The 129246-nt window shown below is 32.7% G+C and overlaps 5 protein-coding genes and 2 long non-coding RNA genes across 12 annotated transcripts in view; 1 reads left to right on the top strand and 6 right to left on the bottom strand.

Annotated features, from left to right (window-relative positions):
- Positions 1 to 14409: 14409 nt before the first annotated feature.
- LOC126884936 (zinc finger protein 239-like) lies at positions 14410 to 83323 on the bottom strand. 3 transcript variants are annotated; one of them, XM_050651291.1, is made up of 2 exons: positions 83159 to 83323; positions 14410 to 18104 (listed from the first exon to the last, which is right to left on the bottom strand). In XM_050651291.1, the coding sequence occupies exons 1-2, from the start codon at positions 83193 to 83195 to the stop codon at positions 17047 to 17049; spliced, it is 1095 nt and encodes a 364-aa protein (XP_050507248.1). In that variant the 5' UTR covers positions 83196 to 83323; the 3' UTR covers positions 14410 to 17046. The 3 variants fall into 3 exon arrangements, with proteins under 3 accessions (XP_050507248.1, XP_050507250.1, XP_050507249.1); XM_050651293.1 differs by lacking the exon at positions 83159 to 83323 and adding an exon at positions 38039 to 38265; XM_050651292.1 differs by lacking the exon at positions 83159 to 83323 and adding an exon at positions 28512 to 28636.
- Positions 16972 to 29746, top strand: LOC126884939 (uncharacterized). Its single transcript, XR_007698200.1, has 4 exons — positions 16972 to 17042; positions 17295 to 17462; positions 17715 to 17882; positions 29633 to 29746. It is a non-coding gene; the product is annotated as an uncharacterized LOC126884939 (long non-coding RNA).
- LOC126884935 (zinc finger protein 239-like) lies at positions 28767 to 66498 on the bottom strand. 3 transcript variants are annotated; one of them, XR_007698198.1, is made up of 3 exons: positions 66100 to 66238; positions 33872 to 34043; positions 32231 to 33027 (listed from the first exon to the last, which is right to left on the bottom strand). XR_007698198.1 is itself a non-coding variant. In XM_050651289.1 (2 exons), the coding sequence occupies exons 1-2, from the start codon at positions 66305 to 66307 to the stop codon at positions 28800 to 28802; spliced, it is 1263 nt and encodes a 420-aa protein (XP_050507246.1). In that variant the 5' UTR covers positions 66308 to 66491; the 3' UTR covers positions 28767 to 28799. The 3 variants fall into 3 exon arrangements, 2 of the variants coding, with proteins under 2 accessions (XP_050507246.1, XP_050507247.1); XM_050651289.1 differs by lacking the exons at positions 32231 to 33027; positions 33872 to 34043 and adding an exon at positions 28767 to 29854 and having other exon boundaries at positions 66100 to 66491; XM_050651290.1 differs by lacking the exons at positions 32231 to 33027; positions 33872 to 34043 and adding an exon at positions 38363 to 39214 and having other exon boundaries at positions 66100 to 66498.
- A 16782-nt stretch (positions 83324 to 100105) lies between the features above and the next one.
- LOC126884938 (uncharacterized) lies at positions 100106 to 104855 on the bottom strand. Of its 2 annotated transcripts, none has more exons than XM_050651295.1 (2): positions 104453 to 104855; positions 100106 to 100331 (listed from the first exon to the last, which is right to left on the bottom strand). In XM_050651295.1, exons 1-2 carry the CDS (start codon positions 104667 to 104669, stop codon positions 100297 to 100299), a joined length of 252 nt encoding a protein of 83 aa, XP_050507252.1. In that variant the 5' UTR covers positions 104670 to 104855; the 3' UTR covers positions 100106 to 100296. The 2 variants fall into 2 exon arrangements, with proteins under 2 accessions (XP_050507252.1, XP_050507251.1); XM_050651294.1 differs by lacking the exon at positions 100106 to 100331 and adding an exon at positions 100745 to 101056.
- A 4020-nt stretch (positions 104856 to 108875) lies between these two features.
- On the bottom strand, positions 108876 to 109866 carry LOC114326925 (uncharacterized). Its single transcript, XM_028275389.2, has 2 exons — positions 109622 to 109866; positions 108876 to 109369 (listed from the first exon to the last, which is right to left on the bottom strand). The coding sequence occupies exon 2, from the start codon at positions 109347 to 109349 to the stop codon at positions 109002 to 109004; it is 348 nt and encodes a 115-aa protein (XP_028131190.1). The 5' UTR covers positions 109350 to 109369; positions 109622 to 109866; the 3' UTR covers positions 108876 to 109001.
- A 6468-nt stretch (positions 109867 to 116334) lies between these two features.
- Positions 116335 to 117658, bottom strand: LOC126884934 (uncharacterized). The gene is made up of 2 exons (XR_007698196.1): positions 116939 to 117658; positions 116335 to 116749 (listed from the first exon to the last, which is right to left on the bottom strand). It is a non-coding gene; the product is annotated as an uncharacterized LOC126884934 (long non-coding RNA).
- An 8346-nt stretch (positions 117659 to 126004) lies between these two features.
- The window catches only part of LOC114332170 (zinc finger Ran-binding domain-containing protein 2), a 10320-nt gene continuing 7078 nt past the window's right edge, over positions 126005 to 129246 (bottom strand). The window contains exon 2 of the mRNA XM_028281945.2: positions 126005 to 129246. This exon is cut by the window's right edge and continues 6763 nt beyond it. The gene's annotated coding sequence lies outside the window, so the exon portion shown is untranslated.

Genomic DNA, 129246 nt, shown 5'->3' with positions numbered 1-129246 from the left:
CTCCGGATGTAATATTGGAAAACTTGAAGAAAACATTTAATAAATGCCTGAATGGAGAAAAGATACCATCCGAATGGAAAACTGCAAGCATAAGCTCCATACACAAGAAAGTGAGTAAACATGACTGCACAAACTACAGAGGACTCGGTGTTATAGCTTCCGCAGGTAGACTGTACGGCAGAATACTACGAGATAGAATAGAAAGTCAATATGAGGACTGGGAGGAGCAGAGTGGTTTTAGAGCAGGAAGATCGTGTATTGATAACCTGTTTTGTATAAAACAATTGAAAAATCACTAGCATATGGAAGTCAGCTACATCTAGTATTTATAGATTTGAGGAAAGCCTATGACAGTGTCCCGGTAAATAGACTTTGGGAATCTCTAATAGAGAACAATGTACATTAATGCGGTGAAAGGTTTTTACCAAGAAAACGGTAGTTATATAAAAACGAGAGATGGACACTCTGAATACTTTCAGGTTAACAAGGGTCTAAGACGGATGCTGCCTGTCCCCTACCCTCTTCAAAATTTATATAAACACGGCCCTGAAGAACTGGTTCAGAAAATGGGAGTACAAATAGAAGAGGGTAATCTGACTACTTTGTTATTTGCTGACGATCAGGTGGTTCTAGCGGAGGATACAGAGGACGCTGCTTATATGGTTCGAAAACTGATAGAGGAGTATGAAGATTGGGGTCTGGAAATAAATACAAACAAAACGGAATATATGACAATAGGCTGCACAGGCGAAGACCTAGACTTAGAAGGAAAAATAATAAAAAACACTAAAGAAGATGGAAACAGACATTCAACAAAAATTAGGTAGAGGAAGAGCCATCACAAGTCAGATAAACTCATTAATATGAAGATATATTATGAGAAAGTACAAAAAAACAACTATATAAAACATTTATTGAAAGTACAGTTACATATGGCTCAGAAATCTGTACAATAAATAAGAAAATGCAGAACCGAATAAACGCAGTAGAGAAAATTTTTGGCGAAGATGCTGTAGATTAACATTACACGATCATGTAAGAACCGATAGAATAAAAGAAATGATGAAGGTGGAAACAACATTAACGGATACGATAGAGAGAAAACAACTATCCTGGTACGGACACATGAGAAGAATGAATGATGAGAGATTACCGATTCAAACCTGGAAGTGGATCCCAAAAAGAAGAAGGAAAAAAGGAAGACCAAAAATGTCTTGGGGAAAAGGGGATCAATATAGCCATGAACAGAAGAAATATAGAAATAGATTCATGGCAAAACAGAAAACAATGGCGTTCGAATTGCGATAAACGGCCTATGATGCTGTAAAACAGTCGCTATATATATACACAAAAATGTTGGTTTTTAATATAGAAAAAGAAGAGTTATCCACTTATTACATTAACAAACTACTAAAATATTGTAAGAGTATAAAATAGGTAACTACATTTAATTTGTAATGAAAACTAGAAAATAATAGGAAAAATAAGGATATTTTACAAATAAAAAGAAAATAGCCTTAAATATAATAATGAAATAGTTTAATCTTCATTCTCGTCTGGTTCTTTTCTTCCGTGAGGTAAATTTGAATAAGAAGTATTCACTACTTAGGGCAGCAGGTTTCATAGAAAACAAAGCCATTAGGTCTTTATATTTAGCATCGAGCGCACCTATATTATTAATATAAGTCAGAACATTCGACTCCAGCAATAAAATTGCTGGTAAATAACTTTCTTTGTTTTTTTCTAAATTGCCCAGCGTATATTTATAAACTCGTTAAACATTTAGGATTAATACAAAACTTTGTGATATTAAATGAACAACAGTTTGTATATATCAGTTCCATATATATACACTGTGTTTCATTAAGAATTGTCCATATATGTAGTAACTGGAGAAACATTAGCACAACATACGAAGATTTAACCTAAAACGTTTAAATAAAATAGTTCTTAACGAAATCCAGAGTGTTTTATCACAAATATCCTAAAATGATTTTGCCCATTGTTTAACACGTTCGCACCTGACTACCACTTTACTGGCTCACAGCTCTACTAATTTCAATGCTTTATATATTCACACAGACCAGGAGTAAAGAAACAAGTTGTAGACGCCGTATATGTATGTAGCCTCTAATATTGTTTGCCAGTATACTGGTAGTTCGTTCCTAAACAATTATAGACACATTTAGAGTTCATCTCATATTTCGACAATACATAGCCAGTAAACGTCACAAGTATGGGATTAAACTATACGAACTCACTACACACGATGGATATATATTAAATATTATTGTATGTACTGGAAAATGTACCTTGAAAACGGCTGATATTGTCAAAGAGTTGACGATGGATTATTTCGGAAAAGGTCATGTTTTATACATGGATAATTTTTACAACAGCGTAGAATTGGCGGAAACCCTATTCAAGGAAAAAATACATGTTGGAACTTTTCGAGAAGAAAGAACTGGAAACCCTAATCATATTATGTTGGTTACTATTATGTATTGGTTACTATGGAAAGATAAGCGTGATATCAGAATGATCAGCACAAAGCATGTTATGACTGAAGTTGTTTGTAAACGAGGTGCTAAGAAAATTAAACCCGATTGTGTGCTTATCTACAATAAGCAGATCTTTTCATATTACTCAGTACCAAGAAAAACACTTCGGTGGTATAGAAGATTGTTTTTCCATCTATTAGACATAGACATATGCATTTGGAACAACTTTTACATCTACAAGAGATCATCGAATAGGAAAACTTATTTTTTGCTATTTCGTGAGCGCGTAGTAATGGACCTTATCGACAATAACAAGGCCATTCAGATACAAACAACTGCAAAAAATATGCATTACCCAGAACAAGTTCCGGTCACGGAAGAAAATAAAAGTGGTATGTTATGGTGCCAATATTGCACTAAGCAAAATGCCCGAAATAGGTCACGTTATTAATTGTCCCAGCTGCTTCGACTCACCAGGACTACTCGAATGCCTAGTTCCTTGCTACAAATTGTTCCATACACAAGTCAATAATACATTTATTTCTAATAGTTTTAAATTTAGAATGATAATTGTGTTTCTTTTGTAATAAAAAAAATGATAACATTTAGAAGACTCAATTTTTTTCCCAATTATACAGCGATTATTGTTGTTCATTTTGCCTAGATTAGCCTGCCAGTATACTGGTATTCAGTATATAGTCAAAAACGTACATCTATATCCTGACTACCACTATACTGACAGGCTAAGTAAACCAAAAAAATAATTAAATATCAATATACTAATCCATGTGTCCGAGTTTTAATCCAATATTCCTGTTTTTTACCTAAAAACCCATATCCGTTTCTGAGGAAAGTCTGGTATCAATAGGTTAGGTGCGAACGTGTTAACACCCAATATTTTTTGTTCAAACTTGACAAACACTTTACACATGTTATGATACTTTAACTAGCGTTAAAAGATAGTTTTCCGCCGTTACCAGAGACGTGCTGTAGGGATATATACTTTCTTTTTCCACCTCACAATCTACTCCACTACCGTAATAATCATTTCAGCATGTTTTTTCGATTCTTCGTTACTTTTTACGTAAATAACCTTTAGGCCCAGCCCAATGCGATATACGACAAAGACGACAAATTTGTACGATCCCTTGAACCGTCACGAAATCGAATGGGCAGAATCGTCCGTGAACGGTTTTCTTTCGATCCCGAACCGATTACCGGTACGTAACCCTCTTGGCACGTATTTGTGTACCATTTCAAGTTCCAGTTGCGTCGGAACCATTTTCAGTACGAGTGCCACTATAGTTTATTTTTTAACCAGGAGGAGTAAACTAAAAAGACAGATTCGCACCCAAGAAAGTCACTAGAATAATAACCAAATACATCTTCTTTTTTGGTTGATCTAGTCGGCCTTCAACGTTAATCCATAAATATTATATTAAATCAATATGTCGCTAAAAAGTTCCAAAAACAACTGCTTTTTTATATAAAAGCAGACAACAAACTAAAAATTAAAGGAATAACACAAAAATCGCCGATATAACTTCATTAACCTATGAAATGTCACTAGTGTCAAAATTTGATAAATGTCATTAATGTCAAAATTTTTTAACAGTGGAGTAAACTTGCCTGTGGTTAGTGCGGTTGGACCAATTACAAACAAGCAATACAGCGCGGTAAATTTGAATCACTCATCTTGGTTAAAAAACAAACCATAGTAGTTTGCTAGATGGTTAGAAATTATCATTTCTTTATGAAATTTATCATTTCAACTTAAAAATCTTCCTCAGAATCGATATTTGACATAACATCGCTGTCTTCTATGAAAAAAATAGAAAGTATTCATATTTTTAAGATTAATTTGACGAAAATCAAGATTCACAAGTATTATGGTTTGTTTTTTAACCAAAAGGAGTGATTCAAATTTACCGCGCTGTATTGCTTGTTTGTAATTTGTCCAACCGCAGGTTTACCCCACTGGACCAACCGGTTTACTCCACTGTTACAAAATTTTGACACTAATGACATTTATCAAATTTTGACACTAGTGACATTTCCTAGGTTAATTAATCGGCGATTTTTGTGTTTTCTGTGTTATTCCTTTAATTTTTAGATTGTTAGTTTACTTTTATACATGATACTATAAATAAAGTTTTATATAAATGCTTTTATACAAAACGCAGTTGTTTTTGAAACTCTTTAGAGACGTATTAATATAATATTTATGGATTACCGTTTAGGGCCGACTAGATCAACCAAAAAAGAAGATGTATTTGGTTATTATTCTAGTGACTTTCTTGGGTGTGAATCTGTCTTTTTAGTTTACTCCTCCTGGTTAAGAAATAAACTATAATAGCGTGGATTGTGGATTATTTTATTATTGAACCATAAGCTGATATAGCAGTGCCGAGTAAAAATGAAAACAATCCAAACTGCGCAAGTCAGTACACATAGTTTCTGCTTGAAGGCATGTATCAAAAGGACCGTTCCCAGATAGCACATGACATCCCGAGGACGTCCGTTTCAGGTCCCAATTAAGTCCGAATGTACGGGGACCTCAATCGGACGATCCCAGGAATTACAAATCCAGACGTCCCCAGGAAGTACGATTACGGACGTCCCCAGGACGTCTGTTTCAGGTCCCGCTAAGTCAGAATGTAATGGGACCTTAATCGGACGTCCCCAGGAAGTACGATTACGGATGTCCCTAGGAATTACGAATCCAGACCAGTTCAGGAATGGATCTAATAACCTTCAGTTATTTGGCATTTGCAGTGTTGCCATACTTTAATTGTTTGATTCTTGTATAATTCCAATCAATGGTATAATATACAAGAATAGTAAGATTAATATATAGAGATAGATTCAATGGTATAATATACAAGAATAGTAAGATTAATATATAGAGATAGATTTATAATCTAAAAAAATTTATACAGTTTATCTTCATTTATCAGTTGATCTTCCTTTTTATAACAGTGTTGGTTAAATTTGAATATAATCTACTGAATAATTTAAATTTCAATAAATGTCTTAATAGTAATCATTAATAAAAAGAATTTAAATTATCTTTTGATTTAAAAACATTTATACAGTTGATCTTTATTTATCTTTTTTTGTAACAATTTTAATGAACTTTGATTTAAAATGCCTCTTTTGAGTTTTTTCTATCCAGTATTTACACTGATATTGTACTATTTACTTTTCCAAACTTTATTTTTTTTTATGCTTCAAACCTATTGAAGCAGCTATTTTTAAATGTAACTTTATGTGACGTGGTTATGTTTGTGAAAAAATTGAGGATACGGCAACGGTGTCATATTATGTCAAGCTAGAACCCTGCCTGGCCAATCATAGGATTGGGATTAGATTAACCGTTATAATAGAAGGAAATGTTAGGTCCTATTCATTCTACAAAAGATTAACTTTCTAATGCAAACAGAGGAACAATTTGTAGTACAGCTAGATACTTCAGCAAAAACCCGATTTTAATCATGGCCTAATTAAGTGTTTTTATATAAGGTAGGAACTTAGGTATATACTCTTATCTACGATTGTAGGTAAAAGAATTATTATCAAAATTTGGAGGAGAAGGAACATAAAAAGCGTCTTATTGTTTGTTAAATTTTAATTAAAAATTGTTTGATATATAGGTAATAGGTATGTGTTTTTTCATTTTAAATGCAGATTTCATCTTTAAAAATTATGAGTAAATTTATATAAAATAATTTTAGACTTTTTCAACATTGTTTAATAGTAATTAAACGCCATGTTTAAAATTTCTGAAAATATTTTACATAATGCCCTAAAAAGGTTTGGTCGGAGGTTCCAAGGAGGTTTTGGACGACCGTCCCAAGGAGGTTTTAGTCGGACATCCCCAGGAGAGTTCGGTCGGACGTCCTGGACACGGATGATTTTGTAACATCGGACGTTCTCGGTACGTACCGAGGATTTCCCAGGACCTGAAACGTACGTCCTCAGGAGGTACGAATGTCCTAGTGGTACATCCCGGGTACGTCCCAGGGATGTACTTGTGCTGTTTGGGTTCAGTTACCGATTTCGAAACGGTACATGGATCGCTTGGAACACATTTTTTATAATGCGCATGACGAGGGCAGTACGAAGGACGGTTTTCATATCACTTTGGGAACGCGCCTATTGAATCCATTACCTTTAAACGCAAATAATTTGAAAACTAGGTACTTACTGTATCGGATTGAGACAAAAGGATATTTACGCAAAAAGTAACGAAGAATAAAAAAACATGTTGAAATGATTATTACGACAATGGCGTAAATTGTGAGGGGGGAAATGAAGTATTTATCCCTACAGCATGCATCTGGTAACAGCGGAAAACTATCTTTTAACACTAGTAAAAGTATCCTAACAAGTTTGAAGAAAAAATATTGGAAGGTGTTAAAACAATGACCTAAAATCATTTTAGAATATTTTTGTAATAAAACACTCTGTATCTCGGTAAGGAAGAATATTGTATTCAAGTGTTTTAGGTTTAATGTTCGTATTTTGTGCTAATGTTTCTCCAGTTACGATATGGACAATTCTTAATGAAACACCCTGTATAATTTCACCATTAGAAAAGAGAGATGATTAGCTATAGTGCCATTTTGTAGATGTATATAAATATATCAAGTTTCATAAGTTGCAGAGAAATTGATGGTTTAAGTTTGCACATATTTCAAAATTTTTTATAATTGGTCAGTAAGAGTATTGACAGTGTTTTAACAAATAAAATATTTACATAATTTCGTAGTTGGTTTTATTTATAGTAAGGGATCCGAATAGGAGGTCGAAATGTACCCATCTACTTGCCGGATGAAACTTTTTTTTTATTAAATTGCATACGTAGACACTACTTAGAAGAACGATACTTCAGAGTCAGATATGAAAATGAAGTAACTAAACTATGCATCATCAAATCAGGAGTCCCACAAGGGATCTTATACCCAGTCTTATACCTACTCTTCACGGCTGATCTGCCATGTACTGATGACACAGTCACCTCTACGTTTGCTGATGACACAGCTGTATTAGCAGTAAACAAAAATCCTGAAGTAGCAGCGACAGCACTACAAACCAGTCTCAACAATATAGCAACGTGGGCAAGGAAATGGCGAATTACAATAAATGAAAGTAAATCTGCACACAACATTCACAAAATGCCATGGTGAAACGCCAAGCATCACATTCAATAATGAACGAATACCTAAAACAGACAGCGTAAAATATTTGGGGATGCACCTAGACAAACATCTAACCTGGCGTACCCACATATGGAAAAAAAGAAAGCAGCTGGGCCTAGATTCCGTGCACTGTAGATATCTACAGTCGCTTTCTGTCGATGGCAATTGTCATGAAAATATTTGAATTTTTAGTTTTAATTCAAATATTTTCTTGTTTTACTAAGTGTCACTTCAGCATCAATTAGAGTATAACCTAGCAAAACTAGAAACTAATTCAATTAAAGCTAAAAATTCAAATATTTTCATGACACGTGACATCGATAGAAGGCGACTGTAGATATCTACAGTGCACGGAATCCAGGCCCTGGATACTAAATGGAAAAAGCTGTACTGGCTTCTTGGCAGAAAATTACAATTATCATTGCGGAACAAATTACTAGCTTACAATACCGTTCTCAAACCAGTATGGACCTATGGAATCCAGTTATGGGGAACAGCATCTAAATCAAACATTGCTATCATCAAGAGATTCCAGGCAAAAGCTCTGCGTAGTATAGTAGATGCTCCTTGGTTCGTAACAAACCGAGACATTTATAATGATCTACAGATGCCAACGGTTACTGCAGTGACCAAACAGCCTGGCACAAACTACCTAAGACGCTTAGAGCAACATCCAAACACACTGGCAATTAATCTGCTTGACAACAGTGAAGAAACCCGAAGGCTGAAAATAAGAACTCCCTTGGATCTACCATTTTAACAGCAATAATTGTACATATGAAATTAATTTTAAATTGTGATAGTTTTATTTTATTTTTTAATATCAATGTAATAAGGTAAAAATACAAATTTTTATTGTTTTAATATAAATGTAAGAATGTAAAAGTGCATACAGAGAGTGGATCATTGGAAAAACACTCTCTCACATAGGCGTAACCAGGGGGGGGGTTTTGGGGGTTATAACCCCCCCATTGGGATGTACTTTGAGCTCTATACGCTTAACACCATAGCCCTCGGAGACCTTCCAGTAGTTGTAACCCCCCCCCCCTTAGGATCATCCTGGTTACGCCTATGCTCTCTCACGACATTGTACCAATCAACATGTATGCTTATTGTTATTATATGATGTAACAGATTGCAAAAATAAACATTAAACAAAAAAAAATACATAGATAAACACGACCAGCATAGGTTGCCTATCAAAATCGTGTCATAGCTATCCTTAAGGGGGGCGTAGGGGTTGAAATCAATATTTCAAGCACACGTTTTTGAAAGTATGGTAGAACTATTTTATTTTTAAATTAAATAGGCATATTCAGTACAATTCATAAATTACTCAAGGAAAAATACTGAAAAATATGCCAACGGTAGCAAATTTTTAAAAGACCTCAAAATATAATGAATTTTGCGGTGAACTTCAGAACGCATCATTGGATCATGGTAAACAAAAAAATCAAAAAATTTTTATTAGCTTATGAGTTTCTCGAGGTAATGCTGTATTTTTTTAGTTTTTTCTAATTTTGACTTTTTGATATCACTCAGAAATCAAAACAACGAATTTTTTTGGGTGAAAAATGGGTGGAAATTAACATTTACTATTGTTAAAGAAAAAATAAGCATACAACAAAAAATATCTTGACAGCGTTACCTCAAGTAATGTCTAAAAAATATATATAAAAAATTCTAGGTGGGTCGGTCAAGTAGTTTTTGAGTTACAATGTCTACAGCCTTTGAAAAAAGCAGTTTTGAGGAAAACGCGTTGTAAAGTATTGTCAACTTTTATTTTTAATTTTTTTTTTGTCTTTCAAATCGTTAAATGATGCACACCAGAATATCTTTTTAAATCGCGGAGTAATTTACTAAAGAAAATGAGAAAAGCTGCTGACCGTTTTGTTCACTACGTTCAAGCGTGCTGGCGCGAACCTGCTGCAAATCGAGTCGAAGGTAGGGCTATTCAACACTATCTCCCTACCTTCGACTCGCTTTGCACAAAGTTCGTGCCAGCGCGCTTGAGCGTAGTGAGAAACAGTCAACAGCTGTTCTTATTTTCTTTTGTAAATTACTCCGCGATTTAAAAACATATTCCGGTGTGTATCATTTTACCATTTGACAGACAAAATGAAATTAAAAATAAAAGTTGACAATACTTTAAACGCATTTTTCTTAAAACTGTTTTTTTCAGGTTTACCCCAGGCTGTGGGTGAAAAAACGTGATATAATTCAGGAATTGTTGAAACCTATCAGGTGTTGTAAAGGACGATGCCAGGAGGAATAACTTCTACTAAAATGTGACCAAAAATATTGTGAGCTTTTTTTGTTATTGCGATTTTCATTTGTTAAATTTGCAATTTTTAAAGATTTTTAAGTTTGCAGCTTAGGATATTGATTCTAGAGAGAAACTTTTTAATAGAAAGTTGTAGCAAATTAAAAAACCTACAATTTGAGCTATGGTAAGTTTAATTTCGTTTATTGGTTATTGCAAAACGGCCTGCGAAAGGTCCAAAGTGGCCGTTTTTTACAATTGCGTTATTTATTGTACAAATATATTTTTTTATTTTTTAAAGCTTTAAAATGAAGATCTTTCAATTCCAAACATAAAAAAATTGTAAGGCTGGATTAACGAATTTGTTGCTTAGATATTATAAATTGTTTATCCCAAGAGGTCAAATGTCGAAGGACATTTTTAAACCTCTAATTTTTGGGTTTGAAAATAAGGGGGCAAATTTCGTTATAAACATTTAGAGCTGAAGCGGCCCTGTACATCCTATGAGTTTTTAACTTACAGATTATTGTTGCTGAAGATATAACGAAGATTTATAAAAAAATTAAAAATTTTTACGACCAACTGAAGCCGAGCTAAATGTTGTGTTTGAAAATAAGGGGCAAATTTCGTTATAAACATTTAGAGCTGAAGCGGCCCTGTACATCCTATGAGTTTCTAACTTAGATTATTGTTGCTGATGACGAAACGAAGATTTATAAAAAAAAATTCTACAACCAACTGAAGCCGAGATAATTGTTTCTTTTTTCTTAAATCGTAGTGCCTTTATTTATAATAATTAAGAAGTTATTTTACAGTCATTGACTAAAGAAAGACTTATGTTATCTTAAAATAAAAATTATTATAAAATATAGGTAGGTACATATAATTATTAAAAATTATTTTTAAAATCGGTGCTTTTGCGAGAGGCCGAATTTTGCAAATCGCCCGGCTCGCTTCAAATCCGCGCCCTCAGACATTTTTACGTAACTTTTATTAAATTATGACCGAAAATAATTTAATAATATTACCATTATAATATACAGTCTATTTACCACTGTACTTGTTTTTCTTGATAAACTTTTATTTGTGAAATCTCATTTCTGAAGAAATAATATTACAAAAATGATACATATATATGAAATATATAACTATATTTTTAATTTTTTCATTGTTATATAAATATAATAATAATAATGTTTCTTCTTATTAGACAATATAAAACTTTTTCTTCATGTAGCGACTATTCGTTTTGGAGGTTCTCGACCATCATGGCAATTTGGCAAACCCCATTTGGAAACTGAGAACTAGGAAGGCGAAGGATTACCTTGCTAGAAAATTTACGTACGTCGTTCAACACAACAACTACAAATATTTTTAGAGCAGCAGTACCGATTTAGTGAGCAAGTACAGATTGCCATGATGGTTGCCAACATCCAAAACGGATAGTCACTACAAGAAGAAAAAGTTTTATATTGTATAATAAGAACACACAGTGTATCGCATGGACCCTTATATTTCGGCTATCAAATAAATACAGATTTGAAATTTTGCAGTCATTCGTTTTGATGGTTTATATTTTTTAAGATAGTCAACTGAAATTTAAATTTTAAACGCGGCCTACTGCGAATTCACAAACAGGACGAATTTTCAATATTCTGTTTCGCGTTAGTATCATTTGCGTATGTATCGCAAAAAGTTATTTGGAAAAGTTGTTAGAAATATTATTCTAACCCCACATACCAAATTTCATGACAAAATTCGAACTTTTCGTTTTTTCACAATTGATAGCCAAGATCCTAAAACATGCAATTGGCAGTCCCGAGATACAGCTCGACACATCAATAATGTCAAAGGCGCAAAAAAATCTAGCCTACCTATAGCCCGAAAATACTGGAAATGCTGCCACCAGACCACGGCCAGGCAAGCGACAATATTCTTTTTTTTTTCTTTATTAACCGCATCAACTACTAAGAGTTATTAGCGGGAGAACATAATATACAGTTAATTACATTTGAACATACAATCAGGATTTGTACAATTAATATTACAATTAAGTGGGTAGGTTTGGAGTACAATATTTTTTTAACTAATAACTAAAGTATATAACTTGTCCGTGTCTTAGTACTAGACATATATAATATTAAAAAAAATTAAACTTCTTTACAGTTTGTTTAAAAGGCCAATATCCTTTAGATAATTGAAAAGGTTTTTCGGATTACAATTATCTCCTAAAACATCTTTTATATTTACAGATATTGAATGTTTCTTTCTTTCATTAATAAATTTAGGACAATCTACCAAAATATGTGGTATGTATATATTACAGTTACAATGATCACATATAGAGTGATGTGATTTAGATATATGACCATGAGTTAGTCTGCTGTGTCCTATACGCAAACGAGTTATTTTAGCAAACAATCGGCGGTTGATGTTTATCTCACACCATGAATGTGTTGTACGTTTAATAGTCTGTAGAAATGATTTTGATTGTTGCCATTTATTTCCCCATTCACTTAGCACTTTCTGTTTCACGAACGTTTTAAAATCGGTCACTGACACTGAATTCACTGTTATTGAAGATGCACTGTGTATTGCTTCACCGGCATAATGAACCACTTTTTCGTTGCCTTCCAAACCAGTATGTGATGGAACCCAAAAGAAGTGAATTTGCTGTTTTGCTTGGTTTATAAGGTGTAATTGATGTTGTATTAGCTGAACAATAGGATTACTGGTATAGAGCTGTTTTATTGCATGTAATGCACTGAGAGAATCAGTAATTATCAGAGTTTTTGAGATGTTAAGGTTGTTTACATGAATTAATGCTTGTAGAATCGAAAACAATTCTCCCGACAGGATACTGCTAGTAGATGATAGTTTAAATTGCTACAATATTCTTGTGAGAACAATAGTGACGAAACTTCAAAATGAACATTTTAGAGATAATCGCATTTGAAGTTTTGATGAAACTGCTAAACAGTATAACTGACTAATAGGTAATCATTTTGCAGAATTTTTCTAATCATATGCTTCTAGTCATTTAAACAAATTAGTAGAAGTAATTTTATTTGAAGAATAGTATTTATTTTTGATTTTTTTTCTGCGTTACGCCATTATTGCATTATCGAGGATGTTTAATTTGATGTTTCGCCACTATACTTTACTACTACTACACTACAACAGTTTAGTTTCTGTTTTAAATAATTAAAAAAATTACTTTTAAAAATAAATTAAACGCATCAAATAAAATATTTTATTGTGCACACCAGTTATTCGCAAAATGAAACTAAAGTACAATAGAAAAATAACAAAATAAGATCTTAAGTAATAATTATTAACATTATGTTTGTTAACAAGGAAAGATAAACATGATAAAAGATAAAAAGTAAACAAAAGAACTATGAATAGCAAAATTAAATTCATCATTTCACTCACGTATGTTTCGTATTTCAAACTACTAAAGAAATTATTGTGGGTAGAAGGAATTGATTTATTTTGTAATACTTCTTTTTAGAAATGAATATTGGTTCTCGATAGTGTGGAATTAAACAATACTGATCCAAAGTGGATAGACGCTTTCTTTATTTGCTATTTCTAAGTACCTAAGAACCATTGAAACTGAGTTGCTCTGTAATAAGTTTTATAAAAAAAAACACAAAAGCAACAACGACCACACAGACAAAAGTGCTCATTCGCCACTATTGCACATTGCACTACTATCTTTAATAAGATATCTTATATTTCAAATACATGCAAACACGGCGTAATTACAGATTCGCCAGTGTTGATATAAAATTTGATGTGCTTTCGTCGTTAATGCATCAAAATATTTGACAAATTCACAATACCATAAAGACTTGTAGGCCCCCTCTAGTAATAAGGAAATTAAATAATTGTTAGCCGATATTTCACATAAAAGAGGGCATATTTAGATGTCGTTTGATGAACTTAACTCAAAAACGTCGATTTTCGTGTTTCGCCACTATTGTTCTCACTAGGCGATATTACAGCGCTGTGGTGCCAGAGGCTGTGCTTAGCGTAAAGAGTGAGACAAAATGCGAATTCTGTTCAGCTATTTTTAAAAGAGCCTGTCCTAGTGTAGAGCCGTCGCGGTAGTAAGTAGTGCTACGCTACGGGGAGCGTACGATAATTATTACAACCTCAGAGATGAATTAAAAAGTAGCTTTGTTTTATTTTAGATACTTAGGTATTGTATCAAAATTTATAAATTACAGTTTTGAAATAAGTAATTTATATTAATAAATAATTTATTATTGTACATTTGAAGAGGTTAGGCGGCGCCTACCTTGCCTACCCTGACGGGCCGCCCCTGTGATGCGCTGTCATAAATACGTGTGATATTAATGCCTTCTAGGTCCAAATTAATTAAAACTCTTTTTCTTGGTTCAGATACATTATATTTACAATCAACTCCACCAATGACTAACCATAACAACGTGTTTACATATAACAGTAACAACCTAAATTGCATTAACTAAATACTGAGTACAATAATAATATAAATATATACAGGGTGTCCCGAAAAGATTGGTCATAAATTATACCACAGATTCTGGGGTCAAAAATAGGTTGATTGAACCTCACTTACCTATATACAATAGTGCACACAAAAAAAGTTACAGACCTTTGAAGTTACAAAATGAAAATCGAATTTTTTTCATATATCGAAAACTCTCAGAGATTTTTTATTGAAAATTGACATGTGGCATTTTTATGACAGCAATATCTTAAAAAAAATTAAGTAAAATTTGTGCACCCCATACAAATTTTATGGGGTTTTGTTTCCTTAAACCCCCCCAAACTTTTGCGTACGTTCCAATTAAATTATTATTGTGGCACTATTAGTTAAACACATTATTTTTAAAACTTTTTTGCCTCTTAGTACTTTTTCGATAAGCCAGTGTTTATCGAGATATTTTGAATATTTGTCGAATCCACCACATATTTGTATATGGTTAAGTACGGTTATAGAGACCTGTTAATAATCTGAAAATGTATTTATAATTTACATTTTTAGGTATATTTTGAAAAAGAAGCTACATCTCGATAAAAGGTGACTTATGAACAAAAAACTGAGACAAAAGTTTTAAAAACACTGTGTTTAACTAATGGTACCACAATAATAGTTTAATTGGAACGTACACAAACATTAGGGGGGTTTAAAGGAACAAAACCCCCATAAAATTTTTACGTAAATATATTGAAAAAGAAGCCGCATCTCAATAAAAACTGGCTTATCGAAAAAATACTAAGAGGCAAAAAAGTTTTAAAAACGTTGTGTTTAACTAATGGTACCACAATAATGAATTAATTGGAACGTACACAAAAGTTTGGGGGGGGAACATAATCCCAATAAAATTTTTTATGGGGTGGAAAAATTTCACTATAATTTTGTTTTAAGATGTTCCTGACATAAGAATTATACATGTCCATTTTCAATAAAAAATCTCTAATAGTTTTCGATATATTGAAAAAAATCGATTTTCATTTTGTAACTTCAAAGAGCTGTAACTTTTTTTGTGAGCACATTTGTACTAAGGTAAGTTAGGTTCAATCGAACTATTTTTGACCCCAGAATGTGTGGTATAATTTATGACCATTCTTTTCGGGACACCCTGTATATCATGGGACATTCACTTTTATATAGAATAAACTATTTCAACATCACGCGCGGCCTCGGCCATGGGCAATCGATTATATTATTTACTTTGATTATTAACTTTCAATAAAAACATCTTTTTGTACAGGGTGATATTATAATACTACAGCGCTACTGTAGCCTCTTAAAACAAATCTCACAGTTGTGAGGTTTTTCCCCAGTGTGCACTCTCAAATGAGGCCATGAAAGCCAGAGTGGCCTAACTGATTTTAACATTACATAATCAAAGAAAATGATCAGAACCTATTAATGTCCGATTGTTTTAGTAATTGTATGTTGATCAATAATAATTCTTGGTCAACATAAAACTACTAAAACAATTGGACATTGTTAGCTTCTGATCATTTTCTTTGATTATGTAAAGCAATGTTAAAGTAGTTAGGGCACTCTGGCCCTCATGGCCTCATTTGTACTCTCTTGTATAATTGATTTACCTACTTAAATTCAACTGAATACATAATTGAAACATTCTCAAAATTTTACTTGTATCTTAATTACAAAAAATTCATATTTATTTATTCAGGAAATTATGATTGCTTAGTCTTAAATAAAAAAACAACGAATTTAAAAAAAAAATCATTGAATTCGAAGTTTTATGTTTGATTTATCTAAATTAATTTAAATTTTTATATTTTTGTTTTGCATATTTATAATGATTAAAAATTCCCGATAATGGAAGGTAAAATGAGGATTGAGAGGCCGCTTTTCTATAAAATCACTGGGCCGCTTGAAAAGTTCCAGCACGCCACTGCTCTTTAATTTTAAATAATGCGTTAATTAACGGCATTAGACATTACTGTGGCCCCAGCATAAAGTTTTTACCCAGTATGCGCTCTCATAATGTATTTTCAAAAAACATTTGTTAGAAAACTACTTATAACAAATTTCACATTTTTTCTCTAGTGTGTACTCTCAAAAAATGTCTTTTCAAAGTACCTGTATGATTAAATTGCTTAAAACAAACCTCACACTTGTAAGGTTTTTCTCCAGTGTGCAATCTAAAATGGTTTTTCAAATTACCTGTTGTAGTAAACTGCTTAAAACAAATCTCACACTTGTAAGGTTTTTTTCCAGAGTGCACTCTCAAATGTGTTTTCAAATTACCTGCTTGACTAAATTGCTTAAAACAAATCTCACACTTGTGAGGTTTTTGCCCATTGTGATCTTGCGAATGTATTTTCAAGGAACTTTTATGACTAAATTGCATAAAACAAATCTCACACTTATAAGGTTTTTCTCCAGTGTGTACTCTCAAATGTTTTTTCAAAGTACCTACTTCACTAAATTGCTTAACACAAATCTCACACGTGTAAGGTTTTCCCCAGTGTGCACTCTCAAATGGTTTTTCAAATTAATTGCTTGACTAAATTGTTTAAAACAAATCTCACACTTGTAAGGTGTTTATCCAGTGTGCACTCTCAAATGGTTTTTCAAATGATCTGATTTACTAAATTGCTTAAAACAAATTTCACACTTGTGAGGCTTTTCTCCAGTGTGAACTCTCAAATGGTTTTTCAAATTAATTACTTGACTAAACTGTTTAAAACAAATATCACACTTGTAAGGCGTTTCTCCAGTGTGCACTCTCAAATGGTTTTTCAAATTAATTGCTTGACTAAATTGCTTAAAACAAATCTCACACTTGTAAGGTTTTTGCTCAGAGTGCACTCTCAAATGGTTTTTCAAATTAATTGCTTGACTAAATTGTTTAAAACAAATCTCACACTTGTAAGGTTTTTCCCCAGTGTGCACTCTCAAATGCATTTTCAAAGTACTTGCTTGACTAAATTGCTTAAAACAAATCTCACACTTGTAAGGTTTTTGCTCAGTGTGTACTCTCAAATGTGTTTTCAAATTACATGCTTGACTAAATTGTTTAAAACAAATCTCACACTTGTAAGGTTTTTCCCCAGTGTGCACTCTCAAATGTGTTTCCAAATTACATGCTCTACTAAATTGCTTAAAACAAATCTCACACTTGTAAGGTTTTTGCTCAGTGTGTACTCTCAAATGTGTTTTCAAGGGACTTGGTTGACTAAATTGCTTAAAACAAATCTCACACTTGTAAGGTTTTTCCCCAGTGTGCACTCTCAAATGCATTTTCAAAGTACTTGCTTGACTAAATTGCTTAAAACAAATCTCACACTTGTAAGGTTTTTCCCCAGTGTGCACTCTCAAATGTGTTTTTAAATAGGTCGTTGTAGTAAATTGCTTAAAACAAATCTCACACTTGTAAGGTGTTTCCCCAGTGTGCACTTTCAAATGTTTTGTCAAGTCACTAGCAGAACTACAATGTTTTAAACAAATTTCACATTTAAAAAGTCTTTTTCCGGTCACAACTTCCATATTTTTATTTAATGTTGTTCCTTCAGTGTGTCGACTCATATCATTTCCTTCGTAAGATGAATCTTCAATTGGTTTCTCCGTGATTTCCATTTTGATTTCATCTTGAAGATAACCTAAAATACAAACCAACTATACTGTAATTATTGTCGTAGACTTAAACACAACATACATATGATACTGTTTGGAGACTGGGATTAATATATAAACTGACCCGTATTATACCCTGCAGAAAGATAATTAACCTCATTGACAACATGCTAACAAACAGAACCTTCCAAGTTATAATGGGAAAGGAGATGAGTAGACAGATGAAAGTTAACAATGGCCTTCCACAGGGTTCTGTCCTTTCGCCTTCACTTTTCAGCATCTATATTGCTGACATGCCTCAAACCGAATCTCGGAAGTTTGGATATGCTGACGACTGGACCATTGCAACAAGCCACCAATATTTAGAAACTACAGAAATCACTCTCACGAATGACTTATCCATCCTCAGCGAATACCTTAAGAAATGGAGACTACAACCAAGCACTACAAAAACTGAAGTATCAGCTTTTCATCTTAACAAGAAGCTGACAAACAGAGAATTGCGAGTGTATTTTAATAACAAGCTGTTGAAACACAATAAATGCCCGAAATACCTTGTGGTTACTCTACAGGGTGATTGATTAGTAGGGTAAAGCTCAATAGCTCCGCCAAAGTAATAGATAGCAATAAAAGTTAATAAAAAAAATTTTAGCCACCTTTGAGCTTCACATTACAAAATTAGTTAGAATGTTACAGGGTGTTCGATAACACAGTGGCAGACCAAACTTATGTTTTTTTTAATGGAACACCCTATATTTTATTTTATATTCGAAATCCTGTTAACTTCTCCATCACAAAAATATAAAGGTTTGTAATGTTATACAGGGTATTTACAAAGTTATAACCAATTTTGGTCGGTCTTGACGGTCCAGTTAGCTGGGGCTCAGTCGATCGACAAGTTTAGTGGATTTGCGATTTGCGGTCGCTGGTTCGAGCCTCAGCTAGGTCATGAAATTTATAAAAGGCCAACGCCGTAGTATAAAACTCGATAGAGTCTACGGCTTGGTCTGGAATAAACTGGCGTCTGATCGGCCTATGGAGGAGCGGTACGGGAAGGGATAAGGGCTTCCGGCTTGGTGATACTCCTTCATAGATCCCTACCGAAGGGCGTTGACGCCTAAGAACGGTGTATACATACATAACCAATTTTGTATGAAAATCGTAACAAGTTCAACTCCCTGTATAAATAAAAATAAGCACAACAGCAATGGTTTATTAATGCCATTTTTTTTTGTTTATTGTCAAAATTTTTAAGAATTATTGATATTGCTAATTTTCTTTATATCAAATACAGGGTGAGTCAAAACGCAAGTACATTATTTTCTCAGTACTGTTAAATGGAACACCCTGTATTTTATATCATTATTGAAAAGTAACATTAACGTACTTTAATTTTTATATAACATTCCCTATGCCCAAATGTATTAGTTTTCGAGATATTTTCATTTTTCAGAGCAAATTATCTTAGGTGTTTAAATTTATCTAAATTTTAAGTAAGCCATGACTGAATTGACAATTGAAGATTACCGATTATCAATCCGGTAATCAATGTAACACTGTAGCAAATAAAGAAATAAAAATAATTTATTAGTAATACATTTTACAAGCAAAAACACAACCACTACATGCAACATTTTTGAAACAATTAAAAACTATCTTTTTATGTAAATGCAACAAATAAACAAAGAAAATTAGTAATAAATTTTACAAAAAAACACAAACACAAAATACAATATTTTGTGAAGATAATTCAACACTACTTTTGTATTTAAATGTAACAATGTAACAAATAAAGAACGAAACATAATTTATCAGTAATACATTTTGCAAAAAAACATGTTTGAAAAAATTAGAAGATACTTTTAATAAAATATTTTTAATATTTAATTACATAAGGTGTTCAAAATTATCTCCTAGCAAATTTATGTACGCCTAAAAACGATCATTGAATGAGCTACTTACTCTACGGAGCATTTGTAAATTAACACATCGAAATACACTTTGTATTCTATTTTTCATCTCATCCCTTGTTGTTGGAGGTATTTTATAAACTTCATTATTAACGTAACCCCAAAAAAATCAGTCCAGTTTATTAAATTCTGGTGATTTGGGTGGCCACGCTACTGGTCCATTGAAAAATGAGAATATCTCGAAAACTAATAAATTTAGACATAGGGAATGGGGTGGCGATTAGGCGATGCTGGTTTATTACAAAATCAAATTTAAAGCGGACTGTATGGAAATAATAACAAAAAAATTCTTACCTTATTTTAACTGGTAGGTCGAGAAGTCTTCAGTTATTAGTAAGGTGAAGGAAGGAGGGAGAAAGGGTTAATTTATTTTTTACTATAACTGAAACCGGCGTTGTTTGTCGACACTTGATAACTATGCGAAACGACTTAACAATTTGAGTTGTTCTTACTTACTGAGGGCCACGACTAGTTAGTACTAACGAAAGGTAATTAAAGAGAAAACAAAAAATTTAGTACAATATCTGGGCAAGAAAATAGGCCAGGTACTTCGAATGAAATTTAATTTAATGAGGCCAAAACAGGGAATGTTATCTAAAAATTAAAGTACGGTAATGGTACTTTTCAATAGTGATATAAAATACAGGGTTGTTCCATTTAAAATTACTGAGAAAATAATGTACTTGCGTTTTGACTCACCCTGTATTTGATATAAAGAAAATTAGCAATATCGACCATTCTTGAAAATTTTGACAATACGTTAAAAAATATGGCATTAATAAACCATTGTTGTTTTGCTTATTTTTATTTATACAGGGAGTTGAACTTGTTACGATTTTCATATAAAATTGGTTATAACTTTGTAAATACCCTGTATAACATAACAAACCTTTATATTTTTGTGATGGAGAAGTTAACAGGATTTCGAATTTAAAATAAAATATAGGGTGTTCCATTTAAAAAAACATAAGTTTGGTCTGCCACTGTGTTATCGAACACCCTGTAACATTGTAACTCATTTTGTGATGTGAAGCTCAAAGGTGGCTAAAATTTTTGTTATTAACTTTTATTGCTATCTATTACTATAGCGGAGCTATTGAGCTTTACCCTACTAATCAATCACCCTGTAGACAGAACTAGAGCTACTTTCTTTAAAAATTTCAATTCCGTCATTTGTTGATGATGTTTGTTTAGATGTTTAGATTTATGATGTTATATTGTTTATTTCAATACATTTTTTGTAAAAAAAGAAAAGCTTTTTATTTCAGATGTTCTGACAGCAACCTTAAAGCGTAAAAGAACAAACACATTTTCTTCATTGCAACTGAAATCATAATTTTAACATTATGCGTTAATTTTGGCACGCAGTGTATCTTACTATTTACTAACTTGTAAGGTTTTTACCCAGTATGCGTCCCCATAATGTATTTTCAAAAAACATTTGCGAAAAAACTGCTTATAGCAAATTTCACACCTTCTCTCTAGTGTGCACTCTCAAATGTCTTTTCAAAATACTCGAGTCGCTAAATTGCTTAAGGTACTATAAATACTCCGGTCAACTTACACATCCGAGGGTACAAAACTTACCAGCATGCTGAAAATTGGCAGGATTGTTCAAAATACCATCATAAATGAAATCTAAAAAGTCCTCACAAATCCGACCCGAGCTAAAAAATTTACGCGGGGTCAAAGATCACCAAATATAGTTTTTGGCGATTTTCAGCGAAACGTTAAGTTTTATCATAAAATTAGTTCTAACAAAAAATGTAGATTAGATAATTATCTATAAAAAATGTCTTATTACTTTTTTTCCTAAGAGCCACCGTTTTTGAGATACAACGATTCAAAAAGTTGTAATCGTCATAATATGCGCACACGTTTCCGCACCATATTTGAGGTAGTGCACTTAGCGCGTTTTTTTAACGTGGTTTCCCCAGTAGGCCTATTCCACGGATCTGTTATGATTCTGTTTAATTTGAAGCTATTGAATAATTTAAATTGGCAAGAGTTAAAAATGATATAAGTTATAAAAAGCGGTATAAATTAAAAAAAGGGGAAATTCACCCAACTGGTTCATAATTTTCTAATACTTCTGCTTCCTCTTCTCCTTGTTCTTCTTCTTCTTCTTCTTCACCTTCTAGTTTATCTTGTTCTTATTCTTCTTGCAATTAAATGCAAGTAAATTGCTCCTCGATAGAATCAAAGGAATCCTCAATTGTTGGTGATTCAACATTGGAGCACGACCCGTTTTGACAATTAGTGCATGCTACCGAACAAAACAGTCCAACTTTTTTGAAACCAAATTTAACGCTACATCCCTTTTTACAGTTGCAAAAAATTGTGTTCAGGGGTTTTTCCGGCGCAGGTGGGAGTAAAGTTTAAATTGGTTTTAATGAACTGTCGACTAATTTACATCCCCAGTCTTTTGGATCTAGCTGATAACCAAGTCACACTTGAACTTGGTAATATACTCGAAAAAGAAGTTGATGAGCAGCCGCTGAGGTTGAAGGAAGACAAGATAATTGTACTTGTTTTTTATTTAGAGTATTTTTAAAGAAACATGCATATCGAAACTTATCTAAGCACGTAGTTTTTTTAGGCGCTCCTTCAGCACATTTAAGTAAAATTAGGTTTAACACGTATATTCACTCCGGAGTAGTACTTAAGACTAATTAATACCTCGAGGGTGTCATCTACCTGAAGGATTTCGCCGCCCAGGAAGATAACGGTGTAATTTGCATAATAATAAACCAACTAAATTTACATAAAGTTTATTGTATATTGAAATGTTTATTAGTACTTAGCAATAAACATTTTGCCTAGAAAGTTGGCTTTCATTAATATGTTTAAACCCTTCTGAGAAAAGAATAGGTAGGTTGATTAGATTAGCCGACGTACCTATAGAACGTGTTTATTCCGACAAAACCCATCTTTACAAATTGAATAAGACGCATAAGTAAGAAGAATTATTATAAGTTAATACTTTGTCATATCAATTAACTATTTTTGTTAGGAATAAGCCGTAAAATTGAAATATTTCTTATTACTTTCGCGTTATATTCACTTTGTAACGATTTTTTTGTTGGCACTGTAATATAATACAGCTTATACATTGCACCCCTCGGTAGACCGCAAGCTGTATAGTAGAAACATTATCTTATAATATCTTATATTATTATGTGTAATATAAGTTAGGTTGACCGATAGAATATTATGTTTACTTGCATTACAGTTTCAGTGATGTATACCGGGTGGTGAATTGGAACACGGGCCATAGGAAACTCAATGTAAAATTTTAAACTGTTGAATTCCTGCTTCCCTAATTATTTTATATCAAAAGTCATAAGAAACTATTTGTAGAGAATTGAAATCTGTATTGAAAACAACTGTTAATATTGTTCTACGAACAATTATTATTCAAAATTTTGTAAAAATATAATACAATTTTCAGAGAAATACGCCAAAGTTACGCCACACACAGTGCAATAATGTGTATAAGATTGCATTCGGTGACAATGAATTTATTATATTAACAATTTGAACTGTCAATGTCTTTATTTATTTTATCATTTATTGTTTAAAACACAATAAAGTTGATCAGATACTCTCAGTTAAGAAGAAAGTATTAATAATAAAGATATTTTCTTCAGTCAATGGTGTACTTTGTACACTGTCAGTTAAATAGTAACGTGTCTACACATGCCCACACATACCTACTGTGGTCAATATAATATTATATTTTTCAAAATTTTGGAATGTGTTTAAATCGTAGAACCATTGTAACTTTTGTTTTTAATACAGATTTCAATCCTCTACAAATAACTTCTCATGACTGTATGATGTAACATAATTGGGGAAGCAGGAATTCAACAGTTTAAAATTTTACATTCAGTTTCCTATGGCCCGTTTTCCGATTCACCACCCGGTACTGTATACGTAGTGTACTAATATGTACTTTCAACTCTTTGAATCGTTGTATCTCAAAAAACGGTGGCTCTTACGAAAAAAAGTATTAAGATATTTTTCATAGATAATTATCTAATCTACATTTTTTGTTAGAACTAATTTTATGATAAAATTTACCGTTTCGCTGAAAATCGCTAAAAACCATATTTGGTGACCTTTGACCCCGCGTAAATTTTTTAGCTCCGGTCGGATTTATGAGGACTTTTTAGATTTCATTTATGATGGTATTTTGAACAATCCTGCCCATTTTCAGCTTGATGGTAATTATTGTAACCTCACTCCTATTTTTGAGTCTAACTAAACCGGTCTACTAAAATACTACACTTTAGAAGACCAAAAATAATCATTTTTTCCTCAGAACCTTTATAAAAAAGAACATAAAACTTTTTACATATTAATATCTATCTTTTAGAGAATACAAAAAATATATCTTTTTTATTTAGGCACGTACTCTAATACTGTTGAGGGCGCAAAAGTCGAGGCCTCCAAAAAATATGGCGGACAGTTAATCTCAGGACTGGAATATCTGAAACAAAAAATCGTACTGCATTTGAAAAAGGAAGGTTTCTTACGTGGCAATTTACCACAATTTGACAAAAAAATAAATACTTTTTAACCATGAAAAACTGACGAAAAACGGGCGATTTTTTCACAATTTTTTTTCAAATTTCAGTAAAATTTTTATTTTGCGGAGTTTTTCACTAACGGTGGTAAATTGTCACGTAAGAAACCTTCCTTTTTCAAACAACGCTGCACGATTTTTTTTTATTCAGAGACCCAATCCTGAGATTAACTGTCCGCCACCGAAACTACGTTTTTTCGAGGCCTCGACTTTGTCGCCGTCTACAATATTAGTGTACATTCATAATGATTCAATAAAATTGTGTAGTTTCCAATTGGAGTAATTGGGGTAGTTCCAATTTCTTTCATTATATATGAATTTTGGGCTGCTGAATCCGAATATGAAGTTTGCGGACAAAATTTCTTGCCGGAACATTGAAAAAATAGCGAAAAAAGCGAAAAATTTCAGCTTTTTTGCTCAAATCTCGAAACCTATTAACTTTTAGTAAATGGTCTGTTAACAGAAATTAAAGTACTTAAAATTATCTACAAATATCACTATCTACTTTTTTTTCAGACGAAACGTTCGGTCTAATGTGCAAGTTGAAAATTGCCAATTTTTAACGGTCTCGGCAAAACCCATTTTTTACCTTCCAAAACTTTAGTTTTTATTGGAATGCTGTCATTTGATAAATTTCTCCTAGTTTTCTGTACAAATAATAAATGTTAGTTCATAATATGAATATGGTATGTCTCTTCTCACAGCTTCCATGAATCCATTCTATCCTAAAATACCGAGAATGTCTCTGTTTTTACCTTAGAGCCACAGATGGAGTCACAGTTTCAGTTGGTGTGAACATTTAAGTCGACTTTACATTACATGATTTATTATGTGATTTGTCATATGATTTGGTCATGGAGTGAAATTTACATGTTTACACTGTGTGATTTGTCATATGATTTTGCATTGTTTATACGGCTCGTTTTGTCATAAGCATTGTCATGCGGCTCGTCATGGGAAAAATCATATGACAAATCACGTAGTGTAAAGTCGACTTTACTTCGAATCTGTTCTCTTGATTTCTGATTAACCTTGAGGTTTTGTCCTTTTAAATTGAATTAGTTGAACAGCTACCTGACTTCCATAAACCTCAGGCGCGGGTTTCTTTTTTATCCGAGGGATGGATTGCTTAGGAGCTACTGCATGTTTTGGTGCAATACAAGAAATGCCGCATATGACGTGAAAAGTGTGGTATTCGTCGATTGTATGTACGTTAAAATCAGCGTTATCGTACACCTGCTGTGTAAAGCACGGCAGGTCAATTTTCTGCGGATCGCCTGCGAATGCTGACACTTCCAGGCGAACAGCTTCTGTATAGGATGAATAAAACTCCAAAGAGGAAACTACATCAACCTATTTTCTTGAGCCGTACTTTTTGTAGGGAAAACGGCCAACCCTGCAAGGAATGGTGTGACTGAGACCAACTATCTGGGCCTTACTGTCGCTACAAGACTTTGAGCAAGCGCGTTGCTTATTTGCAAGTGTCAGCAATCGCAGGCGATCCGCAGAAAATTGACCAGCCGTGCTTTACACAACAGGTGTACGAAAAAGATTATTTTAACCCTTTGTATGCCAGGCCTTAATTTGCATGTTGGTCCCTCAATCCCAAAGGTTTTTTCATGCTTAGAGTCCCATTGCCTTATATATACGTCGCATATAAATAAACAAATAAATGACCAAAACATGTTTTTTAATGGGTTTTTTAAACCAACTTAAACGTTTTCTTTTCAATACTCATCAGAGCAAAACCAACTTGGGAAAATGTAACTAACTTAAAAAAAAATAATGTAATGTAAATTGACATTAAAAGTTTTCTTTTGTGTGGTACTCCTCAAAACATGACACTACGCAAAGGCCGACTCCGTATCTTGCACACAGGTATCACGATTCGCTTCTTTTTTTTTCTGGTCTTTTCTGTGGCTACAAACGCTTCACCTTCTACCACCTTGCTACTGCCACCAGTGCTACAATATAGCATATATCTAAAATATGTGAACAAATATATACGGCAATGGGTCCGAATGACCTGTCTTAGGTGCCAACATTTTGAGGCTTTGGGAACAATAATCTAAAATTTTCGGACATATTTCTACGGCATTGGGACACCAATGAGTCTAAAATTTTATAAGCAACGCATATTTTCGGCTTTGGTAAATTGAGACCATAACACCTTGAACGTATATATATGGCGGCTGGGAATACAGACCCACTTTTTCAAAAACATATATATGCAGCGTTGGGACCGAAAGAGTTAACGTACATACAATCGACGGATACCACACTTTTACGTCATGGGTGGCATTTCTTGTATTGCACCAAAACATGCAATAGCTCCTAACCAATCCATTCCTCGGCTAAAAACTAAACCCGCACCTGAGGTTTATGGAAGTCAGAGAGCTGTTCAACTAATACATTTTGAAAGGACAAAACCTCAAGGTTTATCAGAAATCAAGATCCGAAGGAAATGTTCACACCAACTGAAACTGTGACTCCATCTGTGCCTGATCTTCTGTGGCTCTAAGGGAAAAACAGAGACATTCTCGGTATTTTAGGATAGAATGGAAATGGAAGCTGTGAGAAGAGACATACCATATTCATATTATGAACTAACATTTATTATTTGTACAGAAAACTAGAAGAAATTTATCAAATGACAGCATTCTAATAAAAACTAAAGTTCTGGAATGTAAAAAGTGGGTTTTGCCGAGACCGTTAAAAATTGGCAATTTTCAACTTGCACTTTAGACCGAACGGTTCGTCTGAAAAAAAAAGTAAATAGTGATGTTTGTAGATAATTTTAAGTACTTTAATTTCTGTTAACAGACTATTTACTAAAAGTTAATAGTTTTCGAGATTTGAGCAAAAAAGCGGAAAAAAGCTGAAATTTTTCGATTTTCTCGCAATTTTTTCAATGTTCCGGCAAGAAATTTTGTCCGCAAACCTCATATTCGGATTCTGCAGCTCAAAATCCATATATAATAAAAGAAATCAGAACTACCCCAAAACTTTCCCACTAGCGAGCTCGTAGAGTACAAATCGACTGAATCATAAATGAAAAAGGATATATTTTTTGTATTCTATAAGAGTTCAATATTAATATGTAAAAAGTTTTATGTTCATTTTTAATAAAGGTTCTGAGAAAAAAAAGAATGTGTGTGTACTTTGTACGCACGTAAGAAGTTATACTTCTATTATAATATAATTTCAACGAAATAAATATACCTACTTAACAGTTACAATACAAAAAATTAACAATAATTACCAAAAATGAACCAAAACTTAACAATGCCAAATATTAAAAAAAAAAAAAGAAAAAAGTATGAATAGTCCGGGATTTGAACCCGCAATCTCGCGATTTTTTGATTTCTGGTCCAATGCTCTACCAACAAGGCCATCAAGCCGCATGCTACTTATCTTTCAGATATACATAATTATACAGCACGGTGACAAGTGAAATATAAAAATATATGTTTTATTATTTTACGCCCAAGGAAGACAAATCCAAAGACACAAAATTGTAATAAAAAACCTTTTAAACCACCTTTTTCAAATTGCGCAAGTTAGATTATTAATATTAATGTTAATAAATGAAATATAAATATTTTGACGTTTCACAATTTGACAATTCACTTTTAACTGCAGTGCCTTGAAAATTTTAAAGCACTAGTGCCTTAAAGTAGCATTTTTAACGCTCCTATGGAGTCCTAAAAATTGCATTTTTAACACGTTTGTAGAAAAATATATTTAAAAACACTAATATATTCTTTCCACACCTTTTCTGGACTGATACATACATAAATTAAAACATTTTGAAGTATAACTTCAAAAATATAATATGAAAACTATTTAAAAAGGCAGTATAACTATTAACTAACCTTTGTTGTTTCTCTTCCCACAAATTTTAAAACGTAACAACCATACATAACCAAACCATCAACCGTCCAAACCACAGCTGCGCTACAGCTGCCATATTGGATAATTTTTGACATGTCATTTGAACATCCAATCAGAACAAAGTTATAATGCGCATGTGCCCGGATCGTAGGTTTTAACAAATAAAAATTCACCCTCATATCGCGCGTAAAGAAGTATAACTTCAAAAATCTTGAAAAAATGCTTATTATTGGTTTTCTAAAGTGTACTAGTACCTTAAAAGACATTTTTCACTTGTGTAATCTCAAATGTGATTTTAAGTTACTTTTTACAGAAAACTGCTTAAAACAAATCTCACACTTGTGAGGTTTTCCCCCAGTGTGCACTTTCAAATGTGTTTTCAAAGAACCTGCTTGACTAAACTGCCTAAAACAAATTTCACACTTGTGAGGTTTTTCTCCAGTGTGCACTCTCAAATGTGTTTTTAAATGACCTGATTCACTAAATTGCTTAAAACAAATCTCACACTTGTAAGGTTTTTCCCCAGTGTGCACTCTCAAATGGTTTTTCAAATTATCTGATTTACTAAATTGCTTAAAACAAATTTCACACTTGTGAGGCTTTTCTCCAGTGTGCACTCTCAAATGTGTTTTCAAATGATATGATTTACTAAATTGCTTAAAACAAATTTCACACTTGTGAGGCTTTTCTCCAGTGTGAACTCTCAAATGGGTTTTCAAACTATTTGCTTGACTAAACTGTTTAAAACAAATCTCACACTTGTAAGGTGTTTCTCCAGTGTGCACTCTCAAATGGTTTTTCAAATTATCTGATATACTAAATTGCTTAAAACAAATTTCACACTTGTGAGGCTTTTCTCCAGTGTGCACTCTCAAATGGGTTTTCAAATTAATTGCTTGACTAAATTGCTTAAAACAAATCTCACACTTGTGAGGCTTTTCTCCAGTGTGCACTCTCAAATGGTTTTTCAAATTAATTGCTTGACTAAATTGTTTAAAACAAATCTCACACTTGTAAGGTTTTTCCCCAGTGTGCACTCTCAAATGTGTTTCCAAATTACATGCTTGACTAAATTGCTTAAAACAAATCTCACACTTGTAAGGTGTTTCCCCAGTGTGCACTCTCAAATGTTTTGTCAAGTCACTAGCAGAACTACAATGTTTTAAAGAAATTTCACATTTAAAAAGTCTTTTTCCGGTCACAACTTCCATATTTTTATTTAATTTTGTTCCTTCAGTGTGTCGACTCATATCATTTCCTTCGTAAGATGAATCTTCAATTGGTTTCTCCGTGATTTCCATTTTGATTTCATCTTGAAGATAACCTAAAATACAAACCAACTATACTGTAATTATTGTCGTAGACTTAAACACAACATACATATGATACTGTTTGGAGACTGGGATTAATATATAAACTGACCCGTATTATACCCTGCAGAAAGATAATTAACCTCATTGACAACATGCTAACAAACAGAACCTTCCAAGTTATAATGGGAAAGGAGATGAGTAGACAGATGAAAGTTAACAATGGCCTTCCACAAGGTTCTGTCCTTTCCCCTTTACTTTTCAGCCTCTATATTGCTGACATGCCTCAAACCGAATCTCGGAAGTTTGGATATGCTGACGACTGGACCATTGCAACAAGCCACCAATATTTAGAAACTACAGAAATCACTCTCACGAATGACTTATCCATCCTCAGCGAATACCTTAAGAAATGGAGACTACAACCAAGCACTACAAAAACTGAAGTATCAGCTTTTCATCTTAACAAGAAGCTGACAAACAGAGAATTGCGAGTGTATTTTAATAACAAGCTGTTGAAACACAATAAATGCCCGAAATACCTTGTGGTTACTCTACAGGGTGATTGATTAGTAGGGTAAAGCTCAATAGCTCCGCCAAAGTAATAGATAGCAATAAAAGTTAATAAAAAAAATTTTAGCCACCTTTGAGCTTCACATTACAAAATTAGTTAGAATGTTACAGGGTGTTCGATAACACAGTGGCAGACCTAACTTATGATTTTTTTTAAATGGAACACCCTATATTTTATTTTATATTCGAAATCCTGTTAACTTCTCCATCACAAAAATATAAAGGTTTGTAATGTTATACAGGGTATTTACAAAGTTATAACCAATTTTGTATGAAAATCGTAACAAGTTCAACTCCCTGTATAAATAAAAATAAGCACATAAGGTTTATTAATGCCATATTTTTTTTGTTTATTGTCAAAATTTTTAAGAATTAATATTGATAATTTTCTTTATATCAAATACAGGGTGAGTCAAAACGCAAGTACATTATTTTCTCAGTACTGTTAAATGGAACACCCTGTATTTTATATCATTATTGAAAAGTAACATTAACGTACTTTAATTTTTATATAACATTCCCTATGCCCAAATTTATTAGTTTTCGAGATATTTTCATTTTTCAGAGCAAATTATCTTAGGTGTTTAAATTTATCTAAATTTTAAGTAAGCCATGACTGAATTGACAATTGAAGATTACCGATTATCAATCCGGTAATCAATGTAACACTGTAGCAAATAAAGAAATAAAAATAATTTATTAGTAATACATTTTACAAGCAAAAACACAACCACTACATGCAACATTTTTGAAACAATTAAAAACTATCTTTTTATGTAAATGCAACAAATAAACAAAGAAAATTAGTAATAAATTTTACAAAAAAACACACAAACACAAAATACAATATTTTGTAAAGTTAATTAAACACTACTTTTGTATGTAAATGTAACAATGTAACAAATAAAGAACGGAACATAATTTATCAGTAATACATTTTGCAAAAAAACATGTTTGAAAAAATTAGAAGATACTTTTAATAAAATATTTTTAATATTTAATTACATAAGGTGTTCAAAATTATCTCCTTGCAAATTTATGTACGCCTAAAAACGATCATTGAATGAGCTACTTACTCTACGGAGCATTTGTAAATTAACACATCGAAATACACTTTGTATTCTATTTTTCATCTCATCCCTTGTTGTTGGAGGTATTTTATAAACTTCATTATTAACGTAACCCCAAAAAAATCAGTCCAGTTTATTAAATTCTGGTGATTTGGGTGGCCACGCTACTGGTCCATTGAAAAATGAAAATATCTCGAAAACTAATAAATTTAGACATAGGGAATGTTATCTAAAAATTAAAGTACGGTAATGATACTTTTCAATAGTGATATAAAATACAGGGTTGTTCCATTTAAAATTACTGAGAAAATAATGTACTTGCGTTTTGACTCACCCTGTATTTGATATAAAGAAAATTAGCAATATCGACCATTCTTGAAAATTTTGACAATACGTTAAAAAATATGGCATTAATAAACCATTGTTGTTTTGCTTATTTTTATTTATACAGGGAGTTGAACTTGTTACGATTTTCATATAAAATTGGTTATAACTTTGTAAATACCCTGTATAACATAACAAACCTTTATATTTTTGTGATGGAGAAGTTAACAGGATTTCCAATTTAAAATAAAATATAGGGTGTTCGATTTAAAAAAACATAAGTTTGGTCTGCCACTGTGTTATCGAACACCCTGTAACATTCTAACTCATTTTGTAATGTGAAGCTCAAAGGTGGCTAAAATTTTTGTTATTAACTTTTATTGCTATCTATTACTACAGCGGAGCTATTGAGCTTTACCCTACTAATCAATCACCCTGTAGACAGAACTAGAGCTACTTTCTTTAAAAATTTCAATTCCGTCATTTGTTGATGATGTTTGTTTAGATGTTTAGATTTATGATGTTATATTGTTTATTTCAATACATTTTTTGTAAAAAAAGAAAAGCTTTTTATTTCAGATGTTCTGACAGCAACCTTAAAGCGTAAAAGAACAAACACATTTTCTTCATTGCAACTGAAATCATAATTTTAACATTATGCGTTAATTTTGGCACGCAGTGTATCTTACTATTTACTAACTTGTAAGGTTTTTACCCAGTATGCGTCCCCATAATGTAGTTTCAAAAAACATTTGCGAAAAAACTGCTTATAGCAAATTTCACACCTTCTCTCTAGTGTGCACTCTCAATGTCTTTTCAAAATACTTGAGTCGCTAAATTGCTTAAGGTACTAGTACACTTTAGAAGACCAAAAATAATCAATTTTTTCTCAGAACCTTTATTAAAAAAGAACAAAACTTTTTTTCTACAACCTTGTTAAAAATGCAATTTTTAGCACTCCATACGAGCGTTAAAAATGCTACTTTAAGGCACTAGTGCTTTAAAATTTTTAAGGCACTGCAGTTCGTATAAAAATGGAAATAAAAATGGAAATGTCAGTCAAGTTCAAGTAAAAGTTTTTGTAGATATTGTCCTGTAATTAAGTTTGTAGAAAAAATATTGTATGATATGCGTGTTAAAAAGTACATTTTTAAGGCGCTCATGTGAATTGCAGAACTCGCTTCGCTCATTCTGCAAACTTTCACATGCGTGCCTTAACCCTTAAACGCCCAAGGGTGGGTAAAAAATGTCCACCTAATGCGTATTCCCTTGTAACATATTTATTACGTGTTTAATTTTTTTTTTTAATTATTTATTGTTAAAAAGACAGCCCATTATCGAATGTTAATTTTGTTCTACCAATATTTTTGAAAATAAAAGCAGCATCTTGGGTTAAATATGGATGGGCATAAAAAGTACACCCTTGGCAAAACTTGTTATAGTCTGTTCGCTAAACTCAGACGCAACTTTCTAGATATTTTAGTCGGTAATCTTGCCAATTTTAGTAAAATTGTCAAAAAATAATATTTAAATAGTTAATAATCACTAAATAGTTAGTAATTTTGCCAATTTTTGCAAAATTGGAAAAAAACAAAAAAATTATCGACTAAAATATCTAGCCAGTTGCGTCTGAGTTTAGCGAACCCACTATACTAAAGGTTTCTATATAATTTCTCGTTGGTAGGAAGATAATCCATATAATTATCGATGTATAATTACATAATCTACATAATTATCCGCCAATGAGGAGGCTGAAAGAAAGAATATGGAGAAAATCGACAAATCTGAATTACTGGCTTTTACTGGTATGTTAATTTTGATGTACATTGTAATTTTGTTGTAAGGTTTGTAAATTACAGGAAATTCTTCCTAGTGGATGTTTGTAAATTGTTTATATTAATATTTTAGAAGATGATGTGTTTATTAAGCATAAGATTCTTAAGTTTAATCCATTTTCAACAACTCTCAATAAAGATATTATTAGCTATTTTCGAGGTGTACATTTTTTACCCACCCTTGGGCGTACATGGAACCTAAAAATGGTTGGGCGTTTAAGGGTTAAACGTGTACTTTTAACACTTATATCATAAATAACTATTACATATTAATATCTATCTTTTAGAGAATACAAAAAATATATCTTTTTTATTTAGGCACGTACTCTAATACTGTTGAGGGCGCAAAAGTCGAGGCCTCCAAAAAATATGGCGGACAGTTAATCTCAGGACTGGAATATCTGAAACAAAAAATCGTACTGCATTTGAAAAAGGAAGGTTTCTTACGTGACAATTTATCACAATTTGACAAAAAAATAAAAAATAAATACTTTTTAACCATGAAAAACTGACGAAAAACGGGCGATTTTTTCACAATTTTTTTTCAAATTTCAGTAAAATTTTTATTTTGCGGAGTTTTTCACTAACGGTGGTAAATTGTCACGTAAGAAACCTTCCTTTTTCAAACAACGCTGTACGATTTTTTTTGATTCAGAGACCCAATCCTGAGATTAACTGTCCGCCATCGAAACTACGTTTTTTCGAGGCCTCGACTTTGTCGCCGTCTACAATATTAGTGTACATTCATAATGATTCAATAAAATTGTGTAGTTTCCAATTGGAGTAATTGGGATAGTTCCAATTTCTTTCATTATATATGAATTTTGGGCTGCTGAATCCGAATATGAAGTTTGCGGACAAAATTTCTTGCCGGAACATTGAAAAAATAGCGAAAAAAGCGAAAAATTTCAGCTTTTTTGCTCAAATGTCGAAAACTATTAACTTTTAGTAAATGGTCTGTGAACAGAAATTAAAGTACATACTTAAAATTATCTACAAATATCACTATCTACTTTTTTTTCAGACGAAACGTTCGGTCTAAGGTGCAAGTTGAAAATTGCCAATTTTTAACGGTCTCGGCAAAACCCACTTTTTACCTTCCAAAACTTTAGTTTTTATTGGAATGCTGTCATTTGATAAATTTCTCCTAGTTTTCTGTACAAATAATAAATGTTAGTTCATAATATGAATATGGTATGTCTCTTCTCACAGCTTCCATGAATCCATTCTATCCTAAAATACCGATAATGTCTCTGTTTTTACCTTAGAGCCACAGATGGAGTCACAGTTTCAGTTGGTGTGAACATTTCAGTCGACTTTACATTACATGATTTATTATGTGATTTGTCATATGATTTGGTCATGGAGTGAAATTTACATGTTTACACTGTGTGATTTGTCATATGATTTTGCATTGTTTATACGGCTCGTTTTGTCATAAGCATTGTCATGCGGCTCGTCATGGGAAAAATCATATGACAAATCACATGATAAATCACGTAGTGTAAAGTCGACTTTACTTCGAATCTGTTCTCTTAATTTCTGATTAACCTTGAGGTTTTGTCCTTTTAAATTGAATTAGTTGAACAGCTACCTGACTTCCATAAACCTCAGGCGCGGGTTTCTTTTTTATCCGAGGGATGGATTGCTTAGGAGCTACTGCATGTTTTGGTGCAATACAAGAAATGCCGCATATGACGTGAAAAGTGTGGTATTCGTCGATTGTATGTACGTTAAAATCAGCGTTATCGTACACCTGCTGTGTAAAGCACGGCAGGTCAATTTTCTGCGGATCGCCTGCGAATGCTGACACTTCCAGGCGAACAGCTTCTGTATAGGATGAATAAAACTCCAAAGAGGAAACTACATCAACCTATTTTCTTGAGCCGTACTTTTTGTAGGGAAAACGGCCAACCCTGCAAGGAATGGTGTGACTGAGACCAACTATCTGGGCCTTACTGTCGCTACAAGACTTTGAGCAAGCGCGTTGCTTATTTGCAAGTGTCAGCAATCGCAGGCGATCCGCAGAAAATTGACCAGCCGTGCTTTACACAACAGGTGTACGAAAAAGATTATTTTAACCCTTTGTATGCCAGGCCTTAATTTGCATGTTGGTCCCTCAATCCCAAAGGTTTTTTCATGCTTAGAGTCCCATTGCCTTATATATACGTCGCATATAAATAAACAAATAAATGACCAAAACATGTTTTTTAATGGGTTTTTTAAACCAACTTAAACGTTTTCTTTTCAATACTCATCAGAGCAAAACCAACTTGGGAAAATGTAACTAACTTAAAAAAAATAATGTAATGTAAATTGACATTAAAAGTTTTCTTTTGTGTGGTACTCCTCAAAACATGACACTACGCAAAGGCCGACTCCGTATCTTGCACACAGGTATCACGATTCCCTTCTTTTTTTTTTCTGGTCTTTTCTGTGGCTACAAACGCTTCACCTTCTACCACCTTGCTACTGCCACCAGTGCTACAATATAGCATATATCTAAAATATGTGAACAAATATATACGGCAATGGGTCCGAATGACCTGTCTTAGGTGCCAACATTTTGAGGCTTTGGGAACAATAATCTAACATTTTCGGACATATTTCTACGGCATTGGGACACCAATGAGTCTAAAATTTTATAAGCAACGCATATTTTCGGCTTTGGTAAATTGAGACCATAACACCTTGAACGTATATATATGGCGGCTGGGAATACAGACCCACTTTTTCAAAAACATATATATGCAGCGTTGGGACAGAAAGAGTTAACGTACATACAATCGACGGATACCACACTTTTACGTCATGGGTGGCATTTCTTGTATTGCACCAAAACATGCAATAGCTCCTAACCAATCCATTCCTCGGCTAAAAACTAAACCCGCACCTGAGGTTTATGGAAGTCAGAGAGCTGTTCAACTAATACATTTTGAAAGGACAAAACCTCAAGGTTTATCAGAAATCAAGATCCGAAGGAAATGTTCACACCAACTGAAACTGTGACTCCATCTGTGCCTGATCTTCTGTGGCTCTAAGGGAAAAACAGAGACATTCTCGGTATTTTAGGATAGAATGGAAATGGAAGCTGTGAGAAGAGACATACCATATTCATATTATGAACTAACATTTATTATTTGTACAGAAAACTAGAAGAAATTTATCAAATGACAGCATTCTAATAAAAACTAAAGTTCTGGAATGTAAAAAGTGGGTTTTGCCGAGACCGTTAAAAATTGGCAATTTTCAACTTGCACTTTAGACCGAACGGTTCGTCTGAAAAAAAAAGTAAATAGTGATGTTTGTAGATAATTTTAAGTACTTTAATTTCTGTTAACAGACTATTTACTAAAAGTTAATAGTTTTCGAGATTTGAGCAAAAAAGCGGAAAAAAGCTGAAATTTTTCGATTTTCTCGCAATTTTTTCAATGTTCCGGCAAGAAATTTTGTCCGCAAACCTCATATTCGGATTCTGCAGCTCAAAATCCATATATAATAAAAGAAATCAGAACTACCCCAAAACTTTCCCACTAGCGAGCTCGTAGAGTACAAATCGACTGAATCATAAATGAAAAAGGATATATTTTTTGTATTCTATAAGAGTTCAATATTAATATGTAAAAAGTTTTATGTTCGTTTTTAATAAAGGTTCTGAGAAAAAAAAGAATGTGTGTGTACTTTGTACGCACGTAAGAAGTTATACTTCTATTATAATATAATTTCAACGAAATAAATATACCTACTTAACAGTTACAATACAAAAAATTAACAATAATTACCAAAAATGAACCAAAACTTAACAATGCCAAATATTAAAAAAAAAAAAAAGAAAAAAGTATAAATAGTCCGGGATTTGAACCCGCAATCTCGCGATTTTTTGATTTCTGGTCCAATGCTCTACCAACAAGGCCATCAAGCCGCATGCTACTTACCTTTCAGATATACATAATTATACAGCACGGTGACAAGTGAAATATAAAAATATATGTTTTATTATTTTACGCCCAAGGAAGACAAATCCAAAGACACAAAATTGTAATAAAAAACCTTTTAAACCACCTTTTTCAAATTGCGCAAGTTAGATTATTAATATTAATGTTAATAAATGAAATATAAATATTTTGACGTTTCACAATTTGACAATTCACTTTTAACTGCAGTGCCTTGAAAATTTTAAAGCACTAGTGCCTTAAAGTAGCATTTTTAACGCTCCTATGGAGTCCTAAAAATTGCATTTTTAACACGTTTGTAGAAAAATATATTTAAAAACACTAATATATTCTTTCCACACCTTTTCTGGACTGATACATACATAAATTAAAACATTTTGAAGTATAACTTCAAAAATATAATATGAAAACTATTTAAAAAGGCAGTATAACTATTAACTAACCTTTGTTGTTTCTCTTCCCACAAATTTTAAAACGTAACAACCATACATAACCAAACCATCAACCGTCCAAACCACAGCTGCGCTACAGCTGCCATATTGGATAATTTTTGACATGTCATTTGAACATCCAATCAGAACAAAGTTATAATGCGCATGCGCCCGGATCGTAGGTTTTAACATATAAAAATTCACCCTCATATCGCGCGTAAAGAAGTATAACTTCAAAAAATCTTGAAAAAATGCTTATTATTGGTTTTCTAAAGTGTACTAGTACCTTAAAAGACATTTTTCACTTGTGTAATCTCAAATGTGATTTTAAGTTACTTTTTACAGAAAACTGCTTAAAACAAATCTCACACTTGTGAGGTTTTTCCCCAGTGTGCACTCTCAAATGTCTTTTCAAATTAATTGCTAGACTAAATTTCTTAAAACAAATCTCACACTTTTAAGGTTTTTGCTCAATGTGCACTCTCAAATGTTTTCTCAAAGTACTTGCTTCCCTAAATTGCTTAAAACAAATCTCACACATGTAAGGTTTTCCCCCAGTGTGCACTTTCAAATGTGTTTTCAAAGAACCTGCTTGACTAAACTGCCTACAACAAATTTCACACTTGTGAGGTTTTTCTCCAGTGTGCACTCTCAAATGTGTTTTTAAATGACCTGATTCACTAAATTGCTTAAAACAAATCTCACACTTGTAAGGTTTTTCCCCAGTGTGCACTCTCAAATGCTTTTTCAAATTAATTGCATCACTAAATTGCTTAAAACAAATTTCACACTTGTGAGGTTTTTCTCCAGTGTGTAATCTCAAATGTCTTTTCAAACCACATATCTGAGAAAACTGCTTAAAACAAATTTCACACTTGTATGGTTTTTCTCCAGTGTGCACTCTCAAATGTCTTTTCAAAGGACCTGCTTGACTAAACTGCTTAAAACAGATTTCACACTTGTGAGGTTTTTCTCCAGTGTGCACTCTCAAATGTCTTTTCAAAACATATTTCTCAGAAAATTGCTTAAGACAAATTTCACATTTAAAATGTCTTTTTCCAGTCACAACTTCCATATTTTTATTTAACGTTTTTCCTTCAGTGTGTCGGCTCATATCATTTCCTTCGTAAGATGAATCTTCAATGGGTTTCTCCATAATCTCCATTTTGATTTCATCTTTGAGATAACCTAAAATACAAACTATAATGTAATTATCGTAGACTCAGAGGCGTAGCTACCGTTGTATCAATTATACGGGGCTCCCAACATTTAGGGGCCCCCAACATTCAGAGGCGCCAGCGCGGCACGTCAAAACAAAATTCCATTAAAAAAATTTAACAACATATTCTACAATTATTTCACTATTAAAACGCTTCGACCACTGTATATTGTTTAGATATCGACATTTTCGTGAAATGGATTCTTTATCTATATTATATAAACCATATTTATGTACATGAGTGAATGTACCTATCTATTTTCTGCCTCTCGCCTTTCTATAACTACAGAGATTTTTTGTTTTCAAGCTACTTTTTATTGTCTATTCCCCGTTGGCTGTGTCTGAGAGATTGTATAATGTATAATGGCAAATTGCAATATTTGTACTCGCTTTACCTTTGAATATTTGAAACATTGAAACACTATGTATTGCTTGCGTATATTTTCGTGTAATCTGTTCTTTATCTATAAATTGTATTTAGGTATATCTATGTATTTGCCGGTAGCTGGCCGTTAAAGAACAGAGCTTCTTTGTTAACGCTTATTTTCAATGTTGATTTACCCTTGGCTTGAAAAAACTGAATCTGTTATGTTCAAAACAATGAGTCTCAACAATTCAGATTTATTTTTCGACTTTGGTTTATTAAAGTTTATTACGTATATTATTATTACCTGTATTTGGGTGTTATACGCAAAACTTATTAGTTCCTAAGGTTGTATTATGTAATTTGCAATTTATTTAAATTACGCAATATACAGGGTGTTTCATTAATAATTGGAAATAATAACTGAAGATTCCTGGGCTCAAAATATTAAGATGTAAACCAAATCACCTAGTCCGAAAATGCTTCCTAAAGGAGTGAGAGCTCTTTGAAAAAGGCGTCTTGTAATTAGTTTTTTTAAATACTTCCAGAACGCTTCTAGAGAAACGAAAACTGGTGCGCATATTTATCTCCCAGAGATAAATCGACTCCATAAATTGCGAATTTCTAGTACCGGCCATAGGCGTTCGTTTTGGATAGGGCAACGGTTATTTTATCGCATAACTTTTTTGTCTTTAACTTTTAAGCCTTTTTGACATTGGATTGTTAAATTGTGAGGCATTCTAGTAATAAAAGGTACTCTTGATTTAAGTCGGTAGGATACACCGTTTTCTAGAAATGTCGATTTGAAAATTTTGTGTTTTTTTAATTTGAGAAAAATTTTGAAAAAAAAACCATGAAAACGAAAAACGCAAACTGGTACATTTATTTCAGAGATGAATCGATTTCATCAATTGCGAATTTCTAATTCCTACTGGTCATATGCGTCCGTTTTGGGTAGGTAAACAGATATTTTATCACATTATTTTTTGTGTCTTTAATTTTGAAGCATTTTTGACACTATAGGTTATTAAATTATGAGGTATTCTAGTACTAAAAGTTACTCTTGCTTTAGGTAGGTAAAGTGCACCGTTTTTTAAATTTTGTTCAAATTCAAAAAAACGAAACATTTTCCAATCGATTTTTCTAGAAAACGGTGTATCCTACCGACTTCAAGTAAGAGTAACTTTTAATACTAGAATACTTCACGATTTAATAATATAGTGTCAGAAATGCTTAACAGTTAAAGACAAAAAGTTATGCGATAAAATAACCGTTGTCCTTCCCAAAGAGGACGCATATGGCCGGTACTAGAAATTCGCAATTTATGAAATCGATTTATCTCTGGAAGATAAATAGACGTACCAGTTTTCGTTTTTCTAAATAGAAGTGTTCTAGAGGTATTTAAAAAAACTTATTAAAAGACACCATCTTCAAAGAACTCCAGCTCCCTTAGGAAGCATTTTCTAAGTAGGTGATTTGGGTTAATCCTTAATATTTTGAGCCCAGGAATCTACCGTTAAAATATTTCCAATTACAATTTCCATTATAATTAATGAAACACCCTGTATTGTTTTGTTTTATTTCATTGGGTCTATTGAATAAAAAAAGTATTTGCTTTTACTTCCTCGTATTTAAATATTTACTTAATAGGAATTGAATAAAAGAACGGTAACTACTTTATATAAAAGAGTTTACTTATAGCAAAAAGTAATCTCTGTTATTTTCAAGTAGTTACTGAAAGTAGAATGTTTGTTATACAAAAATTTTTCCAGTTCTTACTTATTTTTAGTTGAATAAAAAGAAGCACATTCTAGAGTTAGTAAGTAATACCTTAATATTTGTTAAGGGATCTCAAATGAATACTTACACCAGTAGAGTCGTAGTTCTAAACATTTTTGGTTTAATTTTAATTACGGTTGACCTTTTATACAGGGTGTCCCGAAAAGATTGGTCATACATTATACCACAGATTCTGGGATCAAAAATAGGTTGATTGAACATTACTTACCTATATACAATAGTGCACACAAAAAAAGTTACAGCCCTTTGAATTTACAAAATGAAAATCGATTTTTTTTCATATATCGAAAACTCTGAAATTTTTTATTAAAAATTAACATGTGGCATTCTTATGGCAGCATCATCTTAAAAAAAAAAATTAAAGTGAAATTTGTGCACCCCATAAAAATTTTATGGGGGTTTTGTTCTTTTAAACCCCCCCAAACTTTTGTGTGCGTTCCAATTAAATTATTATTGTGGCACCATTAGTTAAACACAGTATTTTTCCAAACTTTTTTGCCTCTTAGTACTTTGTCGATAAGCCAGTGTTTATCGAGATATTTTGAATATTTGTCGAATTAATCACATATTTGTATATGGTTAAGTACGATTATACAGACCTGTTATAATCTGAAAATTTATTTATAATGTACATTTTTGGGCATGTCTTGAAAAAAAAGCCACATCTCGATAAAAGGTGACTTATGAAAAAAATACTAACAGGCAAAAAAGTTTTAAAAACACTGTGTTTAACTAATGGCACCACAATAATAGTTTAATTGGAACGTACACAAACATTTGGGGGGTTTAAAGGAACAAAAACCCCATAAAATCTCACTATAATTTTATTTTAAGATGCTCCTCCCATGAGAATGATACATGTAAATTTTCAATTAAAAATCTCTGATAGTTTTCGATATATTGAAAAAAATCGATTTTCATTTTGTAACTTCAAAGGGCTGTAACTTTTTTTATGAGCACATTTGTACTAAGGTAAGTTAGGCTCAATCGTACTATTTTTGACTCCAGAATGTCTGGTATAATTTATGACCAATCTTTTCGGGACACCCTGTATTATATGCTCGTAAAAATAAACACTATAAGAACAGAAAAAGCATAAATCCCAGTAAATCAAAGGTTCTATTGCGTTTTGAAAGCGAAAGTATAAAAATAAAAATGTATACCATTTTTATTCATTCAGTTGCGGTGCGAAACCAAAACTGTCTTAATTTTTACTCAGATCAGAGAGTGCAGCCAGCACCCTTATCGACGATTTCACCTCTTGTTAGAGGTTCATCAGAGACTGCATAGGCTGCTTTTCTCTGGCCCAGGTAAAAATCTTCGACATATCCATCTCCCACCGCAACTGACGAGATGGTAGTAGGTGCCTAGCGGCATCTGCTAAATAAAAGACTAAGTTTTTCAACCTAATAAAAATATTTGTAAATTAAATATTTTTAAAAGATTTTTAATTGAAAAACTTTATTGGCCCATTTCCTGGTGACAACCTCCAAGGCTTCTACAATATGCAAGCCAAATGGATGCTGCAGTGAAGACTAGAAAAGCAGTGAAGACTAGAAAAGCAGCCTATGCAGTCTCTGATGAACCTCTAACAAGAGGTGAAATCGTCGATAAGGGTGCTGGCTGCACTCTCTGATCTGAGTAAAAATTAAGACAGTTTTGGTTTCGCACCGCAACGGAATGAATAAAAATGGTATACATTTTTATTTTTATATTAGTATTACTCCTATAGAGTAACTAGGTCCATTTTCCGTTGGAACTTTACCACGCTGCAGACGGGGGTTGTGAATTGCATAGTGTAGAATTCCTTCCCTTTAGTCTTCACTGCAGCATCCATTTGGCTTGCATATTGTAGAAGCCTTGGAGGTTGTCACCAGGAAATGGGCCAATAAAGTTTTTCAATTAAAAATCTTTTAAAAATATTTAATTTACAAATATTTTTATTAGGTTGAAAAACTTAGTCTTTTATTTAGCAGATGCCGCTAGGCACCTACTACCATCTCGTCAGTTGCGGTGGGAGATGGATATGTCGAAGATTTTTACCTGGGCCAGAGAAAAGCAGCCTATGCAGTCTCTGATGAACCTCTAACAAGAGGTGAAATCGTCGATAAGGGTGCTGGCTGCACTCTCTGATCTGAGTAAAAATTAAGACAGTTTTGGTTTCGCACCGCAACGGAATGAATAAAAATGGTATACATTTTTATTTTTATATTAGTATTACTCCTATAGAGTAACTAGGTCCATTTTCCGTTGGAACTTTACCACGCTGCAGACGGGGGTTGTGAATTGCATAGTGTAGAATTCCTTCCCTTTAGTCTTCACTGCAGCATCCATTTGGCTTGCATATTGTAGAAGCCTTGGAGGTTGTCACCAGGAAATGGGCCAATAAAGTTTTTCAATTAAAAATCTTTTAAAAATATTTAATTTACAAATATTTTTATTAGGTTGAAAAACTTAGTCTTTTATTTAGCAGATGCCGCTAGGCACCTACTACCATCTCGTCAGTTGCGGTGGGAGATGGATATGTCGAAGATTTTTACCTGGGCCAGAGAAAAGCAGCCTATGCAGTCTCTGATGAACCTCTAACAAGAGGTGAAATCGTCGATAAGGGTGCTGGCTGCACTCTCTGATCTGAGTAAAAATTAAGACAGTTTTGGTTTCGCACCGCAACGGAATGAATAAAAATGGTATACATTTTTATTTTTATATTAGTATTACTCCTATAGAGTAACTAGGTCCATTTTCCGTTGGAACTTTACCACGCTGCAGACGGGGGTTGTGAATTGCATAGTGTAGAATTCCTTCCCTTTAGTCTTCACTGCAGCATCCATTTGGCTTGCATATTGTAGAAGCCTTGGAGGTTGTCACCAGGAAATGGGCCAATAAAGTTTTTCAATTAAAAATCTTTTAAAAATATTTAATTTACAAATATTTTTATTAGGTTGAAAAACTTAGTCTTTTTTTTTTCGAAGGTATAAACTTTGTCACAGCTTTGAAACCTGAGGAGCAATTTGCTATCGACAAAGGGCGGAGATTTTATTGCGATACGTTAGTGATACTAGATTTCAACTAGGTATTGCTGAAGATTTCGACGTTCACCATACGACGCACGGTATATAAAACCATAAATAATGCTGCTGACAGAATTTTTAAGAAATCACATTAGTGGATGAAGTTTCTGTCTGACCTGTAAGGTATGGAAGAAGCAAGGATAAAGTAAGCAAATTCATTTCAAATACCTACAGCCATTGGTGTACTGAATTGTACTTATACTCTGGGCTAATTAGCAAAATACAAGGAAAAGTTATTTACCAGCAATTTTATTGCTGGCATCGAATCTTATTATTGTATGTATTAATAATATAGATATGCAAAGTCCGCAGATAGTGTGCTACTTTTTTTATAAACAAAATGGCGCCCGAAAATCGTGTTTTTTCCAATTTTTGCTCTATAACTTCAAAGATTTTAACTTTAGACCAAAAACACCCAAATAAAAATTCACCGCAATTAAATTCTGCATAGAGACGTGTTTTTTTCCGATTTACTTCCGAAAACTTTCCCCGGAAAAAGCGGGGTTTTCCAACAAAACCTTTAATTTTCAACTAAACTTTTAGATAAGTAGTTGTTAATCAATAATTAAATAACTTAGTAACATAAAAGCCCTTTCTGTATATATTATAATTCTAGAAGTCTATGAAAATTGAATAACAGTTTAGCAACAATTAAAATGTTAATTAAAAATTTACGGTCGCTATAATAACGACAATAATTATAATGCATCAGAATAACTATGATTTTTTCATAAAAAGACACTATACCTATCTAATGTACTTTACAGAATTGAAATTGGACTATTTAAGCGGCCTCAGTAATATTTTAAAATTATAAACAATTTTTTGGTTTATAAACAAATAGAAGATCTCGGGAAATATTAAACTAAATTAAATTGTGAAAACGGTATTCGGAAGACAGCGGCAGGACGCTTCTTTTAAAAGAAAAAACGTTTAATTATGACGAGTGGTTCCTGAGATACAGCCGGTCAAAGTTGACCAGAATTTACGGCAAAGATATAAACAATAGGATCATAATTTATAAACCATCACCTTTTTATTTTGGTCCTCTTTCTGCACACCAATTTTCATATCTTTAAAATCCTCATAACATATATTATTATAATAAAAACTATCGATAATACGTGTGAAAATTGCCAAAAATAGCAAAATTCCAATCAAAAATTAGGTTGGAGAAAATGTAACCCTCAAAGTTCAAAATCGGTATACGTTAACAAAATGCATTTTCTCGGCTTCCCATGGAGCAATTTCCTTCATTCTTTTTTTGTTCCCTAATAGCTCGAGTAGAGCCATCGAACTAACGTATTATTAAATGTCAAACTTGCTTTTGTTTTGTTATAATAGATTATTTTATTTATAAGAACAGAAAATTACATATTTTTTCCAGTTGTAGGTTTTCTTTTAGATAAATTTACTACAAGTGTACCTTTTAAAGTTAAAAACATAAATATTCTCATTTGAAAGCTATATAATTATTTAAACAATTATTATTTACACAAATTAAAATATTGTGTTATAATAAATAAATTAATTTATTATAACAAAACAAAAGCAAGTTTGACATTTAATAATGCGTTAGTTCGATGGCTCTACTCGAGTTACTTGGGAACAAAAAAAGAATGAAGGAAATTGCTCTATGGGAAGCCGAGAAAATGCATTTTTTAACGTATACCGATTTTGAACTTTGAGGGTTACATTTTCTCCAACCTAATTTTTGATTGGAATTTTGCTATTTTTGGCAATTTTCACACGTATTGTCGATAGTTTTTATTATAATAATATATGTTATGAGGCTTTTAAAGATATGAAAATTGGTGTGGAGAAAGAGAACAAAAATAAAAAGGTGATGGTTTAAAAATTATGATCCTATTGTTTATATCTTTGCCATAAATTTCGGTCAACTTTGACCGGTCGTATCTCAAGAACCACTCGTCATAATTAAACGTTTTTTCTTTTAAAAGAAGCGTCCTGCCGCTGTCTTTCGAATACCGTTTTCACAATTTAATTTAGTTTAATATTTCCCGAGATATTCTATTTGTTTATAAGCCAAAAAATTGTTTATAATTTTAAAATATTCCTGAGGCCGCTTAAATAGTCCAATTTCAATTCTGTAAGGTACATTAGATAGGTATAGTGTCTTTTTATGAAAAAATCATAGTTATTCTTATGCATCATAATAATTATCGTTATTATAGCGACCGTAAATTTTTAATTAACATTTCAATTGTTGCTAAACTGTTCATTCAATTTCCATCGACTTCTGGAATTATAATATATACGGAAAGGGCTTTTACGTTACCAAGTTATTTAATTATTGATTAACAACTACTTATCTAAAAGTTTAGTTGAAAATTAAAGATTTTGTTGGAAAACCCCGCTTTTTCCGGGGAAAGTTTTCGTCGAAGTAAATCGGAAAAAACACGTCTCTATGCAGAATTTAATTGCGGTGAATTTTTATTTGGGTGTTTTTGGTCTAAAGTTAAAATCTTTGGAGTTATAGAGCAAAAATTGAAAAAAAAAACACGATTTTCGGGCGCCATTTTGTTTATAAAAAAAGTAGCACACTATCTGCGGACTTTGCATATCTATATTATTAATATATACAATCATAAGATTCGATTCCAGCAATAAAATTGCTGGTAAATAACTTTTCCCAAAAATGGCCTATTCTCCGATAATCAGCCCAGACTATTATGTTCAAATCAAAAAACCTTCTGAATTTGGTGGCGAATTTATTAATGGAAAAGGATTTCCTAGCATGTACAAGTAATGTGTGATGCAAATGAGGTGATTACAAGTGTGGACACTTCACGATTCGAGAATTTGGAAACACAGTTCGATTTACCAAATTATACATAGGTTAAAAGAAGTCAAATTTTGCTTTCTTGGGGAAAGGGGATATGGAATTGCTCCATGGTAATTATGCCCATTCAAAAATCCCCACACAGAAGCGAGGAATTATTTAATAACAATCATTCCCGGAAAGGGTGATAATTGAAAAAGTATTTGTACAGCTAAAGCAGAGATTTCCTATATTAGGGTCTAAAGTAAGAGGATATTTGGAAAAAGTTCCAAAAATCATTGTTTGTTGTGCTGTTTTGCATAATATTTGCAAACATCTACGGGATGATTTTGAGTTTCCCGAAAATGAACTGGAAACCCCACAGGACCTCTATGATGTACACCACAATGAAGCGGAAGTAGATAATATCCGTCAAATGGGAGCTGCAAAACGTCAAACAATAGTGGAAACAATATTTAACAATAATAATAATATTTAAAGTAGATGTTTAAGAGGAATCAGTAGCGATCAACAGGTAGCAAGAAACGCGTTCCAAGATTGCGGCTCTAATGTTGAATATTTTATCGAGATATTTGGCACACATATTCGTAATATATGGCGGTACAGAGCCCAATTTCAGAAATATGTTAGTATGTGGAAATTACTCTACAACTAAATAAAATATTGAAAAAAGGAGACTGTACCGCCATTAAGAAAGACAAAAAAATACACTTTCTTCAAATAAACTTTTTTATCCCATGCCTAGATTTTGTGTAATCTTGGAACTACTAAAAATAGATTTTTTATAACAAGAAATCGAACGTCACTGACTTGGCAACATTTCGCGCCTATGTGTATAAAAATTATTGTTTTTGAGAGTATAAACGTCACTGTCAGTGTCGAATTACCGATGCACTGTTGCCTCATTTTTGAAATTTCGGAGAACTTTCGGAATATTGGACCGCATTTGTTGCCACCTGTTGATCGCTACTGTATCACCTTAAAGCAAATATAAATAAAATCAAAAGATAATTTTTAAAGTAAAAACTTACAAGCATAAGTTAAGACTTACAAGTATATACTTAAATTTCAGGATGTTTTTCCAGTATTAGCTTATCAGAAAAGGTTTACTTTTATTCAAATATAAATAAGTAATATCTTATCCTTATAAGTATTAGCTTTTGTTTAAAAGTTACTACTTCTAAGGTAACACTTACTTTTATTCAATAGATCCATTATCTTTTATTTTGTAATAATATTGACGATTTATGTAATTTCAGTAAACTGTATTTGTTATTGTTTTTTTCCTAATCTTTGTAAGCTGTGTCCATAAAATTGTAAAACTTTCATTGACAATAAAGCATATTTCTATTATATTCTATATAATCGTTTTTGCTTCTTTTGTTGAACATTTTTTTAGCACTATGCCATATCAGTGGTGGAAAAGGGCCCCGCGACAAACTTTGATATGGGGCCCCTGTGGCTCTAGCTACGCCACTGCGTAGACTTAAGGTGCAGTCTCTCTTATGCGATTGTCGCATGCGTTCGACGCAAGCAGCAGTCGCAAGTGCACTCATTAAATGGCAACTTTATACAAGCGGTCTGCCTTGTACTCCTGTCGCCAGGGCGGGTACAACGGCCTCCTTTATCCAGATGGACTTACCCAAGTTCTTTTATGTATTTTGACCCGTAGAACACGAATTTTTTGGGTAAGAGTTGATCCGGATGTCGATAAGATTGTTATAAACAAAGAACTTGAGGAATTACATAACAGCGATTTCCCGCAAAACAAAACATTTTTTTGTATTTTTTGGGTCATTTAGCAAAAAATGTTCTTACAAGTTTTTTGTATTATGGCTAGTTTTCGAGATAAACGCGGAAGAACTTTCAAAAAATCGAAAAATTGCAATTTTTGAATCCAAATAACTTTTGACTGAAAAATAAAATAGCAATTCTGCTTCCCGCAGTTTGAAAGTTCAAGTCAAATTCTATCGGTTTTGATTATTTTCATTGCTAAAAATTAATTTTTTTATTGTTAAACAAAGCTACAAACACATAGTGCTTGAATGATGTTTTCAATGCATTTCTCATTTGAAATCGAACGAGTAGGCGCGCATACAAACAATTTCTACGTACAATAAAACGCATGCATTGGGCACGGGAAACACTATGTGTTTATAGCTTTGTTTAACAATAAAAAAATTAATTTTTAGCAATGCCAATAATCAAAACCGACAGAATTTGACTTGAACTTTCAAATGCAGTAAGCAGAATTGCTATTTTATTTTTTAATCAAAAGTTATTCGGGTTCAAAAATTGCACTTTTTCGATTTTTTGAAAGTACAACCGCGTTTATCTCGAAAACTATGCATCCTACGAAAAAACTTGTAAGAACATTTGTTTTCCGATAAATCGCTGTTATGTAATTCCTCAAGTTCTTTGTTTATAACAAACTTATCGACATCCGGATCAACTGTTACCCAAAAAATTCGTGTTCTACGGTTCAAAATACATAAAAAACTTGGGTAAGTCCATCTGAATTAAGGAGGCCGTTGTAAACCTCACTGGCGACAGGACTATATGTAGAATGCATTAAAACGCATGTATTGGGCACGGGAAACACTACGTGTTTATAGCGTTGTTTAACAATAAAAAACTAAATTTTTAGCAATGCAAATAATCAAAACCGATAAAATTTGACTTGAACTTTCAAATGCGGTAATAGTCCAAGTAATGAAGCTTAAAATAGGACAAAACCTCGCAATTTTTACAGAATAGATCGATTTGCTTGAAAATTTGAGAATAAAGTAGTAGATAGTCCCAGCATCAAAATCTATATGAGGCCGAAATGCGCTTTTACCATGGGGTGGTTGCCACCCCGTCTCGTGGCTGGAAATTTTTTATTTTATTTTAACCACAAAAGTTGGTACAAACATTCATTATAAGCAAAAAACGTTCTTTACATTTTTTTGATAAATTAATACATTAATTAATGTAATTAATTATTACATTACATTTTTTTAATTAATAGTTTTTGATTTATTCGCTATTGAAAGTGTTAGTTTTATATCGAAAAAATCAAATGTTTTTAATCAGTTTTCTGCTAATAACTCAAAAAGTTTTCGTTTTATCAAAACAACTTTGCTTAACAAAAATGTACCTTTTGAAAAAATAAATAAAACAGTTTTTTTTTTAATTTTCTTAAGACCAACAGTAATCGAGCTATACTTTATTATATGTTAGCTTTTCTTTGTCAAATGCTAATTATTGTAGTTTCAAACTCAAAAGAAGGGAAAACTGTACATTTGTCGAGCATAACTTGTTTAAACTAATCTAAAGTATTTAAAAATATCTATCTACAGAAATAAAAAAGATATTAAAAAATATTAAAGAAGAAAACCCCGTGGTTTAGAGAGGAAGTTAAGATAAAATGCGAAGAAAAGAAAAAAGCATTTTTACAATACAGAACACAACAAACACAACTAACAGGCATACAACGACTACAAACGAATCAGAAACGAAACGAATACTTTAGTGAGACAAATAAAAAGGGAGCACTGGCAGAGTTTCTCAAGACAGATAAAACACGACTTTTACGGAACACAAAAAGAAGTATGGAGAATGATCAAAGGACAAAGAAAGGAAAACGAATTAATATAAGCGAAACACATTCAGAAGGAAACATGGGCATACTACTTCCGATCTCTATTTGCTAAAGGCGACGATAATGAACCACCAACACCTGAAGTTACGACAAACGAAGAAATAAACATCGAGGAAGGAGAGGTAGAGAAAGCATTAAGAAAATTAAAAAATAGAAAATCTCCAGGAGAGGACAGAATATCAAACGAACTTCTAAAGTACGGAGGACAAGATCTAACTAAACAACTATTAAAACTAATACAAAAAATAATAGAACAAAACAGAGAGGAGATCGAATATGCAGTAGAACACCTAAATTTAGTTATACAACAAGCTGCCTGGGACTCGACAACACCCAGCAACAATGAAATGAAGAATGAATACACTTCATTATCAATAAGAGAGAAAATAGACCAGAAAAGAAAACTCAGAAAACAGTGGCAAGCAACTAGAGCGCCACAAACAAAAACGCAGTGGAACAATGCTGTTAAGGAGCTAAAAGAAATGATAGCAACAGAAAAGAATCTTCAATTCAGTGAACACATAAAACAACTAGATACAACTGAACAAACAAACTACTCCCTATGGAAGGCTACTAGAAAATTAAAAAGACCCCAATACAATATACCACCATTAAAAAAAGAGCAGGGCGGATGGATAAAAACACCAAAGGAAAAAGCAGAGACATTTGCAAACCACCTAAGAACTGTGTTCATTCCCAATGAAACAACTGACCCCAACCAAGAGGAAACAATAAACCAAGCACTTGAAGAATCATACCAGCTAGAATTACCAGAAAAAAGATTCAAAAAAAGTGAAATAAAGGCCACAATAAGATTCAATACCAGCCCTAAAAAAGCTCCAGGGTACGACCTAATCACAGGACAAATATTACAAGAACTGCCGGAAATAGGATATATGTACACATTTAACACAATTATTCAATTCAATCATGAACATCAGCTATTTCCCGCCACAATGGAAAGTTGCCGAAATAACACCCATTTTAAAACGAGGCAAACCACCTGAAAGGGTAGAATCATACCGGCCCATCAGTCTACTACCCGTGCTATCCAAAGTGTTCGAAAAACTTTTATTAACAAGACTAACACCTCTCCTAGAAGACGAGGGAATAATTCCAACTCACCAATTTGGATTCAGGCAGAAACATTCTACCATTCAACAAGTACATCGACTAGTAAACAGAATCCATAAAGACCTCGAAGCATCCAGATATTGCTCCGCCCTGTTCATAGACATAGGACAAGCGTTTGACAAGGTATGGCACCAGGGGTTGCTCTATAAGCTGAGGAGTGGTTTGTCTCTAAATTATTACACACTACTAAAGTCATACCTTACAAATAGACGCTTTAGATTCAAATACGACAATGAAATATCAAAACTTCAACCCATAACAGCGGGTGTCCCCCAGGGAAGTGTTCTGAGTCCTGTCCTGTGCCTACTCTATACTGCCGACCTTCCAGCATCACCTGCCACAACAACAGCTACATTTGCAGATGATACTGCGATCTTATGCTCCAACAAGAATCCAAACATCGCATCAGAACTATTACAAAATAACATAACTGAAGTCGAAAAATGGTTACAAAAATGGAGAATTAAACCAAATGAGCAAAAGTCAATACATGTAACATTTACAACCCGTAGAGGAACCTGTCCACCTGTATGTATAAACAAATACCACAGAAAGACAAAGTACCTTGGGATTCACCTGGATAGAAAACTGACCTGGAAAAAACACATATTTTCCAAACGAAAACAATTGGGCCATAAAGTGAGAGACATATACTGGCTAATAGGAAAACAATCAAATCCTTCAAAAAGTAAATTAATTCTATGTGGCGATCTAAATATTGACTACTCCAGTGTGTGTGCTGCTCAAGAATCTCTTCATTCTATCTTTGATTCCTTTGGTATAGGTATGCATGTAAATTCTTCAACCAGAATAACTAAAACTAGCTCTAGTATCATTTACTATGTCGTATCGTCTTTAGCTCCAAATTCTACTGACTGTACTGTTTTCAACTCAGGTCACTCTGATCATGAAGCAGTATTGACTACATTTTGGTTAAAATCAAAAAATAATAGTGAAAACACGCAACGAAAATTGTTCCGTGTCTTTGGAGAACAAAATTTTCTAACATTTAAACACCTATGTCAAACAACTGACTGGGACTTCCGCTCTGTTGATGTCGACATCGAGTTTTCTAGATTCATAAAGTTATTGTCTGGTCTGGCATACGAATCCTTTCCTCTTAGGCCCATCAAAACTAAACATCGTAAACCCTGGTCAACTAGAGGTCTACGTATATCTGCAAAGAACATGCGCTCATTATCGAACCTAAAAAAATTCTCGGACAACATATCCTTCCATGATTACGTTAGGCTTTACAAGAAAATTTACCATAAAGCCATAAAAGCCGCCAAGGAAATTTATTACAATGCGAGGCTGGCTAAATCAGGTAATGTTGCTAAGGAAACGTGGTCTATCGTAAATGAACTGAGAGATAAGGCTTCTTCTCCCACCACAATCCCGACTTCTACTGAGACCCTGAACAATTACTTTGTAAATGTGGCAAAAAATTTAACAAATACTATACCTCCTTCTCAGGATCCGATTTCATATCTTTCTCATAGGAATGTAAACAGTTTCTTTTTTACACCCATAGTATTAGGTGAACTCAGAGATATGTAAAGAAAATAGATCAGGCTAGTCATATGCCACTCAATGCATCGGGGTGTAACGCCGATATCAAGTACGGTGGTCTAGCTATCTTTGTCTGTCGTGCGAGTGTGAGCGTATCTACCAAGAGGTGGGAATAACGGAACGACAGTGACACACAGGCGGCGGCCATCATATGCTAGAGAGAGAAAGCTAAGCGCCGGTAGAGAGATAGATAGACCACCGACCCGAACTGTTCCGCGTTACGCTATTTTTCGAACTGGCCTAATCTATTCTGTTATATCTATGGGTGAACTACGCTGTACAATAAATGCCATTAAAAATAAATCGTCATCTGGGACTGATGGCCTCACTCTTAAAATGTTTTCTGCTCTACCTGATTGCACTTTAAACCATCTTACTACCTTAATAAACAGGTCATTCGAAACTGGAGTTTTTCCAAGCTGCCTTAAGACAGCGATAATTATTCCTATACATAAAGGAGGCGATAAAGATCTTGCTTCGAATTATCGCCCTATTGCACTCCTGCCCACGTTGTCGAAGATAATTGAAAGTCTGGTAAAAAAAAAGAATTTACAGCAACAATTTTCTGTGATTTCTCTAAAGCATTCGATTGTGTAAACCATAACATCTTGACTGACAAATTACAGCACTATGGATTTAGGGGAAATGCTCTAAATGGCTTAAATCATATCTTAATAAAAGAAGTCAGTTTGTAAGGGTTGACACGAAGACGTCTTCTTGCATGCCAGTAGAATGTGGGGTACCTCAGGGTTCAGTTCTAGGCCCTATATTGTTTCTGATATACATAAATGACATCTCTAGTCTGAACATTAAAAGTAAAATATGTCTCTTTGCAGATGATACTAGTATTACTTGGAGTAACACGGATATTATGGATCTTCGCAATACCATAGCTACAGACCTAGTCACCATTAAATCGTGGTGCGATTCGAATCTCCTGTTATTTAACGTTTCTAAAACCAAAGTCCTACCTTACAACAGTATGATGCAACCTTTAGTACTTAATAACAACAGTCTAGAGGTAGCTGAATCGGTGAAGTTCTTAGGGCTTATTGTGGATAAGTCTCTAAAATGGAACTTGCACATTGATGCCTTACACAAAAAATTAAGTTCTGCTTGTTTTGCGCTAAGATCAGTTGCTACGGAAATGAATTTGTCAACATCTAGGACCGTTTATTATGCCCTTTTTGAATCTCATCTTCGGTACGCCCTTCCATTCTGGGGTACGTGTTGTGCGACTCAATTTGAGCGTATTTTTAAACTACAAAAGAGAGCTCTTCGTTACTCCCTGAGACTCAATAGCAGAGTTCATTGCCAAGAATTCTTTAAAAAATTTAAAATATTAACTCTTCCTTCTTTGTTTGTTTTTGAATCCGTTTGTTTAATCCGCAAACATGCATCAGAAGGTCCAGAGAGACCCACTCATAACTATCCCCTTAGAAACGTGGATCATAATCTTTATCTGCCAACCCCACGGTCTGAGCTGGTTAAGTGCTCTATACTATACAATTCGAGAAAAATGTACAATCACCTGCCATCTAACATCAAATCTATTGCAGCATTTCCCGCTTTTCGCAAGGCCTTGAAAGCTTATTTGCTGGAGAGAGCTTTTTATACAGTGAATGACTTTTTATAAACGATTTGAATTCAGCAAATTGACTTGCAGGATTATTACTTTCGAGTACTTGTGTACATATTTGCAGCGGCATAGAACTTTTGATTTACTTTCCCTTTCCCCTTTCCTCGTTTGCCTTCTTTTTGCTCTGACGTTGTATACATATTGTTTGCAAAATTTTTAATTTTTTAATGTGTACTTAATAACTGTAAAATTATATTAAGTAGTATAACTCACGCCATTTACTTGGTGTCTGTTTCTGTTTTGTTTGTAGTTTTTTACTATTTTTTGTTTTTTATTGTATTTTTTATTTTGTATAAGCTTTGTCCACAAATTGTTAAAAATTTTTGACAATAAAGCATACCTTACTTACTTACTTACTTACTTACAATCCCAGTTATCAACACAAAATAAATTACTCCTATACAAAGCGGTGTTGAAGCCAATTTGAACAGCCGCAAATTCTAATATTGAAATAATACAAAGGTTCCAATCCAAAATACTAAGGATGATTTTAAATATACCTTGGTACATCACCAACAACGCCGTACATCGAGATGCAGAGGTAACTTATGTAAAGGAAGAAATTACATATCGAATAAAAAAATACAAGGACCGATTGCGGGAACACCCAAACCACCTAGCAAGGAACTTGATGCAGATGTGTGCAGTGCGCAGGTTAAAACGTAAAGTGACCAGTGATTTAGTGTGAGCTAAAAAAAAGTGTAGTACTTATTTATGTTTTCCCCAGAACCAATAATAGTTTAGTAGACTAACATTAAGAGCGGCATATTAATGGGTATGTTCGCCACATGTCAATAGTTTAGCCGACATAAATATTATTTAATGCTTATTACTTTGTAAAAAACGGCAGATTGTAATAAATTGGGATGTCTATAAAAAAAAAGAACAAAACAGAATACCACAAGAATGGAGATCAAGCATCCTAATACCTCTCTATTAAAATTAACAACAAAAGTGATAACAAATTGTTTGTTTTAACAGACCAATAATGACATACGCGGCAGAAACACGACCCGACACAGAGAGGACAAAAAGATTGCTCGAAACAGCGGAGATGAAAACCCTTCTAAAAATCGATGGTAAGATTCTATGGGACAGAGCTAGAAGTACAGATATACGACGGAGATGCAAGGTGGATAACATTAATAATTGGGTAAGAAACAGAAGAATAGAATGGAATGACCACATAAGCCGAATGACAACAAATAGGGTAGTCAGGACAGCGAGAGACGGCTCCCCAATAGGAAGACGATCAGTGGGAAGACCACGAAAAAGATGGAACGACAACTTACTAGAGGCACATTGAAAAAACAGACAGAGTCACGTCTATACAAAAAGAAGAAGAAGAAGAAGAAATAAAAAAAAGTCTCTAGCTCAAAAATTAAGTTATTATGAAAACAATGTCAGTCCTTATTTTTTTAGCGAAAAAGTGATCGGAAATTTCCCCCTGCTTACCACAATAATTAAAATTAGTCATTGACCTTATTTGGTCTTCTTTATTTATGTATTATTAATAGGTTCTAGAGGTTTGAGCAGCTTAGAATGATTAGTTTAAAAAAAAAATGGAGTTAAAAGCGAATAATGAATTTTTGTAGTTTGGTAAAAATGCCCTTCTCTTCAGGGCCTGGATTCCGTGCACTGTAGATATCTACATGTCGCTTTCTATCGATGTCAATTTTCGTAAAAATATTTGAATTTTTAGCTTTAATTGAATTATTTTCTAGTTTTGCTAGGTTATACTCTAATTTATGCTGAAGTGGCACTTAGTAAAACAAGAAAATATTTGAATTAAAACTAAAAATTCAAATATATTGACATTGATAGAAAGCGATCGGCGCGATGACAATATATTTTAATTTTTAGTTTTAATTCAAATATTTTCTTGTTTTACTAAGTGTCACTTCAGCATCAATTAGAGCATAACCTAGCAAAACTAGAAAATAATTAAATTAAAGCTAAAAATTCAAATATTTTTACGAAAATTGACATCGATAAAAAGCGACATGTAGATATCTACAGTGCACGGAATACAGGCCCAGATTAGAAAGATTAGCATCAGAGATACGAAAAAATATGTAAATCAAAAATTATAGCTTATTTAATTCCCAAGAACGGGGTTAGCAAAAATTTTTTTTTGGCAAAAACTGAGTGAGCTATTGACAATTAAAACTTGTAGTAACATGCAAAAGCCACCTTTGCCAACCCTTTTACAGCCACCTCTTTTTGCGACTTAGGATTTTAAAAGGATTTAATATTAATAGCCTTGTAGATCTTGTAGAGACCTACAAAATTCTTTTTTACCAAACTTTCTAGGATAAAAAATAAAAAAATTTCAGTTAAAAAGTCAATATATTTTTTTGAAAAAAAAAAAGGAGAAATCCAATTGGAAACTTAATAATATAAGTTAGCGGTGCTTTTAGTCATTGGTCTTATTCATACTTCTTTATTTATGTATTAGTAATAGATTCCAGAAGTTTGACTGGCTTAGAATGATGAGTTTTAAAATAACTGGAGTTAAAAACGAATAACGAACTTTTGTAGTTGGGTAAAAAATGCCATTTTCTTCAGAATAGAAAGATTGGCATCAGAGATACGAAAAAATGTTTAAATATGAAATTGTAGGTTATTTAAATCCCAAGAACTTAGTTTGAAAAAAATTTTTCTACAGCAAAAATTGAGTGAATCATAAATGAGTATAATATCAAAAAACATTGATTTTTTCAATATAAAACCAGAGAACAATAACCACAGAGAAATGACACGACCGTACTCAAAACGTGTACCGTTATTGAAGACGCATGCGCGAACCTGGTTGCTTTAAGTGTTCCCAACACATTCTAATTCCAGCTAATTCTGCCACTCTGGTTGTTTTACGATAGTCCGTAGGCGTGTATGGTAAATATTTGACTTAACAAGTTTGAGCATTTATATAATAATTATAATAGTTAAAATGTCTGGTTACTCGTGTGTGGTTCACGGATGTTCCTCTGCGACAGGAAGAGAAATAAGTTTATTTAGATTTCCTAAGAATAATAATAGGTAATTGTTATTGCTTTGTAATTTTTACATATTAGTTATTAGGTATCTAATAGTCTTAATTTGACTTGATTAAATATTATTGATAATAAATCATGAAGAAAGTGATTCATTTCCTTGTATACATTACCCCTACGTAATGCATAAAAAAACTAAACTTCGCTCTGCCAACCAAAGGATACCTATTTCAAAATAAAAATAATAAATTTGGTGTCAGTGCATGTATTTTTCATAACAGACGCAAGTCTCCGAAGGGCCAACCAGGTCAAAACAGATGTTGTCCGGGTGTCATCGCATTCCAAGATATCCTATTTTTACGAAATAAAAATATATAAAGAGTTCTATACACGACAATTTCTGATTTACACGACGCAAACAAAATCAAAATACTATTCAAACTAAAAATTGTTGGAGACATAATTGGGGCGATAATTGGGAAAATCTTGCCAATGATTCTTAAAACCTCGATCAATATAAAATATTTACTACGATCAAATGCCTTTTAGAAGTCAATAAAAATAAAAAAAACAGTAGAGGGGGGATAACAGTATGCCAACGAAAATATGTAATCCACTATTCTGTTGGCAGCTATTTTGGATTTTCTATAATGAACTCTTTTCTACTAATCAAGCCCCTTCATTTGATATCCATATTGAGGTAGTTGTGAAATTAAATATCTAACCCACCATTTTTTGGCGGCCATTTTGGATTTTCTATAATGAACTCTTTATTAGTAGTCAAGCCCTTTCATTTGATACCCATATTGAAGTAGTTGTGAAATTAAATAATATGTAACCCACCATTTTTTGGCGGCCATTTTGGATTTTCTATAATGAACTCTTTATTAATAGTCAAACCCTTTCATTTGATACCCATGTTGAAGTAGTTGTGAAAAAATATGTAATCCGCCATTTTATACCGGTGGACATCCTGGATTTACAATGATACTGAATGTATAGTGTATGTAATGTTACAAATCGGTGTAATTGTAACGATTCATATAATACTTTTTTGATTATTTTTTAGATTGTTACATATTTATATTTATAGAAATATACTCTTACAGTACTTCTTGGGTATTTATTCGTTTGCTCCGATATTCGACTTTAAAGGAAAACTCTACTTTTGATAGGTTTCCAAGACAAGAACAATATTGACATTCGATTTCAACATAAAGTTTCTTGTTATCGATAACGAACATTTGTCACCCAAAGAGAATTGGAACTTTCAGAGTTTGTGACATTTCTGTAGCCGTTACAATGGCTGTGTTATCTTTCGATAACCTATATTAAAAAATATAATTTATTAGGAAATACCTCGACGAACAAATTATATCTTGTATCAGCCCAAGCCAAAAACAATCAGTGAAAGCCACACCTACCGTAATAAATAGGTATATTTTATTATTGGTCTTTCAATGCCAAAATCAGGATAAACAAAAAGGTATTTTTATTTATGGTTCCAATCAATATGATTTTCATCATTACTTTGCATTGTGCGATATATTTGCAACCTTTTTTAAATCAAAAATAATTCCATTATTATAAAGAATGCCAACAAAAGCCGGCCCTGTACGCAACTTTTTTCTCGGTGCAATATTCTATATTAATTTATTGAAAGTCAACATAAGTGCTTAATTTTATTTACGAATTTATATTGTGTGATATGCCCACTGACTATTACTTCGATGGTCGGTCTGGTTGCTTTAAGTGTCGTTGGCGGCTTAGCCACCAAAGATCAAAGGCGTGTCGTTTCTCTGTGGTTATTGTTCTCTGATAAAACTAACACTTTCGATAGCGAATAAATAGAAAAATATTAATTTTATCAAAAAAATGTATAGAATATTTTTTACTTAAAATGAATGTTTTTATCAACTTTTGCGGTCAAAATATAATAAAAAATTTCCACCCCCAAGGTGGGGTGGCAACCACCCCCATGGTAAAAGCGCCTTTCGGCATCATATAGATTTTGATCCTTGGACTATCCACTACTTATTCTCAAATTTTCAAGCAAATTTATCCATTCTGTAAAACTTGCGAGCTGAAAAGCTTCGGTTCTTGGACTATAAGCAGAATTGCTATTTTATTTTTTAATCAAAAGTTATTCGCGTTCAAAAATGTCAATTTTTCGATTTTTTGAAAGTTCAACCTTGTTTATTTCGAAAACTATGCATCCTATGAAAAAACTTGTGAGAACATTTTTTGCTTAGAATGATCCAAAAAATACAAAAAAAATGTTTTGATTTGCGAAAAATGGCTGTTATGTAAGTCCTCAAGTTCTTTGTTTATAACAATCTAATCTACATCCAGAGAAACTGTTACCCAAAAAATTTGTGTTCTACAGGTCAAAATACATAAAAAAAACTTGGGTAAGTCCATCTGAATAAAGGAGGCCGTTGTACCCCCCTGGCGACAGGACTATTACACCACAGAACTATTACACATTTACAGCAATGATGCCAATTATAACGGTGTCCCATCTCTAGTCGTGCGAGTAGGATGTGTTTGTATATGGTTCCGTAGTATTACCCAATTGGTGGGCTATTACGAACAATTTAAAAATTTGTGAGTAAGCAAAGTGTATAGTATAATAGTAAGAATCTAAAGTGTGGATAAATGCCGTGTTAGTACGATCTGTAAGTACGCATTTAAACTTATACACTCTATAAGACTTGTTTACACGGGTAGAGTAATGATGCAAGTACTTGATAGAGTAGAGTAACTCTACCCGTAAAAACAGTAAGACTTGTTTACACGGGTAGAGTTTTGAGGAGAGCAGAGTAACGAGGAGAGTAGACTCTACTCTCTACTCTACCAGAAATGGCTTGATACCATTCACACGAGGAGAGTACAAGTATAGTACTGATGCTAGTATAGTGAACCCGATTTTTTTTATTTTTGTATTTTTAAACACTCTTGATTATAAGTACACCTTAAATTCTTTATTTTTTTCTTGAGCTAGTTTACTCCAAAGACCCCCCTTTGCCATTCTTTCGACGATTTCATCCTCTGCAGCTTGCCTCATACTTTTATTTCTGTAGTGTACACTACCTAAATTCCATAAACACTGTATTCGCCATACAGATCTACAAGTTTTAAAGTTTCATCACAAAACACTTCCAGGTGTCAGTTTGAAGCCAAGATGAACCATAATAACTCACACCGAAAGGTAGACGAGTTCTGGATTAAGTTAAGTAAGTATGCAATTATTATACAGGGTGTTTCATTGGGAAACGGAAATACTTTAATGGTGAATAGAGGTCACTGATTTTGCTCATTTCTTTCCAAAGCCATAACTTTAGAACCACCGTGTATATTTTTTTAATATTTGGTACACATGTCTCATTCAAAACCCAAAGGACGGACATACTAATCATAAGAAAAATCCAGGTCCGGATTAACAAAAAATTATAAAGTAATTGTGACCTTAAAACAACACCTTGTATATTGAAATTTTGAAAATCTGTTCGCATATTTGAAAAGAGCACAAAAAACTAAGTCTAATGGTTCTAATGGAAAAATCTAAAGTAAGACAAAAAATTAGCAGAATCCCATTAATCTGTTTATTAAAAAAAAATTAACTATGAAAATGGGGAGTTCGAGTTTGGCAAGCGAGGCGAGAGGTCGTGTGGCAGGTGTATTGGCGATAAGGTAATTTCGAATTCGAAACACATTGGCTATCACAATAAAAACACCGGTTTTTTAAAAGACCTATCGTTATCGATAATCGTTAAACTTAAAAAGCGTTCTTGTGCGAAATAAAAATAAACTTCTAAGTGTATAATAATAATATTTATATTAGTGCTGAGGTTAACATTTAATTTAAAATGGCCAGTGGCGGAACAGGAACAATCCGAAAGGAAACCTATAGAAAGAATGAAGAACTATCTGATAGTGGCGACGAAGAATCTAAGAAGAAAAAATATAAAGAAGATAAATTATATTTTGAAAAGAGTAACCTGACGAGACGAACACCGAATAAAAGCAACGACACAAATGAAGAGATGATAAAAATGATGCGGGAAGTTATGTGGAAAAATGATGAAATGATGGCAGAAATAAGAACCATACGGAAAGACCAAAAAGAAACGATGGAATATATTAAGGAGCTGAAAGAAAAAAACGAAAAATTGGAAGAAGGTTTAAAAATGGCAAACAATAGAATAGAACAATTGGAAAAAGATAGACGGAGAAATAATATAGTATTAAAAGGCCTAACACTAGATGCTACCGACGGAAAGCCTGTAAAGGAGTCAGTAGAACACTTCATAGGAAGAAATCTGAAATTAGAGGTCAGACTGAGAGGAGCGGTGAAGATCGGCGACCAAATCTTTGTAGCAGAAATGGAAAACCTAACGGATAAGATGAGTGTACTAAAAAACAAAGGAAAACTGAAAAATCTACAGGGACAAAAGGTGTATATAGAATCAGATTTAACAAGAAAGGAAAGGGAAATACAAGCAAAAATTAGGAAAATGGCAAAAGAAGAAAAAGACAAAGGTAATACTACGAAGATAGGATATATGAAACTGGAGATTAACGGAAAGGAGTGGAAATGGGACCATAATAAAGAGAAACTTATACTAACTCACAGAAATATCGGGGAAGGGACTTCAAAAAACTAAAAGAAAATAATGAGACCGGACCCACAACAATGACAACCAAGGCAATGAATGGGAAAAGCGATAGGGAAAAAGATGATGCAAAGGTAAACAAGGATGAAAATAGGAAAAAGGGGAAAGCTAGATTGCAGAAAAAAGGAGAGATAAAAATGGGAACATGGAATGTGAGAAGCATCAATGGAAAAGAGGAAGAACTGGTAGAAGATATGATAAGACAAAAAATAGAAATACTAGGAATAACAGAAACGAAGATGAAAGGAAAAGGTCTTAAGAAAATACACAAAGGATATTGGTTACTTTGGGTAGGAGCGGATACAAAAGAGAGAGCAAAAGAAGGAGTCGGGATAATAATTGCACCGAATAGACTACAACACGTTATAGAAGAAACATCTGTTAACCAGAGAATATTATCGGTGAAAATTAAACTGATGGACGAAGAAATATGGACAATAATAACAGCCTACGGAGTAAATGAAGATGCAAGAAAGGAAGAGAAAGATAAATTTTTCGAGGAGCTCCAAATGCAAATTGATAATGGGGAAGAAAACATAATTGTAATGGGAGATCTAAACGGTAGAGTCGGAAACAACAACAGCGGAATAGAGGAGTGCATGGGAAAAGAAGGAGAAGAAATGCTAAACAGAAATGGTGAAAGAATAATAGAAATATGTATGGAGAATAAACTAGTTATAACAAATACAAAATTTAAACATAAAGAAGTACACAAATACACGAGAGTACAAGACAGCAGAAACGAAAAATCAATCATAGATTACTTTTTGGTAAGCAGCAACAAATGGAAAAGAGTACAGGATACGAAAGTGAAAAGAGGCTCGGAGATTGGCAGTGACCACCATCTAGTAATAATGAGAATGAGAACAACAGAGGAAAAAGAAGAAAAGAGAAGAAAGGTAGTAAATGAAAAAATAAAAAGTTACAAATTAAAAGAGGAAATATATAAGAAGAAATTCCAAGAAAACTTAGATAATACTTTGAAAGGTAGGGCAAAAAATACAAATATAGAAAAAAAATGGGAATATCTAAAAACCAGCATAATCAAAGCAGCTGAGGAAACTTGCGGGAAAGCAAAAATAGCAAACACTAACATGAGGAGAACAGAATGGTGGACGGAAGAAATACGAGAGAAAATAAAGAACAAAAAAGACAAATGGAAAAGATACCTAAGCACAAAACACCCGGAAGATTACGAAGCATATAAAGAAAAAAGGAAAGAGGTTAAAATAGCGGTGAAAGCAGGAAAGGAAAGGTCATGGGAGATATTTGGACAAAAAATGACAAAAAATTATAGGGAAAACCAAAAACTCTTCTACGGCGCATTAAAACAACTCAGACAAAAGAAAGAGCACACGATGCCGAATATAAAAGACAAGAATGGAAACGTACTAACAGAAGAAAAACAAATAATGGAAAGATGGAGAGAACATTTCAAAGAGCTAACTCATGTAGACAAGGACAACATAGGGGAGATACAAGAAAGGAATGAAGAACAACAAGTGGAATCCATAACAAGAGAGGAATTAGAGAAAGCAATAGAAAGAGTAAAACTGGGCAAAGCACCAGGCAAGGATCATATCACCCCGGAAATGATAAAATTCATGGGGACAGAGGGAATGGATAGCATGAAAGAACTAATGAATGATATCATAAATAGAGCAGAATTACCAAAGGACTGGAAGAAAGACATTATATTACCAATACACAAAAAGGGAGACAAGAGAAACTGTAATAATTACCGAGGTATCACCATATCAAGTATCCCTGGGAAGGTATTAGCAAGAATACTAGAGACAAGAATAAAAACACAAATAGAAACAACTATGGAAGACACACAGTGTGGATTCAGGAAGGACAGAAGCACGCAAGACCTAATATTCACATTAAGACAAGTAAGTGAGAAGGTAATCAAGAAAAATAGAGAGATACATATGTGCTTCATTGACCTGGAAAATGCGTTTGACAGAATCCGAAGAAAGGACGTTTGGAAGACACTAACAGAAAGGGGAGTCGACAGACACATAATAGAAGTAATAAAGGATATGTACAAAAATAATACAAATACAGTAAGAACCAATAACGAGGAATCCAGAGAATTTTCTACAAGTCAAGGCGTCAAACAGGGATGCGTGCTGAGTCCACTGCTATTCTCAGTGGTACTGGATGAAGCGATAAAGAAAGCCAAGAGAAGAATGAGAAAACTAACATTAGGATACTGGCAAATGAAACAGACTCAACTATCGGAGCTACTATTTGCAGACGACATGGTATTGATAGCAGAAAACAGAGAAGACTTACAGAACAATCTTGAAATCCTAGAAGAAGAACTATCAAACATAAATATGAAAATTAATACAGAGAAAACAAAAACAATGATAATTTCAAATACGAGGAAGACACACGCAATAGAATTAGACGGGAAACAACTAGAGCAAGTGGAATATTTTAAATACCTAGGAGTAATAATCGAATCAAATGGTAAACAAGACATGGAAATAAACGAGAGAATGGGACGAACAGGAAGCTTATTTAACACTATGAAAACAACATTTTTTGGGAAAAAAGGGATACCGGAAAAAGTAAAAACGGCAGTCGTTAAATCAGTAGTTAGACCAACAATCATGTATAGCAGCGAGACATGGACATTGACGGGGAGACAAAAATCCAGAGTCAATGCTATGGAAATGAGGTTCCTGAGGAAAATAGCAAACAGAAAAAGGACAGACAAAATACGAAACGAAACAATTAGACAAAACCTAAAACTAGAACCAATCAATGAAAAAATAGTAGAAGGACAACTTAGATGGTTCGGGCACGTGTGTAGAATGTCGAACGAGAGGCTAACAAAACGAGTGTTCGAAACGAGAGTGCAGGGGAAAAACAAAAGAGGGAGACCAAGAGTTATGTGGGTAGATGAAATCAGGAAAGAAGTCGAGAAGAAGGGATTGACATTGGAAAGTGCAAGAAACCTAGCGCAAGATCGGAAAGCATGGAGACTACAATGCCAAACTCAACTCCACCAGCCTTACACCTAAAGGTAGAAAGGCTTAGGACTAAGTAAGTAAGTAACTATGAAAATGAGAATAATATAATTTTAGATGATGAACAACTTTTGAATTTATTTGTACTTCTACTAAATAATATTTTGTTACTAACCTTTTTCAGTTTTTTGGTTTTCTTCAAATGTTTTTGTTTCAATGTAGTTTTCTTCAAATTGTAAAGAATCATATGTGCCATAAGTACTTTCCCTATTGGATCCTTCCTGAATTTCACTTTTAAATTCATCCAAAACAGCATCATCCAAGTGCTTATACTCTATTTCTATTTTACACGTTTCCTCGCTAATTTCTTCTTTGACCTCCATTTGATTTGTTATTCCAATAATAATTTTACCCCAAAAAGTGAAGTCACTATAGAGATTCTATCAGAGAAACAGGAAATACCCTCACCAGTTCTACTTTCCAATACAATACACCAAATCTTTTATTTTTCCATCCAGGATCATTTATTTTTCCATTTATGTACGGCGAACGGCGCAATCAAAATTTATGTACGCGCAGGGCGCAGGCGCAGACGATAGATGAATGACAGATGACGTTGACAGCAGATGTTATCCTGCTCAACATTATTTTTGATCTTTTTTTGATACACTGCTCCACAAATTCGAAATAAGGAATACTTTTCTAAAATCTGCATTTACGAAGTTCTTGACAAGGTATCGACAGTTTCTTAAATAATTACTGCTGTTATTCTGATGACCAAATTATACTAATAAAATAACACCTACCTATTTTCAAATAAATTAATTCTATGCTATGCTCCATGTTAAGACCCGTTTGCCTAATTTCAGTTTCAGTACTAACAAGCTGAAAATGCGAGCATTGTCATAACGAAAACTTTATATTTTTACGTATTTTAATTCATAATATGGAAAATTTCTATTATGAAAAGTAGTTTAGAATTAATAATTATGTTTTAATGTACAATTATATCATTCTAATTTAAATGTTATGAACTATATTTACTCTTGATATCGAAATTCATATTTTTTATATACCTCGTATAAAATTAATAAAATTTTATACAAGGTGTCCAAAAAATAGTGGAATGGTCGAATATTTCGCGAACTGAACATCGGATCGAAAAACTGAAAAATACGTTTTCAATCATTTTCAAAAATCTATCCAATGACACCAAACACCAACCTCCACTACACCCCCTGGAGGTGGGGGGTAACTTTAAAATCTCAAATGGAAACCCCTAGATTTTCTTGCAGATTTGCGTAGTACAAGCATAGCATGTACCTTAAAAAACATTCTAAATTTCATGTTCTTTGCATATACTTTAAAGTATATTCTCGTACCGAATATACTGAGTACATTCATGTACGTAGTAACTCGGAATATTCGTAGTTTATTCTTAGAATATACCTTTATCGAATATTCTTAGCACATACTTATAAGTACATTCTTAACACATACTTATAAGTAGATACTTTTAAAATATCTTAAAAATAATATGTATGTATAGTATAGGAAGTTTATCAACTTCGTTATATTTTAGAATAATTAATAAAATTTATGTATGTAGGTAGTATTGGACGAATTTCATTTCAAAATTGTTGTATGGTAAAAAAGTTTAAACATTAATTGTATTAACGTTTACATAGATAGGTACTATTAAAAATTCGTTTTCATAATTGAAATGACTTTACCATTTCGAGTTTATCATGAATCATGAGTATTTTTATATCCTTGGAATTTGAATTTAGGTACATTTCGCAGAACCAAAACGTGCCAAACTGCACAACCAAAGGCTTTGGCGTTGCCAATCGTCGAGTAAGCTTTTTCCGTCAACTTACCTTAAAAATTCCCACTTTTATAAAAAAAACTTCCCTCCTGTTTACAAAATCTGAGAAGATATGTTTAATTATTTTCAAATATTTTGATTTTTTCTTAATATTTTACAATTTGGAATGGATAAGTTACCTTTTGAGTTAACTTTTTCCTTTTATCACCTTTTATGTTGAAAATTCCAGCAAAAAGGGAAATTTCTCTCCGTTTGGCAACACTGACCACCGATGTTATTCCACAATATATACATTCATATCCCCCATCTGACCATTTCTTACCTGAATGGATCAGGGATAGGAAAAAACCGTAAAATATGAAAAAGAAAACAGGCATTATTTCATTATTTGTATCATCTATGGATCTATGCAGTGTTGAGGATGAAGACGAATGATGTAGTACTAGGACTAAAGAACATACATACAATATCTTTATTGTAATATCTTTATTTTGTTTGCGGTGCTTCAAAATACATAAAATATAATCTATTTTGGTAACTCATTAAATAGGTAAGTACATATAAGTATTATATAAATTTTAGTTACTTATGCATAGTTTAGTTTAGCTAAATATATAATGATTTATATAAATGACTAAAATTTATAAATATGTACTTACTTTTTAAGTAATATTGTTGTACGTTATTAGCAGGTATTGAACGAAAACAATTTAATAAAATCAACACAAGCAATAAACAATACAAATTACCTGCCAATTACTATTTTTCTTCGATAGCTACTATTGGTAGAGATTAAATGGAAATTCTCATAGGTGCCATACACTTTTAATACTCACATTTAAATCAATTGTTGGTGGTCAAATAGCTCAAAAAACGATAACAAAGGAACAATGGATATATGGTAAAAATACTAGGTTACTTACGATTGTTAATCAGGACACGTCGACCAAGTCACTATTTTTTGCGTGTTGACATTTCAGCCGGCTAAATACATCTCGTCTCTTCGGGGTAAGAATTCTTTGGACCTCAAGTCCCTTTCTTCGTCACAAGTGGATTCCGAAAAATATGCGAGCGAGGAACCACGGACGTCGAGAAGGGTAAAAAAAGGGACATGATTTTGAACTATTTACACAACAAACCAATTGTATGGAATTTCCAACATTCTCCCCCCTTTAAAGGCCATAAGGCATTTAACAATAACTAATACTATATATCACTACTTGGGCAACAAGCAATGACAAAAAACAAATCCAATAAACAAAAAAAATACTAAAACACTTAAACAAAAGATATTAAAAACTTAAGCTCAAATCAAAACTAAAATTAAAATGGTGGTTTTGTCGCAGTCGTACTAACAAATCCGAACAAAAAAACTAAATCTAAAGTAACGAAACGTAAATCTAAAGTAAATCTAAAGTAACGAAAAGTTGACATCTAGTCCTCTATCGGCAAGGGACAGAGTCGGACAAGAGGCCGTTTCAAAGTTCCGTTAGTCGTACGCACGGTGGCTACCCGAGCTACCCCGTCTTTGCCCGCATGCAATTCAACAAGACGCGCGAGAGGCCATTTACACGGAGCCAAATTATCCTCCTTCAAAACAACTAAACTACCGATTTTAGGTACAAAGCCAGAATCTAACCATTTGGACCTTTGTTGTAAGGTATGTAAATACTCCTTACGCCATCGAGCCCAAAAATCCCTATGGATGCGTTGTAACAACTGCCATCGGGACAAACGATTGAGGGATACCTCCGAAAAATCAGGCACAGGCAATGATGTTAAAGGTTCGAGAGTCAGGAAATGCCCTGGGGTCAAAGCGTTGAGATCTTCAACATCATTGGTCAATGGGGTGAGAGGACGCGAATTCAAAACGGACTCAATCAACGTCAAAACAGTGTAAAACTCTTCATATGTCAAAATTTGAGCCCCGACTATCCGAGCAATGTGTTCTTTTACAGAACGAATGCCGCGCTCATAAATACCACCAAAATGCGGAGCCGCAGGAGGAGCAAAAGAAAATTTAATATTTTCTTTATCAAGAGCACCCTCCATAAAGCTACGCAACTGTCGATACGCGCCATGAAAGTTGGTACCGTTATCACAAAATACTTGCGATACTCGACCTCTCCGAGCAATAAAACGCTGTAAAGCGGCTAAAAAGGCTTCTGCGGACAAATCACTAGCCAATTCAAGATGTAAAGCCTTTGTGGCACAACAAACAAAGAGGCACAAATATGCTTTTTGACTTCTAACTCCTCGATAACGAGACATAGTTATCGAAAAGGGTCCACCATAATCTACCCCACAAATCGAAAAGGGTTTAATGGCTCCGAGACGAAATTTAGGCAAATCACCCATAGGGGGCTGTAAGGCCCTAGGAGATTGCTTCCAACATCTAATACACTTAGACAAAACTGAATTAACGGACTGCTTAGAAGACAATATCCAAAACCTTTGACTCACCAAAAATTGAGTACTCTTAAATCCAGCATGTAAGTACTTTTCATGATAATGACGAACTAGGAGAGTCGTAAGACGAGATTTCTTTGGTAACAAAAAGGGGTGTTTTGCCTCATACGACAAGGAAGACTGCGATAGACGACCACCTACTCTTAAGCACTGAGTATTATCATTATCATCTAAAAATACCCCTAATTTGCGAAATGGTTTTGGAAACGAGTTCGACTGAAGCTGGTCTTCAAAATACTGTTCCTGTGTGAACCTAACAAGAATAACTAACGAGCTTTCCAATTCTACTGAACTCAAGGGTCCTACACGTCTTGACCTTTTCAAACGAGAGTTGTGCGCGAATCGCAACATAAAGGCCAAAATTCTTTGGATAGAGGTAAAAGACGATTGGTTTTCTAACAAACAAGACAAAAAATGTTCCTCACGAGTGGAAACAAACACTAAACTTTTCTTTACCTCTTCCGAAGGGGATTTTTCCCGCAATTATGAAGGAACCACTGGAAAGATTAATGGAACATTATATAAAAACGAAGGACCTGTCAACCAGTCTAGTTTCGATACAAAGCGGCCGGTAACATGCCTCGCGAAGGCGCATCGGCTGCATTACTTTGAGATTCAATGTAATGCCAAGAATAAGTTTGACTATGGGCCTGGATATACGAAATGCGATTTGCGACGAAAGTTTTAAACCTAGAAGGTGAACTTTTAATCCAGTGCAATACTATTTGCGAGTCTATCCAAGCATACACCTTTTGAAAGATTATATTCTTCCACGACTGTGACACAAACGACATAAGTTTGACCAAATGAACAGCAGCTAACAATTCTAATCGAGGGATCGTAATCTGTTTCATAGGAGCTACTTTCGATTTGGCACAAAGTAAATTAACTTGAACCATGTTCTGACTATCAATACTACGAATGTAAACGACACAAGCGTATCCCTTTTCACTGGCATCAGCAAATCCATGAAATTCTAAGATGGGACAATAATAAGTGGGAGCAATTTATATTGCTCCCACACGAATAATTTCTGAGGGAGGACGATCATCCCATTCAAGACCAGTTGCCCAAAGTCGTTGGATTAAATGCTTGATGAAAAAGGTAATAGGTGTTAGATAACCACACGGGTCATAAATTCGAGCTAATTCGGACAAAAACGATCTTTTAGTACAAGGGACATCCTGCAATTTTACGGAAAATTGAAAGACATCTGACTGTGCAATCCACTTCAAACCAAGGATTTTTAAAGAAGGACCATTTGATTCTGGATCAAAATTAATAGAATGAGGATTAATATGCGATTCAGGAAATTGCGACAACAATTTATGTTCGTTCGAACACCATTTCCGTAACTCAAAGCCTCCTAACTTCAACAAAGCGACTAACTCTTCAACTAAACTTTGTGCTTGTTCGAGCGTCGAAGCACCGAAAACAAAATCATCAATATACGAAACATTACAAACGAGCGAGGCGGCTTTAGGAAAACGAGAGCCTTCGTCCAACACTAGTTGTTGAAGGGTTCTTAGAGCGAGATACGGCGAGGATACAACTCCAAAAGTGACAGTTAACAAACGATATTCCTGAATCTCCTCAAAGCTAGAAAATCTCCATAACACACGTTGATAATCCGTATGCTCAGGAACTACTAAAATATTACGATACATCTGACGAATATCTGCACACAACGCAAAACGATTAAGTCTAAAATTTAACAAAAGTGAGACGATGTCCTGTTGTAGCTTAGGACCGACTAATAAATAATCATTCAACGATTTACCAAGCCTGGGACTTTTCTGAGACGCATTATATACCACTCGAATTTTAGTAGAGACACTTTCTGACTTAACAACGCAATGATGTGGGATATAATACTTTCCCTTTGTCTTTTCGCCCTAAGGAACCAATTGCATATGACCTAAATCAATATACTCCTGCATATGGGACGAATATTCCTTTTGCAAACCCGGCTGACGAAACAAGCGACGTTCCAACGAAATAAATCTGTTCAAAGCAACATCATAGCTATCTTTTAAACAAGGCGGCGATTCACGAAAAGGCAAAGACACAACATATTTCCCCGAGACGTCCCGACTATGTGTCTCCCGATAAATGGTTTCGCACAGAACGTCTTCCGGTTCTGAAACTGGCTCTTCCGGTATGTTCTCCAGTTCCCAAAATTTCCTTAACGAAGAATCTAACGAGTCTTCCACATTTGAAAGACAAACAAGCGACGAAGAAGAAGAACAAAAGGTTAGGTGTGCTAGTTGGGCCCAACAAAATATATCCAAAAACGGTATTTAGGGCATCAGGTTGTCCCGGTTTACCTTCAATTTTACCCTCTAACACCTTCGAAAATATACTACAACCAATTAACAAATCGACCGATTGACTACAATTAAATTTGGGATCAGCTAACTTCAAATTTTTAATATAATTCCAAGCAGAAATATCTATTTGGGTGCTGGGCAAATCCGAGCAAACCCGATCTGTAATAATAGCCTCCAAATGAAACACCGGTGACTCCTGGTGACGAGGTTGGATAGAGAAACTTATTTGCCCCTGATTCAGTTTCGTTTCCATCGAATTGAGTCCGTTAACTTCGAACGAGCAAGGAGTTTTAGGCCATCCCAATCGATTGGCAGCCTTTCGACTAATGAACGAACTCATCGAACCCGAATCAATAAGACATCTCAAGGGTTGTTTACACCCTTTACTGTCAATCGCATGAACCAAAACAGTACCGAGCAAGATTTCCTTTTTGGTTTCATTTTTCTTTCCTACAAAACTAGCGGCACAATGGGATACTTCAGTAGACGATTCGATTCCCGATGACCCTGGACTATTATTTTCTGAGGACGACTGACTATTGGAACGGTTTCTATCGAAGTGTAACAAACTATTATGGAGATGACTACTACATTTACTACATTTGAAGGTATTAGGACCCGACTTGACTGAATGGTTAGCCTGATTAAGACACTTAAAACAGGAAGAAGACTCTTTACAAAACTGGTATCTCTCTTTTGGCGATTTTTTCAAGAACAAAGAACACTGGTTGAGATAATGGCTTTGTTTGCACAAAGCGCAACATACTGAAGACGAATTTGTTACGAACGACGAGCTACTACGATTGTGCCTTGAATCACCAGCCCTGGTGCTTGGAGTTGGCCTTTGGCTCCGTGTTATTTGGGGCCCGCGACGACTTCTTTCCCTCACCTATACTACTGTCTAAATTATCATACGCGATGTATTGTGTTTCGATGAACGCTACTAATTTTTTAAATGAAGGAATTTCATTAGACTTATTTTCCAACTCGAATAACTTAATGGAGTCAACATCTAATTTCGACAAAAGCAAATTGAACATAATGAAATCCCAATGCTCAGTGGGAAGGCCTAAAGTTTTCAATGCGGCTAAATTTTCTAAAAAGGTGTCTACTAATTTAGCTAGATTTTTCGAGTTAACCGCAGAGATTTTTTGAACGCCCATTATTGCATCCCAATGGGCGGTCGCACAACGACTAACATTTGTGTACCGTTTAACAATTAAATCGTAAGCCACTTGGTAATTATCGTTAGTTATGAGCAAATTGCGAATTAAGCTAAGCGGAGTCCCGTCTAAACAACCTTTCAAATATTTAAATTTTTCTACGTTTCCTAGGGCTGCATTGTTATGCACTATCGAATTATAAAGGTCTATAAAGGATGCAAAATTAATAAAATTTCCTTGAAAATGCGGAATATCAATACGAGGTAAGCGAATGTGGGATTGATGAGCTTCACCGGAAGCACAAGACGCTGGACCTGGACTATCAGATGGTGACCCAAAGAATTCCGCGTCAAGAACTTTGATTTTGTAGAATAAGTCCAAGAATAATTCTCGAACTTTTTCTTCGTCCCCCGTATCTGAATCCGGTACCGACAAAACATTATTAATAATGCTTGTATGCTGCTTTAAAAATTCGTCCTTGATCAAATCTATTTCACTAACTCTAATTTTAAACAACGATCTTAAACTCAAGTCCGACCCTGCTCTATTACCCAAATCAAAAATGGACTGAATGTCATTGAGCGCTGTATGCCGCTGGTATTTCAATTTTCTCAATTTATCCATTCTAATCTTTTATATAAAAAAATTTCAAACAGAAATGAAATGATCAAAATAAAATATTATTAACTGTACTATAAGTGCGACGATAAAAAAAATGCAATAATAAAGTAATAATAAAATACTAACACGAAACGCGATTATAGTAAACTGCCTAAAATCAAAAAATTAAAAGTATAACACATAAAAATATTTCTCTACGCCCATGGGGCGACACTCGGAAAAATACAAAATAATATTTTGTTTCTTAAAAACGGAGAAACGATAATTAAATCTTTAGACCCATTCACGGAACCGAAACTCAAAACTATTTAGTACCTACTTTGGATAATAAATCACCCGGCGGCGAGAACCCTTAAATTCGTCACGGTAAACAGATAAGCCTCGCTTCGAAACAACGCAAAATCAAACGATAAAATTTTCCTAATAGTTACATATCCCGATATCAAACAAACAAGTATAATTAGTAATTAATATATCAATTCTATATTACAAACCTATTGTAATATATAATAATAAACGAATATATGTATTATAATTGCGACGAATCAATCAAACCACCATTTCAAATTTTAAACAGTGTATCAAATAATATTAAAAAATAATTCATATCCGGTAGAAGGATCAAAAATGTAGGTTATTAGCAGGTATTGAACGAAAACAATTTAATAAAATCAACACAAGCAATAAACAATACAAATTACCTGCCAATTACTATTTTTCTTCGATAGCTACTATTGGTAGAGATTAAATGGAAATTCTCATAGGTGCCATACACTTTTAATACACACATTTAAATCAATTGTTGGTGGTCAAATAGCTCAAAAAACGATAACAAAGGAACAATGGATATATGGTAAAAATACTAGGTTACTTACAATTGTTAATCAGGACACGTCGACCAAGTCACTATTTTTTGCGTGTTGACATTTCAGCCGGCTAAATGCATCTCGTCTCTTCGGGGTAAGAATTCTTTGGACCTCAAGTCCCTTTCTTCGTCACAAGTGGATTCCGAAAAATATGCGAGCGAGGAACCACGGACGTCGAGAAGGGTAAAAAAAGGGACATGATTTTGAACTATTTACACAACAAACCAATTGTATGGAATTTCCAACAATTGTAGAATGCAGGTACTAACTACATTCTCATTTGCAATTAAAATATGTAAATATAATAAGTATTTGGTAGAACCAGTAGAACCTAAGATGAGATTAGGTGATGCTGAAAACATACTTCTAAGCAATATAGCACTTGATAGCACTTTCTTAGAATATTCTTAAAAATATATATTCTTCCCATACAAAGATGTGCGGTAGTAGGTACGTTCTAAGTATATAAATAGAAGGTTTATAGCACTTCCTTGGAATATTCTAAAAAGTACCTTCTTGGTATAAACTAAAAAGATGTGCGGTAGTATGTTCTAAGTATACACATAGAAGGTTTATAGCACGTCCTTGGAATGTTCTAAAAAGAACATTCTTGGTATATACTGAAAAGAAGTGCGGTAGTACATTCTAAGTATATACATAGAACGTTTAAGTACTGCAATGTAGTATATACTCAGTATGTGCTCTGCACATTCGCAATGGTAATTACGCATATTCTCAGTATATACTTTTTCTGAAAAGTATGTTCTATGAATCTACTAAGAACATGAAATTGCTATGTGGGTTATAACATATCCACAGGGTGCCGGGCGGTGACGTGGTCGAAAAATTGTTTAAACAATTTTTTTAAACAAATTCACAAAAATAATTTTTTCACTTCGAACAAATTTTTTTTTAGATAATTTGGGACATTCTGAGCAAAAAATGTCTTGTGATTTTTTTCTAAAATTGATTGTTGTCGAATTATACTCGATTTATAATTTAAAAAAAGCGAAAATGGCCATATAACTCGACAACAATGAATTTTAGAGAAAAATCACACGAGACCTTTTGAGCTCAGATAACCCAAATTATCTAAAAAAAAAATCGTTCGCAATAAAAAAAATATTTTTGTGAATTTGTTTAAAAAAAGGGTTAAAAACAATTTTTCGACCACGGCACCGCCCGGCACCCTGTGGATATGCTATAAGGACCTCGTTTTGAGTAAGTTTCTTCAAAAAAATGGAATCGGAATAATTTCACTAACGGGGGCGACGGATACATCCTGGACTATAGCGCTAATTGTTAATAATTAAAAATAACAGCTTTGTAATAAAATAATGACAAAGATCTCTTCAGGACCTTGAAGAAGGGGTTTGAAATTTGATTTGGACACTTTTTGAATTTCATAATAATAATGTTTAATCGAGTTATTAAGCCTTGAAAATGGCAATTTTCGCATTTTTCAAATTTTTAATCGCATATAACTCGACAACAATCAATTTTAGAAAAAAATGACAAGAGACTTTTTTTACTAAAAATAAGCCAATTTATCTAAAAAAATTTTGTTCGAAATGAAAAAATTATTTTTGTGAATTTGTTTAAAAAAAATTGTTTAAACAATTTTTCGACCACGGCACCCTATGGATATGTTATAAGGACCTCTTTTTGAGTAAGTTTGTGCAAAAAAAATCGAATTGGAATAATTTCGCTAGCGGGGGCGACGATACTGCCCGGTCTACTAGATTATTGTTACGATTTCGAACTCAGTGCAATAAAATACGCTACAAAATCAAGCAGGTTTTGAAACTTGAATTTTATTTCGTTTTATGAGGTTTTAGAATAATGACATTTTTAGCTAAAATTGAAAATAAAAAAGTTTTTCCTCTTGGGGACCCCATCCGTGGACACACTGTATATAATATACAGGGTGATTGATTAGTGGGGTAAAGCTCAATAGATCCGCTATAGTAATATATGTTAATAAAAGTCAAAAACAAAAATTGTAGCCAACTTTGAGGTTCACATTACAAAATTAGTTAGAATGTTATAGGGTGTTCGATAACACAGTGGCAGACCAAACTTATGTTTTTTTAACGGAACACCCTATATTTTATTTTATATTCGAAATCCTGTTAACTTCTCCATCATAAAAATATAATGGTTTGTTATGTTATACAGGGTATCTACAAAGTTATAATCAATTTTATATGAAAATCGTAACAAGTTCAACTCCCTGTATAAATAAAAATAAGCACAACAGCAATGGTTTATTAATGCCATATTTATTCTCAAAATTTTCAAACATTGATATTGCTAATTTTCTTTATATCAAATACACTGTGAGTCAAAACGCAAGTATGTACATTATTTTCTCAGTAATTTTAAATGGAACACCCTGTATTTTATATCACTATTGAAAAGTACCATTACCGTACTTTAATTTTTATATAACATTCTCTATGTCAAAATTTATCAGTTTTCGAGATATTTTCATTTTTCAATGAACCAGTAGCGTGGCTACCCAGATCACCAGAATTTGATAAATTGGACTGATTTTTTTGGGTCACGTTAATAATGAAGTTTTTAAAATACCTCTTCCTCTAACAAGGAATGAGATGAAAAATAGAATACAAAGTGTATTTCGATGTGTTAATTTACAAATGCTTCGTAGTGTAAGTAGCTCATTCAATGATCGTTTTTAGGCGTGCATAAATGTGTTAGGAGGTAATTTTGAACACATTATGTAATTAAATATTAAAAATATTTTATTAAAAGTAGCTTTTAATTTTTTCAAACATGTTTTTTTTGCAAAATGTATTACTGATAAATTATTTTTCGTTCTTTATTTGTTACATTGTTACATTTACATACAAAAGTAGTGTTTAGTTGTCTTCACAAAATGTTGCATTTTGTGTTTGTGGGTTTTTGTTACATTTACATACAAAAGTAGTTTTTAATTGTTTCAAAAATGTTTCATGTTGTGGTTGTGTTTTTTTTTTGTAAAATGTATTACTAATAAATTATTTTTCTTTCTTTATTTGCTACATTGTTACATTTATTACCGGATTGATAATCAGTAATCGTCAATTGTCAATTCAGTCATGGCTTACTTAAAATTTGGAAAAATTTAGACACCTAAAATAATTTCCTCTGAAAAATGAAAATATCTCGAAAACTAATAAATTTGGACATAGGGAATGTTATATAAAAATTAAAGTACGGTAATGGCACTTTTCAATAGTGATATAAAATACAGGGTGTTCCATTTAAAATTACTGAGAAAATAATGTCCTTGCGTTTTGACTCACTCTGTATTTGATATAAAGAAAATTAGCAATGTCAATAATTTTTGAAAATTTTGACAATAAATAAAAAAATATGGCATTAATAAACCTTTGTTGTTGTGCTTATTTTTATTTATACAGGGAGTTGAACTTGTCCTCCTCCCTGTCTTAGCCCATCTTTTGTTATAAAATTTTCTGACTTGAGGTTTCTAGTTATAACACAATTCGTCGCATTTTTATATAGATATTCAATATTCTTCCTTAGTTTGGTTGTTATTCCTCTTTGTTCCAGGAGCAACCATACTTTTTGCCGAGGAACAAGATCAAACGCTTTTTGTAAGTCGATAAACGCAAAATATGCTTTTGGCTATATATGATACCAGTGACGTCACCCATCTGGGCGTAATGACGTCATCGATGATTTTTTTAAATGAGAATACGGGTCGTGTTGTAGCTTATTTTAAAGGTAATTCAATTCTCTATTCAGTAATATAAACAATAACATCATTATTTATAATATAAACATAAACATAATTATTAATACAATTTATTGACATAAAAAGAAGAATGTGTGTAATTTATTTACATCAAAATACATTTTACTGCTATCAGAAAACAGGAAAACATGTTTATTTGACAAACAAATATTGTTTTTTGCTTAAATTCAATATTAAAGCAGTCACCCACCTGCCTCTTGACTAGCGTTACAAGGTGTCCCGATTTTCAGGGGTCTACGGACACTAAATGTCCCGATTTTCACAAACGAAAACCAATTTCAGAATGAAATATAACTATGTTATAAAAACAAGGCAAAATCGAATGAAAATATAATTTTAATAAAAAATAAATAATTTACTTAATCTACGATTTTTGTTTGTAATTTCGTCTGATTATTATTATTATGTAGGATTAAATACAGATTATAGAAACACCTTCTAGTCCAGTAAATGAACGGAAAATACGGCGATACCGTTTAATTTTCAGGATCAACTCCGAATTGCATGAAAATTTAGACGGGTTGTGCCGTTGGTTGCTTTTACTTGGGGGGTGACAGTCACCCCTAGCTGGGGGTGAAAAACCGCGCGTTTAAAATAAGTCTGGAGATGGATAAATTTATTAATTCTAAGCAATTTTAGTTCTATAGAATTTTAACTTAGTTAATACTTTTCGATTTATTTACGATTGAAAATGTTTATTTTTCGACAAAAATATCACGTTTTCAGGGGATTTTCACAAATAACTCAAAAAGTAAGTATTTGATCGAAAAAAATATTCTTAGCAAAAATGTAACGTAATATGAAAAAATGAAAAAAAAATTGTGAACTTGTAAAGTCTATAGACCCAGCAAAAGCAAAGTTGTAGCTCATGAAAAATACGTTCTTATTCGTCAAATTCCAAATCAAATATTTCAACGTGAAATAACCAAGAAATGAAACACTTTTCGGGAAAAAACCAATTAAAACTTTTTTAATAAAGCTTTATTTTTATGTTTTAAAAAAGTTTCTAGCATCAATACTAAGCGAGTTATGCTCAAAATCAAGTTGACTCCTTTTTTTTGGTAAAAAATAGTGAAAATCTCACCTACTTAGCAACCCAAATGAAATTAAATCGTTACCGCTTTACAAACAATTTACTTATGTATTTTTTACATGATTGAAAGGGCCTGATCACGAGTGTATGCAAAATACGAACAGCCATATTTTAACCAATTTTTGTCTTACAGAAAAACACAATGAATCTATCATATTTATAAAAGCAAAACCTACCTACTTTTTACTCCTTGAGATTTTTAGTATCCCTAATACTATTTAAGTTATTTTGAACAAAGGGCATTTTCCAATATTTTAGGAAAAATTTTTTTTACTATAAATTAAATTTTTTTCAAAACTAAGCACTTCTAACCGGTAAAAACCTTACAGATCGTAAACAATACACATAATGTATAAAGTGGTAAAGCGGTAATGATTAATTTTATTTACGTTGCTAAATAGGGGGAGCCAACTTTATTTTCAGCGTAACTCGCTTAGTTTTAATGCTAGGGACTTTTATATAAAACAGAATTAAAGATTTTTTAAATATTTTAAAAAATTTTAATGGGTTTTGTCCGAAAATTGCTTAATTTTTTGGTTATTTCAAGTTGAACAATTCGATTTGGAATTGGACGAATAAGAACGTATTTTTGATGAGCTAGGTACAACTTTGCTTTTACTGGTTTTATAGACTTTCTAACATACATTTTTTTTTGCTTTTTTAAAAGCTACATTTTTGCTAAGAATATTTTTTTCGATAAAATTACTCGAAAAGTATTGACTTAATTTAAAAATTATATAGAACCAAAGTTTTTTTAGAGTTAGTCAGTTGATCCATTTTGGGACTTACTTTAAACGCGTTTTTTACCCCCGAGAAGAGGTAACTGTAACTGTCACCCCCCAAGTAAAAGCAACCAATGGTACAAGTTCAACTTTGAAGTAGACAGTAAGTAGAATCTAAAACCAGATTTTCATGCAGTTCGGTATTGCCTCTGAAAACTACACTTCAAAACGGTCGTTTACTGGGCTATTGTTGTTTATGTGTCCCGATCTACAACCCTAAATACCGATTTGTTTTTGCTTATGTACCTATTAAAAACAAATCGGACCTGGCAACACTACTCTTGACAGTTTGAACATTTAATTTAAGCGAAAGGCAATGATTATTTTTCAAATACACATTTTTTTTCTTTTTTCTGAGAGCAGTAAAATGTATTTTGAATTAAATAAATTACTTACATTTTTCTTTTTGTCAATAAATTTAATTCAACAATTTTTTTATGGACACCCTGTATAAATAATTATATGTATGAATCTTTATATCACTGAACAGAGAATTGAATTACCTTTCAAATGAGCTACAACACCACCTCTATTCTCATTTAAAAAAAATCATCGATGACGTCATCACACCCAGATGGGTGACGTCACTAGTATGATATATATGAAAAAAGTCGTAATTTAGAAATAAAAATTGACCTGTTTCGGATTTTTTTCCAGAGTCGCCCATTCTCGAGAAAATGAATTTATTCCAACCTTTACGTGCTCACTGTATATTCACACTTGGTAAAGTTTTTACCCAGTATGTACTCTCAAATGTCTTTTCAAATGACCTGCTTGACTAAACTGCTTAAAACAAATCTCACACTTGAAAGGTTTTTCCCCAGTGTGCACTCTCAAATGTTTTTTTAAAGTACTTGCTACACTAAATTGCTTAAAACAAATCTTACACTTGTAAGGTTTTTCCCCAGTGTGCACTCTCAAATGTGTTTTCAAATGACCTGCTTCACTAAATTGCTTCAAACAAATCTCACACTTGAAAGGTTTTTCCCCAGTGTGCACTCTCAAATGCTTTTTCAAATTAATTGCTTGACTAAATTGCTTAAAACAAATCTCACACTTGTAAAGTTTTTCCCAAGTGTGAACTCTCAAATGTTTTTCCACAGTGTGCACTCTCAAATGTGTTTTCAAATGAACTGCTTGACTAAACTTCTTAAAACAAATTTCACATTTGTAAGGTTTTTCCCCAGTGTGCACTCTCAAATGTTTTTTCAAAATAATTGCTCGACTAAATTGCTTGAAACAAAGCTCACACTTGTAAGGTTTTTCCCCAGTGTGCACTCTCAAATGTTTCTTCAAACTACCTGCTTCACTAAATTGCTTAAAACAAATCTCACACTTGTAAGGTTTTTCCCCAGTGTGCACTCTCAAATGTTTCTTCAAACTACCTGCTTCACTAAATTGCTTAAAACAAATCTTACACTTGTAAGGTTTTTCCCCAGTGTGCACTCTCAAATGTTTTTTTAAAGCACTTGTTTCACTAAACTGCTTAAAACAAATCTCACACTTGAAAGGTTTTTCCCCAGTGTGCACTCTCAAATGTTTTTTTAAAGTACTTGCTACACTAAATTGCTTAAAACAAATCTTACACTTGTAAGGTTTTTCCCCAGTGTGCACTCTCAAATGTGTTTTCAAATTAATTGCTTGACTAAACTTCTTAAAACAAATTTCACATTTGTAAGGCTTTTCCCCAGTGTGCAGTCTCAAATGTTTTTTCAAATCTCCATCTTGACTAAATTGCTTAAAACAAATCTCACACTTGTAAGGTTTTTCCCCAGTGTGCACTCTCAAATGTGTTTTCAAATGACCTGCTTCACTAAATTGCTTCAAACAAATCTCACACTTGAAAGGTTTTTCCCCAGTGTGCACTCTCAAATGCTTTTTCAAATTAATTGCTTGACTAAATTGCTTAAAACAAATCTCACACTTGTAAAGTTTTTCCCCAGTGTGAACTCTCAAATGTTTTTCCACAGTGTGCACTCTCAAATGTGTTTTCAAATGAACTGCTTGACTAAACTTCTTAAAACAAATTTCACATTTGTAAGGCTTTTCCCCAGTGTGCAGTCTCAAATGTTTTTTTAAAGTAATTGCTACACTAAATTGCTTAAAACAAATCTCACACTTGTAAGGTTTTTCCCCAGTGTGCACTCTCAAATGTCTTTTCAAATTACCTGCTTGACTGAACTGCTTAAAACAAATCTCACACTTGTAAGGTTTTTCCCCAGTGTGCACTCTCAAATGGTTTTTCAAATTACCTGCTTGACTGAACTGCTTAAAAGAAATCTCACAGTTGTATGGTCTTACCCCAGAATGCACTCTCATATGTAATTTTAAAACACATTTTTGAGAAAACTGCTTAAAACAAATTTCACATTTAAAAGGTCTTTTTCCAGTCACAACTTCCATATTTTCATTTAATCTTGTTCCTTCAATGTGTAGACTCATATCATTTCCTTCGTAAGATGAATCTTCAATGGGTTTCTCCATAATCTCCATTTTGATTTCATCTTTGAGATAACCTAAAATACAAACCAGTGTAATTATTTGAGTAAAACGGAAAGTGAATGCAATAATCAAGTTAAATGAGTGAAAATACTTTCGACCACGAATCAAGTAATCTGTTAATCGAGGTACACAGTATCAAGCGACTTTGCTAGGAGAATATTCCAATAATGCGTCACAGATTACTTATATGAAACGTGGTCATTTTGTACTCTACAGAGTATGACATGACAAAAAAGAAAATAATCGTTTCGATTTGATTCAATTTGAGTCTTTTGCCATCCTCTGACACCTGATGTTTCGGAATCTATTCCTTGTCAAAGAGGCTTCGCAAGAAGCCTGAATTGAGCCATAACGAAACGAAAAGATGGTGCAAATATTAAAATATGTGCACCGGAGTATGGTTAGACTGTCCTCTAACGGGAAACGATGAAACGCCGCTTGGTACTGTGTTCATCGGTTAACAGATTAATTTATTCGTGGTCGAAATTATTTCCACTCATTTCATCGTTCCCCGTTAGAGGACAGTCTAACCATACTCCGGTGCAAATATTTTAATATTTGCACCATCTTTTCGTTTCGTTATGGCTCAATTCAGGCTTTTTGCGAAGCCTCTTTAACAAGAAATAGATTCCGAAACATCAGGTGTCAGAGGATGGCAAGAGACTCGAATTGAATCGAAACGAAACGATTATTTTCTTTTTTTTTAATAAAATTAAAGCATAATAAAATTTAACATTCTGATCATATATATATAACCGGTTCTATAGCGTTCTACGCCTTCCGGTACCCAATCGCCAAGCCTGTCGATCTAGCCAGTCATTTTCTTGAAGATTTCTTTCTGACATGGCTTTTGTAATTCCTTGTTTCCAGGAGGTCGGTGGCCTTCCTCTTTTCCGTTTTTCTGGCGGTATCCACATATACGGCGGATACATTCTGATCAACGGCATCTAAATAATATCAAAACCGCACAATGGTGGTCTATTGGGAACAAAAATAACACTATATTTATATTTTCTTGACTGACTTTGGAGAAAAAACATGCTCACTATATTTATGCTCACTGTATTGTTTCAACAACTATATCAAACGGATAGATATTGGCCTAAAAATTATCCAAAATAATTTTGGAAGTACATAAATGATAAGCGATCTAGTCACAGCTTACCTAACTCATTATTTTATCAAGCCCAATCAGCAACAAATGGCAAATAAATAGCTAATTTATTTATGAACTTCTTCCAAACTGTGTATTCACCTATTAACAACAACCTTTACGTACCTATCCAGCCATTAAATATCAACTTTAATACAAATATTTGTCCTTCAAAGATTACCATGCCTGATATTTTTAATGGCATATGTGAACTGCCCAATAAGCTTAGTGCTGGTTCAGATGGAGTGCCTAATTATTTATTAAAAAGTGTGTCTGTACCCTTGTAATGCCGTGTGCTATGTTCTTTAACAGATCTCTGGAAACCTCTATGTTTCCTCTTCATGGAAAGAAAGTTATGTTGTTCCTATATTTAAAAATGGTCAGAAAGACAACAATGAAATTTATCGTAGCATTTGTATACAATCTGCAATCCCTAAGCTCTTCGACTGTCTTATAGTAAAGCAACTTTCTTGGTTCTGTAAAGGCTTAATATCTCAATCTCAACATGGTTTTTATAGCAAAAGATCCACTGCAAAAAGTGTGGTTTGCTATCAATCTGATACATTATCTCAAATGGAAGACCGTGCTATATACACAGATTTTTCCAAGACATTTGATCGTGTTGATCACCAAATACTTTTGGGCAAATTAATTAATGTAGGCTTTCATGACAGGTTTATTGAATGGATTGAAAACTCTACATATATGGTAGAAGTCAAAGAGTCAAGATATGTTGTATCTGTCTGGCAGTATTTCAATAACATCTGGAGTTTCTCAAGATGCCCACACTTCTCCACTTCTTTTAAATATCTTTGTTAACGACATCACTTCCTGTTTCCTATATAGCAAATGTCTAATGTTGGCAGATTACTTAAAATTTTGGAAAGTTACAGATAGCCTAAAAGACCAAGCGCCATTGCAAGATGACTTAGACAGACTACAAAGTTGGCGCAATCAGAACAAACTCCACTTGAATTTAAAAAAATGTTGTTTAATAAACATAATAAAAAATGTTGTTTTCTCGTAAAGTCAATAGAATCGAAACAACCTATACTATTAACAATAAGCCATTGAATTATGTTTCTTCTATTTGGGATTTGGGTGTTATTTTCGATGAGAAAGAAGCTTACTTTCTGTGACCACATAAACACTGTTTCAATAAAGGCACCTAAACGTCTCGGTTTTGTTACTAGGAATTGCAAGTATTTCTCCATTAATTCAACAAGATTAGTGTACTGTTGCTTAGTTAGCACTATTTTAGAATACTGCTCTGTTGTTTGGTCACCCTATTTTCAGAATAATATTGATATGTTAGAAAGAGTCCAGGATAAATTTTTGAAATATTGTGCTTAGGGAGCGTTCAAGTATTACGTAACGCAATTTTTGAAGATTTTTGACCCCCCCCTCCCCCCCATGTAACGCACCATAACGTTTTTATGTGCCCCCCTCCCCCTACCTAAACGTTACGTAACACCCAAGTAACCATTTGAACCTAAATGGAAAACTAGGTTGCGAAAAGTACCGGAAACTCGGTAAAAGAACTTGAGGTAATAATAAAAACTTACAATCATCATCCAGCCTCACATGTCCACTGCTGAACATAGGCCTCCTCCCCTCGTTTCCAACCACGTCTACCCTGCGCCGCTCTCATCCAGTTTTTATTTAGCTTTCTTACGTCGTCAATCCATCTTGTAGGCGGTCGACCAACGCTTCGCTTGTCTTCTCTTAACCTCCATTCCAATAACCTTTTTGTCCATCGCCCATCTGTCATTCTGGCTATGTGTCCTGCCCATCTCCACTTCAACCTGGCTATCCTTTCGATGACGAAAGTCACCTTTGTTCTTCTCCTGATTTCTCAGTTTTTGATTTTGTCTTGCAGAGTTATTCCTAACATTGACCGCTCAATTCTTCTCTGCGTTACTCTTAGTTTGGTAGCCGAGGCTTTAGTTAAGGTAAGTGTTTCTGATCCGTACGTCAAGACTGGGAGGACGCACAAATCAAATACCTTTCTCTTTAGGCATGTGGACAACTCACTTTTAAAAGTTTCTCTCAGTTTTTCAAATACTGCCACCCAAGAACGATTCTTCTATTCAGTTCATGTGTCTGGTTATCACTGCTAATCGTAATTTCATGTTCCATGACATGAAATATGTCCAAAACTTATAATAATAATCTTTTATTACTAATTTTACATTTATATTTTCCCTACTTGACCCCATCCTGACATACATTTTGGCTTCATCCTTTATTGTTCTTCTCATGTATTTTTCTATTTTATCTTTTTTAATAAAAGCTTAAAATAAAATAACATGTTTATTATTTCAACATTTTATTTTGCTTAGTAAAAATTTTTGTATAACGAATAATATACGATGTTGCCAGTAGTTTCGGAAAAATAGTGAAAAAACTGTGTAAAACTTTTTGTTCTTCAACGCCCTGTTACAAAAATGAATTAGTAAGCAAACCCCAATTATTTTTCAATTTTTCACCTATCCTAGAGATCGTGTTACCTTTTTCTGAAACATCCTGTATATATTTATAAGAAGGCACTTATGGAATAAAATTATTTCTGTCCTTGTTTGAAACAATTTTAAAAAACGCTGAGACCCGTAGATTTTCATAGGTATATCAAAATGTGTGCTTTTTAAACATAAATTTAAATGTACAGGGTGATTCACGCAAGCCTACCGTAGTCCATAAGCTTTATTTTTAATGGAACACCCTGTATAGTTTTATATTTTTAAAAGCTGCTTAACAATCTGATTTCATGCTCTTTATGAATAATACAGGATCATTTAAAATTATAATGTATGGAAACCACTTATGGAATAAAATTGCTTGTGTCATGTGTCATTATTTTAGAAAAATATAAAAACGCTAGGATACGTCAACTTTTAAATTCAACTATGGACTATTTAAACATAAATTTGAATATACAGGGTGATTCACTCAAGTCTAGCATAGTCCATTATCTTTAATTTTAATTAAACACCCTGTATATTTTTGTTTTTAGAAGCTGCTTAACAACCTCATCTCAAAAATGTGTATTATGTAGGGTCTATTATGAATAATGCAAGTGAAATTTTGAAATTATGTATAATTTTCGTCAAGATATTTCACATAAAACTTTTTTTTATTGGCCTGGACTTTATGTCAATCAGCCAGTCACAACATGACTACATAACAACACATAAAACTTTGAAATTAATAATTCAGGAATCACACCTTAAAATAAGGGTATTATTTTTTAAATACCTATCAATTTTCTAAACTAAGTATCAATATAGTGGGTTTTGTATTTAATGCTTTTTATTTAAAGACATTTTTAAATCATTTAACCGCATTTGCGGTAATAATAAAAACTTTTTAGACTTTTTGAGGTAATGATAAGAACGACATTTAATTAATTATTAAAGTATTAATTAATTCACTTTAACAACACTGACAAGAGCAATACATATTATTCTCTGTATTACGTATTTACAGAAAGAAAACTAGACTGCATAATAAATATGGACTTCATAAAAAGAATAGACAAACGATTTATGACTCTCTCTTAAAATTTCTTTGGTCTGAACCCATCTGTAACTGTATCTTTTTAGCTTTTGTTCTCCAAAAATGTCAATTATTGCAAACATATGTTACTGTTCTTGATCTGGTGACAAATTTGAAGATTTTTCACTTGAATAGATAAATATTGTCCTATTGTAGTTGTAGAAGGGCCGGAACATGAGCGGATCATAAGGGGCAATATAATACAATCTAGGGGTTCTCTGTAAAATATAAACGAAAGTTGCAAAGTTGGGAGATTTTGATTCCGTAGTCTTTTTTATTTACATAAGTTAAAAAACAATGTTACGTAACGCGCTGTTCGAACCCCCCTCTCCCCATGTAACGCACCGTAACGTTTTACAAGACCCCCCTCCCCCCAAACTGCGTTACGTAATACTTGAACGCTCCCTTACCATGTTCACACTACCATGTATTAGAAATCATTATTCCCTTATCGAACATCACGTATCTTTACCTCCACTCAAGAACCGTCATGATATGTCAGGTGCTATATTTATATATAAGATCATACGTGGATTTATTGATTGTCCAAACCTGTTAAATCACATTAACTTTAATGTTCCAAACCAAGCTCTACGTTACCACAATGTTTTCAACATTCCATTCCACAGAACAACCTATGGTATTCACAACCCATACATGGTAGTGATGTTGAAAAAGTAACTATTCATTACAAGGTACTCGTTACTTACGAATACCGAAAGTAACGATTACTATATAGTCGAGGAAATGAAGCTGAAAAAATGGCAAAACCTCGCAATTTTTTCGTCCAGCATCGATTTGTACAAAAATTTGGAATTAGGCTCATTACACCCTCTAGTTCATTTTCTATATTGAGCCGTTGTACGCTTTTGGTTTTTTAAGGGTGAAAACTACCCCCAATTGTAAAAAATTATAAAATATCATTTTAAACTTTAATATTGTCAACATTTGGTTCTTATTAGTTACATAATGATTGTTTTATGCTTTAAGATATACTACCATAATATTTCAACCCTCAAAACCACCCTTATTGGAGCTATATATAAAAAAATTACTTATCCTAAAAGAATAATTTCGGCTTGCATCGATTTACATAAAAATTTGGGATTAGGATCATCTCACACTGTACTTCATATTCTATATCATGCTTAAGGGCGTTGATTATTTTTAGGGGTGTAAACTACCCCTTATTGTCAAAAATTATATAAAAACATTGTAAACTTTAATATGGGTAAAATTTGGTTTTGATTGGTTAAATAATGATTGTTTTATACTTTTGGATATAATATAATATTTCAACCCTAAAAAACCACCCTTAATAACATTACAGTTTTTATAAGTAGATATTTTAATAGATCTATACAGAAAAAATAGACATAACTGCCATACAAGAAATGAGGTGGATTGGAAACAATATAATGGAAAAAAGAAGCCACACGATCCTAGCTGCGATCCTAAAGATCACGTCTTGGGCACTGGATTCATAGTAAACAAGAGAGTAAAACATACTATAAGAGATTTCAGAGCAATTAGCCCCAGAATGTGCATTTTAAGAGTTAAAGGACGTTTCTTTAATTACAGTCTAATTAATGCGCATGCCCCGACAGAAGAAAAAGAAGATGAAACTAAAGAAGAGTTTTATGATGAACTAGAGTCCGCATATCAGTCATGCCCAAAAAATGATATAAAAATAATCTATGGAGACCTAAACGCCAAAGTTGGAAGAGAACAGCAATTCCAACCCACAATAGGTAGGCACAGTCTCCATGAGCAATCAAATGACAATGGCAATAGGTTAATAAACCTAGCAAGATCACTTAACATGGTGATTGCTAGCACATACTTCGCTCGCAAAGATATACACAAGGGTACCTGGAAGTCCCCAGATGGAATGACAGTAAATATGATAGATCATGTTATTGTAGACTCGAGACACCAATCGAATATAATAAACGTCCGCACCAGAAGAGGGGCAAATGCGGATTCTGATCACTACCTGGTCGAAAGTAGAGTAAGGGCTAGAATTTCAAACATCAAAAAGGAAAGAGGCTCTAAACATGAACGATACAAGGTAGAAGGACTCAAAGAAACAAACAAAAATAAAGAGTATAAAGAAAAGATAAGCATCAAACTAGAAAACAGACCAAAACATGAAAACCCAAATAAGGAGTGGGAAGAGTGCAGAGAAATCATAAAAGAGACAGCTAAAGAAGTGTTAGGCATAGAAGATAAAGAAAGAAGAACAAGAACGAATGACTGGTTTGACGAAGAATGTCAGATTATAACAGACAGAAAAAACAGAGCATATTTACTGATGCAACAGGGGCACAGAACCCGACAAGCAGAGGAAGAATATAAACAACTACGCAGAGAAGAAAAGAAAACTCACCGAAGAAAAAAGAGAGAATATATGAACAAAGAACTTCAGGAACTGCAAGAACTAAGTAGATCGACAGAGACAAGAAAATTTTATCAGAAACTGAACAAAAGCAGAAAAGACTTCAAACCGAGAACGACGATGTGTAGAGATAAGGAAGGTAATATATTGACAGAACAGCAAGAGATACTAAGAAGATGGACAGACCATTTTACGGAAAAGCTTGAAGGAGATGGGAGTGAGACGAACCCTGATATACCATTAGACCAAGCAGACAACAGAGAAAAGAGTCAACCAACAATAGCCGAGATTAGAACAGCAGTAGACAAATTAAAGAACAATAAATCACCGGGATCGGATCAAGTAGCATCGGAATTCTGAAGGAAGGAGGAGACGCACTACAGAAAACAATACATGTATTGATAACAAAGATATGGTCAAATAAACAGCTACCAGCGGAGTGGAATAGTGGTATTATTGTACCATTACATAAAAAAGGGAATCAGTTAGAATGTGGAAACTACCGTGGAATCACGCTGCTGAATGCAGCATACAAAATAATGTCCAACGTCATTTATGAAAGACTTAGACCACACGCTGAAAAAATAGTTGGCAGGTACCAAAGTGGCTTCTGTAGACAGAAGTCAACAATAGACCAGATATTTGTTCTGCGACAGATCCTTGAAAAAACAAGTGAACATAACATCGACACACATCATCTCTTCATAGACTTCGAAAGCGCATATGACAATATAAACCGAGAATTCTTAATAAAAACAATGAAAGAATTTAATATACCAACACAACTAATAGAACTGATAAAAGAATCTCTAAAAGTAGAAAGTAAAATCCGGATACAAAACGAACTAACGGAAACAATAGATGTGAAAAAGGGACTACGCCAGGGAGACGCTCTATCATGCATCTTGTTCAACATTGTACTCGAGAAAATAATGAGGGACACAACAGTCAATACTCGAGGAACAATAATTAATAAAAGCGTGCAAATACTAGCATTTGCAGATGATGTTGACATAATCGCAAGATCAAGAAGAGAAATGATAGAGGCATTCAATCAAATAGCACAAGCTGCACAAAATAGTGGCCTGAAAATCAACCAGAACAAAACAAAATATATGCAGGTAAGTAAAAACACAGAAATAAGGCAGCCACAAAATATAACAATAGGAGAATACAACATTGAGGGGGTAAAAAACTTTACATACTTGGGGTCCCTAGTCACATCTGATAATAACGTAGCAGAGGAAGTGAAGAGGCGAATATTTATTGCCAATAAAAGTTATCATGGCTTAATTCGGCAACTAAGATCAGACAACGTCGCAAGGAAAACAAAATGCCAAATATACAAAACCCTAATAAGACCGGTACTCACATACGGCTCAGAAACCTGGACACTCACTAAAAGAGAGGAAACATTGCTAGCCACCTTTGAAAGAAAAATCTTGCGACACATATATAAGGGCACAAAAGAAAATGGAATTTGGCGAAGAAGGTACAACTTTGAACTATACGAAATATACCAGGATCCAGATATCATAACATTCATTAAAATAGGACGGCTGCGTTGGATGGGACATGTAGAAAGAATGGAAGAAGGCGAAATACCAAAAAAAATATTCAAACAGATGCCAGTAGGAAAAAGAACAAGAGGAAGACCGAAGCTGAGATATTTAGAACAAATAGAAAATGATATAAAAATCTTAAAAATAAAAAACTGGAGAAAAAAAGCACGAAACAGATCAGAGTGGAGAAGAATCCTGGAACAGGCCAAGACCCAGAAAGGGCTGTCGAGCCAATGATGATGATGATACAGAAAAAAAGTAGAATTAAAGAATTAGAAAAACATTTATTTACACAAAAATACGAATTTACAAATATGTACAAATAAAATACAAATAGGTTTTTAGTCATTTTCCAGTATACGAACCGGTTCTGTGGTACTATACATAGTGTAGGAAACAGAGGTTGAACCTTGCAAAATGGACACAAGTCCGGTTTTATTTTTTTTCTGGCATATCAAGGGGTGATTGTTATAAGACTAACTTTTTCTGAAAAAATTTCGCCCCGGAACCCCCCTTTTCACCCCTTTAAAGGGGGTAATTTATGGTTTTTGCAGAACGTAGCCCTTCCTGTACCTTTTACAAAAAATTTCTTTTATAGAAATATGAAGAGGACTATATTTTCTACGATTTATTTCCGACAGCATCTCTCTATCATCCACCGTTTAGCAAGGGTGGCGCCCCAAAATTGACTGTTATAAGACTAACTTTTTCTGAAAAAATTTCGCCCCGGAACCCCCCTTTTCACCCCTTTAAAGGGGGTAATTTATGGTTTTTGCAGAACGTAGCCCTTCCTGTACCTTTTACAAAAAATTTCTTTTATAGAAATATGAAGAGGACTATATTTTCTACGATTTATTTCCGACAGCATCTCTCTATCATCCACCGTTTAGCAAGGGTGGCGCCCCAAAATTGACAAGTTTTTAAAAAAGATGTTTTTAAAAAAAATATATTTTTCCCTGACTGTAACGGAAATTAAAAAGAAATGCTGCGGAGATTATTCACAAATAGATGATTGATTTTTTGGTATAGGTCTCACTTAAGGGTAATTGCCCTTTTTTTAATTACAGGGTGTTACATTTTAAAAAACCCCTTTTTATACCATCTGAACCATTTATGCTAGAGTAAAAAGATTTTCAGCGATTACCCATGTATTGGTGTTATTTACAAATTTGTATAATGAACCCCCATTTTTTCCCTGGAACCACAAAAAAAAAGAAGAATTAATAAATAAAGTGATTTTCTTGGAATCCTTCACACACAATGCCCTTCATTAATATACTTCATATATCATTTTATGCAAGTTATTATTACCCATGCATGGACACTAAAAGCGATTTCCTAGTGCAACCCCTGTAGCCAAAAACAATAAATAAAATGGGGGGTTGAAAATTTTTTTTTGTTTTTTGCTTTTTGATCCATATGGACATATGCTTCATCAATAGTGCTTTTCAAAAATATATATAGTTATTGCAACATCCCTGCGCAAACCACCCCTATCCTTGAAAATATACTGCAGAAACTACCCCTATACCTTATCCAGCATGTTTTTACGATTTTCTCATTACCTATTCATTTTTTTTAAACAAAACTTATACAAGGTTAAAGACCACTATTTACTCTAAAAATTAGGTCCTATTCATTTTTTTCGTTTAAGCAACCGCTACGGCACAGTGGCGCCGTAAACCTCATATATGCTTTGACGGGCTCCAGTTTTTCTTTATTTTTTCGTCATCTGTTGGTTTTATTGATAAAGTACTTATGTAAAATAAAAGAACACAGTGTAACCTACAAATCATCACCTATGCACATTTTACATTCTTTGCTCCCCAAAGCTACAGTGGTGGCCCAAAATAAATTTTTTCATATTTTCGCCACCTACACGCATTTTATTGCGTTAATGCTACCTTAATAGCACAATATTCACCCCTAAGTGGTCGCTAAGCAGTGGGGGATCCAGGGAGGGGTGATGGGGGCGATCACCCCCACCCCTCTCAAACCAAGTGATATTATATTTGAAGATTATAAAAATATTCATTTATTTTTATAGAAATACTTATATTATATTAATATTATTTTTATAAGAATGACTTTTTATGCTTTAGCGACAGTGGAGGATCCAGCATCGGTAAGAGGGGGGTGCCAATTGGTTAAATTTCTATAAAAATAAATGAATATTTTTATAATCTTTGAATATAATATCACTTGGTTTGAGAGGGGTGGAGGTGATCACCCCCATCACCCCTCCCTGGATCCGCCACTGCGTAGCGACCACCTAAGGGTAAATATTGTGCTGTTAAGGTAGCATTAATGCAATAAAATGCATGTAGGTGGCGAAAATATACAAAAATTTATTTTGGGCCACCACTGTGGCTTTGGGGAGCAAAGAATGTAAAATGTGCATAAGTCATAATTTGTAGGTTACACTGTGTTGTTTTATTTTGCATAAGTACTTTATCAATAAAACGAACAGATGACGAAAAAAAAAACAAAACCTGGAGCCCGCCAAAGCATATATGAGGTTTACGGCGCCACTGTGCCGTAACGGTTGCTTATACGAAAAAATGAATAGGACATAATTTTTAGAGTAAATAGTGGTCTTTAACCTTGTATAAGTTTTGTTTAAAAAGAATACATAGGTAATGAGAAAATCGTAAAAACATGTTCGCCAAGGGATAGGGGTAGTTTCTGCAGTATATTTTCAAGGATAGGGGTGGTTTTCGCAGAGATGTTGCAATAACCATATATATTTTTGAAAAGCACTATTGATGAAGCATATGCCCATATGGATCAAAAAGCAAAAAACGAAAAAAAATTTTCAACCCCCCATTTTATTTATTTTTTTTTTGCTTCAGGGGTTGCACTAGGAAATTGTTTTTGGTGTCCATGCATGGGTAATAATAACGTCCACAAAATGATGTATGAAGCATATTAATAAAGGGCATTGTGTGTGAAGGATTCCAAGAAAATCAATTTATTTATTAATTCTTCTTTTTTTTGGGGTGGTTCCGGGGAAAAAATGGGGGTGCATTATACAAATTTGTAAATAGCACCAGTACATGGGTAATCGCTGAAAGTCTTTTTACTCTAGCATAAACGGTTCAGGTGGTATAAAAAGAGGTTTTTTAAAATGTAACACCCTGTAATTAAAGAAAGGGCAAATACCCTTAAGTAAAACCTATACCAAAAAATCAGTCAATTATTTGTGAATAATTGCCGCAGGATTTCTGCTTAATTTCCGTTACAGTTAGGGAAAAATATATATTTTTTTTAAAACATCTTTTTTTAAAACTTGTCAATTTTAGGGCGCTACCCCCGCTAAACGGTGGATGATAGAGAGATGGTGTTGGAAATAAATCGTAGAAAATATAGTCCTCTTCATATTTCTATAAAAGAAATTTTTTGTAAATGTTACAGGAAGGGCTATGTTCCGCAAAAACCACAAATTACCCCCTTTAAAGGGGTGAAAAGGGAGGTTCCGGGGCGAAATTTTTTCAGAAAAAGTTAGTCTTATAATAAGCACCCCTTGATATACCAGAAAAAAAATAAAACCGGACTTGTGTCCATTTTGCAAGGTTCAACCTTTGTTTCCTACACTAACATACATTGAAAATTATCCATAAGCGGACTATTCGAATTTTTCAAAAAAAAAATTCGTTTAATAAAAATAGCTCCTTCATTTTTGGCGATAAAAAGTTTTTTCAAAAATGACTTTATAGGATTTTTAAAGAGTTATAAGACTGTGTAAACTAAATTCCGTAAGATCCCTTAGTTTTTAATTAGGGTGGGTTTAAAAGGCTTTAATAAGGGGGGTGTTTGCTCGTAAATAGAGGTTTTAAACAGCTATATCTCGCTAACTGTTCACTGTAATGAAAATCTATGCACAAGCGAATTTTAGTTATTAAAAAAGCTACAATTTAGTAGCCCATCATTTTTTTCGTATCTCCAGTATTTTCGGATATATTTTTAAGTAAAAGGCAAAAAATGGGAAATTGCAAAAAATTAATTTTTCTTTAAACTCCAATTTTTCTAAAATTGGGCCTTTTAAATAGGTCAAACTTTTTGGGTGTATTGATAATACAAATATAAAAGGAATTACAGAAAGGTGAAGACCAATTTTTAATTAGGAGGGTAGTTAGGGGGTTGTTTTCACTGATTTTTTCATAGAGAAAAGCAGGTACCGATATTTTTTTGATCATAAGTCGCTTAATTTTCAGGCTAGAAACTTTTTATTATTTTTTTTTGAAAGGACTAACTGTATACTTAAAAAAATATTATTTAAGTTTTCCTCGAAAAATGCAGTTTTTCCGTTATTTGGCTTTGAATATTTCAAATTATGCATTTGACGAAAAAAGCTAACTTTTAATATGCTGTATCTCGGTTTGTATTGGTCTTAAAGATATTACAGAAAAAGAATTTGGTTTGTGTTACTAAAAGATACAAATCTACGTTTTTTTTATTAAATGCATATTGTACGAGGTATTCTCAAAAAACCCTCTAAAAAAGTCCATTTTTTCGTCGAAAAACTGTTACTTTCAAGCGCGAATAACTCGAAAAATATTAGTTTTACGAAGAAAATGTAAAAAACATTTTTGTCTTAGAATTACTTCTTACATCGATTTACTTGGTAAAAATGTAATAAAAAATTCCCGCCCCCGAGATGGGGTGGCAACCACCCCCAAGGTTTTAGCGTACAGCGGCATGATATAGAAAATGATCCTTGGACTATTCCCTACCCCCTGTGAAAATTTTAAGTAAATCCATGCTGGAAGAAAAAATTGCGAGCCAAAATGCTTCATTTCCTCGACTAATACAGAGAGGCAAATTGTTACTTTGATTACTTCGTACCAATCGTATCAGAGCGAGTAACGACTATTGTATCTACAACCAGTACACTTGATTAATTTCTATAAAAAATACCAATCGTATCCCAGCGAGTAACGGACGGGACCGGTATTTTATGAGTGTTATCGAATTTTGTATGCCTTAAACAGATCGGTGAAGGTCGTTGTTATATCGGAATACCTATACAAAATACCTACCTACTGAGAAATACGATTCTCGATATGATTACCGGTACTCAAATACAAAAGTAACAAAAGTAATCATAGTAATCAAAGTAACGAATACTGTAAATGATTACTTTATACAAAAGTAACGATTTGTAACAAATACTCGAAAGTAACTATAATCAACATCACTATATAATACATGGGACTATTAAAAATCATTTCGATTGTGATATATTCAGTATAACTTGAACTCAGCTAAGAAGATCTCTTGCTTTGTGATATGTATATTGGTACTGTTGAATTTTGTTATATTTTGTATGTAATGAACTTTTTAAATGTAACCTTTTGTTATTGATTTTATACTATAGGTGATTATTTATTTTTTGAATCCTAACTTATATACAGGGTGATTGATTAGTAGGGTAAAGCTCAATAGCTCCGCTATAGTAATAGATAGCAATAAGTTAATAACAAAAATTTTAGCCACCTTTGAGCTTCATATTACAAAATTAGTTAGAATGTTACAGGGTGTTCGATAACACAGTGGCAGACCAAACTTATGTTTTTTTTTTACATGGAACACCCTACATTTTATTTTATATTCGAAATCCTGTTAACTTTTCCATCACAAAAATATAAAGGTTTGTAATGTTATACAGGGTATTTACAAAGTTATAACCAATTTTGTATGAAAATCGTAACAAGTTCAACTCCCTGTATAAATAAAAATAAGCACAACAGCAATGGTTTATTAATGCCATATTTTTTTATTTATTGTCAAAATTTTTAAGAATTATTGATATTGCTAATTTTCTTTATATCAAATACAGGGTGAGTCAAAACGCAAGTACATTATTTTCTCAGTAATGTTAAGTGGAATATTTTATATCATTATTGAAAAGTAACATTAACGTACTTTAATTTTTATATAACATTCCCTATGCCCAAATTTATTAGTTTTCGAGCAAATTTCGTATATATTTTCATTTTTCAGAGCAAATTATTTTAGGTGTTTAAATTTATCTAAATTTTAAGTAAACCATGACTGAATAATTGACAATTGAAGATTACCGATTTATCAATCCGGCAATCAATGTAACACTGTAGCAAATAAAGAAATAAAAATAATTTACTAATAATACATTTTACAAACAAAAACACAACCACTACATGCAACATTTTTGAAACAATTAAAAACTATCTTTTTATGTAAATGCAACAAATAAACAGAGAAAATTAGTAATAAATTTTACAAAAAAAACACACAAACACAAAATACAATATTTTGTGAAGACAATTAAACACTACTTTTGTATGTAAATGTAACAATGTAACAAATAAAGAACGAAACATAATTTATCAGTAATACATTTTGCAAAAAACATGTTTGAAAAAATTAGAAGTTACTTTTAATAAAATATTTTTAATATTTAATTACATAAGGTGTTCAAAATTATCTCCTAACACATTTATGTACGCCTAAAAACGATCATTGAATGAGCTACTTACTCTACGGAGCATTTGTAAATTAACACATCGAAATACACTTGGTATTCTATTTTTCATCTCATCCCTTGTTGTTGGAGGTATTTTATATACTTCATTATTAACGTAACCCCAAAAAAATCAGTCCAGTTTATTAAATTCTGGTGATTTGGGTGGCCACGCTACTGGTCCATTGAAAAATGAAAATATCTCGAAAACTAATAAATTTAGACATAGGGAATGTTATCTAAAAATTAAAGTACGGTAATGGTACTTTTCAATAGTGATATAAAATACAGGGTGTTCCATTTAAAATTACTGAGAAAATAATGTACTTGCGTTTTGACTCACCCTGTATTTGATATAAAGAAAATTAGCAATATCGACCATTCTTGAAAATTTTGACAATACGTTAAAAAATATGGCATTAATAAACCATTGTTGTTTTGCTTATTTTTATTTATACAGGGAGTTGAACTTGTTACGATTTTCATATAAAATTGGTTATAACTTTGTAAATACCCTGTATAACATTACAAACCTTTATATTTCTGTGATGGAGAAGTTAACAGGATTTCGAATTTAAAATAAAATATAGGGTGTTCCATTTAAAAAAACATAAGTTTGGTCTGCCACTGTGTTATCGAACACCCTGTAACATTCTAACTAATTTTGTAATGTGAAGCTCAAAGGTGTCTAAAATTTTTGTTATTAACTTTTATTGCTATCTATTACTATAGCGGAGCTATTGAGCTTTACCCTACTAATCAATCACCCTGTAGTAATTTAATTTATCTCCACAAGGAAAAAGTTTTCCTGTAGTTGGCTGTATACCATGTGATACAAAAAAAGAATGTGTGTGTACTTTGTACGCACGTAAGAAGTTATACTTCTATTATATGATTTAAACGAAATTAATATACTTTTTATTTATATTTTGTTTAAATATTAAACTAATTTATACTTACTACTTCTCAAACATTTTTATTAGAACAGTGCCAAAAATTAAAATAATAAAAGAATAAAACACACACAAACACATTAAACAAGCCACAAATGATGTCTGAACATTAATTGTCGAAATTTTTTTTAACTAAATACGTATTTTCTGTAAATACAATTATATAATAAATATACTTACAATCATAAAATGTATTAAAAAAAAACAAAAAAGAAAGTTTCTATTGGGACTCGAACCAGCGCTGATAAGAGCGGTTGGTATTGCAATTCATTCGCTTTCTCCGCTTAGCCACGGACACTATGTGTCATTATTTACGAAGATCGACTAACTAAACGGATTAAACTTGTGATATTTTGATATTTTGAAAATTGATTAAATTATTTTAATTTTGAATTGAAATGATTTAGAATTGAAAAAATACAACAAAACATAGAGTAAAAAAACAATATATTAGGTGAATATTGATAGAAATTTTGATGGTAATCAAATTATATAAATAAAAGTATTACATACTATGTATTTTGGCAAATCAAATAGGTAGGTTTATACCCATGATACATTAACAATTATTACGTACCTGTTGCTTTTAAAAACTATTTAAAAGTCACTACAATATTATAAACTTTTTTGTTTCTGTCCTCACAAAAATAAAACTAATATATTATACATTTGTTTACCTTTACCTCCAAACCACAGCTGTCCTACAGTTGCCATATCGGATAATTTTTGACATGTCATTTGAACATCCAATCAGAACAAAGTTATAATGCGCATGCGCCGGGCTGATAGGTTTTAACATATAAAAATTCACCCTCTATCGCCGGTAAAGAAGTATAACTTCAAAAAACTCTACAGAACAAAAGTAGAATTAGTAATTTTATCCAATTCAAGACTTATTTTGAAGGTATATTTTTTCACTCCCGAGAAAATATTTTTCACCCCGTATTTCCCAATTTTTGTAAAATGGAGGGGATGTAGAATTGTAAACTTTTTCTTATATAATAATAGACAATTTCAACTACCTATTCCCAAATTTTCATCCTTCCTTTATTTTTTTGGAGGTTTTCGTAAAATTTTGCGTTCCCTGATTGGGCTAAATGTAGGATAAACACTAACACAGAGCTCAAAGAACTTTACCCAGACGCCAACATCATAAAAGAAATAAAGTCCAGAAGACTCCAATGGGCAGGACACCTCGTAAGACATTCTGATCAAGGAACAGTAAGGTGGTATGGGAGGAAGTCCCAACTGGAAGAAGACCATGTACAGTGGAACCTCGATTATCCGTCAGGGCACCGGACCAAGGGTATGACGGGTAATCGAAAAGACGGTTAACAGAACATTAAAAAAAATAAAAATTCATCGTACAGCTCTCAAATTTTATTTGTAGGTTTTGTTTGACAATATAAGAGAGATTTGTTTTTGTGCAATCTAATCAATTTGTCAGCTGTAGTCTGTGTCAGCTTCTGAATCTGCTTCCTCCGCCTCTGTTGCCATTTCAACCATTTCATCATCTGTCAACAATGGATAGCTTTTTGCGTCCTCATCACAAATTAACCATTCTTTTATGTCATCTTTAGGCCACGAAAACAAAACAGTTAATTCATTCTTAAAATATGGTGATAGCAAAACTGTACACTTTCACTTGGCCTATCGACTTATCGCAATGCTCAAATAAAATGAATTTATGACTCATTTTTTACTTCTGTAGTCAATACAACTTATGTACGGACCCTGACAGTTAACAGAGGTGACAGTTAATGGAGACGGATAATCGAGGTTCCACTGTAGATGCCCTCAACTCCAGTGGCGAGATAATATAGCAGGAGACCTGAAAGCTATAGGCGTGGATAATTGGAATGCTCAAGACAGAGAGCAGTGGAGGCATGTTATCAAGTCGGCTAAATCCCACGAAGGGTTGTAACGCCATGGAGTAAGTAAGTAAATCTGAAATAGTCAAATCTATCTGTTCATGCCTCCCTCAACACATTCAGATCAACAAAAAACCCAATAGCATTGTGAAAAAGTTATTCTCATTTGAGGCACTCGGATAAATAGTGGCCTAACCCCAAAAACGAAGTTTTGAGATAAATGCAATATTTGCATTCGTATTTCCATTTATACAAATTATTTAGCGCCATTGAGCCAAATTATAGTGGTAGGTTGTGTAGACCCTTGTAATCCAAAGATTTAAGGTTTGTTCCAACTCGTCGAGAACCGTACAATGTATGGTAACGCTTCTGCGCAATAGATGAAATGCGTTCCAACTGAAAATGGACCGTTCATTGTACCGTCCCTTTGTCGTTCCAACTCAACTTGGGATCGTCCGATGTACGGTTTCTGAATCGTCATTTCAGTACCTGGTCAAAAGCTATTACCGTTTGGACTGACCTGCGCATTATGCAGTACCTCCAAAATTCTCATTTTAGTTCAGGTTCAGGTGGTCGTTTTATTTTTATTTGAAAGTATTCAAAGTGAAGTTAAGTGCTTTCAGCCGCACTTTTATATCATTTATTGTTAACATTTTATTATTTTTAAATTATTAACTTTTTTTTTTCAATTATTAGATTATTTTTGCTTCAATTTCATTGATTCTTCTTTTAATTTGTTGTTTGTTTTTTTTAAGTATTTCTCATTCTTGGTCAATCGTTCATTATAATAATTCACACAATTCTAATTTGACAGGTGTATTTGGTGTTTATGTACATGGAATTTCTTTGTTCTGTTTTATTATCATTTAAATATTAGGGTATTTTTAGTCTCGGTACTTTGGTATTTTTGATTTCTAAAGTACCAACTTTGCATTATCTATATTTTATATACATAAGTATAAATCTAATAATAATTTGGTATTGTTTTCGTTCCATTTATAACCGAACTTGATGTTTGTGTTTTGTGAAGATGGTTGATGGTTCTGGCATGAATGGATAAACAATTAGGTATTCTCATAAATAATAATAGGTATTACGTATTCTTGTGCACAATGTTTCAACTAGGTAACTAATATACATTTTTCAAATTAATTAAGAAAAATAAATCACTATTTCAGGTTAAAATATAGAAAGAGGAGACAAAGTGGCAAACAAACAAATGACAAGAAACCAATTGTTGTTCTTTATTTATTTTTTGGCCTATTTTAAACAAATGGCCAGAACCTTCAAACAAATAACCAGTACTTAGGATAGTGTCAAAATCCATTCCAACACGTCTCACCTTCGCCACAGCGACCGTACCGAAAGCGAACGATCCTAAGTCAAAGCATGCGTATAAAATCGATGCCAAACATTTATACCAGGGTTGGCAGGTTTAAACCAATGTGCTTAAAACCTTGGTTTAAACCAACTGATTTTTTTCTTAAAAAAACCAGTTAGTTTAAATCTGTTATTTTAATGGGAAATAAGCCACAATTTTACCAAAAAAATGATTTTATTAACGTTTCGAAGCCCAAATCGGGTTTCGTTGTCAAAATACAAAATACTACTGTATTTTGTAATACAGTGGAACCTCGATAACTCGGATTAATCGGGACCGCGACTGATCCGGGTTATCGAAAATCCGAGATAGCCGGAGAATATGGTAAAAATTAATAAAATACGGTATACTTACAGATAAACTCCGTTAAAATTGAAATAACATGAAATATATTTATAAATATGCACATAGTACCTACTCATTAAAATTACTAAAAAAAACACCAAACCCAAACGTAAGCAAATGGAAGCGAACAATACAAGACACACAATACTAAAGACCATTGTTTATAAAAGAATTTTTTAAATAGTCTTTCCTAAACAATGCTGACAGTTTGAAATAAAAAGGAATAGATACTACAGACAGGTGGCTGTTGTTTCTGCGGCGTGTGCTATGAGTCATTTTTAATATCGTATAGTTCAAATTACACACATAAGTACACATTATCTCTCAAATATTATATTACACATTTTTATTGTTGAAAGGTTTGTCTGATAATTAACTATTTTGATTGGAAATAAGCCACAATTAAATTGAAAAATACAAAATATTGAAAATCAAAATGTTTATCTGATGAAAATCGGTCCGGGTTAGCCGGACTTCCGGGTTATCGGGGGCCGACTTATCGGGGTTCCACTGTACTGTAATAAAATCATTTTTTTTGGTAAAATACTACTGTATTTTGTATTTTGACAACGAAACCCGATTTGAGCTTTGAAACGTTAATAAAATCATTTTTTTGGTAAAATTGTGGCTTATTTCCCATTAAAATAGTTGATTATAAGAATGCCACAAGGAAATAGCTTCAGAACAATAGTTTAAATCTGGTTTTTATATTTCTATTTTTTACTGAGCCTCCAAACTGGTGTTTTTATTTGAAGTTTTTACTACAGCTGCCGCAAATGAAGAAAATTAAGATAAAAATTTCTATTTTTTTACTTAGTTATTTTGAATATTGTTTGATGATGTTTTTTTTTTGTTATATTAATTTTGTGTGTGTGTAAATAAAAATAAAAGTTGTCTTAATAATTTTTTTTTGTTTATTAGTTAATTTTATAAAATAATTTATTCATTTTTTTAGACTTACTATACTTTGTATCAAAAAAACCTGGTTTAAACCAAAAAACCTGGTTTTTGTGGTTTTTTCGAAAAAACCTTGGTTTTTGCCAACCCTGATTTCTGATTTAGATAAATAGATAAATTTATTGATCTTTTTGTATCATTTACATGACATCATTGCATAAGACAAGTCACAAACATGGTATACAATAAGTAGGTTATTAAAAAATATTACGCTAAAATTATCTTATTAAAAACATTAATGGTAACAAACATTTAGTAGAGAACAAGATTACGAGACTGATAAAATATTGTTAAAAGTATAAAAATATCGGAATCAGTTGCTAGCTATTGTTCCAGCCAATGAATTCGTCTAGAGAATAAAAAATGCATGAATTTTATACTCTACTACTTCTACTAATAAATATTTTGTTACTAACCTTTTTCAGTTTTTTGGTTTTCTTCAAATGGTTTTGTTTCAATGTAGTTTTCTTCAAAGTGTAAAGATTCATATGTGCCATGAGTACTTTCTCTATTAGACTCCTCCTCAATTTCACTTTTAAATTCATCCAAAACAGCATCATCCAAGTGATTTGAGTGATTATATTCTATTTCTATTTTACACGTTTCCTCACTAATTTCTTGTTTGACTTCCATTTGACTACACTTGATTTTATGTATTCCAATAATAATTTTACACCTTACACCCAAAAAGTGAAATCAATATTTTTTATTTTATCAATAAACACTATTCAATTTCCATTTGTCCAAACAAAAATAATTTCCATTTAGTTTAGTTGGCATCAGAGACAGAGATATTAGGCGCGTAGCACGCGTAGGCGCGTTCCATCCAAATGACATGAAAACCGAAACCGACCACCGACCTTCGTACTGCCCTCGTCATGCGCATTGACCAATCAAGTTAGTAAAAAATAAGCCGTTTTTCGACCATGATAGTGTGACGTCAAAACGTCAAAATTTTTCCAAACACGTTGTGTCTAGGGTATACGCTACCGTGTACGCAAATAAAAAAGTTAGGTAGAATTAAACGCCATAACAAATATTTTTCTATCAAACAAACACTAAATAGCGTGTATCAAAATATACAGTCACTGCCCACGCTAAATAGTCACTAGCTTGATGAAGTTTAACTTTTTTATTTGCGTACATTTTAGCGTGTACCTAGACACAACGTGTTTAGAAAACTTTTTTTGACGTTTTGACGTCACGACTATCACGGTCCATTGAAAGACGAGGTTTGGCAGTTGAATTCTGTCCTTTACTGTGGTTGAAATGTGTATGTGTAGTATGAGATATTACAAAAAGGCTACCTACCATCATGGGATTCATCAATTTTTTAGTGGAACATTTTTTAAATAAACAATCAAAACGTCAAACTTAGTTTTTTGCTCATAACTTAAAAACTTGTTTATTTAGAAATTTGACGTCCACAGGTAACTTTTTCAGAAAAAAAAGATACATCGAATGAGATACACCAAATTAAAATCGGTTAATAAACAAAAAAGTTATTGCAAAACGGACGACAAAATCACTGTTTTTGAATATTGTTAATAACAATTTTATTGTTTATTAAAATATCTTTAAATGTACCTAAACTTGAGGGCATTATGGTGTTTGAATGGTGTGCAAAAAATGGTCCAAATCTGTTAAATAGTTTTTGCAAAATTTAATTTGTTTATAAAATTTTTTGAAAAACGAGCTAAGTTCTGAGGCTGGTCCAGTTAATATGGCTGAATGTATCTCAATAATCAGGGACTCATTTCCTTCGTTAAGATGTATCATAGCCACCTTTACTTTATTTAAATATACTATTATATTTATATATTTTGACAGAAACTTGAATTTTATGAATATTATTATGTTGCACATTTACTTAGTAAAATTTATGGAGACCTGTAAGAAGGAGTGGAAACGCAATGCATCGTTTGTGGGCTAACTTTTCAACCTCTAATTCAACTTTCAGCAATCGCCGCTAGAGGCGCAAGTGTTCGAATAGGTGCTACAAATACATTAGCTCTTATGGAATTATTTAATATTTAACTCATTTTATTTTTGTTTTTAGCGTAATTAGAAATTAATTTATTGGTGGATTGTAGCTGAATATGTTTTAAGCCAAAAATAAATTATTTTAACCTTATAACATATCGACGTGTGGTAAAAAGTGTATTCTTTTTATACCATTGTAGATGGAGATGTGACATCAAATTTAAATTTGTCATTACTTTAATATGTAGGACAGCTTATTTTGAAGCGGAAATATTTTGTCACATTATCTAACTGCCACATTTATATATCAATGGTATTTCAACTGCAAATTAATTTTTTAATATCTTTGTAATTGATATCAAAAAGTTTGTTAGTTGAAAAAATTTACTTAACTGTACGTAATTGTTTTTAAAAAATTTAAAAAGTTATTTAAATAATTTGAAGTTTATTGATCAATTTTTTTTAATTATTCTTTTTATCAAAATTTAAACTGCTTTTTCTTTTGAATACTATCATTTATCTATATTCTGAAAGCTTACCTATCAGATGTTTAAATTTAGTTAATAAAAATATATGTCTATAAACTACGCAGACGATAGTCTGACTTTTATAAAATTAATGTTAATTTTTGTGAAATATTTTGTCTCAAAAAATGCATTGTTTCGACAGAAAAACTTTCAAAGATCCTCCTACTATTATCACTATAATTTTCAGGTTAAAATAAAAACCAATAATAGGCACACATTTTATTTACACCGAAGGAAATAACATACAAACGAATAGGTATAATCCATGAAGGTTATAAATAACATAAAGACAAATATTTATAAAAAGTCTTTATTAACTTCATTAAGTTCCCTTTTGAATTTTTTATCGGAACGATAACTCGATATAAATCCCGGTACGAAGCAAGTTCTTTTAGTGTAAGCTTTCTTGGCACTCATATTTAAATAATATTAATCACCAAAACCAATAATCTTATATTAACTACGAATAATTAATTATTTTCGAAATTTTCACATTTACTCCAATGCAAAAGTAGCATCTATCTCTACGCCACCGCCGCCCTAGCGAGAAACCAAGCAAACAGGCAAAATCGTGTACAAAAATTTCAAGGTCGTCCTATCTCGATTCCTCTCCTCTGTGTAGGTCTCCATAGTAAAATTATATTTTAAATAAATAAATTTAAAAAATAACAATAAAAGGCCACAAAGTCAAAATATGCAACAGAAAAAAAGTTACGCGACCTTATTCGCGGTGTGCAAGTACTTGGAAGGGGAAACGAGAAACGACCCTGCGCGAGTCGCGGAGAAATATTGCAACTATCTTAAATAAAGGCGGCTGCACAATTGCCCGGGAACGGGAACGAGAACGGAAACGGGAACGGGAAAAAAGTTAACCTCTACGTAAATTAATGTTGTAGATGCACAATAACCGAGAACGAGAAGCTGTCCGGTAACGGGAACGGGAAAGTTTACCATGTTTTAACTTTCTCGTTCCCGTTGTATCCCGGAACCAATCAGAAGGCAGTATTAAAAATACTGTCAAATGCCCAATAAAAATTTGTTAGAAGTGTGTGACCAAGTTTTACTGACAATTTTTATACATTTTGCATTAAAATAAATGACGAACGATTGATTTATTTATTGGAAAAATAATGTCCTCATCCGTATGATGATTGATGTAGATCATAGTACGTACTTATATGGTAATTAGATACATAATAATAATATAAATATTCGAATGATATGGTTTTTGTCTTTATGCTGACAAACCTTTGTGATTGAACACATATTGTGTAAATTAGGTCCAAGATCATAAAAAACGAAAATATTAAAATCTCGTCATCAAATAAATCCATATTTTTAGAGTTAACAGACATTTTCTTTTAATAAAATTAGAAAAAGATCGTTCCACAAAATTTATTTTGAGAAGAAAAGTAATTAACAGCACAAGTGACAATGACACAAAACAGCTGTTAACCATTTAATTGTGAATCTACTAATGCTTTCAGTTTCCGTTCTCGTTCCCGTTTCCGTTCTCGTTCCCGTTCCCGGTCAATTGTGCAGCCGCCTTAATTCATATTGTCAATTGAAATTGTCAAATTGACGTATATTTCATACCTTCTGTCAATGAAGCCGAAAAATTATATATTGCTCCACAATATTGATATGATATGCAATTATTATATAAAGGTAAATTTAATTAATTTTATTTTGCTTGCAGTACTGCATTTTAATAACTAATTTTATTTACTACATACAATTCTTGACGTTTTCATAACATAACCTGAATCTTATTTTTTCTTCTTATTATTTTTTTGGACTATGGCCTTGACAATTTTCCAGTAACCAGGACTAATATAATTGGCCAATATAATTAAAAGTGCGAATAATAGTACCGTGAAATGGGGTGAGATTGATCAATTTTAACTTTATTTGATTTATATTTTAAACGCTTTTGTGACTGTTCTGTATTTAAACACTTCACGTGTTATATTATTATCTAAAGAGTAGTGATTTAACACTAGTTTTGTTTTAATTAATAAGAAAATCCACTTATCTCATAAAAAAAGGGTGATCAATCTTAGACCCGTGACTGGGGTGAGATTGATCATGATGATTTTATAGCATAAAACAGTAGCGCTTTTAAATAGAATATGATCAATCTTAACCCTGACTAATTCGGTCAGACAGTTTTTCGAATTTTTACAAAGGGGTGAGATTGATCATGCGGGGTGAGAATGATCACACTATTTTTATTGTACTATTCTTTATTTATACAAAAAAAAACCATATTTCAACAACTAAAAATGTAATTCAGAACAATTTATAAAAAAAGAAAATTTGATTTAACATTCTTTTATATTAATTTCTCCGCGAGAATGATATTTTTGTATCCTATCAGAAATCGTCTCAAGGGTCGGATCTGGTAGTAAGGCAACTACTTCCTTGAAGGGAACAGTGGATATGTAATTTTCAATTATTTTGAAAATCTTCCTCGATCCTGCTGATTTAAGGCCAAAAACCTTTTGACGAATATTCTCAAATCCATTGCACTTAGAGGATATCCCCAATCTGCACACTTTAAAATGCTATTTATAATGGCTACTTCTTCTTTAAATGTGAATACAGATTGTCCACCTATTTTCTTAATCTTCCTTCCATGGTACTTGTTATTTAAAGTCCCGTAGGACAATTTGAATTTTTTTGCGGCTTTTCTTAGCGATAATCCATTTTTCAATACATCGTGCAACGCCTGATTAACTTGTTCTTCATTAAAATTGCCATACGTTCTACTAACTAATTGTCTTTTGTACGTTCTTCCCATTTTGATTGATATTCTTAAATCTGTAACAAAAATTATAAATTAATTTCTGAAACGTACGTAACGTGGGGTTAGATCAGTGATATGGGAGAGAGGTTAGGTTGATCCCTCCCTCCCACATCACTGGGTTAGATTGATCACTTGATCAATGTCACCCCATTCAATATTATCCGCCATCTTAAAAAAGCTGGCGTTAGTTAAAATGCTAGATACTTAAAATTATTATTACAGAACCATACAAAATAATTTTATAAAACTAGAAATAGCGAACTTACCTCTGTTCTTCCTCTACCATCAAAAGTACACAAACTATAAAAATAGGACAAAAATTATAGTTAATTTCAAAGCCACAGAACTTCTTCCCAATGCCAATTGCAAACTAACAACGACGTGAACTTATTATAGTCAAGATCCAAGAAATGAATAGTGCTACGCCCAGAAACAATTTTACATTGTTGCCGGTTGTATCTACATATATGTGATACGACGACAAATGATCAATGTCACCCCGGGAGATCAATCTCACCCCATTTTACGGTACAGAGCGTAGAAATAGGGGTCGCTTTGCCGAACTTGCACGGTCCCAATAGACGAGTGGTACACGTGGTACTCCCCCCAAAAAAAACGCTCATTTCTCGAGATATCAACCACGGTGTGGTGAATGGCTAATTTTGGTCTTGCTTTATACTTTTTATGGTGCTGAAAACGAAAATGAGTTTTATTTTGAATTTTAGATGGGGAAACATTGTCAAAATCGCAATTTTACCCTAAAAATAAAAAAAAATGAAATCACGTTTTTCTTAAAATTAAAAGTTACACCACTTTTTTTCTATAAAACATTTATTATTTATTAATTAAACAGCTAAATTTCAAATTTTGTTACTCAACTTTTGCGATTAAACTTTGCAATTCAAGAATCTGCACCTTTTACTTCAAACAATTTATAACTTTCTTTATGGCAAGACAGAAATATTGAAGCAGGTCCCATTGTCTTCAGAAAGGTGAGAAATATATACTATAAAAATATCAGAAAAAAATATTACAATGGAACAGTTGCAGTAAAGTTGCGATTTTGATAATGTTCCCCCACGTAAAATTCAAAACAACCCTAATTTTAGTTTTCAGCACCATCAAAAATATGTATAAAGTATGTATGACCAAAATTAGTATCAGTATCTCGAGAAATAAGCTTTTTTTGGGGTGTGCCGCTCGTCTATAAAGTCACATAACATTTTTCCTATTGCATATTTTAAATTAAATTTTTTTGGAAAACTTCTTCATACATTATATTTTATTTCTGTGTTAATTAAAATTATAAACTAAAAAGTTTGTCACTCAACTTTTTTAAGTAAACATGAAACTAACGAAATCTGACGACAAAATGTTTAAAAATTAACAACTTCTCTTTTAACGTGTTGAGTCATTTTGGACATATCTCATTGTTATCTAAATGCTTCAAAGATAACACAGCAAAATTTTCAAAAGGAAATATTTACAGCGACCAAAAATACAGTGAGTTAAAATTGAAAAATCATCAAAATTGATTTTTCGCATTTTTGCATAAAATTTGATTTTTGAACATGTTCCACTAATTCTAGAAAAAAATTAATTCCATATTCGGATTCAGAGACCTCGAAAACATAAGAAATGACAAAAAGTTGTCATTCACCTTAAAGTGGATTTTTGTGGTCGGGATAACGTAATTTTAATAGTTGCTGCCGCATGCCGGTCGCCAACCGCTCCCACTATTCAGTCAGTCGACTACGCCCGCTATTTTTTACTTTAGTCGGAACGCAAAATACTCTGTGTATCTAACACTCCTATTTAAACAATTTTTAACATTTATTCTTACTAAAAACTTTGTTAAAGGTATCTCATGTGACTTTTCATTATTGCCATGTTTATTATAAACATGGCAATAATGAAAAGTCACAATCTAATGTTTTGACAGTTCTCTTACGTCAAAAATTTTGACCTACGTAATATCGCTTTTGTAGTAAAAATACTATAATAATGTATTTAAGCACATAAATATGTTAAACATTAATAAATACGTAGCTACAGAAATAATTAAAATACATTTAAACTATTATTTTAGCTTCTTTCTATAATCCCGTCTTCCTCACTTTCACTGCCACTGTCGTAGGGTGCAAACACATTAAAATGACATTAATTTCATCTTGGAAATCAGTCATTAAGAATAACGATAAACTGTAATTAGGATCCAAATTTTCCAACTAAAGGCTGTATGACACTATGCATTTTCTTGTATCATTTCTAATATCGTTTCTGATATCGTTTCTTGTATCATTTCTTGTACGTACATTTGTGCCCTGTATGACACTATGCAAAGTCTTGTATCGAAAATTGTATGAAATTCGGCACGTGATTGGTCGAAATTTTGATTGTCACCCTGTGTCACGTTCACGTTATGGTAGTACTGCATCTACAGACACGGCTGATTTTAAATATTTTATAAACTTTTATATAATTAACATTTTAATGTTAACCAGAATTTTACGTTGACTGAGGTTGATTATTTGTGTTTTTATTTTGTTTTGATATTTGTGCTAAAATATTTGCATTAGAATTATCTTCAGTTTGATCCAAATTAGGAACTATTGTATTTTCGTCTATTAAAAAATTATGCACCATGAAACCTAAATTTATAGTTTGAACTTTACTAGGAGCTAAATATATGGTTATTAGTAGAACAGTAGTCCATACCAAACGGTATATTAAGTATCAATTAAAAGATTTATAAATAATACCTACAAAAACACAAATAAATTCGCATAAATAAATTATCCCATTTTCATTTCAGCCGCCATTATGAGTAAGTAATTATGACATTTTAGATGTTTTACCAGCAGGTTTTACGTTTTTGCTCTTTGCGCAGAAATTGGCGCAGTTCTTGTACAAGAATCTGTGTCTGACTCAAATTCTTGTATCTGTGTATGACACTATGTATTTTTTTGACATATCAGAAACGATATTAGAAATGATACAAGAAAATGTATAGTGTCATACAGCCTTAAGCAATGAGTTACTCAATACAATGTTATCAGTAATAATTTTAAGCTTATTTAATATTCTTTGTTATAATTTAATTTAGGTGAACTGACTATCAACAATTATACTTTATTTATTCTCAACTGTAGGACCTGGTAGAACAATATAAAACTTTACTTAAACTTGACTGACAATCTATTTTATATTTTTCTTGACATTACTTCAGAACTGTCTATACTGTCAATACATAAATTAAAAACCATAGAACAACATCCACTTTTAATGTTGAATATTCTAACATTCTTAACCAAAAAAAGTTATTACGGATATCGATTATAAAATTGCTGATTACTTTTCGAAAATGACTATCACTCACCAAAAAACAATGAAAAATATTGTTTTACTTGACTGTAACGGGTTAGTTTTAATTTAACATTTTTAGGGACCTACATTTTTACGACCTTGATAATGTCCGATTGAAAATTCTTTTGAAGAAAATCGGCATCGCCGCGCTAAAAACTCCCATAAGGATTGTATTGCCGTATGTTCGTGCGCATGATTTGAGTTTCCACTAGACTTGTGTTATGGACGGATTTTACGGGCTGTGATTGGTCGTATTCAAATCAAGGACATTTAGGATTAGGAATCTCTCTCGTTCTTAGACAAGGAAAGAGAGAGGACGAGTAATCCTATGACCAAAAGTGAAGCCAAACCGACACCAGAGATTTTGATCATCGACGTATCTTTGGGGTATTGTTATGCATTGAGTATTTAAAATAAAAACATGAAATGTATTTAAAATGAAGAATTTGTGTACGGTAAATGTTTTATTAAGTTGCTCATATTACGTACATATGTTTCAATACATACATATGTTTTTATTACGAATTTTAGATGATGATTTACTTTATTTTTTATGAAATTTTAACCTTCAACGAACACCCACCACTGGCAACCCATTGTTATTTTTGACGTGACCGCCATGTTTCTGGTGACAAACAAACCAAAAACTGGCTTCACTTTTGGAACGTGTGTTTTAAATGAGTGTTACCCGTCCTCTCTTTTTTCCTTGTCTAAGCTCTCGTTTGTTGCAGTTTTAGTTTTAAGGTTATAATACTTAAATACTTATCATTTTAAATTTGTAAAGTTATAGTTCTTCTACAATAAATATTATAATACAAATGAATATATTAATTTATAAATGTAAAGTTAATATTTTTCAGAGCATTTACGTACTTTGTATGCTGTTTTTTTATTAAGTACTTATAGTTTTCTCCGATCTACATTCAGCAAAAATTATATAACTAGGGGGTAGTAATGTTATAAGAAAATTAAATAGTATAATTTATACTTATAAAAGAGATAATATTATATTTGTGTCTTAAAAATGTATGATTAACTTTCAGACTTATTTGATCTGATGTACTAAATTGGCTCAGAGACTGTAACAAAGTATTAATATATAAAAGTTTAAGGGTTGTAAGAACTTCAGAAGGAAATTTTAATACGAGAGTGGCCATTCCCCTGCCTAAACTGCAATATATATTTAATTTAATTAAATGAATTGCCATAAAATAGTCATACTAACTTTATGATGGAATTAATGGTAGGTATAGAGAGAAAAAAAACAAATAGAACGTTTTTTAAAATGTTTATTAGTGAGCTGTTCTTTAGATCATACATAAGGTCGATCATAGACTATGCCACCATCTTATATGCATCTGCTAGCACCAATTTATTAAAGAAAATAAATGTAACGATCAATTGCTGAATTCAATTGATTGTTTGTCTAGGTGCCATGAGATCCACTCCTGTTGAAGCGTTATTTGGAGAAGCCATTGAATTACCACCACAGTTTAGAAGAACCTATCTGAGTGACAAATTCTTAATAAAAATTCTTCTTTCTCGAAACTCCTTATGCCCCTCAGGGGTGTCAGAGATCTTTTCATCCTTTATCCATCTCTTCCATTTCTTGCGGTCATTTGCTAACTCTTTCATTTGTTTATGTGTTTTTCCTGCCCAATTTCTATAATCTGATCGATCCACCTTTTTCTTGTCCTCCATTTCCTTCTTTTACCATACCTTTTTGATTCCATCACCTGCTTTGGTAGTCTTCCCTGGTTCATTCGGTTAATGTGTCCATACCAATTTAATTTCTTTTTTGGATCTTCATTATCGATTGCTGTTTTAGCCTTTGTCTAATATCCTCATTTCTTATTCTGTCCAATTTTGTTTTTCCTGCTATTTTTCTCAACTGCTTCATCTCCGCTGCGCTTATTGTACTGTCTATTTTTGCATTGTTTACCCATGTTTCACTTGCATAATTTTAAAGTTGATACGTATATTGCATTGTATACCTTTAGTTTTATTTCTTCCTTTCCAAATATTGTTTTATTTAGTGCATAGTAGATCTTATTTGCTTTTTTCGCCCTGTATGAGATTTCTTTGTCTACCTTTCCATCCTCTGATATTATTACTCCCAGGTATTCAAACGTCGAGATTGTTTCCATTATTTCATTTTTGCGACTAAATAACGTTTGGTTTATTTCTTCCCTTTTGTTTTGGGTTACTATCATGGTCTTCGTTTTCTTTACATTTACCTCCATTTTCAAATTTTCTATTTCTTCCACCCATATATTCATTAATTTTTGCATTTTTTCTTTATCGTCTGCTATTATTTCTAGGTCATCTGCATATAGTAATCCTTCCATTTTCACTGGTACTAAATTCCTATACCCTATTGTTGACTGTTTGCCTTGACCTTCTTTTAGCACTCTTCATTACTCGATCCATTACTAATATGAATGAAACTGTCCCCTTGTTTTATTCCTCTTAGATTTATTATTGGCGATCAGTTTCCGTTTATTTGTACTTTAGCCAGTACATTTCTATATACTTTTATATGTACTTTTTGCCAGGCTTATTAGGGAGTTTTTGTGCACACAAATACGTAAACGTAACGCATCTTTTTGACATATACGCTTGCGCATTAATGATTGAACTCCCGTATCGCGATGCGTATTACCTAAGGTTACGGGCTGGTACGTTAGGTTCATACGCATCCCTATCGAGCCGAAAGTCACCGAATGCACACGAGGATCTTGCCCGATTACCTACCAAATGAACATTTCATCAGCGTACTACTCGTTTCTGAACATTTTAAGGTTATATTGGTTATTGGTTTAGTCTATTTGAGTAAAATTATTCTGTGTTTGTAATTGGAAATTGGAACTTCATAATAGATTTAAAATTTTATTGTTTTTAAGTTGTCTATTAATAAAGCAAAACAAACAAATCTTGTATTAATTTAAGAAATACAGTGATCACCACAATTAATAACTAGATAAACAAATGACCTAGTTTCAGTAAAATTTTCAAATAAATATTACCACACTATTTACATTATACCTACTGGAATTCTGATGTAGGTATACAATAATTTACAACTAAAAGTAGGTATAAACAAAAATAAAAAAAATTTAACCTAAGGAAAAATAATATTTTTATATTTAAATAGAAGCAATTAAAACCATACAATTTCATCATTCATTTATCTTTTTTTACATTTGTATATTGTGTAAACATTGTTTTATTTTTTTTTAATATCAACAGAATTTAAAAATGACTTTACGATTTGCTTTACGTTACGTTAAGGCAGTTACAAAAACTACCTATTTTAACATTCATCCTCTACGACACGCTAGTTGCTTTACGTATACGGAGATGCGTACGTTACGTAGCAACAAAAACTCTCTATTATCTTTTGTGGGCTTTCCAGGTCTTCCATTACTGACCATATTATTTCTCTATTTATACAATCAAAAGCAGCTTTAATATGTATAATCGTAATATATAAGTGTTGTCTTTACAACACAAAAATTCCTACCCAACAATAGATATTAACTGCTCAAATCAACTTAATCTTTCACTAAAAAAAAATAATTGTTGGAAATAATGGGAGTGTATACTAAACTCATAAAATTTTGTGGAATTTATTTCTATAAAATATTTTTATTTTGTACAATAAATACTTTTCTCATTTGTTATCAATACATTATAAAGGTGTAAATAAATAATTATTGATTGGTGTATGGTGTATGTTATGTTATTTATGCCTGTTTACTGTTAATAATAATATTGGCTATGAGTAGTTATGTTTGGTTGTGTAGTCTTTTCCAGTTACGTCTAGCAACCTAACTTCTCAAAAAAATTACCAACGTCACTAGACAGTAGTTGTGTCTCAGATTAGCAAATAGACTTTACCTTTTCATACTTGATTGTTTCACTGTAATTCTTAAGAATGCCTGACAGTTAACATGTTTAGATGACGGATTTTTTGTCTTTGATGAAGGCAAATTAGCCTGAGTATTGCGATGGCATCGATAGTCTTTCTGTAATAAAAAAAATCTATTTAATATCTTACAATATATGAATATATGTTTTGAACTTTAAATCAAAATGAACACAAAATTTGTTGCTTAGCAAAATACTTAAAAATTCTCTCCAATGTTAATTATTCATCCCTACAAAATATAAAACCCATAAAGTTAGAAAGTGAATATATTAACATCAATATTTACCTTGAAAACAAGCTTCATAGAATCATTTGGATAAGTTCTTAGAACTCTAAAATTTACTTTATTAACATTTTCATATTCTTTTTGACAATTTTGAGCATCTTCTTGTGTTGTTATATTAGCTCAAATCACTGCATTAAATGCGCCATCCTTTCCATTTATTTCGGAAAAATGAACCACCTTATACTCAAATGAGTCTGGGAGGAAGCTTTAAAAATTTACAAAATATAGGAAGCAAGCAGAAAGTAATTTGTTTTTTTTATAAATATTACTATGTATCTGTAAACGTTCCATAACTTTTGCTGGAAATAATATGGCTGTTTAAAAATGAATACAATAAACAAGTATAAACGTATAAAATAGTCTCAAAATCCAAGATTAATAACTAAAATACCAATATTTTTCTTTTGTATAACATAAACACACTGCATAACCAAAAACGAACGAGAAAACAGGGCCCGGATTACGTACACTCGATACGCATCGTATCCGCCATGTTTTCCCATAAGGCGCTACAGTAAAACATGGCGGATACGATGCGTATCGAGTGTACGTAATCCGGGCCCTGGTTACGTATTTCTTTTAAATGTCATCAAATATGTCATTGATTTGAATACGACCAATCACAGCCCGTAAAATCCGTCCATAACACAAGTCTAGTGGAAACTCAAATCATGCTGTTCATGCACTGTAAAGTCAAGGTGGGACAGACATTAGTCGAGCTGAAAAATTTAGCGATAGTAACCTTTTTATTTACATTATATTGATTGGGGGCTATGCTGTATCCTTTACGTAAAGTGATTACGTACATGTGTAAAGTTCAGAATTACGTACATCAGATTACAGTCGTCAAAACATAAGTGTATAAAGTGGTATGATGTTATCAAAAAAATTACGTATCATGTTATTTAGGGTTCTGTCATGTCCTGACTGTCAGTTAATTCATGTTAACCCAACTTTTTGCTTGTTTTTAAGTTTAATGTTTATATTTTGAAAAGATGAATTTTGTAAATCGGTTATTTATGTACTTAAATGCTGTGGCAGAAAGACATAATTTAAATCTAGAGTGACTTCAGTTACGAGATGGATTACGAGACAACCAGTAATCCGTTTTTATGAGATATTTCAGTGCCAAAAACTATTACTGTGATATAAAATTAAATAAAACATTGTAATTACTACTAGATTAACAATCTTATATTTTTTATGTTTAGTGATAATGTTTAAAATTTAATGGACTAAGCTCATGTTGTAAGTTTTTATGCTTCTTTAATACAATGCTTTTTTGTCTTAATTTCATTGTATTTACTGAGAAAAGAATTATAAATTTATTTTAGACTTGATGAAACAAATAAATTTTGCGAAAGCTTGATATTAATACATTCACTGACACAACTACATATGAAGTCACTCCTTAAGAAGATGTGACTACATGTGAAGTGTGTCCGTTAATGTGTCTACAGAGTTTTTTTTTATTCTGCCCCTTAACTTAATGACTGCAACCTCAAAATACAAATAACAGACACTAAGAATTCAGCTTTTTCACCCATTTAGTGAAGATGTTTTGTTTACAAATCAACATTATCAGTTTATCTACATTTCTGTATGCTATACCGCTATACCTACTAGAGGTGTATGCTAGCTTGGGAAAAGATCACTACAGGAGCAATGCAACCAATTTGTGACAATAATGTTAGAAGATCCTAACGATTCCAGAGCAACAACTAACACATCCAAGGAGGAAGCTACAGCTACCTGAGGAAAGGAATGCGGAATGTTTCAAACAATCAATGTTTAGAGTTTTTCAAACAAGGAAAGGTTAACGCAGACCTATTCTAACTTGGCTATACTGTACTGATGATAGCTAATGAGTCAGAGATATGTGTCTGTCTTCACATAGTATATCTTAAACATACTGTATTTTTTCCATCCTTGTTGCGAGACGTGCTGATATATACTTCCTACTTGATTTTACTGTCAACTCGCACTGACCATGAGGAAGTGGTTCAAGCACTTCAAAAAATAAAGGAATCAGGATATTCCTGGCGAAATGTGGAAGCCATTAGAAGAGGCAGGAATAAGTTGGCTAATACGTTTATTTAATAGAATTATGGAAGTTGGACAAATGCTAAACGAATGAAGAAGCAGTATATTTGTACCCGTTTATAAAAACAAAAAAAAATACAAAAATGAACAAACTACAGTCATAAAACTACTTACACTTCATGAAAATATGGGAGAGGCACAGTAAGTACTCAGTTCTTATTTATACTCATTAGTTTTGGATCAGTAAACAAGGGAACTGCATAGACCTGGATAATGCGTACCAAAAAAAAGTTGATTAATAGCTAGCTGAAAATTATTTGTTAATAGATTAACAGTGTCTAGTCAGACAAACTTTGATGTATGGGAACAGGGGAAGTATTAATTGTGGAATAAGTTACAGTATATTTGTACCCGTTTATAAAAACAAACAAAAATACAATAATGAACAAACTACAGAGTCATAAAACTACTTAGACACTTCATGAAAATATGGGAGAGGCACAGTAAGTACTCAGTTCTTATTTATACTCGTTAGTTTTGGATCAGTAAACAAGGGAACTGTATAGACCTGGATAATGCGTACCAAAAAAAAGTTGATTAATAGCTAGCTGAAAATTATTTGTTAATAGATTAACAGTGTCTAGTCAGACAAACTTTGATGCATGGGAACAGGGGAAGTATTAATTGTGGAATAAGTTAAAAATTTGGAACGTCAGACTTTGAAAACGTTTTATGTATTTTGTCGGACATAACTTCCAATTGATTTGTTTCCATTTCATTACTCTCATGCAAAAATCAGACTGGTGTTTATCACCAACTGGGCATTTTAATGAGTGGAACAAGAAGAACATGTCAAATGACAGGAATCATGTTGGTTAGTAATATCAGTTTGATTTTTGCATGAGAGTTTAATGAAAGGGTAACAAATCAATTGGATGTTCTGTCTGACAAAATACAAGGTAGTTTTAGTAATCTACGTTCCAAATTTTTAAACTGTTCCACAATTAAAACTTCCAGTGTTTGCGTACATCAAAGTTTGTCCGACTAGACACCATTAAGCTATAGGGCTTTTCATTCACAGTCATTTGTTTTGAGCTTCTGTCATATGCCGTATAATCCGTGTATAGGGCTTTTCATCGATTGTCATTTGTTTCGAGCTGCTGTCATGTGTCATATTATATTAATATATCTACGTCATATGTCTTTGGTTTGTATCATTGGTATATGCCAATAACGTATGATGTAGATATATTAATATTATGAGACACAGGACAGAAGCTCGAAACAAATGACTGTGAATGAAAAGCCCTATATTAATATTATATATAACATATGACAGGAACTCGAAACAAATGACAATTGATGAAAAGCCCTATTAGCAAATTTTCAGCTTGCTGTTAATTAACTTTTTTTGATACGTGGGATCCAGGCCTAGCAGGGTAAGGGTGCACTCACTAAGGAGACCAAAGGATGGTATCCTCGCCTAGAACAGAGTATCCTACTACTCTTCATTTTCGTGAACGATCTCATCGCATTTAACATAATGCATCGGGCGATCCATGATATGGTACGAGGGATACCAGGAAGTGAGGGTTGGCGCTTCGTTGTGAGCACAACTTTACATTCCCTGGTACTTACTGTATCCTGATGATGTAGTGTTAGTAATTAGTAGGAAATAGTGAAAGCTATTTAGAACAAAACCAAAAATTCATTTTATGATATATTATATTGAAGTACTAAACAACTAAAAAATCACTTAAAAATTAAACACTAAACCAATTAAACTAAAAATCAAATACAAGTCTATCACACAAACAACTTGGTTTCACAAATAAAAATAACAATATTTATTAATATAACATAAACATTTTCACATAACCAAACTAAACGGCAAGTAATTTTTGTTTAGAAAAGTTTAAAATTACGTTTACGCGTGCGTTTACCTAAAAGAAATTACATACGAAGGTAGGCAACCCCTTGGATATCATTGATACAGCATACCGATTTTACACACAAGATTACAGCCTGTAATTCGAGTTTACCGTACGTAATCGGTTTACGTAAATGATACAGCATAGCCCCCATTGTTTCCCAGCTTTACACGTATCAGAGGAGTATGTCAACTAAAACTGTCACTGTGACAGTGGCATTTGCCAAACTCGTTCGATACGTCTAAAGGTGGGAAACAATCAATATGATGTAAATTAATAGGTTAATATCGCTAAATTTCCCAGCTCGACTAGTTTTATTTCTTTTTATCTCAAAACAATACGTTTTCCATCTTTTACAGTTGAGTCCGCGAGTCTTTACCAGTGCGTCATTAATACCTGGCGAGATAAAACACATACTTTTTATCTAGCATCATTCTCTTCCACGCATGAAACTCATGACAAACCAGCTGCCGTTTGTTATTAAGTAAAAACACATGTTATTTTTATGAACCATCTAGACTCAGTGCATTGAAAAGAGATAGGTACAAAAAAAGACGATTCGGTATGTTTTCATATTTTAAGCACAATTTGTTTGACGTTTCTGCTTTGTTTACTTTTGTGGCTGTCAGTCAGTTGAATTTTTTGCGGTTTTTGTCAAATTTTTGCGTTTTGAAGTTTCTTTATATTACACAAACAGTTGTTTTCACAAATAATTTTATATTGGGCTTTGAAATTTTAAGGTAAATACTTATATTTTGGCAATTAATATTTAAAACATACAAAGCTAACATCATTCACACAGTAAAGAAATGATTGTGTTTAGATTTCCGTCAAAGTGAATAAAATAACAAAAATAAAATATGTTATTAAATTTTATAAAATATGTTATAAATAATAAAAGAATTTATTAAGCTACTTCGAATGTAGCTGTAATTCTGCACAAAAATTTTGAAGCAAAACTTACATTTGACATTCTATATATTTGATAACGTCAAATTTTATCATAAAACCCGTAATCGGAACAGTAGCCACTTTCTGTCAGTTGTTGTTGCGTGAAATAGATTTCCGACTTATTTCGTATGCTTTAAATGATGACGCACGGGTAAAGACTCGCGGACTCAACTGTATGCTATTTTGCCTGTAGACTATGTTGGAAAAGACGACAACATAGAAAATTAACTAAATGTACATCAGCAACTATACATTGAAGCACCAACAAGAGAAGAAGTATCATATGCTACCCAAAAACTTAAAAATAATGAAGCCTCAGAAATCGACGAAATATGCTCTGAATAAAATCGTATTGAATTTAATCTTTTAAATCTCTTATTTTTTTAAGATCAAAGGTTAAAGAACCCCGGTTACATATGCTCCTCATAGACCGGGAGATAGTATACAGAAATTCAGCCACGATTTTCCGAGTCCTGCATTTTGCAATACTGGAAGGGTAGACGAAGTACCTACTTACAATCTGTGGAAACATCCAAAAATTTCCTGTGACATTTTCCTGTAAAAACTAGATTTTCCCAAAAAATAAAAATAGGGTTTTGCGATGAATTTCTGAGTCCTGCCATATCCGTAGAATGACAGGATACTATCGATTTTATGAAGAAAATTTTTTGGGCGGGAGGGTTGCAAACGGGCTAACGGAGTATATATGTATACAAACATGTAAGGAAAATAATGAAATTTTCATGATTTTCTGGGTACTGCCAACTAAATAAATTAAACATATTTATTTTAAAATGATCAAAAAAATATTGGCATGACGTCTCCTAATGTTTAAGTACACTTTGTCCGTTGGAAAATTCTGCGGAAAATTTTAATCCTGATTCCGTGATTTTCTGAGTCCTGCCTTTAAAAAGTTATAATACTCAAATGCAATCAATACTTTTTCGGTACTCGGCAGGAAGGTTAAACGGTTCTTGTAAGACGGCAGGAGTCCTAGATTTGTAAGAAAATTTGTGAAAAATTCCATGATGTTCTGAATCATGCCATTTTGCATATGTTTCAAGAATCTTAATATAAATCTATTTACAAAGAGGCAGGATGGTTTTATAGTTATTTCGTATACAGGGTGGGGCATTAGTTTTGTTATATTTGTACCCATACATAGTTAATTATCAGATGAAACATTTCAGCAATAAAAATGTATGTAATATAATATTTGAGAGATAATGTGTATTTGTGTAATTTGAACTATACGATAGTAAAAATGACTCATGGCACACGCCGCGCCGGCAGAAACAACAGACACCTGTCTGTAGTATTCCTTTATTTATTTCAAACAGCATTGTTTAAAAAGACTATTTAAAAAATTATTTTTCAAACAATGGTCTTTAGTTTTCACTGTTCTTAAATAACATCACATCGATTGTGACTGTATTGTGTGTAGTATTACAGTCTTGCATATTGTTCGCTTCAGTTTGTGTTTGCGTGTTTTTAGTAATTTAGATGTGTAGGTACTGTGCATATTTATATGTATTTCATGTTATTTCAATTCTAACAGAGTTTACCTGTAAGTATACCGTATTTTATTAATTTTTACCATATTCTCCGGCTAACCCGGATCAGCCGCGGTCCCGATTAATCCGAGTTATCGAGGTTCCACTGTAACTAGGATCGGTATTACAGAGTAATGGAGAAATAGATGGAGATGCATGCAGTAGAATTAGAACTGGATGGATGAAGTGGAAGGAAGCGAGTGGTGTGTTGTGTGAGAGAAAAATGCTTCCAATGAAGCTGAAGGGAAAATTCTATAAAACAGTCATAAGACTAGCTATGATGTACGGAGCTGAATTTTGGGCAATGAAAAAGAAAGAGGAACATCGAATGTATGTGGTGGAAATGAGAATGCTTAGACGAATGAGTGGAGTGACGAAAAAGGATAAAATTAAAAATGAGTATATTAGGGGAAGTATAGGTGTGGCACCAATTGACGTCAAACTGAGAGAGCATAGGTTAAGATGGTTTGGTCATGTTCAACGTCGAGACGTTAATCACCCAATACGAAGAATTGGTGAAGTGCAGATTCCTGGAAGGAGTAGGAGAGGAAGGACGATTAGGCAGGACATGTTATTCAAGGGGATTAATATTGATATGACCCAAGATAGAATTGTGTGGAGAATATAATTAGGGAAGCCGAACCCGCGTAGTAATAAGGCAGAGAGAATTATGATATTTATGAATGTTCTCAAAGGAATAATATACTATCTTTACTCTTTAACGGTAAAATATTGCAAAACCTCTAAATTTTAAAGAACCGCTTGGATTGACATGAAATTTGGCAGACACATAGTTAACAAGTCAAAGAAAAAAAGTGATATTGTGCCGATATGTGCTGTTGCCCTGGAAGCGGGTATCACCCCCTCTTGGGGGTGAAAAAATATTCGTCTAAAGTCCGGAAACGGATAAACTGACTAATTTTAAGTAACTTTTGTTCTATAGAGATTTTTCACAAAAGTCAATACTTTTGGAGTTATTTGCCAGTGAATATGTACATTTTTTCAACAAAATAACCTTTTGACGATTGAATAATAGCTTTTAGACGGTTTTTCGCAAATAACTCAAATAGTAAGTATTTTGTCGAAAAAACATTCTTGTCAAAAATGTAGCCTGTAAAAAATTTAAAAAAATGGTGTATATATCACGTATCTATACCTAGTAGAAGCAGAGTTGTAGCTAATGAAAAATAGGTTCACATTCGTCAAATTCCAAATGGAATACTTTCAACGTGAAATAACCAAAAAATGAAGCACATTTCGGGAAAAACTCATTACAAATTATTTAAAAAAGCATTTTTGTTTTATAAAAAAAATTCTAGCATCAAAAGTAAACAAGTTACGCTCAAAATAAAGTTAGTCACTTTTTTTGGTAAAAAAATGGTGAAAGTCACCCCCTAATTAGTATCTCAAATGAAGTTACGACTTCACAAGTTTCTTGACTTGTGTATGTATTGTTTATATGATCTGTAAGTTTCATCGGTTCAAAGTCCTTATTTTTGAAAGGGCTGTAGTTAAAAGGGGTTGAACGAGTCACTGATCACGAATGTATGCAAATTTAGAAACACCAAATCTTAATAAATTTTTGTCTAAACAGAAAAACAAAAAAATACATGATATTCAGAAAAGCAATGACTTGACTTTTTTGTTTTTCGAGATTTTTGGTATCTCTAATAATTTTTAAGTTATTTTGAAAAAAGCACATTTTTCAAAATAAAATTTTGTTAAAATTTTACTTCAAAACCAAATTTTTTCAAAAATATGCACTTTTAATCGATGAAACTTACAGATCATATAAACACAACATAAGTAAAATAATTTATGTAGCGGTAACGATTAATTTCATTTAAGTTGCTAATTTGGGGGTGGTCTTCCCGATTTTTTTTGCCAAAACAAAAGGGACCAACTTTATTTTGTGCGTAACTTGGTTAAATTTAATGCTAGAAACTTTTTATAAAAACAGAAATAAAGCTTTCTTTAAACACTTTAAAAAAATTATAATGGGTTTTCCCCAAAAAGTGCTTAATTTTTTGGATATTTCACGTCGAAATATTCTATTTGAAATTTGATGAATATGAATCTATTTTTCATTAGCTATAACTCTGGTTCTACGAGGTTCAGAGACCTAACGCGTACACCATTTTTTTTTACTTTTATACAGGCTATATTTTTGCTAAGAACATTTTTTTCGACAAAATACTTACTTTTTGAGTTATTTGGGAAAAACCGTCTAAAAATGTGGTTATTTTGTTGAAAAATTAACATATTCACTCGCAAATAACTCGAAAAGTGTTGACTTGGTGAAAAAGCTCTATAGAACAAAAGTTACTTAAAATTAGTCAGTTTACCCATTTCCGGACTTATTTTGGACATGTTTTTTCACCCCCAAGAGGGGGTGAAAGTCACCCCCAGGGAAAAAGCACAAATCGGCACAATATCACATTTTTCTTTGACATGTAAGCTATGCGTATGCCAAATTTCATGTCAATCCAATAAGCGGTTCTTTAAAATTTAAAGCAAAAACCGTGAAAGAATGTACTACATCTTGGATGGTGATAGTGTAGGATGAGGCCATTAATAAAGCGAAAATGTATCTATTAACTATTTATAATCAAACTTTACAGCTACTACACAATTAGTTTCAATGTTTTGATTGGAATACAAAAATTTCTCAACATAACTTGAATAAGTTTATTTTAAACTTATTAAACAACTTCCATACTTTTGACAAACCTGTAAAATATTATTTTTTTGATTAACTGATATTTTCTCATTTATAGAAAGCAGATGTATATAAATCTAACAAAGTAAAATATGTAATTACAATTAACATTATAGATTACACAAAATAAAACTGCTGCATCTAATGTTCAATTAAGAAAACCTCTATTACTAAGTCAGAAAAGTTTATCAATGAAAAATGTATTTCTTTAACTAAAATGAATGCGTATAAAGTGATCATCACGCTAATAACCAGCAAAATCAAGGTGGGAAATTTGGCGATAGAAACCTATAAATTTATAGTACATTGATTGTTTCCCACCTATTAGAGGTACCAGAGGAGTATGTCAACTAAAACTGTCACAGTGACAGTTGCCAAACTCGTCGGATGCGCCTAAAGGTGGGAAACAATCAATATAATGTAAACTTATAGGTTTCTATCGCTAAATTTTGTACCTCTACTAGTTTCATCTCTTTTTATTTCACAACGTATGGGAGCGTTCAAGTATTACGTAACGCGATTTTTGAAGATTTTTTACCCCCCCCCTCCCCCCTACGTAACGCACTCCGTAACGCAATTTTTGAAGATTTTTCACCCCCCCCCTAATTTTCAAAATGCAACAGTCTATCTTGTATTCATTACAACTCTACACTCAGTGCAATTTAAAAGCATGATTGACAAAAATATTTAGGGCACTGTATAGGGGTTAGGTCAAATAGTCCCTGGACAAAAAATTCCGGTCAAATAAGCCCCACAAAAACTCCCTAAGAAATATTTGCTGCCGAATACTTCTCAAAAGTTTTCACGTGAACGCAAATGTTTTTCAGCCTTAATGCGCGAGAGTATAGCAATCACCATGAAACCGCTTTTCGTCATGAAAATAATTATTAGCAATTCAGATTAAGCATGAATTGTAATTTCTGATTACCAAGTTTCAAATTCCAATTCTATGCCGACAACTTTAAATTTTACATGACAAAAGAGCGAGTTTTTTAAAAAATCGTGGAAAATATGGGGAATGAGCTGAGGCTGTGGGAATCATGTTGTAATTATTCGCTTAAATCTTTTTCTAATTCTGCTTTGAATAATTCTGTTCAAACCATTGCCCATTCGTGATGATAACTGCTGGTCCTGAAAACAATCTGAAACGAAAGGTTTTTTTTGCATTACAATGATTATTGAAGTTATACTTCTTTAGGCGCGATTGAGATTGAGGGTGAATTTATATTGATCTGCGCGCATGCGCACACCGACAGTATGGTATTAGTCGTTATACGGGCTCTGATTGGGTGTTGAAATGATCTGTCAATAATAAATAATTGTTCAATATGAAGGTAAACAAATGTATAATATATTAGTTTTATTGTTGTGAGGACAGAAACACAAAAGTTTATAATTGTAGTGACATTTAAATAGTTTTTAAAAGCAACAGGTACGTAATAATTGTAAATGTATCATAGGTACCTACCTATTTGAACCTACCAAAATACATAGTATGTAATACTTTTATTTACATAATTTGATTACCATCAAAATTTCTATCAATGTTCACCTAATATATTGTTTTCTTACTCTATGTTTTGTTGTATTTTTTCAATTCTAAATCATTTCAATTCAAAATCAAAATAATTAATTTAATTCAAAAATGTCAAAAGCTTAATCCGTTTAGTTAGTCGATCTTCGCACATAATGACACATTGCCTCCGTGGCGAATAAAAACTTTTATTGAAGTTATACTTCTTTACCGGCGATAGAGGGTGAATTTTTATATGTTAAAACCTATCAGCCCGGCGCATGCGCATTATAACTTTGTTCTGATTGGATGTTCAAATGCCATGTCAAAAATTATCCGATATGGCAGCTGTAGGACAGCTGTGGTTTGGAGGTAAAGGTAAAGGTAAACAAATGTATAATATATTAGTTTTATTGTTGTGAGGACAGAAACAAAAAAGTTTATAATATTGTAGTGACTTTTAAATAGTTTTTAAAAGCAACAGGTACGTAATAATTGTTAATGTATCATGGGTATAAACCTACCTATTTGATCTGCCAAAATACATAGTATGTAATACTTTTATTTATATAATTTGATTACCATCAAAATTTCTATCAATATTCACCTAATATATTGTTTTTTTACTCTATGTTTTGTTGTATTTTTTCAATTCTAAATCATTTCAATTCAAAATTAAAATAATTTGATCAATTTTCAAAATATCAAAATATCACAAGTTTAATCCGTTTAGTTAGTCGATCTTCGTAAATAATGACACATAATGTCCGTGGCTAAGCGTAGAAGGCGAATGAATTCCAATACCAACCGCGCTGATCAGCGCTGGTTCGAGTCCCAATAGAAACTTTCTTTTTTGTTTTTTTAATACATTTTATGATTGTAAGTATATTTATTATATAATTGTATTTTCAGAAAATACGTATTTAGTTAAAAAAATTTTCGACAATTAATGTTCAGACATCATTTGTGGCTTGTTTAATAATGTGTTTATAATGTGTTTGTGTGTGTTTTATTCTTTTATTATTTTAATTTTTGGCACTGTTCTAATAAAAATGTTTGAGAAGTAGTAAGTATAAATTAGTTTAATATTTAAACAAAATATAAATAAAAAGTATATTAATTTCGTTTAAATCATATAATAGAAGTATAACTTCTTACGTGCGTACGAAGTACACACACATTCTTTTTTTTTTTTATTTTTTTTTATACATTTTATGATTGTAAGTATATTTATTATATAATTTTATTTTCAGAAAAAAAACTGTCACATTATTTTCAATTTATTCTCACTCTCTTGTGATATTAAACCTGATTATTTCATTCATAGGAGATTCTGACCAATAGAAAGCTACAGAAATCTAAATTAAACTGATAATTTTTGATAATTTCCCGTCGTCAAGTATATTACGTCAGGTGCCCTTCGTTGCTACGAAAAAATACATTCAGTGACATTAATGACAATTAATGTTTTAAAAATTATAAAAGTGATGACTTTCAACCGTAAAATATTTATAACAACTGTGTGTTTAATTGTACTAATTTGTACTTATATAAATAAATTACAATAAAATTTTGGTTTTGAACAGTTTTATTCATGA

The sequence above is a fragment of the Diabrotica virgifera genome, chromosome 5 (assembly GCF_917563875.1).
Source record: "Diabrotica virgifera virgifera chromosome 5, PGI_DIABVI_V3a".
In the NCBI taxonomy this organism is placed as follows: Eukaryota; Metazoa; Arthropoda; class Insecta; order Coleoptera; family Chrysomelidae; genus Diabrotica; species Diabrotica virgifera.
This window is presented reverse-complemented; position numbering and strand designations above follow the sequence as displayed.

What these genes read in the sequence shown, in the direction of transcription:
- LOC114326925 (XM_028275389.2), bottom strand. Translation starts at nt 109,349, where the DNA reads ATGGGAAGAACGTACAAAAGACAATTAGTTAGTAGAACGTATGGCAAT.
- LOC126884938 (XM_050651294.1), bottom strand. Translation starts at nt 104,669, where the DNA reads ATGGAAGTCAAACAAGAAATTAGTGAGGAAACGTGTAAAATAGAAATA. An exon ending in AAACCAAAAAACTGAAAAAG is followed by an intron (nt 101,057 to 104,452) that starts GTTAGTAACAAA and finishes CGTGGCCTAAAG; the next exon opens with ATGACATAAAAGAATGGTTA.
- LOC126884936 (XM_050651291.1), bottom strand. Translation starts at nt 83,195, where the DNA reads ATGTGTTTTAAAATTACATATGAGAGTGCATTCTGGG. An exon ending in ATATGAGAGTGCATTCTGGG is followed by an intron (nt 18,105 to 83,158) that starts GTAAGACCATAC and finishes TTTGTATTTTAG; the next exon opens with GTTATCTTCAAGATGAAATC.
- LOC126884935 (XM_050651289.1), bottom strand. Translation starts at nt 66,307, where the DNA reads ATGGAGGTCAAAGAAGAAATTAGCGAGGAAACGTGTAAAATAGAAATA. An exon ending in AAACCAAAAAACTGAAAAAG is followed by an intron (nt 29,855 to 66,099) that starts GTTAGTAACAAA and finishes TTTGTATTTTAG; the next exon opens with GTTATCTTCAAGATGAAATC.